The sequence below is a fragment of the Peromyscus leucopus genome, chromosome 11, assembly GCF_004664715.2.
Source record: "Peromyscus leucopus breed LL Stock chromosome 11, UCI_PerLeu_2.1, whole genome shotgun sequence".
Taxonomy (NCBI): Eukaryota; Metazoa; Chordata; class Mammalia; order Rodentia; family Cricetidae; genus Peromyscus; species Peromyscus leucopus.
Window position 1 is genome coordinate 37,105,070 of NC_051072.1, and position 108,381 is coordinate 37,213,450.

The following is a 108,381-nucleotide window of genomic DNA, read 5'->3' on the forward strand; positions in this document are numbered from 1 at the left end:
CCTGTGCTTTTTCTTTGGCTCCTTTTCTTCTGTTTTGTCCTATTCTGATTCATTTGTTTTTGTTTTACCTTATTTTACTTTATTATTATGCCTTAGATGCCTGTTTTCTAACTAGAGACAGAAAGGGTGTGGAGCTGAGTGGGAGGGGAGGGGGAGGAACTGGGAGGAGCTGGTGGAGGGGAAACCATAATCAGAATATACTATATGAAAAAAAAATCTATTTTCAATAGAAAAAAAACTATGTAATAATTAAGTTTTTTAAAAAAAAATGATCTAACTGAAAATCAGCCAAAAGCCCAACAACCAGAATTTCCCCTATCTAAATTTATTCCTTTTCAATGAACAGATAGGTATGTATAATTGAAGTTACTTTTTTTTTTTTACATACCATAAAACTTGTTTTTTCCACTGATTATAAAATGAATATTTTCCATACCATCAAGTAAATATTCTGAAAAATACATCTAGACTAAAAAACATTTTTTCCCATTTGCCTCTTTAGTTTATTGCCTATGCATGACCAGCACATTTTAGTTTTGTCAAAAGTTGTCATATTTTCTAATTGAAGAAAAAAGTTCTGAAGTTAAAACACCTGAAGGCCTGGAATAGAACTTTTTAAGCACATGGTTATACTTTAACTGGATCTATAAGACAAAAATAATTTGTTTTCATGTTGGTATTTTTCATGTCGACTGTAGTATGAATGCTATGAGCATTCTTCTACTTCTCCATTCCACACAAAATGTTACTGTTCCCGGGCCCAACCCCCAAGACCCTGTCTTGAAGTCTCGGTGGCCTCTGCTGAATGTGAAATGACCCTCAGCATCACTGCGAACCTCAGTCCACAGAATATAGAAGACCCAGTAAGGCAATGTTTGCAGCGTTCAGCAGCTGAACCCACCGGGCACGGAAGAAATGCCCCCATTGTCCTCCAGAGCAGAAATGACAATTCCCCACAAACAATCACTTGTCCGTCGCTGATATAAATAGACTTTAATACACAGCCAGCTGTCTGAGAGTTTACAAGTGTTGACCGAAGGCTCAGGAGGGAAGGGAAACGAGGGGTCTCCAGATAGCTGGAGACCGGCTTGTCTGCAGACCGCAGTAAATAAGGATGCACACAGCACCCTGTATAAAGGACATCAGCACGCCTGGATGCAGGCCACAGTTATGGGAACAGCACTGCGGGCCGCCTGTGGGAGTCTCTCAGGAGATGCTGCATCCTTCCCTCGTGAGCATCCATAAATTCAAGATTGTGAAACAAACGGCAGTTACCAGCAAGCGTCAGTCGTGAGAGATGTTCAGACACAGCGGGATGTGCCCCAATCCGGCTTTGATAAGAACGGAGTCTGCCTCAGCTCTCATCCATGTCCTGCTCTGTTTTCCTTCATCTTCCCGAGAACAGCTCTCTTGCATTCTGTTTTTCTTTCACAACTTTTACTCATGGATAGTCGCAAGTGTTCTAGACAGTTCATCTTAACCAGAGCCAGTCCCTCGGGCACAATGGCTCAAGAATCTGATCAGGTGTGACAGAGAGCAGGGCCCATGCAACCAGCATGGACACAGGGCTGGGCTAACCGCAACTCATCCCACCCACACTGCTCAGCCCCGGGGCGACAGAGGCTGAAGGTGGGTGGGAGACTTGTTACAAAGTCCTGTGAGACCCAACAGACTGGACAAACGTGCCCTAGGGAACCAAAGACAGAAACAAAGAGGACACCAAAGGCAGAATGTAGACTGCTTCAGATAAGATAGTGTCCCCTTGCCCAGAAAAAAAGTAAATGAATGAGAAGGCAACTCTTACTTGAATGTTACATCTTGTGCCTTTTAATATATCTCTTTCTGATGTGTCAATGTGAAAGACGATCTGAGATCCTTAAGTCTTTCAAATGCCTTCCTTGACTCTCCACCTTTTAAAAACGTAAAGACCATCACCAATATTTTAACTCACTTATAAAAATTTAAAAAAAAAAATAAGCCTATCATGATTGCCTTAAACCCCCCCCCATAGTCAATATCCATCCTTTAAACTAAGATCACTGTTGAATTACCAGAAGTGAGAAATGTACTAAGAGTTTTAATTAGAAAGTTATTTTCCTTCCACCTGAGACACACAAAGTTTAAGGTCAGGGCCTGGTAATTGGTAGTTGCCTGGAGGGGAAAGTTCGTTGTCTTTAAGGGTGTGGCCTCTGGTAGGTGGAGCACACACTAGTGGATGGACAGCCACACACCCAGGACCATATCGGCAGCACGGATTGAACTCAGTGTGTCAAAGAGTACACCAAGTTAGGTATGGGATGGGGAAATGGGTCTGGAAGATGGGGGTAGGGGTGAATATGATCAAATTATAATATATAAAACTCAGGGAATTAATAAAAATATTTTAAATGCTTCTGTTTCAAGATGACCAACTTTCAACTAAGTAGATAAAGGCATCTTCTCCCATAGCTGAGTCTTGAAATACTTGAGAACCTGTTGCTAGTGTGATGACTTATGACCCTGGCAAGTCCTCTGTCTCAGTCTCCTCTTCTGGAAATCAGTACCTCCTTGGGTCTATTGAAGATCAACTGAGTTTTGAGAAGCTTACCTTGTTCCAGTACTTAATAGTGTATCTGTTGCTAACTAGTTCACTTTAAGATTTTTTTTTCATTGCTTTTTCTTTCAAGGTTATCTTTTTTATTAAAGGATAATATACATACAGAAGTACACATAAATACACAACTTGAATTTTCGCATATCTACAGGGCCTCTGGTTAAGTATCCAGAACATTCTACACTTTGAGAGCCCCCTGCTTCTTTTCCAGCCTCTCTCTACAGCTCCACCTCCAGCAAGCAATGGCCGTTATCCCAGGGATGCTATGCTTGTTTTAAATTATATATTTTAATTGCTATAAAACACACATATGAATCACTACCTTAACCATTGTCTAAATGTATATACGTCACTACATATATGGAACTCGTTTCATAGACCAGGGTGGTCTAAAACTCACTGAGATCTACTGCCTCAGGATTAAAGGTGTACCCCGTCCTTTTAAAATATATTTTTGAATATTTATTTTTATTTTTCAATTGTGTGTCTGTGTGGGGGGTTTGTGTCCATGAGTGCAGATACTTGTGGAGGCCGGAGGCGTCAGATCCCCCTACAGGCGGCTGTGACCCATCAGCTGTTGATGCTGGGAGTCAAACATGAGTCCTCTGCCAGAGCAGATACATCCTTCACTGATGAGCCATCTCTCCAGCCCTGCCTTGGCCATTTTAAACGTACAGTTTTGCACATTAAGCACAATCACAGCTGTGCAATTATCCTCACCATCCACCAACACTCCTCATCTTGCAAAACCGTACTTCACACCATTAGTTATCTCCCTATTTATCCTGCTCTAGCCCCAGGCAACCTTCAGGCTCCTCTGAAGCCAACCTTTCTAGTTATCCCCATAAATGGAATACAGATGTGCATCCCGGGGCTTGCCATTTCCCATCTAGACAAACGTCAGGTCACACAAACACCTTCTTTCCTGTGTCTGCCTTCTCCAGAATCATGTCTGTGGCATTCTCTTCCACTGTGAGCAGTCATATGTTATTCATTCCTATTATATCACCATTAATATAAATGTTGTTGGAGGGCTTCTCTCCAGGTTCCCCGGCTAGCTCAGTCGGTAGAGCATGAGACTCTTAATCTCAGGGTCGTGGGTTTGAGCCCCACGTTGGGCGCCATTTGTTGTTGGAGGGCTTCTTTCCAGGTTCCCCAAGCCCCGCAGTCCCACAATCCACTTATAAAATAATCACTCAGACGCTTATATCACTTATAAACTGTATGGCTGTGGCAGGCTTCTTGCTAACTGCTCTTTTATCTTAAATTAACCCATTTCTATAAATCTATACCTTGCCACGTGGCTGGTGGCTTACCAGAGTCTCTACATGCTGCTTCTCCTGGCGGTGGCTGCAGTCTCTCTCCTCCTTCTTCCTGTTTTCCCAATTCTCCTCTCTCTTTGTCCCGCCTATACTTCCTGCCTGGTCACTGGCCATCAGTGTTTTATTTACATAGAGTGATATCCACAGCATATAAATACCTGTAGCATGAATCTTAAAGGTACTTATTAATAAAATCAAACCTGAGGCCAGATATTGGGGTCAATGCTGGAAGATCAGAGAAGCAGAACAAGCCATAGCTTCCTTACCTCGCCAGTTCCTCAGCTGATCCTGTTTCCTCAGACTGGAAGCCTCTGAGTCCTTATCCGAATGAATCTCAGCTGAACTGCTTCTCGAAAGCCTGAATGCTTAACCAGCCTAGTTCCTGGTTTTCACACCTTATATACCTTTCTGCTTTCTGCCCTCACTTCCTGGGATTAAAGGCTCACTTTCTGTGATTAAAGGCGTGAGTCACCATGCCTGGCTGTTTCCAACGTGGCCTTGAACTCACAGAGATCCAGACGGATTTCTGCTTCTGGAATGCTAGGATTAAAGGCATGAGTGCCACCATTTTCTGGCCTCTGTATCTAGTGGCTGTTCTGTTCTCTGACCCCAGATAAGTTTATTAGGGTGCACAATATTTTGGGGAACAATACCACAACAAATACCTATCAATGACAGGTGTTTATAGCAGTTTTTCAGTTTGGAGTTTTTACATATAGTGTCAGTTTATCTTCTGGTAAAATAAATGCCTGAGTGCAATTACTAGGCCTTGGGATACACCATGTGTTCAGCATAGCGGACATCCTCAGGCCTCCACCCAGAGAATTCTCTTCCCAGGGTTCACCTACATTCATCACCCTCAACCTCAAACTCCCTGGACTCCACTGGGCTGCCTGCACTTGCCAGAACACTGTCCTCACACTCTTAACAGCCTTGCATCCCGTGCCCAACTAACAGTCACCATTCTCCTAACAGTACTAGCTTTGTGGGTACTGTCATTCAGCCCATACTTCCTGATTGGATTGATAGCTCCTTGTCACTCAGACCTCAGCGTCTTTGAGATGTGGTCCCAAAGCATGAAAGCGCATCTCTTCACACGTGGGACCGAGTCTGTTCTAGTTCGCTTTTGGCTGCTGTGACAACATTCTGACCCAAAGCGACCTGTGGAGGAAACGCTTTATCGTATAGTATGTCCTACTCTGCTTTTTATTTTTGTGACAGAACACTGGCCTGAACCAACCCAAAGAGAAAAGGACTCACTTGGTTTACAGAGTACAGTCCATCACTGAAGAAGCCAGTGCAGAGGCTGAAAAGAGGAGCCTGGAGGCAGAAACTGAAGCAGAGATCACAGCAGAATGATGCTTATGGTTTGCTCAGCTACCTGTCTCGCACAGTCTGTGGCCCTTCTGCCCACGGACCAGGACCACTCACAGTAGGCTGGGCCCTTTCACATCAGCTGGCAATCAAGAAAATGCCCCCACAAACACACCCGATGGCCAATCTGATGGAGGCAATTCCTCAGTTGGGATTCTCTAGTCTCATATGTCTAGATTTGCATCGAGTTGACAAAGACTAACTATGATACACTTCTATGTCTTCTCTGAGGAAAGCTGGTGCAGGAACTCCAGGCAGAAACCATGGAGGAACTTTGTTTACTTGCTTGCTGCCTGGCTCATGGTCACCTAGCGCATTCATGCAGTCTAGGTGCACCTGCGTAAGGAGAGTGTTGCCCATAGTGGACTAGCTCTCTTACATCAATTAGCAATCAAGAAAATGCCCTATAACCATGCTCACAGGCCAGTCTAATGAAGGCAATTCCCCAATTAAGATTTCTCAGAGAACCCCGGGTTCTGTTGACAGCTGAGCCTAACTAGGAGGAAGCCTGTGTTTTACGTTAGACTTAAGGCTGATGCTCTGGAATTTCTCTTTTACCAGATAGTCCTAGCGCTCAGTGCTTCTGCTTCCCTATCTCTTAGGGGTTGCCTCGGGAGCAGTGCATCCCAACCTTCCCAATGCTGCGACCCTTTTTTTTTTTTTTTTTTTGGTTTTTCGAGACAGGGTTTCTCTGTGTAGCTTTGCGCCTTTCCTGGAACTCACTCTGTAGCCCAGGCTGGCCTCGAACTCACAGAGATCCACCTGCCTCTGCCTCCCGAGTGCTGGGATTAAAGGCATGCGCCACCACCGCCCGGCTGCTCTAGATGTTCTTAAGCCTGAGAGTATACCAGAAAGCAATCAACACTGAATTAACACTACACAGAAAAACAAAACTCTGAAGCTTTTCAGAGACTGAGTGCAACACAGGAAGCACCACCCTGAATTGATATTTAAAATTGAACACACACACACACACACACACACACACACACACAGAGCCAAAAAAAACTCTCTGAAAGTACATGACCTCAGTTACAGAAGGAAGAGTCATGGATTGGTGGGTTTAAATGAGCCAGATTAATTAGTTCTATTCACATTATCAACAGTAACCTGGACTGATCAGAAACAGCGTCAATAGAAATTGCTCATGACCTCAGTGGTAAATGAACACATTCAGATTGTGTTCCTCATTCCTTACCTATGAGGCTCTGTCATGTTCATGGGTGGGAGCGTATGTCTTCTCTCTGATTAGCCTTTCAACTCAAACCTGTATCTGCATTTGTGGGGCTCAGCTAAATCAAGAGGGGAAGAAAAAGACATAACCTATCACAATTTAATGAATACCCTGAGCACACCCCCACAGAATCCTAAGTACAGGTTAAAGCTGCAGTAACTTAGTTGCTAATATTGACTTGAGAATTGACAGATCAGTAGACCTAAATAGAATGTCAGAAAAATATTTATAGAAGAACTTAATACACAAAAAAGTTGGTGTTCAAGTTCAGTGAGGAAAGTTTGAATAGCTGATGGAGTCAAGGCAATTGGCTATTTAGATAAAGTGAGAGCTTTATCAGGTAAGAATGCATTTGATGGCTGGTAACCAAGGAACAAAGCAGTGGCCAAAATCAAAAGAGACTTTCTGATAGAAATCAGCAGTTGCTAGTATTGGACCCCCGGCTCAATCATGAACTCATCATGGGCTACCAGACACTCCTGAGAGCCAATCACTAGTTTTGCTATGTTACTGTCTCAGTTGGGGTTTCTATTCCTGTGAAGAGACACTGTGACCACTGCAACTCTTATAAGGAAAACACTTAGTTGGGGCTTCATGGAAGAAAGGGAGCATGGCAGTGTTTAGGCAGACATGATGCTGGAGAAGGAGCTGAGAACTCCACATCCTGGTCCACAGGCAGCAGCAGGAGACTGTGTCAATAGCCTGAGCATAGGAGACCCCAATGCCTGCCTCCCACAGTGACACACTTCCTCTCACAAGGCCACACCTCCCAATAGTGCCATTCCCTAGGAGCCTATGGGGGCCAATTTCATTATTCAAACTACCACAGTTACAAACAAGAAATAATCTTTATGTAGCTCAAATAAGCTTTAGGTACAGACTTTTCATTATGTAACTTGGGAGACAGGGGAGCAAAAGACTATTTTAGGACAAATGAAAGTCGCATTACATCTGAATTTTAATTCCCACAAATGAACTCTTACAGCTCTGTTCATTTGTTTACATTTCCTCAAATGACAGTTTTAACCCTGAAGTCCAGGATAGAGTGGCTGCAATGAGATTCTTCAGCCATCTGCTCTCTGGCCCTTTACAAATGAAGCTTGCCCACCCCTGGCCCGCGGAGCCCAAGTTCCTTCAGCTTCCTTTGCTGTTGTCCTTACATTGCCTTAGCAATGTAGTTCTTTGTCAGCACAGCCTCAGCCCTGGTTCCAAAACCAAAGCCTTCCTAGAATCCCAGCCAAATTTTTGCATGTCCCTACCTAGATGCAAGATCAACATCTCTCCCCAACCAGAAACAAGTTCCAGGAGGGAGAGGGTATGGGACCAAAACAGGGGCATGAGAGCTGCAAGATGTCGAACTCCTGTGATCTCTTCATAGGAAAGACTACATAAGAAACCCAGGATCAATAAATATGAGACTAATTTATCCCTAAAAACTCTATTCCTAAAAAACTAATTTATACAACTAATTTATCCCTAAAATGAGAAGTCAACTAAAGCATATTGCCACAATTCTTTTTTCATTAAGAGTTTTGTAAACCTAAAGAGGAGACTCGGTAACTCAAAGAGTTCAGAAAGGCTTAAGAAATATTCAAATTCTCATTTTAAAAAAGATGCAACTGGAAACACAATGATGTTTTCCTCATCAGAACAACTTCCCCTGTAGAGAAAATGGAGACTCCCAGTCAGGGGTAGGGAGATAATGTGGCAATGTTTAGAGAAAAGCCCAATAGTTGGACTTTGCCAACTCAGAACTCTTAACTAGCAGCTCTCGTCTACCATTTCTGCCTCAGAAATCCTTCTATATGAAGGTGTGTATTCAAAGACAGCCAGCAACATAAGAGCCTAGGACTTTAAATTCCCATTTGAGTGTGTACCAATAAAGAAATCAATTAAATGTGTTATTGAAATCTTTAAAGTAGCACGTTACACTCACACAGCAAAATACTATCATTCTGGAAACTTGAGTGGTATGATTTTGAAATGTCCCCATAGCACCTTGTTGAAGAGCTACCGGCGAGAAAGCAGCGTCAAAGGGCGTATCAGACCTAACGCTATCCCAAGTCAGTCTCCGGACATCGAATTGCATCCGAACAGTAGGGTTTTCATGTTGTTCATGATGTAGATCCTGCTATCAGAACCCAAGCCAAATGTAAATTACCCTTCAGTCTGCCAGAACTCGGATTGCAGGGGAGAACCAAGCAAAATGGGGCTCACACAAGGTGAAGGTGCTGGGCAGACCACCTGAGTTCAATCCTCATAACTCACTCGATAGAAAACCAACTCCCACAGTGGTCTTCAGACCCCCACCTCTAAAAAATTAGAAGCCACTACCAAAACCCATCTAGGACTGACAGGCGTTTGGGCATTCCTGTTTACTTCAGAAACTCTAGCTCTTGCCAAGACAGAGCCCAAGAAAAGCAAACCTGGGACACTACCCCAAGGCCTACAGTAAAGCCAGCCCTCACCACACCATTCCACAGAGGCACAGAATTATGACTATCCATGAAGACAGTGTCGTAAGGCAAGTCTGAGATGTCTAAATGTCCCTAGTGTACTCCTCTTCCCCTCCTGTTGAGGGGACAGAGCATGTGATGCTGGATGGTATGAAGTGGTTCTCTTCTACACCAAATCTGAAGGATAATTGACACAGCCCACACTGGAATCCTTCTCCATGTCTGTTTCTGGCCATTTCAGAAGTCGCTTGAGTGGATGCTAGAATAGGCAAAGATTTATCATCAGAACCGTTCTCTTCTTCAGGATCCTTGACAATGAGACTTGAAACCCAATCTATACTCACTCATCTTGCTGGTTCAAGGAAAGGAGGTAGGGAATCCAAATTAAGAGACTCTCAAGTGATAGTACAGCATTTTATTGAAGGTAATAGAAAAAAAAAGTTAATTTCCACTAAGTTAAAGTTATTAGGCAGGAAAATCCCTTAAAACAGTGAGATCTAACCCTCCCGTGAGACAAAGGACCTTCCCCCACTAGCCTGAAGGCAGTCAAGGGTCTTGATGTCCTCCACTCTTGGCTAGCCTGTGACATCATACCCCTCTACAGAGTTTCCACTCACTCCAGAGGCCAGGAATGCCAGGCAAAAGGGAACTGTCATTCAAAGGCCAGATCAGCTTCCATTCAGCCCCAAACCTATGGCTCAGACAATAGCAGAACAGCCTGGAAGGATCCAAAACAGAGCCCCATTTAAACAGTAGAGTTTTAGCCCAACAGAGGGTAAATACATTCATTCAAGCTCTTCTTCCCCTGTCTAAGTATCCTCAAAGATGGCCGTTAAACCTGGCCTCCCTAGACAGTTCGTGACAGGCAACTGAATACCCAATGGGCCCAGCCCCTCAGTGGTACCAATGTCTGAGAATAGTAGTACAAAGGCGTCTGCCCCTAAAGAGAAGTATCCATGGAGAGGTCAGTCCTGCAACTCCATCTTTACTGTGCTTTGGAAAATAGGAACCAAACCCCCTCACTCACCCCCCAAAGAAATCTGGAGACTATACCCTTAATAAACGACTAAGACTTAAGTGAAGATCAGACCCACAAAAGGCTCCACGGTATCTCAGGAGCAGCCACATTTTTCTACTAGGGAAATGTTCGCGTAGTGCACGCTCATCTTGTGCGCATCATCCTGGACCATCAAGGAGAGAGGACGGACCTTGGTAGGACCACAGACCTGAAAGAGCCTGGAGCAGGTGGGTGCTTCCCTCTGCAGAATAAAGGACAGAAAGATGAATCTATTGTAGTCCTGGGTCCCTAGTTAATCAGCAGACATGGCGGGCCTAAGTGGGAAAGGAGGCTGGGTACATGGAAGAAGCCTCCAGATTAGGGCTTGAGAATGATCTTTTAAAAACTGGAGGTGTTCAGCTGGGCATGGTGGCTTACTCTTAATTAGAGGCAGGTGGATCTCTGTGAGTTCAAGGCCAGCCTGGTCTACATAGTAAGTTCTAGGACAGCCTGAGCTACATAGGGAGAACTGACCCATCTCAAAACAGAACACCACAAAACAAAAAACTAGAGTTGTGCATTAAAACAAAAATTAAAGTAAATAAGATCACATTGGGAGAAAGACATGACAAACTACATTAGTGTAGATTACACTAGCCCTACTTTCACTGGCTTCTTTGGCTCAAAACAAGACATGCCCAGAAAGTCAAATGTTTAGCGCTATTCCAACACAGCCCCAAATAAAACTAAGGATAATTTTGTACCTTGTAGTATTCGAAATTGGAGTGAAGGAGCTCACTGTTCAGGGCCAGGCAGATCCCTTGACAGTAAGGGAAGCTGAAACTCTTGGGTGCCACGATACACCGGCCCCACGAAGCTCTGTGAAGGTTCACCTTTCGATCCTGCAGATGACAAAGCTTCTCTGTGGGGAGATGAGCCTGGCTGAGATCCACCTCCTGGTGAGTCTGGTTTAAGAACAGCTGTTCCACATTAGGGATAAAGGGCTCCTCCACGTAAGGCAGGTGAAACAGAGGTGGTTGGACATGGGGCAAGGATGCAAACAGCAGCACTACATCTCGCTTGTCTTGGGTACTGGAACATTTCCACAGGACAGCTTCAGCGATATTAGTGGACACGGACTTCTCTACAAGGAGGATAGGTACCACCTCCATCAAATACATTAGTAAACAGTAGATCTCCAATAATGATCCTCCTTCTGACGGATGAGATGAAAAGACAATGGGGAAAGCATCCAGAAGGGTTCTTTGTGAGTCGTTTTGATGGTTCTTGAACTCTAGAACGAGCTCTGAGGCATGGGGAGCAATTGGTACCCAGGCCCAGAGCTGTACTTGGGCGGTACCCTCGAAGGGAGCTGCCTCGAAGTGCAGAAGCCAGTAACTGTGTAGGAACATGGAGCCTGCGGGAACAGAGGGGAAGCTTCAGGAGGTCGCTGTCACAGTCCCACAGAGAAAGCTCACCGGACATCATTCCCCTCTTACTCTCTACCACCCCAGACCTGCAGGTCAACCAGTCACTTAGCAGATCCAGCTGTGTACACCCACCCATGAAGCCGGCTCTTGATTCCTTGGCAACCAGAAATGGATTTCTCCGCCTCTCCACTTACTACCCCACAACTGGAACTGAGTCAGAGAATGACAGCCTCAGGGCTGATGACCATCCAGGCACTGTGTGATGCAGGACAAACCACTTGCCCTATTGTATTTTATAACACACTAGAATTGCTGGCAGGACACCTGTGTTGTGTACTTCATACTTCAGAGCATCTTTGCGTACAGAACGCCAAGACATTTGCCATTCTGTCTAAGGCCATCTTACCTCTGAGATCCCTAGAGCTGAAACCAGGAGACAGACCTGAGGATAGCTGAGTATCCCTGCCCAGTAACTTCTTGTTTTACTCCCTAGGAATCCAGATGTCTGTGTCTCCCTACTAGCCCCACAAAATGCTACCAGATGGCTCCCAGATTATTGCCTCCCCAGCAGAGAACAAAACTGTAGTCACTTACTTTTAGACGTGAGGGTAAAGCCATGTTGTCTGGAAGAAAAGATCGTATTTATACTAGAAGGCAGCATATGGGCGGGACATTGCCATGGTTGCACCCAGCTAAAATTCATGCACCAAAGACCCAGGACGAAAAGACCACAGCTAAGCCAAGAGCTGCCACCCATGCCACAGGGAGCCCCCATCATACGTCTTTTCGAAGCTTGCTGCCCCGTTTACTGCTTTTAAATAGCCACCTACCCAGGTGTGGGCCTTAGGTTCACCGGCACAGCTTGGGCCTTCTCGGGGATCCAAGGTGAAGTGAATTCAGGTGGGAGAATCTGCCATTCCCAGGCCAGCTTCGGAACCTGCTTATGCAATGGAGGTGTGAAAGTGATCATACAGGATATTTCTCAAACTAAACTTAGAATGCACCATGATATAATTAGCAGTCAGATGCATTTATAGGGAATAGGTGCATGGATGGGACATGTCAAGCCAAAGGCTACAAGAAGGACAGGTATGGAGACTGACCCAGGTGCATTCTATCTCAACCTCGAGTCCTCCAAAGCATGGCTCTCAAACTTTAGACAACAGAATAACCTCAGTGATTGTTTAAACAGAGACTGCTGGGCCCTTTGCCAGAGTTTTCCATCAGTTAATGGAGTCTGAGTAGTTACCTTTCTAGAAAGTTCCCAGTCGATGCTGAGGCTGCTGGCCCTGAGACCAAATGTTTAAGAACCACTGATATCTGTTGTCTGTGCCACAGCCAGTACGTAGCAAATGCCCAGTAAGTCTGCTCACTCATGAGAAATAAATAAGTGGTGTCTGGGTGTTGCAAAACTCTGGAATTCTTTAAAGAAATTCCTTCACATCAGAAGGGTAGAATTCACTAGATCTGGAAGTATCAAACCGAGGGCCCACATTGTCTTAATTGTGTTTGAGGAGAGGTAAAAATGCAGATCATCAAAGCAATACAAAAATACAAAAACCAGGAGATTCCCACCCGATCCTCTTCAAGAGTCAAGACGTAGTGATTGTTATGAGCACATGGAACACATATGTAAGTAGAATGATAGCATGGATAGGCTGAACCTGTCAATTAAACACACAAGGTAAGGCATGCTTCACTCACAAGTTAACCTGCCTGCCATAATACTTGCTTTTATTAAAAGAACAAATCATGTTGACATAGACACAGTCATAAAGAAGAAACTTGAGGGAGGTGTATGCTCGTTTTTTTTAAAAAAAAAAACTCAAATTATGTAAATAAGCATAGTAATAAAATTAATAATCAGTGCATTCCATCTTTAAAAATGTTTCCCCAGCATCAGCTCACGGACTCACCTAGCAACACGCAAGCTTGTGAGCTCAGAATGCAGATGTTTGTTTTGCAGCTGAAAAATAAGAAAAGAAAGGTAAAGACCGACCCAAGGCAGGGTTCCGTCAGTTCCTAAGGCAGAGCAGGCTGTGTGTTAGGACAGTTTTTCTGGATTTTTGCCCTTTAAAAATCATGAGATATTGCCAGGTGTGGTGACCCATGTCTTCAATCCCAGCATTCAGGAGGCAGAGCCAAGTGGAACTCTGTGAGTTCAAGGTTAGAGAGGTCTAGGCAACTAGGTGCAGGACAGCCATGGCTACATTAGTAAGGCCCTGTCTCTAAAATAAAATAAAAAAATATAAATCATGAGCTACAGGGCTAGGAGTGTGGTTCAATTGGTGTGGTGTTTGCCTAGCATATGTAAAGCCCTGAATTCAGTCTCTAGCGCCACAAAAGCCAGGCACAGAACACATCTAGAATCTCAACAGTACAGGGGTGGAGGCAGGAGGGTCAGAAATTCAAGGTCATCTTCAGCTACATAGAAAATGTGTGGCCAGCCTAGGCTTCATGAGACCTTATTTCAAAATAATAGTAATAATAATAATAATATCATAAAACTAGTTCAATTTGGAAGAAAATCGCTTTGGTGAAGGAATGGGTACTTTTAAAAGCTAAGGACAGAAAATTAATTTTGAAAGCGAATAATTTGTGTGCCCCTGAGCGCCTGCTGATCGCCAGCAGCCCTTCTGTTGATTTTCCATCCTGTGAGAAAGCGACAGTAACTTCTCCGTGGAGTTATGCCTCTGCTTTTTTTTTTTTTTTTTTTTTTTTTTTTTTTTTTTTTTTTTTTTTTGGTTTTTCGAGACAGGGTTTCTCTGTGTAGCTTTGCGCCTTTCCTGGAACTCGCTTTGGAGACCAGGCTGGCCTCGAACTCACAGAAATCCGCCTGCCTCTGCCTCCCAAGTGCTGGGATTAAAGGCGTGCGCCACCACCGCCCGGCTATGCCTCTGCTTTTTAATGAGCAGATTTTATGGAATTCCAATTAAATATGTAGCAAGCTTATGGAATCTCAAGAAAAACCTGGGCCTCCTTTTTTTGTTTGCATACATTAATCTTGAAATTCTCAGCAAGGCTTCCAAAGCTGCACCAAGTGTGAACGTGTGAAGGGAAATCCTTCCTGAATTTGCAAATTGCCTTCGGTAAAAGCCCTCAATAGCTACTCTGGCCCGAGAGCTTGTTTTGCTCATTTGTGGCTAAGCAGCTGTCATTTTTGTGAGCTTCTTTTACAAGAGAAAATTTGAAAATGAGTCAGGCGGAGAGGCCAGATTGCTTTCTCTGAAATGTTTATATACGCTTCTCAGAGGGCATTCTTGTTTTGCAAGGAAAAGTCAGCAACAACAACAACAACAACAAAATCATTCATTAGCCACCACTCTGGAGAAAGTGTTGGCGGAAGACACAGACACCTCAGATCACAATGGATTGTGTCTCAGGTGTCACACCGATCCACAACTGAGAGTGTGGGGTGAGAATAAAGACCAGCAAAATGGGAGCCAGCTCCTCTGGGAGCCTGCAGGACCTAGCAGAGGCTGAGAGGTGCTAACTAGCTGGTGCTGATGCTGTAGGCAGAGGCCCTCACCAGGCCATTCTGCCCACGTGGATGTAGTGAGGACCAGAAGCAGTTGCAAACACTTGGTAACTAATATGTTCCACCGACCAGGGTGCTTTGTAAATTGTAAACCACCGCATGTCCCCTTCTGTGGACAGGGGTGCCATGTGGGCCCATAACACAGTCATCTTCATGTTTCCTTGAGTACTTAGCCAATAAAAAGTAACTATACGTGTTCAGCCATTAAGAAACCAGTGCTGGCAAGATGGCCGGGCTGGTTAAGATGCTTGCTAGGAGGGCCTGGTGGTCTGAGTTCAAACCCCAGGACCCATACACGCACGCACGCACGCACACTAATAATAATAATAATAATAAATAAAATTTAAGAAACTTTCTATAAATAAGAAACCACAAGCATCATATAGATACACCCTAAAACACAAAAACACAGAAATAGAAGAATAAGAAAAATACATAGGAGTTTTATTTTTCAGTGTATCCTTCCTGCCCCCAATGAGTTATCTGTGGAGATCTCACTCTATAGTCATACTGAACTTATTTGAAAATAAGGAGTGATAACCATAATTAACATTCATGCAAGACATGCAAATACTGCTAAATATTACTAATTCTGGTGTTCCCACCGTATTAACTTGTTTGATCTTGGTAATGGACTTATACAGAAGGTATAATTACTGTATTCCTTTCTCAGGTGATGAAACTGAAGTTTTTTTTTTTTTTTTTTTTTTTTTTTTTTTTGGTTTTTCGAGACAGGGTTTCTATGTTTTGCGTTTTGGACTCATTGTAAGGCTTGTCACGAGATCCGTCTCTGCTCAGTGCTGGAAAAGCTGCAAGCGCTCAGATGGTCTCTTAATCTATCCACAGCCACACAATTACAAAGGAGTAAGGAAAGGCTTGAAGCCCAGGCAATCTCAAGCCAGAATCCAGCGAACCTGAACCTGGAAAGCCTCATACGTTATCCCACACTAACCAGTGAGTGAGAGGGTTCATGTGCATTGGCTCCCATAGTGTCTGAGCGATGACAAGTGACTTTCCATGTTATAAATGTTGCTTCAAATGTGTGTCTCCACTGCTAGTCTGAAAAGGCCTTTGGAGCAGAGACTGGGTGTATGTTTGTTTACATGGCAGCATTGAACACCTGTGCCCATGTACACGTGCTCTTGGTAGGTAACAGGTAAATAACTGTTAGGTGAAAGAAAAAATACTTTTTAATTATGTGTTAATTGTGTGTGTGAGAGAGAGAGAGAGAGAGAGAGAAAGAGAGAAAGAAAAAAGAGAGGAGAGAGAGAAGAAGAAGAAGGAGAAGGAGGAGGAGGAAGAGGAAGAAGAAAAAGAAGGAGGAGGTGTCAGATCCCCTGGGGCTAGAGTTACAGGCAGCTGTGAGCTGCCTCCTTGATGCTGGAAACTGAACTCTGGTTCTACTCTTCTCTAAGAGCAGCAAGCATTTTAAACCACCAAATCTTCTCACTAAACCCCAGAGTGGAGGAAAGAAACATTTTTCAAAAACTGGGTACATGGAAGAACTCTCCCAAATCACTAAATACGCACTGAAATTTTAATATGCTTGAGCTAGGACTAGAACTCTCTCTCTCTCCAATTAACAAAAATACTCAGACTTTTTTTTTTTTAACTAAGAAATCAGTCTGTTGTTAGGCCAACACCTGGGAGAAATGGTCATGGATTTCATCAAGCTCCAAGCGTGGACACTGTCCGTTCATGATCTCCAGACCCTTGAGCTTAAAGAACAAAGGAAAAAGATGAAAGAAGAGAGATAAGATAGGGCTGTGGGGTCCCTATTCATGTCTCCTCTGACGGAAGAGTCAAACATGAAGAGATTCTGTGCCCGAGCTCAGGAGACAATGGGAACTATATCTCATTGCAACAGTAGCCTGTGTATCTAGTTAGAAAAATAATAATAATTGAATAATTTTCAAAAAGAAATATGAGTGAACAGACAAGTGGTGGCCTTCCTTTGCATAAACCTGGGCTAGTATGGCTTGAACACAGGATGTACGCTTTCGCTTCCTTAACTGATGTTTTGACAAGCTACCCAGGCTGCAAGATCATGTGACAATTTACCCCAAACCACGAGAGGCAGGGTGTTTCCATCCTTTTGAATAGCATGATTTGGTACTGAGATAACGAGGCCCAAACCTCAAAAAGTCTGTTCTGATATTTGCAGCTAGACAAACTCCAGGGCACATTGATTTAAACACGAAGTCTGATAAAAATGTCTGTATCTTTTTACACTAATCGTTTGTACCCAAAGCTTAAGATCCAAAGCCTCCCAGTGAACACAGTGACTGTGTAACTGTGTTAATAAATTACTACTTAATGTAACAGGATGGGTTCCATATAAATAATTTTATCGGTTTTCCATTGCTTTATATTTTTTTCAAATGAAAGGCAGTTTTATAAAAGTTGAATGCTGACCTCCGTTCTGTACTTTATTTGACTGTTGACTGGTGAATGTCACTCTTTGGGGGCTTCCTTTTACCAATCGTTCTGTAACAATGCCTATTTAATTATGTCCCTGTGAGAACTATGACTGCGTTGTCTTTATTTCCTGTTCTCCACGATGACAACCACTATAGTGACTGTAAGGTGTTACCGAACTGTATCGCCATTGAACTGTTTAGCAAAGCTAGGCAACTTCAAAGATATTCATCTCTCTCTGTCACCTTTATTTTTATTTTATGTATACTAGTGTTTGGTCTGCATGTATATCTGTGCCCCATATCCATGCAATACCCAAGAAGACTAGAAGAGGGCCTTGGGTCCCCTACGACTGGACTTACAGGCCAGAGCTAGAGAGAAAGGAGCCCTGGAAAGACATTTTGAGCTAAAGACTGGAAGAGGGATGGAAGTGGATGTTGTATCCAGGAAGAAAATTTTACAGCTTCACGGTACAACGTAAGAACCGAAAATGAGCGAAAGATAGCAACACATATTTCAAGTGGGTGGCAATGGGCATGTGGAAAAGTGCTCAGTCTCATATACGCTCAAGTCACACCCAGGATCTTGGTTCACTTCCTGTTGCCTTTGGATCAAGATGTGAGGACTCTCAGCTCCAGCCCCATGTCTGCCTGCATGCCGCCACACTCCCAGTCACCACGCTCCTGGCCATGATGATAATGGACTGAACCTCTGAAACTAAGGCACCACCTCAATTAGATGCTTTTCTTTATAAGAGTTGCTGTGGTGTCTCTTCACAGCAATAGAAACCCTAACTAAGACATCTTCTTTGGAGAAATGTCCATTTTAATCCTTTGCTCATTTTAAATTAAGCTTTTGTTTATTATTGAACTATATGAATCTTTTATGTTCTAAATACAAGTCCTTTATCAGAGTTTCTTCTGTTTCCAGAGGGCATCCTTTGAGATACCGGCTTTTAGATTTTAGTGTAGTCCAACTTACCAATTTTTCTTTTATTTCTGGCATTTTGGATTTCACTCCCAAGAAATCATTGTCACATCTAATATCAAGATGTTCCCCCATTTCCCACACTGTGTTTTCTTCTAAGGTTTGTTGGTGTTGTTTGTTTGGGTTTTTTTGTTTTGTTTCTTGTTTTTTGGTTTTTGGGTTGTTTATTTTTTGTTTTTTGGTTTTTTTTTGCTTGTATGCTTTTGTCTTTGGTCCATTTGGAGTTCATTTTTGTAGCTGTGCCCAGGGATCTGGTTTCGGGCTTCATTCTCTTCATGTTACTATCTAGTTTTTCCAGAATCATTTGTGAAAAAAATAATGTCTTTCCCCATTGAATTTTTTCAGGATCCTTCTCAAAGGGAATCGGTTCTAATGTGAAGGCTGGTTTCTAGATTCTCTGTCCGTTCCATGAACCTATTTCCTGTCTGTATGTCAGTACCACGCTGTCTTGATTACTGTCACTCTGTGGGAAGACTTGGTATCAGGAACTGTGAGTCTTCCAACTTTCTTTTCTCACAATTGTATGATGCCTATATATGCATATATATGATATATATATTACATATCACTTCTAACCTACTTCACTTTATGCACATATCCTTTTTATCGTTGGCTCACTACCAAAGTCCTTCATTTTAGTTCTTCATAAAAGCTGTCTTTGCTTCCTTGTGCAGATATCCTGGCTGCTTCATGTGGAGACTGCCATAATCAGCAAAGTGGCACTTTCTGGAACTCCCTCTGTCAACGCCGGTGAACAAAAGACTCTCTGTAACAGAGGTGGATCTTCCTTCTTCCTCAAATCTGTTCTTGGGCCAGGTCTCTCTTCACAGCGTTGTTGTTCTATGATTATTCCAGTTAAACTGTTCAAACTTGAACTGAGTGCATTCCTTAATAACAGATCCTTTGGAACAGTCTTCAATGTGTGTATATAAAGCATACATACAGAGATGAGTATAATTCATGATGGTAAAGATATATATATATATATATATATATATATATATATATGCAAATTATGTTATCAGAGCTGTAGAGACACATACATATATAGATACCTATTTTTACTTGTAAGCTTCTACATACAACTTCTTTCCTAATTGACTAATTAGTTCCCCAGAGAGTGTAAATTTCAGTTCAAACTAACAAAAGAAGCTGTCCCTCCTTGGGCATTAGGTTATCTATGTCAATTCTTTTTGTGTCCTGAAGGACACAAATCCCTCAGTACCATCACACTGGCCTTTAAGAAACTCTGAGACCAGTGACATTTAGTTAAAATTCTAACAAATCTTTTCCTGTGGCGAGGAAGACTCCCTACCATAAGAGACTTGATCATTTTCCAAACTTTTAAGCCATCCAATATGTATCTTAAGAAATGGTTCTAAAAAATATCAAGAAAGGCCTCCCCATAAATTAACAATAAGCAAGAAAAAATGATAAAAATAGGCAGCATGGTGTTTGTGTGGGCAGCTAACCTGGTTTTAAATCACTTCTCAACAGTCTGGGCCTGTGAGACCGCAGTCACTACGGCCAGTCTGAGAAGGAAGCTTGTAAGAACATGGGTGTTAAATGTCCCCAGAAGGCCCACAGGCCACAGGCTCTGGCCCCAGGTTGGAGCTATCGAGAGATGGTGCAACCCTCAGGTGGAGCTCAGTGGAGTATCCTTAGATCACAGAGGACAACCTTGGAGGGGACTATGAGAGTCTGGCCCCTTCCTCTTCTTTTGCTTCCAGGTCATGAGGTCAGCAGTTTCCTCTGCCTGCATCAGGTACACTTCCCCAAGAGCAGAAGCAACAAGTCCCCATATAAACCTTTTCTCTTTATAAGCTAATTGGACCGGGTATTTTTAAAACAGTAACAGAAAGCTGGCTAAACAAACTTGTTGCTAGCAAGAGGAAATGGATTTACAGACCAACATGAGTGGGTTCCAGGGGGTTCTTTATGGCTGGTTCATCATTAAATCTGAGTTACAGAGCACTCATGGGCTTCAACTACTGACGAAGGAAGACAATTGAGACAGGGACCATCTAGGGATTCCGAGTGTGCACAGATGAAGCTATTTTCTCACTTGGCCCTTGGGACAGTGTAAGACCTCAGATGCTAACATCTGATGGGCAATATTAAAATACTTTGATGATACAGATACTAGGAACATCGTGCTGTGGGGGGGGGGGGTTAGAAATAACCCTGAACTTCCATGTGGTGAGTTCATTACCACCCTGAGGAGCAGAAACCAGAACATGGAAACAATAGTAGTTGACACGAACTTCAGGGGAAATAATAATTACTTTTCATAGATTAACTATGAACAGCAGCTGCAGTCGTGAAAACACCAGGTTCCTATTCCTACAAAACCCAAATTAAAGCTCAATTCTAGACGTGGGTGGGGAGGGTATGGTGGGAACAGTGGCAAAGGAAAGGACCAAGCCCTCTTCTGCTCTCATGGTAGGAAGGCAGAGGACACCCAGGTCGAAATAACCAAGAAGCAGCAACATCCCATTTTCAAAGGGCACATAAAGATGAACCCAGATCAGCAGCTGAGTGGCGACCAAGGCTTCCCCAGGGAGGGGAATGTGAGAATGGGATCAGAGAACCAGTCTTTCACACAACAAAACTCACAGAACTGATTGACTCCCTAAGCCGTTTTTATTGAGAAAACGTAAGAAAAAGGGAGAGGGGGAGGAGATGAGAGCATCGAGCTGAGACAGAAATCACTCAGTAGTCTAAGAACAACTGACTCGGCCAGAACTGATGGAAATGGAGAGACTGGAGCAGAGAAGTGAAGACCGTCTTAGAAAACACGGGAAAAGCTCAGTGCCTGCTGCGTGGGGACAAGAGATACTGAGATGCTCAAATCTCAAGCCAGTCCGCTTGGTAAAAGGGATCTACCCACCTCATACAATGAACATATGCCCATAAACCACAGGTTCCCAACCTGTTGGTCAAGGCCCCTTTGGGGGTCAAACAACCCTTTCACAGGGTCACCTAAGACCATCAGAAAACACAGATGTTTACATTACAACTCATAACAGTAGCAAAATGACAGTTATGAAGTGGCAATGAAAATAATTTTATGGTTGGGGTCAACACAACACGAGGAACTGTATTAAAGGGTCGCAGCATTAGGAAGGCTGAGAACCATTGGTATAGACTCTGCTTTTTCAAATGATGGGGGTAGGGAAGGAGTCCTTGATTTGTACAGGGCTCTCATTTCTGTGACCTACTAATGTCCATATTGTTGTTTTAACTCTACTATATGAAGATCCTCTGGTCCCACCTTGCCAGAGATACAGCAGATTCTCTGTGAACAGTCTAGGGCGATTGGATGTCTTTGTAGGAAGTGCAGACTTTAATGTTGACAACTAAGGAGAGAAAAGAAATACCAATCTGTTGCTTCTAAAGTTACATCACAAGAGCTGTAGGCATGGCTTCATCGAGAAGTGTAACGACGCACACTTTGGAGTGTCTTCTTCATCTCTTTGTGTGTTTCAATCATTCACTCTTCACATTGATGCCATAAGCAGGTGCATGATAACCCTTCCACTATATAGATTATACAGGAGGAAGTCAGTGCACAGATCAGTTAAGTACTCTGCCTGTGGTTGCCAGAAAAAGACAGTTGGGCATGGATTCTTGGGACAGGTTTTCAAGTACATTAAAGTTGGTTCCTCACTGTTTCAAGTAAAACCAGACTTGGGTTGGGATGGTTGCTCCTTCAGCTCATTTGGCTAAAGTGATTCCGCAACTGTGCATCTAAGGGGTGGGAGTTAAAATCTAACACCCAGAGCTGTAGTATAGAGTCTCTTCGCTCCACTCACATAAACAAACTGCACCCTGACGTACTTCAAGCGCAACGCCGGGGGATCTTCTGCCGTTTTGAGTTCAGTTACATTTTAATTGGTAAAGGGAAGCGAATCAGAAAGGGCATGCATGCCTTTCTCCCATGAACTTCTCTAAAGTTAAGCATTGACAAGCAAGGAAAAAATCTCACCTGTGACTGCTCACCCAGGACGAGACACATTGTTTTGAGTTCTCTTTGTTCCTGCACTATTCAGTCTTGAATACCTCCATGCTCCCTCTCCAGTGGACTTGTGTGAATCCTGCTGGATGCTAACAGCAGAGTTTAGCATTGAACATGAAGAGTAAGTAAGACACCCTCTGTTTTCAGGTATTCACAATCCCTGGGGCTACATCCTTTGCAGCTGGAGCTGTCCATGTTAGCCCAAAATTCAGTGTCAAGGCCTTCAGAGAGCAAAGTGTTTGCGTGGCACCATTGTCCAATTCCTTTCTTCCTGATGCATGCATGTATCTAAGAGCAGTGGTTCTCAACCTGTGGGTCACGACCCCCTTGGGGTTGAACGGACCTTACACAGGGATCGCCTAAGACCACCAGAAAACACAGATATTTACACTATGATTCATAACAGTAGCAAAATTACAGTTATGGAGTAGCAGTTAGAATAATTTTATGTTTGGGGGGTCACCACAATATGAGGAAACCTATTAAAGGGTTGCAGCATTAGGAAGGTTGCGAACCGCTGCTTTAGAGGGCTGAATTTCTGAAAATGATTTTCTAAAAAGATGAATGTGAAGTATTCAGCTTACAAAGCAAAGAAAATATGCGAATACAAGTATTACATCCTTCGCCAGGTTCGGGGTGTGAGGATGATGGTGCCCCACGCCTGTAAATCAGCACTCTGGAGGCATGGGCAAATGGATCTCTGAGAGTTTGTGGTGAGCCTGGTCTACAGAGAGTGTTGCAGGACATCCAGGATAGTTACACAGAGAAACCCCATCTGCAGAAACAAACAGAACAAAAAGGAGCTGCCATGTTTTTGTTTGTTTGTTTGTTTGTTTGTTTTTTGTTTTGGTTTTGGTTTTGGTTTTTTGAGACAAGGTTTCTCTGTGTAGTTTTGCGCCTTTCCTGGAACTCACTTGGTAGCCAGGCTGGCCTCGAACTCACAGAGATCCGCCTGCCTCTGCCTCCCGAGTGCTGGGATTAAAGGCGTGCGCCACCACTGCCCGGCGTCTACGCACTTCTTTAAACTTTCTTTTTATTTATTCTGTGTCATTCACATCATGCATCTTGATCTCAATCATTTCCTGTCCCTTCGTATCCACCCTCTGCCCTTGTAGCTCCCCCCACCCCAGTAAAATTTAAGAGAAAAAAGAAGAGGGGAGAAAAGGGGAGGACCTCATCATGGAAGCTGCAGTACGACACAGTGAGTCACACGGTAAATCTTTTGCTCATATATCTTTACTTGCAAGTATTCATTGCCAAGAGTCACTGGTCTGGTCCGGGGTCTCTGGTTTCTGCTACACTATCAATGCTGGGCTCACTATTGATCCTAGAACTCCTCCTGGTTAGCCTGTTGTTGCCCTGTGTTGTGGAGATCCTGCAGCTTTGGGTCTGCAGGACGGGTCCCTTCATGTGCTCCAGCAGATCACAGATGGAGCAGATGTTGGGGTGGGCCAACCCATAGCCCTGGTTCTGGTCCTGGGTAGTTGCAGGGTTGGTCAGCCCTCCAGCTCTCCCCCATCCTCACCACCAGCGTGAACTCTCCTGCATTGCCTTGGCGAGTTCACACTTTACAGCCAGGAACAAGGGGCAGGACCGTTCTCCTGCTTTCGTGTCCTCACACCTACACCAGTACCTTCAGGCTCAGCTCTACTGTGATGTCCAAGTGTGGCGTAGGGGCCACTCTCTTGAGTCCTGCAGCAGATGAGGGGCAGGGACAGCTCCCGCTCTTAATGACCTCAGGGCCAACTCTCCCACCTGTCTCAGGGGTTTCTATGCACTTTTCACCCTTGAACATACATACATACATACATACATACATAAATAGATAAATAAACAAACAAATAAATAAATAAATAATAAAACAAAACTGAATCTTCTCTAGTTTAGGTGCAATTCATTTTTTACAGTATTTTATTTTATAATTAACTTAATTTTACATATCAGCCACAGATTCCCCCCTCCTCCCTCCTCCCAACCCTCTCCCCCAATACACCCCCCACTTCCACCTCCTCCAAGGCAAGGTCTCCCCTAGGGAGTCAGCCCAGCCTGGCAGACTCAGCCAAGGCAGGTCCAGTGCCCTCCTCCCTACACCAAGACTGAGCAAATTGTCTAATCATATGCCCCAGGTTCCAAAAAGTCAGCCCATGCACCAAGGACAGGTCCCAGCTCCACAGCCTGGGGCCTCCCAAACAGTTCAAGCTCATCAACTGTCTCACTTATCCAGAGGGCCTGGTCCAGTTCCATGGGGGTTCCTCCGCATTGGTTCACAGTTCATGTATTTCCACTAGTTTGGCTATTTGTCCCTGTGCTTCCTCCAAACATGGTCTCAACATCTCTCTATCATCAATCCCTCCTCTCTCTCGCTGATTGGACTCCCAGAGCTCCACCTGGGGCTCGGCCGTGGATCTCTGCATCCGCTTCTATCAGACACTGGATGAGAGTTCTATCTTCAACAAATGGTGCTGGCATAACTGGATGTCAACATGCAGAAGACTGGAAATAGATCCATATCTGTCACCGTGCACAGAACTTAAGTCCAAGTGGATCAAAGACCTCAACATAGATCCAGCTACTCTGAACCTGACAGAAGAGAAAGTAGAAAGTAGTCTTGAACCCATTGGCATAGGAGATCACTTCCTAAATATAACACCAGCAGCACAGACACTGAGAGAAACAATTAATCAATGGGACCTCTTGAAACGGAGAAGCTCTTGTAGGGCAAAAGACACGGTCAATAAGACAAAACGACAGCCTACAGAATGGGAAAAGACCTTCACCAACCCCACATCTGACAGAGGGCTGATATCCAGAATATATAAAGAACTCAAGAAATTAGACATCAAAATACCCAACAGTCCAACCAAAAAATGGGCTATAGAGCAATTCATTTTATCAATATCCTATTAAGCAATATCCTAGTGAAGAAAGCAAATATTTAAAATAAAATGTTCAGAACCTCTGGGATCTCAAAAGTGGTTTAGAGTCATCGTAAAGGAAATTTCCAAGTCTCCTCTGCTTGGTCCAATGTTTAGGGTTGTTTATTTGTCTGTATGTCATTTTTTAGGTATCTCTCTTATGTGTATGCATATAGATGTTTCCATGTGTATGGGCATGTGTGTGAGGTGCATGTACACATGGTTACACACACATGTGGAAGCCCAATGTGAGCCTTTGGGTGCCTCCCTTGATCATTCTTCATTTTATTCACTGAGGCAAGTTCTCTCCATTGAACATAGAGCTCACTGGTAAGACATCGTGCCATATTCTATTACACCATGGCCCAGTAGATCTTCTGCCCACTACATCACCTGATACAGAAGCTGTATTCCTCAATGCCAAGAAGCATGTGTGAAGGGAAGAGAGGGCTCTTCAGAGAGAGAACTTACACCTCAGAGTCGCTGTTTGGATGACTGGTTTACTATCCATCTTGGAAATAATTTTCTTTTATTCAGGCATGCGATACGCACCTATGATTCCGGCACTCAACTGACTGAGGTGAGGGGATTGCTACGAGTTCCTGGGCAGCCCACCAGGCTACTCTGGTGAGACCTTGTTTCTAAAACTTGCAGAGAAGGGGCTGGGGCGATGGCTCAGCGGGTAGGAAGCACTGGCTGTACATGCACAAGGACCCAAGTTCAAGTCCCTAGAACCCACATCAAAATCTGGGTGTGGTCATCCAGGCAACTATAACCCCAGTGCCGAGAGAAGGGAGTTGAGACAGGAGGATTGCTGGGTAGGGCTTAGTGGTCACCAGCCTAACTCTAGGTTCAGCAAGAGACCCTGTCTCAAGAGAATAGAGAGCAATGGCAGGACATGAGATACCCTCCTCTGGCTTCATGTGCACATGGACTTGTGTGCACACATGTAAGTCCCACACACATAGACCACACACCCTTACATACACACAAACAAAGTAAATAATTGGTTTTAAAAAGTTGGGTGTGGGGCTAGCTATATGGCTCAGCGGGTAATGGAGCTTGCTGGCAAAGCCTGACTACTTCACTTCAATCCTTGAAACACACTTGGTGGAAGGAGAGAACCGAGTCCTGCATGTCGTCCTCTCACATCCACACAGGCATTGTCACATAGGCGCGCGCACACACACAAAATGTAATTTAACGGGAAAAAAAAAACTTAAAAGAAAAAAAGCTGAGCGTGATGACTCACTCCTGTCATCCCAGACAGACTAAGAATTCAAGGTCGGCTTTGGCTATGTACCAAGTTTGAGACCAGTCTGGGTTGCATGAGACTATGTCTCAAAATCACATCAAATCAGTAACGTCTGCTATAATGAAAACTTTAGAACACTTTGTTGCTCCTTTTGGTTCCTGGATGAAAGCCCTCTGTTCTGATTTTCACTCAAGAATAAAGATAGCAGGGAACAGGGGGACCAGATGTCTTCTCCTCCTGCTTCGAGCCCCTAAAAGATTCAGATGGGATGAGTAAGTCGTGGTTTTGTAATTAAAATGTGGGCCACTGTCCACGTTTGATAAGACTTCTTTAAAATGACAGCTGAAGTGAATGTACGTCTCTGGCTCAGGACCTACTACACTTTGGAAAGTGTGGTGAGAACAGAGGCCTGAATAATTCATCCAACACCACCCCGGTGGCCCCAACTGCTACATGCTGAGTCTTGCTGAGGGCTTTTCCGGCCCTTTCTTTCCAACTAATTATCAGTTTTTCTACAACATCTTCACTGCTGGTAGCTGATAAGACCTTGTATCAGCCACCTTTCCACTGCTATGACAAAATACCTGAGGTACTCAGGCTAATACCTGAAAAGGTTTGTGTTAGCTTGCATTTTCAGAGGTTTCCATTCATGATTACTACCCTGTCACTGTGGGCCTTTGGCAACTATATGGTAAAGGAGGCCTGTTCACCTTACAGTGACAGGAAGCCAAGACAGAAAAGGAACAAGGACCCCAATATCCCCTACAAGGACAATAGCCCCAATATCCCCTACAAGGACAATAGCCCCAATATCCTCAAATGACCTAACTTCCTTCTAGTGAGCAACCTACCTCTTAAAGGGTCCACACTCTTCAGGAGAACTACAGATAGGCTGGGGACCATGCCTTTAATATATAGCACTGTGAAGATCCAAATAACAGGGGATATCATTTACTATTAAACACAACAAAGTCACCATGAAAGTATCATAAAGAACCAGTTTTTTTATAGAAATCCACCATGCTCTCTCTATCTCTGTGAATATCTTTGTGATAGTGGTTTGTGGCAGTGCTTTCTAATGAATCTGTCGTTTGTTAATGCAACAGGATCCCATCCTGGCACCTGGCACTTTATAAACACGGCAAGTACGAGGTCAACCCAGTATCTAAAATAAATAACAAACCAAGAGTTGTTGACACAGACCAGGACCAAAGCACACCAGAGACCTTAAGGCTTTTAGAAGCCCCCCATCCTCCAGCCAAATGACACATGGAGACTGGCATCTTGCCAGAGTATGTTCTGGAGTTAACGTCATCTGCTTGGGTGGAGCAGAGACTTCCGTTTTAATGATCATGAAACTATGGAAAATAAAGAAAATTACAAGCCATTGAAGGCAATCCACATATTTAGAACAACTGATTTTTAATGCACTATTTCGATGCCTGGTTAATTAGCTGTCATACAGTAGTGTCAATGGGTCGTCTGGGCATCAGGAACAGCTAGCATTTGTAGAGGGCTTTGTTTGCGCTTTTTTTTTTTTTTTTTTTTTTTTTTTTAGAACTTCAACTTTTCTGACTGTTCTCTCCTCTCCTGCTTTGAGCTCCCCCAAATGCAGACTGTGGTACAGGGTTCTTGTCGTTTGGAAAGTGACAGAAACTCTGACAGGGGTGTGAAGAACTGAGACAGAGAAGAGAACCAAGGAAAGCTGCCTTTCCAAGCTGGCCACCTCTGTGTGTGGGGTGGAGCTTAATCCTGCATATATATGGAGAGACAGAGACAGAAGAAAGGAAGAGAGATATCTATGGAACACACCCCTGAATCATCTCACCCACAGGTGACAGACTAGCACACACTGGTCAATATTTAACAGCTAGCTCTGAGGGAGGGTGGGGGGGCTCTGACTCGCAGTGCCTGCCAGTTTCTGCTGTGTATGTATCCCCATGATAGCCAAGTTCCAGCTGCCCAAGCACTAGCTCTATCTAGACTTGGAATTAGGAAGAAGTGTGCACTCTAAGATCTCATCAGTTGGTACCAGCCAGCTCCAAGGCACTACCTCTGTTCCTGTCACTAGCTGAGGCCTGCCCAGGGTAAGAGGCCACTTCCGGCTTGCCGTACAGTCAGCAAAGCAACCCTCAGGGGCCCGAGAGATGCAGGCACTGCCGTGGAACCCGCTGTGTGTGCACCAGAGAGGAGATATGGGGGAGAGAAAACAGGGAAGCCTCCCATGGTGACGGCTACCTCACCCTATTAGTGGTGGGTGAAGGGTATGTAGCTCATTGATATGAAGGTCCACTGCTTGTCAGGGGAGAGCTGATGCAGACACAGGCCTGTCAGGTACCACAACCCACTTGTCCACGGGGTCATGCTCCTTCTGCCGGCAAAAGCTGTAAGTCTCATCACACGTGAGCGGACAAAGAAAATTCTATTGCATTACTTCAGCAAGATGACCATATCAAGTATATTGAGTGATGGCTCAAGACAATAAAATAGCTTAATTCCTGGGAAGAAATTAAACTGTCCTCCATCCGTACACCCACGGATCCTTTTGTTCTGTGATTCTGCAACTGCTGAACCATTGTGGTTATCTGCATCCAGATGTGCCGTTTCTCCAAACCACAGCTCGAATACTTAGCTGCAAGGCATTATGGGATACCCAGGCCCTGGCAAGGCAATTAGTTGCTTCCTCATTGTGCCTGGTAGTGGATGGGGAGAGAATTTTATGAGCAACTGTCTCTACCATCCTTTTTCATAGGCCATTTATGCTAAGATATTATTTTCCGGTTCTTTTTATAATGAATTTTAAGATCCATAGTGATTTGGAAGTTCTGTCTTTGAAGTCTTATGTCTGGTCAGAATTTTGTTTTTCAAATAGGAGGTTTGGTTCAACTTTGAATTTAGGTTAAAAAAAAAAAAAAAAAAAAGACCATAAAGTGTAGTATCCTGTTCCCCATTCAAAGGTTTTTTTGGGTAAAGAGCCTCTTGGTTTAACTTTTACTTGAGAAGTTTAAGGAGCCACTAGGGAATTATATCTACACTGAGACGAGGCCTTTGAAAGGGCCCATGAACGTGCTTATGTCTATTAAGAAAACAATAGCAACTAACTTCAGAAGGACATCAAAGCAGCTTTGAGGTTAAAGGAATGTGTTGGGAAAACAGACTAAGTTCCAATCTTACATCTTCTAGTTGCTAGCTGAATATCCTTGGCTGAGTTACTTGCCCTCTCTGTTTCATGTCTGTAAAATGCAAGTGATTACAATACCTACGTCAGAGAGTTACTATGTAGACTAAATGTTAATGATATGATGCACTTACCACTGCCCTGGCACACCGTAAGTACTCAATAAACATTTATAATTATATTTAATAATATTCAGCACCTGCTCTCTAAAAACATTTAGAATCCTCTTGCTCTATCCTTTGAACTGTGTTTGTGTTTTAGAGATTTTTTCCCCCTAGGTTTCTATTCCATATGTCCACTGACTTTTGTCTTTATGAACCACAGTACCACCTGAACCCCAAGCCATTTTTCAAAGTTCTGCTTCCTGTGGTGACTCCCACTGTCCTCACTGAGGGCCGGGGGGGGGGTGGGGGGGGCTGCATCAGCTCCTGGTTCCAGAGGCCTTTCTCCCGTCCTTGTGAAGAATGAATTTCACACACATGAGTGGCATTCTCCTCCTGCCTCCCTCCACCAACAGTCCCACAGGCTCCAGAAGAGAAGCTTTAAGTCCTGCGTTCACCACTCTTTATCTTCCTTAAGCTTTCCTGGGGATTCACTGTAAATCTCTCTGCCCGTCAATCTCTCCTCGCCACCAATTATCCTCAAAAGAGACCGTGAGAAGGGCTGTGGAGAATGCCTGTCACATGAGTAGAAGGACCTGAATCTGATCCCGAGCACTCAAGGACAAGCCAGGCATGACTGTAACTCCAGGGCTGGGAGGAGGAGGGCAGGGGTGGAGGCGAGAGATCCCTGGAGCTCACTGGCCAGCCAGCCTGGCCAGATCAATAACCTCCAGGTTCAGTGACCCTGTCTCATTAAATAAAATGAAAAGCAATAGAAGAAGACAACTCATATCCACTTCTGGCCTCCACACACGTTTGCACATGTGCCCACATATACACGCCCACACCCCACATACATGCGTCATTACACACAGAAAAGACAATTAGATTATGTATAAACAAATCCTGAGTGTTTTCTAAACTGAATTCACAAATTTGTAAATGAAGCAATATTACGAGGAAATTTCATGTTTGTCCCCGGTGGGGGTGGGGGTGGGGGCGCAGGGAGAGGAGTTCAGGGGTATATCCTAAGAACTTTTATACAGGGTTTTGTAACCACCTAAATCAGCTCCTACTTATTGAGTATCTGCTAGCTAGAACCCCTGGGGAGGTTGAGTGAGGACGGTGAAGAGGGCATGCCTCCCAGGTACAGCTTAGTAGCAGTTGGAAATGTGGACCTGTACAAAAGCAGCCCTAACACAAGAAGATTTTGTAAGTTGCCCCAGACAACAAGCGCTATCTCATCTTCTCTACTCCAAGAACCCAGAAGAATGCCCGGCCCTTAGCAGGTGCCCAGCAGTGCCTCCCTCAGACCTGGGGGAAACTCTGCACTTGACCTTCTGCTTTAGAGTGTGCTGGGTGTCCCAAATTTGGAAAAGCAAATTTATTAAAGGACCACGGTGCTGTCACACAGTGGTGGCTCAGCATAACCCATCACCCCAACCATACGCCCCACAAAACCCCAGGGAAGTGTTACTTCACAGGCTTGCCTATAACTGGAAAGGACCAAGGTTCACAGATGTGCTGCTGACGCTGGAGAACATCGGCTTGTAATCAGGTGGGGTGTCACTGGTTGAAGTGTTTAGTAAGAAAATAAATGATTGATGTATTAACTTGCCAAATTAATCTCTTAAAATAGTAGAAAGCTGGTGGATTCTGGAATAACGGCACAGAGCACCCTAGTCGCCTGAGGGTTGGAACTCTTGCTTCTCTCTGTGGCCCATTTTGTGAGTTCCCAAAACTATTCACACATCAGTAATATTCACATCTGTACACAAATGCTAAAGAACGGAGTTGGAGAGATGGCTCAGGGGTTAAGAGCACTTGCTGCTCTTGCAGAGGACCTGGGTTCAATTCCCTGTACCTACCACAAGGCAACTAACAACCATCTATAACTCCAGTTCGAGGAGATCTACTACCCTCGTCTGATTTCCACAAGCACTGCACACATGTGGTGCACACACACACACACACACACACACATAGGCAAAATACCCATACACATAAAATACAAATAAAGCTTTTAAAAAATGCTAAGGATAATTTTATAATATTGAGAACTATGTATACTTAAATGTCTATTTGTGTGACTAAAACAAAACATATGAAATGTGTTGCTCTTCTATACATTGTTAACTATGTGGCTGTGTATTGGTGGAATTATAGTTGTATTCTAATAAAATATTTAATAGCATTCAATTTTCAAGAAGTTATAGTACCAGCTCATTTAAATAATTATTCAAATTTTTACTAGCCATGAACTTTGTATTTTAAGCTTAATTTTGCCTTTTAAAAATCATAACAAAGTTAATTTAAAGATAAAACTAATACTTTATTGAATTGTCTTCATGAATTTAACATAAATTATGTGAAATGTAATTAGTATGTTTAAAAATAAAAGCTTCAACATCATTTCATAAAACTGGGCAGGGTGGCATACACATGTAATGCCTCTGAGCACCAGAAGCAGGAAGAAGATTGACACAAGTTTGAGGATATCCTGGCCTACATAGTAGTGAGTTAGAGGCTAGCCAGGGCTCTATAGCAAAGCTCTGCCTCAGAAAGCTAGGCAATTTTCATTTTCAAAATTTTAAAATTATGCATGACTTTATTCCTCATGCCAATACAATCAGCCCATCAGTGGAAAACCCAGACGTATGCAGCTAAATACAACCATCTCTGGTACGTTGTCACACCAGTTGAGGTAGTCTGAATGTAATTCGCTATTAGGGAGTGTGGACTTGTTGGAGTGGGGGTGGCCTTGTTGGAGGAAGTGTGTCACTTTGAGGTCTCATATATGCTCAAGTTACCGCCCAGTGTATCACACCACTTCCTGTGTTGTCTGCAAGATGTAGGACTCTCAGCTCCTTCTCCAGCACCATGTCTGCCTGCACACCACCATGCTCCCCGCCATGATGATAACGGACTGAACCTCTGAAACTGTAAGCCACCACCTCAATTAAATGTTTTCTTTTATAAGAGTTGCTGTGGTGATAGTGTCTCCTCACAGCAACAGGAACCGTAAGACACTCATCATATCAAAACTTAAAGTTGCAAACGAAGTTCAATTATGTATTTATAAAAAAAAAATTCAGTTCAGGTAGGAGCCTCAGGAATGTATTTACTGTTGACTCAGAGATTACCTCTGAAGTAATTAAAGATGTGTGGGGTCATCTTTTGTACTGCTGCTCTGTTCTTGATGGTATCAGAAGGGTGAGAGTTTGGGCATGAAGTGGAATTGTTTTCTTTTCTTTTCTTTTTTCTTTCTTTCTTTCTTTCTTTTTTTTTTTTTTTTTTTTGTTGTTGTTTTTCAAGACAGGGTTTCTCTGTGTAGCTTTGCGCCTTTCCTGGAACTCACTCTGTAGCCCAGGCTGGCCTTCAACTCACAGAGATCCGCCTGCCTCTGCCTCCCAAGTGCTGGGATTAAAGGCATGCGCCACCACCGCCGCTGGGCGGATTTATTTTCAGAAGGTCTTTTCAGGAGAAGAGGGTCCGGGGGAAAAAGCATGGAAGAACTCACCTGACGTGCAGTGAGGGGAGAATGGACAGTTGATGGTAGTGGGTTAGAGATGTGGACGCTTGGCGTGCCATACAGGTAGAAGCCATGATCTTTGATCTCTGGGCTATTCCTGTGACAGGCATGAAAGAGTAGGTTCTATACTCTGTGCTGAGGTGAACCGTGAAAGAGTTTGAGGAAAGGAAACAGAATCAGAATGATAGCTAAGAAAGACACTCTGATCACAGTCATCAAAATTTATTTGAAAGGATAGACTCCTAGACGTAGAAAAGCTGAGTTACTAAATTATATGTTACTAACATATCTGCCATTTCTTCTGTTTTCTGAATATATACAGGTGGATATTTTTTGTCATATACCAATATGCCCTAATCAGACATTCTGCAGTCCATAAAACTCACAATTAGACATGACAGTCACAGAACTTGCTGTGTGTTACAGTAGCCACGAGCAACATGTGCATCTGTGATGGTTCTTGGCCTCCCTGAAACTGCAACCCTCTAATACAGTTCCTCAGGTTGTGCTGACTCCCAACCATAAAATTATTTTTGCTGCTACTTCATAACTGTAATTGTTGCTACTGTTAGGAATCGTAATGTAAATATGTGATATGATGTCCTGAATGGGGTCTCGACCCACAGGTTGAGAACCAGTGATCTAGCGGGCTAAAAGCCTGGAGTCTGAGCTAAAATGTTTGAGAATGTTTTATATCCTATAAATATAAAACACACCAGTTCCGATTAAGAAGATGACACATATCATTAACAATATTTTGTGTATTGTGTGAATATCCATTTAAATATTTAGGGTATAAATACATTGCTGAAATGAATTTTACTATTTTACTCACTCCTAAGTGTGACTAATAGAAAACTAAAATTGTCTGTGTTGCTTGAATGTGTTTTGCATTATATTTTACTGAATATCAATCTTCTAGTGGATAACAATGTTGCATACCTTACAATTTTGGCCTCAAATTGGAAGAGAGAGAGAGAGAGAGAGAGAGAGAGAAGAGAGAGAGAGAGAGAGAGAGAGAGAGAGAGAGAGAGAGAAAGCCACCACAAGGCATAATGACACACTTGTAATCCCAGCACCTAGAAGGGGGAAGACCAGAGGATAATAAATTTGAACCCACCCTGGGCTACCAAGCAAGACCCTGTCTCACAAATAAATCCTCTTCCATCAGGAACCAATTTGGCTCATTCAAATGATTTGAAGATTAGGGCATGTTAGACAGATAAAATTTTGCTATGGAGGATGACTAAATTTAGTAACTCTCTACCCTGACATAGTGGCCCACACCTTTAGTCCCAGCACTCAGGAAGCAGAGGCAAGTAGATCTCTGTGAGTTCAAGGCCAGTCTAGTCAATGCAGTGAGTTTCAGGACAGCCAGAGCTACCCAGTAAGACCCTGTCTCTAAAATAAATAAATCAATAAATAAATTTCCCCTTTATTCTTAAGTTTAAAATCTCTTTGACTATTTTTCATCAGCATAAAATTTACTTTCTGGTTTTAGTTACCATACAGGTAAATGCATGGGAATTCTGTAGATATTCCCTACTCAAAAGGAATTATACGCATGCATGTACCTTAGCCGTTTTTACTCTCATTTAAATAGCAGGGCTTTGTTTTGTTCACTTTGCTGGTTTGGCGTTAGGATTTGGTGGTGGGATCTTGGGGTTTTTAATTGTTGTTGTTTTTCTAGTGTAGGACCTCTGCTTATACTTCCTTGTATCCACCTCACAGTTCACCCTGCCTACAAATTGCATTGTCTTTATAAGCTGGTATTCATAGACACTTGCAAAGCAAATTCTTCTAAATGGGAATACTCTCTTCCCCATATTTTATATAACAATCATAACCACAACTGATTTGACAGCGAATATTTTCCATGCCTTGCCCTCATTCATTCTTTGAAACACTTAGTTCAGCTTTCATTGACAACTTTCATTTTTCATTCATACTCCTATTTTATCGCTCTGATAATCAATTGAATAATATCTCATTAAGTTTCACAAGGGCGGTTGTAATAGGTGTCGTCAGGTGTGACAACTTCACTGGGTTCTCATGGGCCCTGTAACTCACCTAGTGTGAACAGAAGTGTGCAAGTACACTCCTGGCACAGGCGCTGAGTATTTACTGCATGCTGGCTTCCCTCGGATGTTCCATGGCACACCACCACGCCAGAAACAGCTGGTGTGTGCAACGGATGAACTAGTCATGTGGACACTAGATTTGCTACCTACAGTGTCCACAGATGACTTAAAACATCTGGAGTCACCTGGGTAACAGTGGGGGGAAAGGCCTAACAACAGTGTCTCAGCATGAACAAAACAAGATCTGGCTTCACTTCTCTAGTAAGTATCCAAAATAAATATTTATTTGAAAAAGCATGACAAAATGCCAGCTTTTATCTTAGTCTCAAGGTAGTACTCTTAAAAAATTCTTATTTTTACTTATGTGTGTGTGTGTGTGTGTGTGTGTGCGCGCGCGCGCGCACATATATGCTGTGTGTGCAGATGCCCAAGAAAGCCTGAGAGGGTGTTGGATCTCCTGGAGCTGGAGTTATAGGTGGTTGTGAACTGGGTGCCGGGAACCAAGCTCAGGTCTTCTGGAAGAGGAACCAAGTTCAGGTCTTCTGGAAGAGCAGCAAGCACGCTGATGTAACGGGAGCCATCTCTCCAGCCACTCATTCTCACTCTTGGCTTTCTTCCTCACAGACGGATCTCACAAACATATGAGCATATGTCAGTCAGCCTGACAAACACCCACCAGTAAAAATATTTGTAGATGAAAACATTTCATTCCCCGATACCCCGCGGAGAGGAACAAAAAGTCTTGCCTGTGCAAAGGAGGAGCTGAGTAAATACAGGCCGAAACAGTCTGCTAGCACATAGGTCTTTCCATTTTCACGCCCTGATATTCGCGCACAATGAGGAAATGCCCCGTGTTTATCCTCCAAATGAACTTGGTGGAGCAGCTCGAGTGTGACTTGGGCCATTCCCGGCAGCCCTCTGTGGGAGCGGCGACCTGGAATGCTCGGTGTAAAAGTTACTGAAACGGTCGGTGTACAGGAAATCACTGCTAAGTGTAAGTCCAAGTGAGACTGGAAACCAGGAGGTTGGGAATCCTAGCTGTGGAGAAACGAGGGGGAAATTCATGGCGTCAAATTTATGCCATGCAGAGCCTACAGCAGCCTGCCGTTTGACATATGCCTCTGAGCAGGAATACAGCGCAGGATCCAAACAGTGCCAAACCAGGGGGGAGGTGGGGGTAGTGTGTGTGTGTGGTGGAGGGGGGAGACACTTAACCATGCTTAAGACTCAGAAAGTTGGGTAGGAACCTATCCAGTCAACTGCTCTCAAAGAAGACTTTATATCAACAATATAGTAGAGGGAAGACTTCCTTAGTCAATCTGATCCTTTGACTATCTCTGTAGGAAAATTGTGTGTCCGTGTGTCCATGCGAAATGACAACCGGAATACGTCCATGAAAGGCTAAAGGAAATGGAACTCAGAACACCAGAAACTATGGGAAAACAGCGCTTAAATTTCCCCACCGAGTTATGTGGAGGCCAGAGAACTGTAATTAATCATTTGTGCTTCATTTGATGCTCCTCATTTTTGACAGTTCAACTACTGTACAAATAAAGAGGCAAAAGTCACCTTTTCTTATTGTTTTACTTTGCCACTCAGGCCAAACTTTCAAAGCTGGTCCAAAGATGAAGGCTAAAGGCCTGCCCTGGCTTTTCTCACTTATAGGTACCTATGAGTGTGCCAGTTTCAAGTTTATTTTAGATCTCAGTAGAAACCAGGGAAGCTAATCCTTTTCAATTTAGGATTTGGTGGGTGTGGCGATCTAGGAAGACCTGGGAAATAACTACTGTTTGGTTTGGATGTTATGCTTGTCTACCATTAAAAGAGCATATAATTATAGCCTAAATGTAGACCTGGAGCTTGAACAGACTAATCTAAACTTTCAAAACTTGTACCTTTTAATGTTAACCATTGAAAAGTATAGTACGCCAGATGTTGTAGCACTGTTAAAAAACATTGAGCTTAAGTTGAAGTCAGGACCTTAATAAAAATCCCCTTTTGTATCCCCTTGCTCTCCAGCTGGCATTATGCACCTGACGGGGTGGGGGCTTCATCTGATCCATTTTAGAGAAGCTAAATGAATTATTGTAGATAGCTCAGTCTTTTGCCTAAATGCAGGAGCGCTCCCCGCTTTCTCCGCGAGAGAAACCCTTCTTGCCCCTCCCCCACGCCTCAGTTCTTAACGTTTCACAAAACAAATCTAGAGCTCCTGGGTTCTGCCAGATTGCCTATTCTAGACAAAGTAGCTAGAGGAAAACAAGGGGCGGCGAGATAGAGACCTAGCAGCTCTCTCTCCCGCAGAAAAGTGGTCCGGGAAAAAAAAAAAAATCACTATCTGGTACAGACTGCTCTTCCTATCCCCAGCGCCTTCTCCGGAAAGGCTCTCTCTCTCTCGGGCAGTGGAAAGGCAAGGGACACCGCGTAGGACAACCTGGGAGCGGCAGGGGGTGGGGGACCCCGGAACCCGGTCTGTCACCTGACTGCCAGGAAGACGGACGTGCGGCGGGGAGCATCGAAGGGGAGGGTGGGGAGGGGAGGCGCTGGTGGAAGATGGCAAGATCCAGCGCTTCCTGGCACAGCGCTGGCTCCTTCCCGAGACGTGCTCTCCCGCTTTCGGTCGGTGCCTGCCTTTCCAAGACCGGGGGGCGAGGAACCGCTGGCAGAGACCCGGGTTGGTCCCGCTGCGTAGCCGGCGGGAGTGGGGGGGAGGGTGTCCCAAACCAACGGTTTCAGCCGCGCACCAGGCAGTGCAGGAAATCTCAAGTCGTGTTATTTGTGGCGCGAGGGCGGGCCAAAGCAAGAGGTCTGCTTTCCAAACAGAAGGCGTTCGCGTCCCTCCGGTGAACGACGACCTTTTTTTTTTTTTTTTTTTTTTTTAAGTCTGCGGCAGGCGACAGTCCCGGGCGCCGCCACCACCTGCGCGTCGGCGCGCCGGCGGTGCGCGCGGGGGATCGTCCCCCCCCCACCCCTCTCCCGTCCCCAAGAGCTCGCCGCTAAGCGCGTGCAGTGACAGGCTGGGAGTCCTCCCGCTCGCGTCCCCTTCCAGCGCCACCGACTCCAGCCCCGATTGCCGCTTGCTCAAGGGGTGGGCGAGCTCCCGCCGAGCCGCGCGTCCCCCCCTCTACTCCCCCCTACACACACACCCTCTCCCCCGCCGCCCCGCAACTACCTGGCCGCAGCGGGCTCGCGGCGCACAGCGCCCCGCGCGGCCCCGGCCCTCCCACCTGCGCCCGCTCGCCCGCTCGCTCACTCGCTGCGCGCTCCCGGGCTCCCGGCGGCGCGGCCCCGCGCGCGCGCGCCCGCGCCCCGCCCGCCCGCCCTCCCGGCCGCCGCTCCGCCCGCCCCCTGCGCTCTCCCCGCCCCCTCCCTCCCCCGCAGGCACGAGCGAATGTAGCCCGCGAGAGAAGATGGCGGCGGCGGCGGCGGCGGCGATCGCGCGTCGTCGTCGGGATTCCCGGGCGCCGCGGCGGCGAGCCCCGAGGCGGGCGGCGGCGGCGGCGGCAGCAGCGGCGGCGGCGGCGGCGGCGGAGCCCTCCAGGGAAGCGGCGCGCCCGCGGCGGGCGCGGGGCTGCTGCGGGAGACGGGCAGCGCGGGCCGCGAGCGCGCGGACTGGCGGCGGCGGCAGCTGCGCAAAGTGCGGAGTGTGGAGCTGGACCAGCTGCCCGAGCCGCCGCTCTTCCTCACCGCCTCGCCGCCCTGCCGGTCCACGTCCCCGTCGCCGGAGCCCGCGGACGCGGCTGCAGGGACCAGCGGCTTCCAGCCCGCGGCGGGATCGGCGCCCCCGGAGCGGCGGCGAGTCGCGGCGGCGCCCACCCTGCCGAGCTGGCGGCCGCGCGGGACAGCGGCGCCCGGAGCCCCGCGGGGACCGAGCCTCCCGCTGCAGCGGCCCCCTCCGGGTGAGCGGCGGGCCGGGGCCGGGAGCCGGGGCCGGGGCCGGGGCAAGAAGGGCAGGTCGGGCGGGCAATGAATGAAGCGAGCACGGAGCGCGGCTTCCGAGGCTCCGCGCGTGGGGGGCCCCCCGCGTCCCCGAGCCCTGAAGGTCGGGGCGGCGCCCGGGACGGGACGGGAACGTGCGGGGAGAGTTTGTTATTGTTTGCGGACATGTGACAGGCGTGCGAGCCGCGGTGGTGCGGGGCTCCCGGGGCCGGGCCGAGGGTCGGGAGAGCCCCACGGCGCGCAGTGAGTTGGGTAGGGGGGGGACGCGGAGCGCGAAGGTGACGGCGGTGGGTCCGCGCGCTGTGACAGCAAAGAGCCCCTCGGCCCCACGGGGACGCGCGCCCGCCGGCAGGTACTGGGCCGGGCGCAGGCGGCGCGCCCCGGGGCGGCGGCCGGGGGATTCCGGGGACTGCGAGGGGTCAACGCCTGTCAAATGGACGCGGGCGGACGCTGCGGACGGCCGGGGTGGCCGGGTCTGCGGGGACTCGTGGCTCCCCTGGCTGCGTGTCCTTGGGGATTCCTCCTGCACCTCGCCGGGCGAGAGCGCCTGGTGCCCGGAGTTTGAATCCGCCTTTGAAGTTGGCGTTTGGCGGAATGCTGTGGGCTCCAGGACCGGATGTGTCAGCCATTCAGTTTCAAAGCGCTGGGGACGGCGCCCCGCAGCCCCGCTGCGTGGCGGGGGACAGGGACGGTGCGGGGCTGCGGGCTTCGCTCGCGGGGGTCTTCCGGGGCCCCAGAAGTAGGATGTGCGTAAGATAGTTTACACCAACGGCTCTTTCTTGGGCCTCGCCCTTTTTTTTTTGACTACTGGGAATTTTTCTGTTAAAGGAAATTCTTTGAGTAGATGATACTTTTTTTTTTTTCTTTTTAATTCTGATTTAAAAATGCACAGAAGCCTAAAGTCTGGACGGATGTGTGAAGTCGCTGGGTGTGTTTTCGTGATCGTCGCCCGGTGGCCCGGTAGAATTTCTTGACGTTTACTATGGGTGGAGAGTGTTTTGTTGTGTGTCGAATCTGACAGTAGGAATCCTTGGTTTCGGTTAGTTATCTAAAGTAATTTGACCCTGTTTGTGCAGTGGAGTGTCTAAAATCCCGGTCCATGTATTACTGGGAGGCGGTTTTCTCTTCCCCAGCGCCCCCCACCCCCCGGTAGTAAAAAGTATGCCGAGCCCGGTCTGTACCCCGGCAGGCAGTATGGGAAGAAGGTAGGCAGTATCCTGCAGCTCTCGGTGTGCACAGTGGAAGTGGATACCTACCTTCCTATGGGGTTTCCTGTGTCTGCGAGGATTAGGAAAACCTAACCAGAATAAATCTTAGGTGGCAACTGTTACCATAGGTCGTCTGCAGGTGAGAGAAGAAGATAAAAAGAAGTAACTCCAGCTTTGAGGAATTAATTTTATCTAGTCCTGTGAAACCTGTTTTTTTTTTTTTATATGACAATGCAGCCTGCCTCACTTAAGCATTATAGTCAATATAATGGCCTATGCGTGTAGTATAAAAACAACTACAAGACGCCATAGAACTTTATTTAGTGTGGCCTCTGGACACGAAATCAGGACCACGGTGAAGGCCGGTAGAACTGAATGACTGAGTCATCTGGGATTCATTTTTGCATTTTCTTTTTTTTTTTTTTTCTTTTTTTTTTTTTTTTTTTTGAGAAGTGGCTTATAATTGTACAGGAGCCTTTAAAAATAAAATCTGTTAGTGAGAATGCTGTTGGTGCATCTTGAATGTCATACGTGAAGGTTTCATTTGCAGTAAACTATTGCTTCTCTATATTTTAAAATGCACTTTTAAATTTACTTCTGAAATAATAGTTGCCCCCCCCCCCGTTTTTGTAGCACTAGGTTGAAGTTTCAAATCTGCTGGTATAAAGCTTATACCACAAAGAAAAGGTATACGGAATTAATGCCGTGTATTTTGTGTTTCCTGTTACAATGCTTTATTGTTTTATCATTTAGAGTCCTGGGGAAATGATTATAAAGCAGTCATATAAAATCTCAGTTGATCAGTGCTTCCCCCTTTCCAAGTAGTTCACATTCATACTTTGAAGAGGAAAATTTAATACTAATATTTTGTGGTGTTATTCTCAGTGGTAGTAAATAAAGGGCTGAAGACCCTCTCCGTCTGTCCGAAGAACTATTGCATCGTTTTTGTTGGGTTGCTTTTTTTTTTTTTTTTAATCCAGTTTCCAAATTGGAGTCTAAAAATTGAAAGTGTAGAAAATACACATCTGTAAACGATAATGTATGGGACCTTCGTTAAAACCAAAGATTGTGTGCCTGCCCCTTCTCCTTCAGAGGAGTAACTGATGGAGGGCAGTGAACGTCTGTGCCTGTAAGTGGCGCCCAAGGGCCGGGGATTTTTTCCTTACATTACAGCTCGGGGGGCTTCTCCTTCCTATTTACTGCCTCTGAAGAGAAATTACAGAGCTGCTCTCCCTTGAGCGGGCCCTTGTGAGTCTGGCAGATATAATTACTCCATCCTATTTTTGTAGGCTTCCACCACACTATCAATTTGCTGCCCCGTGAAAGAGAGAGCAAGATAGGCCGTGCTTGTTAACGTTAGTTAGCGTTGCTTAAAACGCAAGATATTTCATAAGCCGCCTTGGCTTCCTCAGAGGCCTCAGTTTCACTTCCTTTTAGAAGCTGCTAGGCCAAAAATATAACTGACCCTTCGCTAGAAGGGAGGTATAAGAACGTTAATAATAAGCCTAAAAATAAGCCCCTTCGACCCTTGAGTGCATGGTTCTCTCAAGTCGTAGCAGTAGCCCCAGAAGGTAGCCTGGCATGAATTCCTAGGGCTCTGTACTCAGAAATTCTCTCCAGGTTTTGTTCTAAACCAGCTAAGGAAATTACTGTATTTTTAAAAGATTAACCTTATTAAATCGGACTCTGGAAGAGAGCTATCGGGCGAGAGTGGTTGCCAGCTTTGGTTTCTCTTCCTATCTGATCTTGGCAAGAGTGACTGGTCAGCCAGCATTCCTTACCATGTGATTTCCAGTACACTATAAGGACTCCAGTTTGTTAGCCAGGACCAGTTCTGTAGCAGGCCAAGCATGGGGTGTTGCATGTTTTGGAGATGGTCGCCGAACTGTGGCCCCGAAGAGTTCAAAATGTGCAGAGAAAGGGTTGTTGTGTTGTTCTCAACCGGAGCCAAAAAAAAAAAAAAGCAGCTACAGTTTGCCCAGGCTGAGTCTGCTGCTCTGTCCTTGACCCTGATGGCCAGTTCCAAAGGAAGAAGTGATGAGGGACAAGCAGTCAGGGGTATCCTGAGGAAACGCGAGGGGCATTCCACGGTGCTGAGTCAGTATTACTGCCTTGGCATTCTCTGCTCCAGGTGCTTGCTTGGGCCAGGGGTCGGTAATGTGGACGGAAGAAAGTGGGAAAACACGGCCTGGGAAAGGCTTGGTCCGTGGAGGATGCTCCTGAGCCCTGCGTCTGAGCACTTTTCCCCGTGGAGTGCTTTGTTGGGGGTCACGTGTGTCCTGTCTCTCCTTTAGACCTTCTCATCTCCCTTTAGATCGTCCTGGCCTTGCTTCATCTTTAGTTAAAAGCTAGAGTTGCTTAAGAATGTAAAAAGGGCCTGTCTCGGAGCTCAGAGGTAGAAGAATGTGTGCCCGGCCCGTAGCATGATGAGCAAGGCCTTGGGTTTGATCACTGAAATGTGCAATATTAAAAGTAACCAAGTTGTCTTTAAGAAATAATTTGAGAGCATTTTTGATCATGAAAGAAGCGAGGGCCGGAATCAAAGTAAATGACTCACCCGAGCGGGGAAGGTAGTCTGGTCCTCTTCAGATTGCTAAGCATAAAAACCACAGGGTTTTACCTGTGGCTGGACACGCTTGCTGGCCTTGTAGACAGATGTGTGTGTTTTGATGTAGTTGCTGCCTTCCTTGCCTTCTGTGGGGCAGGCAGGTGATGTAGGCCACCTTGTTCAATCACCACTGCAGCCCTCTCAGGCATGAGGATTTCCGTTCAGGGAGGTAAAAATGAATTGGAGATATAAAAACCCCCGTGATCACTCAGCTAGCAGACAAGAGACAGGATTCAACCCAAGTCAGCCTGCCTCCGTTGCCCGTTTCCTCTCATTCGTTTTTGCTGTTTCCATTTTTGTTTTCAAGTTCATTGTTAAGTTAATTGATGAACTTTAAAAAGGGAGTTGGTTGTTCAGTAGGAGTCATGGGAGGGCTGCCTTGGACCCTCCCTGCTTGTGCAGCTATGACCCATATCTGTGACGCAGCCTTGCACGGGCGCAAGTGTTTTACAAGTAAATATTATCTGTGCCCCTCCACTCCCCCCCCCACTCCGGAAAAGAGAATGAATGATGAGTGTTGAATGTTTCTCAGATCTGTGCAGCATTCAGTCATAAGTGAGAGGGGACCAAGAAGCTGGAATAGTGTCCTCACTGTTGTAGATTTCATTTATTCAGTGTAGATGAACTTTGCAAGACAGTGGTCTGGTTGATTAAAAAAAAAAAAAAAAGGTCACCAGTACAGATCCTCTGTTTCTGCTTGTGGATTGTAGAGGGAACATGTCTCACCACACTATGTTAAGTGCAGAAAGAAACAGAGACAGACAGACAGACTGACTAAAAGCAGTGCTCCGAACCTCCCCCACACCATTAGGTGAATACAGCCACACCTTCCCAGCTCCCTGAGGCCAGTTCCTGGCTCCCCAGCCGGCTAAGTCAGTAGCTAGGAAAGATGGGGGTTTGCCCTCTCCTGCGTCTGCCTGGCTTGCCTGGTGTTTGCTCTTTTCCTCCGGTTTCCTTCTCTTCTCAGAACAGACACTCTGTGGGCTTGGGTCCCAGCGCTAGTGAGTGGATACAGACTCGATTCATGCCCTCAGCCTGCTCTGATTTAGAGGGATGTCGACAAAGCTGCAAGTTCAGGCCTGCTTTGTTTTTTCCCTGTTCAAAGAGAAAATTAAAATGAGCGTATGGGAGCAGGAAATTCAGTATCTGCCAGCACTGGTTTTAAAGCTCAGTCCTTGTTATTAGCAGAAGCAACTCTTGATGCTTAGGAACACGGTGCAGGGGAAGGCAAAGGTGTGCTCCAGGGTGTAAGGGGATCACGATAGCCTTGTCTTGTTTGCTGTCCTGTGTGTGGTACAGCCCAGGTGATTCCGGTATGTCTGTGTGGAAGGGAGTGCTGTACCGTCTGCGTTTGGGTTGTTGGCTTGATACTTGGATGTTATAGACTGAGATGTTATAGAATGCTAAGCAGAAGTTTTGAAGTCCTAACTAGGTACACATTTAAAGTACTTGGCTGTCAGCAGGGAATTCTTACTGTGGCCATTGGACCTCTTGAAGACTCAAGAGGAAGTCTCTGGAGCCGCATGGTACAGTATACACCGTGCTAGTTAGTGAAATAAGTTAGTTTGTCATGTATCTGTCCAGGGCATGGGCAGGGGGGGTGGGATAGATACTAGATGGCAGGTGGGAGCTTGGCTTTCTGGATGGCTCAAATAATCATTAACTGATAAGTTATCAGTCTTCAAACAGGTCCTACAGCATTCTGAATACCAGGTATCGTATCAGGACCGTGATTCTTCATCCCTTTTCCCAACATGAATTTTCATGTTTTGTTCCTTGCTTGGTGTGGAGCAGCAGTTTGCTGGTATGTAGTTAGCAGCCATAGGAAATGTTGACAATTATAATGTCAAAGCTATAACAATTATCAGCATATTTCAGTAACTGAGGTGTAATTATAAAATAATTTAACAATTCTTCCTTGGAGGCTGTCCTTACCTTTGGGATGTTAAGACTTAAGTCCTCAGGGAGCCCCTTAGCTGTCCCTCTTCTGTCTCCTTGTATTGGCCATTCAAATAACTCTGAAGTTTGTTTTCCTGGTTGTGACCTCTTTGGACTGCAGACTGCACCCGACCCTGCTCTTCTTTCCAAACCCTCTTCTGACCCCCTCCTGCGCACTAAGTGTAGAGAGAGGGCCTAGGAACCCTCCTTGGCACCCGCCTCCCTCTCCCTCAGCCTTGTTGGCTCTCAGGTGCCTGGCCTCCCTAGTTCAGGCATCCACCATCTCTCATAGACCTACAGACTGAACTCTTGGGCACCCTGCATCCCACTCCCGCCCTTCTGGACTTCTTTCCATGTTACATGCCTCGGTGGCCATTTAAATGTAAACCTAACCTTGGCTTCCTCCCTCCAGAAAAATGAAAAGAATCCTATCAAGTCCAAAAGCTTTTCTAATGCTTTTCGTTGAAATAGAGAACAAATGAATCCGTAACTTTCTCTCAGGAGTCCCTGGCTGGCTGGTTCGCTACCTCTCAGGTCCATCCTGGCTCACCCTGTACCCTGGGCCCCACCCCCTACCCCTTCATTTCCTCAAACTGGGAACGCTGCCTCCTGCTGGGGGCAGTGCTTTTCATGTCCCTTCTGTCTGCCCTCTTCTCTCAGGCCTTAAGGCTGCGTCACTGTGGAGATCTTAGTCCATTGCCCCTTTCGTAGGGAAGCCTTCCCCTTGCCCTGTCTGGCTCTTGTGTCTGCGGCATCCCTGTTGACATTGTTGAGATTTTCAGTTTAACTCCTTTGTTGAATGACTGCTAGCCCCAGAAGTCCACGTGACCCGAGTGGGCAGGGCTGTGGCTGGGTAGGCGCGGAGCACCCAGCAAAACGCTGGGTACGTCCTGAACGGTTGGCAGCTTGGGTTGAAACAGAACGTGAGGGAGAGCGCCGTGGCGTGTTCAGACAGGTGGTTCTCTGTTCTTCCCTCTGGTCAGATGGAGTTTATGACCTAGCCGAGAGGGGGGCTCCAGCAGGAAAAGCATAGACCCGGCTTACAGGTTCTTGGTAGGCTGGCTGGGAAGTTTCTGGACTTGTGACAGTGCCTGGTGCCTCCATTAAGTAGGTCAGCTCAGTGTGGTCTAGAGCCCGTGGTCATGCTCAGGTAGGAGTTTGCTCAGTGCCCAAGATTCTTCTGTACTTACTGGGGAGTTGAGGACGCACACAGGAATACGTTCACCCATAGGGAAGAGTGTTGGGCCTTAATATAAAAACTGTTCTTTTTACCAAGTTCTCAGGACGTTGTTTAAACTTAAGATATACTTTCAGGATTTTTGTCTTTGAAAACTGGCTTCTAAGATTTATGATCTTGGTAAGTCACTTTGGGATGAGTAGAAGTTCACCTTCACCTTAAAGAAAAGATTTGCTGGGCAAGCGCTGTATGGGATTTCAGGCGCCGTGGACCTGAGTAACAGGAACCAGACAGGCAGTAACTGAACCCAGCAGTCCCTTACCTAGAACACGGTTTAGTCCTGAGAGAAGGCCCGGCAGCCAAAGGGGGCGGGGCGGGGAAGGGTGGATTTGTGAAGCCCTTTGGTTTTACAAGTCTGGGCGTTTGTGCAAGACCGGCACTTGCTTATAGGGTGTTGCAGTCTTGGTTGTTTTGTGTTCCTGCCTCGCTCGCAGTAGTTAAAGGAGCACAGTGTGAGAGCATTGCAGGCAGCAGGCAGGGTCCTTTATGGCAGAGGTATGGTAGGGCCGCCTGCTGTTGGGACAGTTAGCTCCACCTGGAGAGACAGGGCTGGCTGTTAGATCATAGCATCATCCCGCATCACGATTTGGGGCATCAGTTTTTCCTGGCCCGCAGAATGAATGGAATCTAGGTATAAAATCACATTGATTTCTAAATAAGAATGAAGTATGGCTTCTTATTGAAAGTTTTCATCTGTTGGTCATCTCAGAGCTTGTAACAAGTATACGGACATTTTCTCAGATGGTTCTAGAAAGTGTTTTAATGCTTCGGGTGGCAAGCCTAGATGATGAGTAATGCAGTGTCTTCAGAATTACATAAAAGTCGATTCTGCCCCTTAGAAACACCTTGTGGATCCTCCGTGTGGGAAAACCTCTTTGTTATATTTGTTGGTCTGGGTCATTTTAAACCATGCAATTTCTTTGAAATAATAATAAGCATTTAGCTGCCACCAGTACATCCCGACCTTTCCCCTAGATTTCCACAGGTCAGGCACTCGGCTGCCGCTCCCAGCATTGACCAGATTGGGTAAATAACTGAAGGTTAATGATATAGTTACTTGCAAAACATTAATTGTGTATGTGTTCTATGATAGGATAGTATTCTGTTTCTACTCTTTTCCCTCCTAAAGTATTTTAATTGGCTATATCTGTTACTGATTTTCAAGATTTCATCTGGTGCTTTTTTATTGGACCTTAGATTTTTAAAAAGATGTGACAGATTGGGGAGGTAGCTTAGTCATAAAGTATGCTTAGCATGCTCAGAGGCTGTGAAAAGAGAAGTGAACGGACGGATAGACAGACAGAAAAAGATGTGCCTATCAGTATGGATGTTCTCTTCTTTTCTGTAGAATGGAGCCCAAAGTCTCCTACATGCTAGCCAAGGGCTCACCCCTGAGCCAATTCTTGAAAGGGGTTTTGTGTCTTTGAGGGGGGCATTAACACAGGGCCGTCTTATATAGCTCAGGTTAGCTTTAAACTCAGTATAGAGCCTTTCTGCTAAATCCCTGTGCTCCTGCTTTCCAAGTTCTAGGGCATTGCTACCACACCTGGCTTCGTTTTTGTGTCTTAATCTAATTTTATTTTGGATTTTGGAAATAATGTTTTATTATTTAGGATACTGGCACCTCCCTGCTGTTTATATCACAGTGAGGCTCTCATGGCATTTGTAATGTTTCCAGAGCTTGGTACTAGTCACATCTGAAAGAAGTAAACTTCATCAATAAAATGATAAGACAGTCCTTTGGAAAGCAACAAAAGAATTGACGTGGTAACAGTTTCATTAACAAATGGGATCTTGTTATACACAGCACTGCAGAAGTTGCCTTTTCTCTGTGGCAGTATTTTGCTACTTTTAGTAAACATAACTGTTTATTAATGACTGCATAATAGTCTCAGATAGTGTTTCATTAATTAGGCAGTTTATTATCTTTAGACATTTATATTGTTTTGAGTTGTTATATTAAGCTTTAGTGACTTACCATATATATATTTAATAAAATATAAATTAAATATATATATACAAATAAGTATGTATATTTATATACTTATGCCCTTAGCGTCATAAAATGAATATACTGGCATAAATTACTGAGTCAAAGGTCGTGTGTATTTAAAATGTAATAATGTAGCTGGATTGCCCTGTAAAACATTGTACCAGTTTACATTCACTTCACAGTAGGTAACAGTGACCATTTTCCAGTCATCAATATCGTATATAATCACAGTAGTTCTTCATCTTCCATCTTCATCACCCTGGGGGGTGGAAGAAGGAGTCTCACTTTAATTTGCATGTCTTAGCTTTTGAATATGAGTGTCCATCTTGTATTTCTAGACGATTTAATCTGCTTTTGTGTTTCATTTCACACATGGAAGAAAATTATTATTCTTACTGATTTCTAAGCACTCTTTGTATATCAGTAATATTTATTGCAGTTTTCTCTGTTTTGTGTTATGACTAAAGCTTGATAATAGTATTTTTACATTAAGGTTCATTACAAGTTTGTTTTCATATTTCAGTTCTTTCTTCTACGTTCAGGTCATAGAAAGGCCTTCCAGGGTGTGTATGTAGTAGTGCAGGGTACGACGCTGTGTGTGAGTCAGGTTTTCACACTGGAGCACTGGAGCTGGAGAGTAGTCAACCAGACCACTTCCTATCTCCTTTTCCTCAGCTGTAGCTGTAAAGTCTCCTTCAGAGCTGTTAGGGCAGCTGGAAGAATTCACATTTGTGTGGCTCTTTCAGAAAGGGCTTGGCAAACTAAATGCTGCATAAATGATTACTATTATTCTATTAATATTTTCTTGGTTTTTAAAAATAGCCTAAATCTCAGACCCATCTGAACTCTAAAGAGGTGACTTATTTTAAGAGGTAGCATTGTTTTCTTCAAATGGCTGGCTAAATGTCTCAGCACTGTTTATTGGGTGAGAAAAAATTGTTTTCCCTTACCATCTATTACATTTTCAAAGTACTTGAAAATTCCCAACGTCTATTTCAGATCTTTTCTGGCTTGGGGTGGGGGTGCCCCATTCCTCTATCACCAGATTTCAGAATGCCCTGTGAAGGATAGAACGAAAGCCAGCTGTTGCCCAGAAACAAGGGCATTCTGCTGACTCACCCATGGGGGTGGTTTGGTGTCTGAGAGGTCTTGGCTTTGGTGATGGCACTCTGCATCCGGCCGTCACCTGGGTAGCTCCCCCGTTGGGAGGATAGTCCTGCATATCCTCTGTGGGTGCTGAGCTTTGTCCTCCAGCCCTTCCATCCTCCCAGGAGTCTTCGGCCTGGGAGGTGCCTTCCTGGGCAAATGCTGCCACCAACTCCCTGATTGCTCTGCTTCATTCTGTCTTCCACACCATCAACCTCGCTCACCCTGAGTGGGCCTACCCCCTCCACCATACCACCACAGCTGTCAGCCCATCCCCCCACCCTACCCACCGCCCCTCACCCCCGTCATACTTTTCTCCATCCTTAAAATGAAGTCCAGACTTGATAATGCAGTGTAGATGCTCTGGGATGCAGTGTAGATGCCCTGGGATGCAGTGTAGATGCCCTGGGATGCAGTGTAGATGCCCTGGGATGCAGTGTAGATGCCCTGGGATGCAGTGTAGATGCCCTGGGATGCAGTGTAGATGCTCTGGATGCAGTGTAGATGCTCTGGGATGCAGTGTAGATGCCCTGGGATGCAGTGTAGATGCCCTGGGATGCAGTGTAGATGCTCTGGATGCAGTGTAGATGGTGCTCTGGATGCAGTGTAGATGGTGCTCTGGGATGCAGTGTAGATGGTGCTCTGGGATGCAGTGTAGATGGTGCTCTGGGATGCAGTGTAGATGATGCTCTGGAATGCAGTGTAGATGATGCTCTGGGATGCAGCCTTTTCTTGCCTCTTGCTACTCCAAATCCCTACCCACTGAACACCTGCTCCCTCCTGTGGTCACTGTTTAATACCCCAGATGTGCTTTCTGGCTGTGTGGAGTACTTCTATCTAAATGCTCATTCTGTTTCCTCAGTGAGGTATTTGTGTGTGTGTGTGTGTGTGTGTGTGTGTGTGTGTGTGTGTGTGTGTGTGTGTGTGTTTATTCTCTTTGAAATAAAGAATTATTGGTATTCTACTAAAAATAAATGTGTCTATTTGTGGAAGTCAGTACTATGCTATAAAAACTGTTGAACTGTTTGATTTAAACTTCCCTGTGTTTACTGTCTTGAAAGCTTTACAGTTTTCTCTCTATCATTGTATACGTGATCACGACTTTCAGCACACCAGTATTTACAAAGAGGGGTCCGAAGCACACATTGTTGTAAAATGAATTCAAACATTCTAACTGATTGGTGTTAAAATTTCAGACGTGCAGTGGCAGGGGAAAAATGTTGGTACCGAGCCGAGACTGCCCTTGAGACTAATCCAAGGCCATCACGGGTCAGACAAATAGGCTCACATGCTTCAAGCCGAGAATTTGGCTGGGCATGACCACGTCTGTGGCAGGTCTGCATCGGCTGTCTGACCTCCACAGCCCCTCTCCGTGGACCTGGTGTTTTTAGAGAAATGGAAGGGTAGAGTAGTGAGTGTGTCAAGGTGAGTGACCCCTGTGGGTCCTGTCACCACTCCTGATGCAGGGACACCATGCCTTCAGTGTATCTGCCGTGAGCGAGGTATCAGGGTGCTGGGGACACAAGAGGGAGGATGTCTCTCATGCTGTCTGCTGTCCCATGGTGGTGTCCCTGCCCGGGGTGTGCTGCTGTCATCAGCCTGGCATGGGGGTGGGGGTGTCACTGGGAAATGCGGGGTGCCGCTAAGTCCTGAAGCATTGATTTCGAAGAGTGGGACACTCGCAAGGGGCTTTCAAGAGATTTCGTTGACTCCTCGTGGAAAGTACAGAGGCCAGGAGTCACTGGTCAGCGATGATGACAGACATGTCAGGTATCGTTCAGGCAGCCCCACCTAAATGGAATAGGGTGCAGATGGGGCTTAGACACCAAGCTGAGGACAAGGTCCCTGGCCCTGGCCAGCTGGAGAACTAGACAGAATTCTCTGCCTGGGTTTTGCTCCACTGACTGATGCTTAGGTCTCAGGTCTTAGAACAAAATAAAAGGCCTTTGTGGTTGGACAGGTAACCACAGTGCACCAGGAAGTGGGTCAGCAGGCTCAAAGGAGGACTTGCAGAGTCGGGAGCCAGACCCATCAGCTACGGATTGCCAGCAGGCTCCTGGGAGCGAATGCCACTCCTTCCCATTTCTCAGCTCCAAAATGGAGTTCTCAGTGGGAATAGATGGTAGACAAGATTCCTTTGAAAGTTTCTCATTAACTCTGTGTGTGATGCCACTACACATGACCTTGAAGGCTTGGGAGGAAGAACTCCCTCCAGTCACCCTGCAGCTACTCCTGTTTTAGCAAGGGCCGTTTGTGTACATAGTGATCATCTCGTTAGAAATTCATTTCCCCTTACTATTTTGGAAGATTTTTCCAGAAAAATGGAAAACCGCAGCTCTTAGACTCTGATACTGGGTAAAATCGCTGACAGGTCGGGCTTTTGAGGCTGAGGCCCTGACACCCCCCACACTGTCGCCTCAAGTGGAAGTGCAGATCCAGAAAGGAGCGGCAGGGAGCCGCCGCCGAGACCACAGGGAGCCACAGTCTGCAGACTTGGGCTGCCCAGACGTCCGCCCAACTCAGGTGCAGCTCCTCCTTTGAACCTCCTGACCCGCTTCAGGGTCCACTGTGGTTGCTGTAGCAGATCAGCAATTCTCACACTAAGTGAAGTGTTCGGTTTGCACACCCCTAGTTTTCCTTTATGTTCTTGTTCCTTCCTGAAACTTAATTTTAAAAGTTTTTTTGTGGGGCTGAATTTATTGAAACTTTTTTTTTTTAATTTATAAACTCTTGCAATTTCAAACCTATTTACCACCCATAAAGAGATGCTTAAATGAATGTAAAGAGAAACAATGGAGGGCAAAACATGGCTCTGTACACCTGTCATCCCAGCACTCGGGAGACTGAAGCAGGAGGGTGTTCCATGCTAGCCCGAGGGACATAGAGATCCAGGCCTAACACACACACACACACACACACACACACACACACACACACACACACGGTGGGGGCGGTGAAGCCAAAGAAAATATCGTGTCTGAAATAACATGAAATAAGGAGGAAAGGGTTTTGAAGGAAGCTTGCAATTGTGAGGAGAGTATTCTTTTGCAAAGCGGAGAAATAGAATGTATTGAGCAGGCAGTACCTAGGTAGGAGGCAGGCCTGGTAGTAGCTATAAATCTACTTTCTGGTAACTTCTGCTACCTTTTTAGCTGAGAGTTAATTCTGTAATGGGATATTCACCAAGGATAACCTCTGATGAGCAAAGCCACCCTTCAGCTTCCTGTGTTTAAAAAGACTGGTTCGTAAACACACGTGATGGTGGGGTTTTTTGTTTTTTGTTTTTTTTTTTTTTGTTGTTTTTTTGGTTTTTTTGTTTGTTTGTTTCAGTTAAAACTTGGTGACAGTCTGGAAACTCTGAATTAACTGTAACTCCTTTTCTGTTTCTTCGGCATCTGATAATTTTGTTTTCAACCTCCAGAAAATGATGGCACTGAACTAGATCTGGAAAAGACCGTTTGACTGGTCTAGACCTGTGATGACCCCAGCTTGGTGGAGTTCACACAGACCTTGCCCACGGCTGTTTCACACACACCACACTGAAGCCGCTCAGAACTCACTGCCGAGCTGTGGGCCTTGAGCAGTGGTTGCCCTTTGTCTTGGATTGGTGTTGGAAGAATCCTTGACCCTCCCTGCTTCCAAAAGCCCTGCCCATCACAGCAGTTGCCTGGGCCTCGGTGCTGCAGTCAGCTATGAGCTGTTGTATGTTCCCAGCGTGGATTCCCAGACAAGGCAGGGTGAGGGGCAGAGCGGTGGTTAGGGACCCTGATTCCCAAGGCACCACTGGGAAGGAAGCCTTTGTGACAGACTGTGATAGCTGGCTGTGTGTTCTGTCACTAGGAAATAAGGCAGCTGGAAATAAAGCTCTGTCAGCTGCACAGTGCACAGAGTTCATCCTGCAGTCTGCAACATGGAGAGACGGGGGCATCCCCTCCGCTGACCGGGGTTTGCGAGGGGCGCTTCAACAGCAGTGCCAAAGACGTGGGGGAGCAAGCAAAGCCTTCCCTCAGGGGCGGAGCCCCAAAAAGGCTCTTTTGGCATCAGAAAGAAAAAGTTTATGCTCAAGAACTTGTTGCTTTCTCTTCTGCCTCCTTCCGGGGCCAGCTTTTGTTGATAAGATACAAAGTCATTAGTGTCTGGAGTCAGCTAATCTCTGAATCCAGCCGCTTGCTAAGAAGTGCATCCAGAGTTCTGTTGTACAGTATAATGCTGTGTCCATGTAGATGGGTCCCCAAAATGACTGAATGTCACAGATCTTAATAAATACAAGTAAGTTAGCAGAAACTCTTCTCTGGGGCTGGGGGTGTAGTTCAGTTGGTAGTGTTTGCCTAGTGTACCTGAAGCCCTGGTTCAATCCCTGGTACCACGTGAAACTGGGGGTAGGGGAACTCGCCTCTTACCTCAGTGCTTAGGAAGTGGAGACCTGGGGATCAGAAGTTCAGGGTCAGCCTGGGGTGCCTGGAACACTGTAGAACAGTGGTTCTCAACCTGTGGGTCATGACCCTTAGGGGACCAGACCGCCCTTTCACAGAGGTCGCAGGTCAGATATTTACATTACAATTCATAACAGCAAAATTACAGGTATGAAGTGTCAACAAAAATAATGTTATGGTTGGGGGGTCAGTACAACATGAGGAGCTGTATTAAAGGGTCGCAGCTTTAGGAAGGTGGAGAAACCACAGCTCTAGACAGAGGGCCGAGGGGCCGCCCTCTGGATTCCGAAGCTGCTCTTTGGCAAACCTGTCACTCCTGTGCCTTTCCCTTTGAAACGCCACCCGACGCCCTCAGCATCCGTACGGTGGCCTTGAGTGCCACCGAGTCAGCGCCTGCTCCCATGCTGCTCTGCGGTATGCTCCCATGCTGCTCTGCGGCATGCTCCCATGCTGCTCTGCGGCATGCTCCCATGCTGCTCTGCGGTATGCTCCACAGGGTCTTGGTTCTGCACAGCACCACGGTGCCCACGCGGGGTGCCCATGCGCTCCGTCTGCCTTTTGTTTTCTCAGGATATTGTTTAAACTAGATCCCGTGTGTCAAGGCCTGTGTGATTCAGCCCTTGTTACGCCCATGTTACTGCTTTGGGGGTTCGTGTTTTAGTGCTTAGGGTTACCCATCCTAAACTTGTCCTTGTCCTGTGGGTTCCCTCTGCCCCAACTCTTCCTTTATGTGTCTGTTTAGAGCACATGAACTAATTTTATAATGACCAGAAAATTTTTTTCCAAATCACTCCCAAAAATCAGTCCAAATACAAAAAAAAAAAAAAAATTGTGCTGTTGGCTGCTGATGTTTTAACGCTAATTTAGGATTGATCTTTTTTAAATGCATTGATAAGAAGCATTGATGACAATATTTGCATGGCTTTTAAAGGGTTTCAGCTTAGGAATCTGCTTTAAATGTTGATCCATTCCTTTCCCTTATACTTAGACAGAATCTTTTTATATATAATGTTCTTTCCTTAAATAATTAAAATTGGCTGGGCAGTGATGACCCATACCTTTAATCCCAGCACTCAGGAGGCAGAGGCAGGAGGATCTCAGTGAGTTCAAGGCCAGCCTGGTCTACAAAGTGAGTTCCAGGACTGTTACACGGAGAAACTTTGTCTCAAGAAAAAGAAATTAAAATGTCTGAGAAATCTCATCACTTGCTATTCTAACTTGGCCTTCCACCTGTCTTGCTGTTTATTTGGTTCACTGTGAACTTGGAGTTCGGAGACTAGAGTCATTGCAGGGTCTGGCAGCTCTCACACACAGCCTTCTGTCACTTGGGATTCCTACCTGGGGTGGGAGCTGGTGGTGGGTCTCGGGCACTCTAGCTCCTGGGGCTTCCATCGGCTCCAGCAACAGGAGCGTTTCAGTCTTCCTTAAAATGGAAGCAGGAGAGTGCACGGGACTGTGGGTACGGAAGCAGGAGTGTGCACGCGGCTGTGGGTACCCAAGCAGGAGCGTGCATGCGGCTGTGGGTACCCAAGCAGGAGTGTACACACGGCTGTGGGTACCCAAGCAGGAGTGTGCATGCAGCCCTGGGTACGGAAGCAGGAGTGTGCATGCGGCTGTGGGTACCCAAGCAGGAGTGTGCATGCAGCCCTGGGTACCCAAGCAGGAGTGTGCATGCAGCCCTGGGTACCCAAGCAGGAGTGTGCATGCGGCTGTGAGTATGGAAGCAGCCACTGACACTCCTTTTCAGGCTGGAGCAGGAGATGGAGAGCAGGAAGGTGGGGATCAATCCCCAGAACTAGTGAACTTCAAAGCCCTCTTTCTAGGGAGTTAGACCTCTGGGGAGGAAGAGAGGAGGAACGGTCCCCAGAAACTCTTGGGCCTCCTAATCTGGTTTCTGCAGTGATAGCAAGAGAGAGACCCAGTCTCAAGTAAGGTAGAGGGTGAGGACCAACCCAGGAGGTTGGCCTCTGACTCCCACATACGCCAGTGGCACAAATGCTCTCTCTCACACACACATGCTATCCGTTTACAATTCCTGTAAAACTACACACAGATTTAAATGTGTTCACTGTGACGAGAGACTAGACTCGAAATGTGGTTAAAGTTCCTTACCAGACACTCACAGTTTTTTGGATTTTGTTTTCTTTTGCCAGCAGAATGAGAGATGTGTGGGTGTGCGCATTCATTAAGAGTAATTGTTAGCACCTGTGAGGCACTTTACCTTGCTCTGAGAGCTTGCCCAAACTTCGGCTCTCATGGGGACTAATTCATGTTTCACAGATGGGAATAATTCAGGAGGTTGGGTGGGAAAGGAGAGTCAGCTCCAGCCCTGAGCCTGGCCTCCGCCCATAGCCCAGTGAACTGTGCACACTCCCCGCAGCCAAGCTTCCCCTGGTTCTGCAGGCGTTGGGAAGTTACTTCTTAATGGACTTGCCTTAGCCTAGCATAGGCTCCTCATTAATGAGTCTGAGAATGCTGGGAGGCGGCTAGTTCCCCTTCCAGCAGTTATCATTTCACACTCGTTTCACACCAGTGTTTTTTTTCTTTTGGTGTGTTTTAATTGTTGGTCGAGCCTCTTAACTAGTTTGACTGAAGATCAGCATCCAGTATAAAGTGCTCCCTAAATAGAGTTCAGATCATGTATTCTCTTATTGATATCTGTCCCACTAGTGAAGGAAGTTAGCGGATGGATGCCTGCCCGCCTGCCAAGTGGGGGACTTTTATTTTGTGTTCCGTGGACAGCTTTGATAATTAAAAGAACTTAGTGGCTCTGAGAGAATTCAGTCATCTGCTGATCCAACAGAGGAGATTGCTTTTGCGTTTAACTATGGAGAGGGCACCCAGACAAAACCAAGTCTTAAGGGAAGGTCTTCGCCCTTGACTGTGTCCCTCACGTTGGGGTATTTTGTTTTCTATAGTGCTGATGATGTGTTTGCCACCCCACAAATCTCATACGTTGGCACTTTAACCCAGTGTATGACTGGCACAGTTTGCTGTGTGGGTGCCACTATGCCAGAAACTGAGCTGTCCCCAAGTCAGAGCTGGAGTTTGGGAGGTCCCCTTGGAGTGATGCTTGGCTCTCTGGCTGCTTTCTGATTCCTGGGAGCTAGTCTCACAACAAGCTTTTGAAGACAATCGAGGCATGGTTGTGTGCTCCCCTGGGAGGTGATGTCTCCCGGGGATGCTGGGGCTGAGGACGCCTGGAGAAAAAGAACTTGTGTAAAGTTGATCTCCTGTCTCACTCCCCTCATAGTAACTAACCTTCAGGACTGTGCTCCCCTCTAATGTTACCTCTGCTAAGAGCGTGACTGACAGAAATACTGATTTGGAGAAATTAATGCATAGTCCCTAATGATAAAGGTAACTCCTTGATGGGTAGGTCCAGGCTCATGTCCGTATCTCTGAGAGGGCAGCAGTGAATGTTGCATCTGCTTGTTCCCTAAGGCCAGTGTTTCCTGGAGGGGTGGGGTGGGGGACGGGACCCTGCAGAGGAACTGGGGACATTGCCAAGTGAGGGACACGAGAGGCAAGAAAGAGGACTTTCCCAAAGAGCAGGTGGTTGGCCAGATGACGGCCACAGAGGGTGCCCATGACTGTCCCAAGACAGAGCAGCCGAGTGGAGTGGTGGAGAGGTAGCTGCTGTACTTCAGCGTGGGACAGAAGGCACGTGGAAGCACAGGCTAGCCCCAGGCAAGCCTGGGGAAGGGGGTGTGAAGCCTGGAGAGAGGTGTGAAGCCAGGGGGCTTGCGAAGACTATACTTGGGGACTTTTAGGTTGGTTTCAGGAAAGGACAGGTTTTCAGAGTTTTTTGGAGGGAAGAGTTTTGTTTGTTAAGTTGTGATCGTGCTTTTCTGAAACCTGTTTCTCTAGGAGGGGCTTGACGGGGTGTTAATAGGAAGCCAGTCTGTGCCAAAGTTTGCCACGGTAGTAATACGAAGGACATGCATAGGAGTTGTCTTGTTTAAATCATTGTAGTTCGTGGTGTAATAAAACACTGGCTCCGCAGATTCATTAAGAATTGGCAAACAGGAGGACAGCAGGGGCGGAACACAAATCCCTGCCCTCACAGACATCACATCCTAATGGAAATGGTTCTGAGTGTGCCCAAACCCATCATCGCGGTCCGGTCACATGGTTTCTTCCCTGGTTCTTTGCACTTGTATTAGGATGCTGTAAATGCATCCTTTACCACTTCGTTCCATTGTCCTGCCGTCCCAGTTGTCCTTTTAAATCATCTTGTACAGTGGATGTCTGTCCACAGTCCAGCCTGCTCAGCATGTGTGTGGCCGGTGACAGTACACTTTGCTATCTCAGAAGCAGAGGCGTGGCAGCATCTAGTGGGTGGTGTGAGTACTCAGAGAGGGAGTAGCTATCAACATTTCGGAGTACTCGTTTAGAAAAACAGTCTGAGACTTACACAGACGTCCTGTCTGTAGCTTGCTCTCTTGTACATGGGTAGCTTTCCCAGATGGACAGGGTAAGAACACAGCTGATAAGATACGGAAGTCTTGCCGGGCGGTGGTGGCGCACGCCTTTAATCCCAGCACTCGGGAGGCAGAGGCAGGCGGATCTCTGTGAGTTCGAGGCCAGCCTGGTTTCCAAAGCGAGTTCCAGGAAAGGCGCAAAGCTACACGGAGAAACCCTGTCTCGAAAAAAAAAAAAAAAAAAAAAAAAAAAAAAAAAAAAAAAAAAAAAAGATACGGAAGTCTTATTTGATGGTTTTGTTTTGAGACACAGTCCTGCTAAACAGCCCTCACTTTCCCCAAACGTGGGTCCTCCTGCTTTTCTGCTGGGACCCCACGCCTGCCCAACCACCCGGTTCGTTCCTGCTTTTGTGTTGGTTTCCTTTGTAGCGCTTGCCGGGCAGGTGTTGCACCATTGAGCTACACCCCCAGCTCCAGAGTGCAGCCTGTCTCACAGGACATACTTGGAAGCATGAACAAAATCGAGTTTTGTGCCTTGCTTGCTTCAACTCACTTAAGTAAGTTGGTCACATACGTTTTCACTTAAACTTTTGCTGTGGACCTGTACATCTTGCAAATCTTGGTCACCTGAATCCGAAGTGTAAGAACCGAGATGTGGAGTTGTGTTGTTCGAATACAGTAATTGTATGAATGGTGAGTTTCATTATGACATTTTCATACATGGGTCATCCACCACGGTCACCCTCATGACACCTCATCCCACCAGCCCCCCTTATCAAATAGCCCTTTATTGAGAAACCAAAACCCTGAGGAAAATCTCAAGGTTTTGTGTCTAGGAGGGAAGAGGTGGAAGCCTTGAGCTGTGCCTTATTAAGGCAGGCAACCTGAGAGGCAAGAGGGAACTGAGCCAGCCTGTGAGTGAGTGAGTGAGTGAGTGAGTGAGTGAGTGAGTGCGCGTGCGCGCCAGAACTGGGAACCCAGACACAGGGGAAGACAGGGCTGGCAGGAAGCATCTGAATCCGAAGTGTAAGAACCGAGATGTAGAGTTGTGTTGTTTTGGTTTCTCACTAACCTCAAGAAAATCGAGTTAACTAAATTCCGTGGGCAAGTTTCAAGGGCTGGGAAAGTTGTTCTCGCTGAGGATAAATGATCGAGACTCAACGGCTTCTTTACTGATGATGACTTGGTATTTTCGTGGGGACGAACTATGTCTTCTAACCCGGGGCTTGTGTCCGACCCCCCTCTTCCACAGTGCCCCCCAGAGTATGGCGGATGCCCCTCAGAGAAGCTTGTCTGCCGTTGGGGATCTGTGCTTTTTGGGGCTCCTGGTGAAAGGGCGTTGCTTGCTCACAGCGTGTGCAGATCCCAGGGGTACCACTCGGCACTGCTTGTAGAGTGGAAGATGAAGAAGTCAGATCTCACCCTCAGGTAGACACAGCCGGAGGAGAGAGGGCAGCCCACTGTCTGTTCAGCTTGTATCGATCTCGTCCTTCCCGTGTGCCGGCCTGTCTACCCAGACAAGGATAACCGAGCTGAGACCCACTTCCGCCTTCAAGGATCTCATTCATAGTCTGCTGCTAGGGACAGAAGAATGGTGCTGTGTGCTGACTGGAGCCCGAGGAAGGTTCTCTTCTTCACTGTATTACAGGGACTGGAACCAGTAGGGGCGCTGAGGGTGGCATCCGGGGTGACCCTGAGGCCTGTGAAATGTGACCCTATAGGTCATTAAAAAGACCAGGGCCAGGGCTGGAGGGACCGGAGAGATGGCTTATCAGTTAAGAGCACTTGTTGCTCTTGCAGAGGACCCGGGTTTGAGTCTCTCCGGTCCCAGTTACAGTAACTCCCATGCGCTCTTCTGCCCTCCTCGGGGGCTTGGCACACTTAGGATGCACAGATGAGCATGCAGGCGGACACTCACATAAAATGATAATTCTAATTAAAAGGTTTAAACGCAGTGTTTTAAAAGACCAGTGGACATACCGAGGAAGAGCACGGCAAATTGCGGGGTTTCCTTTAGTTCTTCCTTCCACAGTGCTCGGTAGCCTCGAGTTTTATCCAGTCGGGGGGTTTTCATGTTTCCACTGGAAAGTTGTGAGGCCTGTAACTGTAGTCCGTTATCAGCCTCCGTGAGAGTTACTGGCGTGGAGCTGCTCTTGATAAAAGGACTGGTTGATTGGAGCGCTTGTGGAAGAGTTGCTGTTTGTTTGGCGGGGAGAACAGTTTCTGTCTCGTTCCCCTCGGTATCCGCTTGGATTTAGAACTAGAAAATGGCGACGAGGGCTTTTGAAGCATGTACCTGACACTTGTGAGCCAGACCCGGCCAGCGTAAAGTCAGGGCCGTTTGTTGTTACCGCTTTTGCTAAGGTGAGAAGAAGCTGATGTTCACGAACAACGGCTTCAGGATTCCACTGAGGTGGGGAAGACGTTTTAGGAAGACATGACTTCAGATGTATGGGGGACAGGACGTCAGAGTAGACTGGGATTTGTGGGCAGGTGCCTTTGCTATTAATAATTGCCTAAATTGCATTTTTAAGGGAAGAGTGCCCCTACTGAGTAGAGTGTAGTTTTCCTTGAACCCTTTTCCTGTGATCTATTTTTCTAGCCATGGCACCTAACTCTAGTCAGTTCATGCTGCAGTAGAGGGACCACGGAAGCCAGGGCCCTCCGCAGACCCCACCACAGCACATGGCGAGTTCCAAAGCTTCGCCATGTGCTAAGTGGCTCACTGTTTCTCCTTGTCTGGCCTGATGATGGACACAGGCGGGAAGAAGAGACCTGTTCTAAAGAGTGAACGAGGGAGAGTGAGGAGCATGTGGCCTGGGCCGAGACCTGTGAGGAGGCTGCATTCTCAGGCGGAGGGGCCGCTGTTACCGCTGAGGTCATCCCAGCTTACAGGTCACTGGAGGGATTCCTGAGAGCCAGTCACAAATCCAGAGGTCCTCCTGGGGCTTTCTGATTATTAGTCCTTTGACAATAGCGTGTTCTCTCGTGACAGATTGAGCACGTGAATGACAGCAGACACTGCAGTGTGGGAGCTGAGGCATGGTAGTTCAGTTTCGCAGTCACTGTTTTTAGTCTGTCGATACACTTTTGGTGGCATGGCTTACTCAATTACTAGGCATTTATCTTAGCTTTTTCTACTTTGATGGACGACACAAGCATGAGGTGACATGTAAGGATATGTTAAACGACATGCCGAATGGATTTGGACTTGGTGGTGTGTTCGTTTGTATTGTATAATTCATGAAAGGATGATGTATTAAGATGGTGAACTGACTAATGCAGGAACGGGCTGGGGAGACGGCTCAGCAGTAAAGAGCACCTTTGCTCTCCCAGAGGACCTGGGTTTGGTTCCCAGCACCCACATGGCGGCTCACAACCATCTGTGACTCCAGTTCTGGAGGCTCTGACGCCCTCGTCTGGCCTCCATGGAGAGTGCACACATGCACACACATACACACACACATACACAAATAAATATTTTAAAACACCACAACTATAAGGTATCAGAGCCTAACATAAAATGTTTCTGTGTCTGAATCAAATATGTCATCTTTGTGTCCAAAAAACGAAATGTTATTCACAAGAATTTAATCACTTGTTTTGTTGTGTTTTGCTTAAGGTGTATCTTGAAGAGACAGATGCCTAAATAATGAATATTAACTGGCTGAATAGCAAATAGTCCTGAGAAGATAGTTTTGATAATATAAAATATTTGGTTGTGACAATAGGTATGCTTTCAGATTAGCCTTCAAAAGGCATGTGAGACGTGCTTGTAGTCCCAGCAAAGCCAGGTGTGTGGCACATGCCTGTAATCCCAGCAGAGCCAGATGTGTGGCACATGCCTGTAATCCCAGCAGAGCCAGATGTGTGGCACATGCCTGTAATCCCAGCAGAGCCAGGTGTGCCAGCAAAGCCAGGTGTGTGACACATGCCTGTAGTCCCAGCAAAGCCAGGTGTGTGGCACCTTCCTTGGAAGGTAAGGATAGGCAGATGGGGAGCTCAGGGTCGTCTTTGGTCATAGTGAGTTAGAAGCCACCCTGGCATAAATGTGACCCTGTCTAGAAGTAAAAAAATAAGCCGTCATTTCTTTGACTTGACACAGAGTAAGTGTCTCTGATACTATTCTCCCCAGTTCTCAGCAAAGCCAGCCAGATGGCTCCAGAGCAGCTTGTCCTAGAGAGTCTGAGTTCAGTGCAGGGGTATCAGCATAGACGGAACTTGGCTGTGGCAGCCATGCCTCGTTCCTCTCCAGCCCCTAGTGTTTTCTCATTCCTTGCACTTAAACATGCAGAATATGGCCGGGCAGCGGTGGGAGGCAGAGCCAGGCGGATCTCTGTGAGTTCGAGGCCAGCCTGGTCTACAGAGTGAGATCCAGGACAGGCACCAAAACTACATGGGGAGCCCTGTCTTGAAAAACAAAAATAAAGACAAAAAACATGGAGAATATGTCTTTTAAGGGAGAGTATTAATGATGTAGTCATTTTTTTAAAGACCAGAACAGTGATGTTTTACTGTAAAATAGCCTGGACATACACGCTTTGCACTTGCTACTTACTTAAATGTTCCTGTAACACTATTTGATGTTTCCAAGAGAGCTTTTAAACGATGTTCACTCTTAGTAATTAAGTTGGAACTGCTTTATAACAATACAGTATTCAGTGTCTTCCTAGGCCGCGTCATCACAGAGAGCATGTGATCCACAGAGCTTCTGTCTCGATGTCACGTGATCATGCAGGAGTCTTACATTTAAAAATGCTGGTCACCAAGGGTGTCTGTGGCTCTAGGAAGCTTTGTTTCTGATGCTCTGTCTCCTTGTGCTGTAGGGAAATGGTACCTGTCATGTGATCATAGTACCCACACTAAACTGCCCTGATCCCTTGCCCCAGACCCCAGATCAGCCTCTACAGCAGTCTTCATGTTCATGTCAGCTGTTACCTTCTGAACCTGACAGGAATAGGCGGCGGCAGGGGTGGTAATGGTTTGGTTTTGCTGCCTTCGTGTTTTTTAAATAGTAAATATTGTGTAAAGAATTAAGAAGCAGCACAGTTTAGGAAGAAGAGGACAAGCTATGAGGCCAGGAAGACCTGGTTCTAAAGCCCCCAAGTTCCCTAGACTACTTAATCTTTCTGCCGGAGTCTGTCCTCCTCAGTGACAATGAGTCTCCCCTATGGCTGTGCTCAGGCCTGCAGCCACTGCATCTGGAGCAGCACCTGGAGCAGCCCCTGGGCCTGGGGAGATCTCAGCAAGGATAGCCTTAACAATAGTAGCAGTAGTCATGGTTACAGTATCTCCATTATCTCCATTTTACACAAGAGCTTAATGGAGATGTGGAAGTTAACTTCCGAGGTACTGCACACACAGATCCATGCTCTGGAACCCGCCTTATATGGTAGGTATCGCTAACCCCACTTTACACTGAGGACTTGAGGTACAGAACTGGTTGAATAACTTGGACCTCGGTTACATAGCTGAGGAGTCTGACCCTTGGATTGACCCTAGGCAGCTTGCTCCAGAGCTCACTCCCCCGTCACTGAGCTGATGATGTCTGACCTTGTCCACGCCATCCTAGGAACATGCTTTGCAAGAGATATCTCTGCTGACGATGAAGCCTCCTGGGGTTTGTTGCATATCTGAATAATGTGTGTATGAATTTTCTCACGGAGTCCAGCTTGTTAAGTGATGTCTCTTCGATGGAAGCTCCCTCGGTTTTTCTGGATTTGGTGGCTAGTGTCCTTCCCATTGGTGCCTCTAATAGTCACCCCACACACACACCCTGCACCCCCATAAGGCCTCCTCGTGTCCTCAGTGTGAGGTGGTGAGTGGCTGTGGTCTGCATGCCTTTTCTGGAGCTCACTCCTTCCCTGGCTGTCAGCATCTCCTCCTTCAGCTGTGCTGGCCTGGCATCCTCTCCCAGGTCCTGATGCTGAGCATCCTCCAACATGATTCATAGGTCAGTCACTGCCGGTGGCTCAGCTGTGTGCGCTGAAGGTGCCCCATGCTGTGTTTGTCAGAACCCCGGGCTCTGTGACAGTGAACAGAGAACACTCTTGAGGCCCCTTTTAAAAGTCCGTACGTCGGGGCGCTCTTGTAGCAGTAGAGAGGTTTTTAGAGAAAATGGGGGTTCTTAACGTCTTTGGACGCCCTCCTTGGCTGAGAATAAACGCATTAGATTGGTGTAGCTGATGAACTTGGGCTTTGTCAGGGATTAGATTTGAGTCAAGCTCCAGTGTCTGAGGACCACTTCCCTCCCTCGCGGGGGGGGGGGGGGTATTCAAATCTGGAGACTGCTGGTACATGCTGAGTAATCTCTTCCCACCCTAGTTTAGATCTTGCCTTGAAGTCAGGGTGAATTTTGTGTTCGCTTAAGCCCTACGTTAATCCATAAGACAGTTGGTATCAGGTTCTTCTCTGGGTTTTGCATCCTAGGAATACTGGCTCTTGGAACAGGGGTCTCTAAGCAAAACCCAGAGCAGTTTTCTTGCAGTGTGTTCCATGGAGCAGCACCTCCCTGTCAGACATGTTCTGCTAAAAAGAGTTTCCATGCTGTGGGCCTTCTTGCCTGCCATGCACCTAGGTTTTCACATTAGAGACTGAGATACCCTGCAGTGAACAGGTTCAGCTGTCTCTTTCCGCTAGTCTGCACACACGTGATATTTGCAATTATAAAGTATCATCTCTTCAAAAGGTGGCTTCTGTATACTTGGTACTGTTCAGTACCATTCATCCTTCACTGGTTCCGTCTGCCAGTCCTATTGTTGATAATTGTTCAGGCACCACCACCTCAGTAGATCTTTCTAGATCTTCCATAGATAACTTAACAATGGAGTTGATCCTACTGCAGCATTTCTGGGATGGCAGACTCTGTCCACTGTAGCTTTTTGCATTATTTTATTCTTCTGCCTGACCCAGTGCTTACATGGGTAGGGTGCCACTCCTTCAGTAGAGTGGTTTGCTAGCCTTAGGAGCACAGAGAGGAAAAGCTTTGTCGGGAAACCATTCTTCTAATTCTGAACACCCTAGCTAGCCCGCCTTCCCACCCGCCAGAAGGAAGGACTGTAGCCCTGTATCGCCCTCAGGGTTGCAAAGAGGTCCTTTTAGCAAAGGCCATAAGAGGGCGTTGCATTCTACCTCAGTGGGAACTCTTCTATTAACTTCAGAACATTTATGTATCTAGCCACTTTCCCTAAAATATCCCTCAGGACTAGCCTTGGTTAGTGAATCTCTTAGAAAGATGCTCACACATTTGGAGAAGGTCCCCGAGAAAAATCCACACTGTCACACCACACACTTGGGATCTTCTGGATGTAAGGCAAAGCAGCGAAAGAGCAGCCGCCGCCGTTGTCTCGGCCAGTTGCCTGCCTCCGGTCACATGCTCTGGGTAGTGCTCCTGAGCACTGGCAGGAGGAAGCAGGCTGCCTTGCTGAGAACTGTGCCACACAAGTGGCGGAGCCCCCGTCTGCTGCTCTGGTGAAGTGTGAGATCTCATTAGGCTTAGGCACCGCCGCCGCCGCCGTCTGGTAGACTTTCCCAGGCCTGGATGTGAGCACAAAGAGGTGGAGTTCTTGAGAGGAAATGGACAGCTAGGCAAGCACTCACTGTAAGAGAGCGTCCTCTTCCGTGCTTACTAAGGAAAAGGGTGCTCACAGCATCCCATTCTAAAGGTCCTCCATCAAGTATCAAGGTCACAGCCAGGAAAAGTATAAACACTGGAATTTTTAGCAGTGACTATCAAAAGAATACAAGCTTCTATGAGTGTTTATTGGAAAGGAATACGTGGGAAATGGGACTGTTGATCATAAACTCCCTTGGAAAACATGGCCACTCAGACAGTTATTTGCATTATATCTATGACAGCTTTTCCGAATTCCTTCCTGAAGAGAAGCGTTCAGAAGTACTGTTACAAAGATGACTTCTTTGATGTGTGAGAAAGGATTTAACTTATTTTTAAGTAGTAAGTGTCCCAAGAGCGACCAGTGACTTTACAGCCCCTCTGTCCATCTGTCTGTCCATCCGTCATCGTGAGGTACTTGCTTCCTGTCTCTGCACTTCTCATACATTTCCTAAGTGACAGTTCATGAAAAGAACTACTCCTATCTCTGCCCAGTTCTACCCTTTCCCACTGTCTACATAAATATTACAAACTGAAACTTTAGTTCCCAGCTCCTGACGGCAGTGGGCTGCACTGAACTCAAGGCAGGCAGCCGGCTGGTCTCACTTCAGTCTGGCTTGTTTCCTTTCATGTCCGTATGCACGAACCCTTACCCTGACAGCACATCTGCCCTCGTCCGTCCCCTTGTTCTCCACAGCTGCTTTTGTCAAAACCTTAACTCACATTGCTGTGTCTCGGCTAGGCGCTCCCTGACCGGCTCACTTCATCAGTGCCCTGCTTTGTCTTACCCCTCTGCATTCTTCACGCTTCGGTTCAGTTTCAATGATGAAGGTGTATTCCTGTCTCCCCCGACCCACCCCCGTTGCTGGTGTCTGCCTGATATGTCTGAGTTGTCTTTTCCTCCAGCAAGCCTTAATTTCTGTTGCATTTTGATGTTTGCTCAACTTGTCGGTGTACATAATTGTCCCCATAACTTAAACTTGACAGAAGGACATGTGGTATGCTTTCATTCTTATAGATTTATTGATTGTCATATTCATCCAATAACATTCAGAAGAATTCTTTTTCCACATGTAGGTGCGGCATTTCCATGACGTCACCAGTTTCGTGGATCAGATAGACTTACACCGCTTTTGAATAACTTGAATTTGGCTGGTTTGGCTAGAATCTTCAGCTACATATCTGGGCTACTTGGGGGTGCCGAGGAAACTCCGTGGCCCTGCTTTTGCAGTATTTATTATGTTATTTCTTTCTTGGCCTACTAAGCAAAGAGATTGTTTGCAAAATGCTTGTGCTCCCTGGTTCTCCGCCTTGATGTGGCTTAAGCCACAGGTATCGAGCGTGTGAGTGTGGCGGTGGTTATCTGTAACTGTGTCCACCTGAAAGTTGAGCCGTGTTGCCTTTAAGTGTGTCAGTGACTCTGGGGGTTCAGTGTCTGTGTGCTGGCTTTGCAAGGTTTCCTTTTGCTTCAAGGCAGTTTTTTCAAAGTCATATTTGAATACTCATGTGAGTATTTGTGATCAATAATGATACCTTTTAGTCATAAATAAAATTATTGAGCAGAGTTGAGCAATAGTGTAGTCTTGTACAAGAAAAAAACTTTCCATGTAATAAGTCTTTCATTTCTAAATTATGTGCCCTTGTAGTATTCTGTATAACTGATCTTAAAGTTTACAAAGTGTCTGAATTGAATTACTGGTAATAATTTACCTAGCAATCCCTTAGAGTTTATTCGGCACGCTCATGCATTTCAAAGGTAGAAGGGCCCGTGGTATAGCATAGCTGTGTGATTGAAATACAGTTTCTCTGGTTCATTGACTTGTCTTCTAGAGAGACTTGGGACAGCAGGGTGATTCAGTGGGTAAAGGGTTTGCTAGGAAGCCTGACATTCCGAGTTCAGTTCCTGGACCCACGTGTGCAAGGACAGAACCAGCTCCCAAGGTTGTTCTCCGATCTCTGTGCACCTGTGAGCGTACGCACACACGGTAAATACATGGAAAAAGATTTTAGCAGGACTTGGCATGGAGTTAACTTCCTCGACTGTCACAGGCGCCTGACAAGGATGGAGGGGAAGGGGAGCCATCTGGATCTGTCCGCTTTAAAAACTGATGGATCAGCAGGCAAAAGCCTGCCCCCCTGAGTTCGGTCCCAGCAGTCCGTGAGGAGAACCACAGAGTGTAGCGGCTAGCCAAGGACAGGGAAGGGACCGAAACAAGAGACCTGCCTCAAAACAGCTGAAAGAACTGACTCCTGAAAAGTTGAGAGCCAGCTTCCACATGTGCACCAAGGGCACACACATGCTGGCACTAACACGCACACGTACACACTGGCACACGCCGTAAATTTGAAAAGTGGTTTATGCTGACTAGTAGCTCGCTGACATTTTATAAATCCCTGTTATTAAATGTGCATGGTGGCTATTCAAACAGTCTCATCCAGAGTACTGATTTAGAAGCAGAGAGACCTTTTGGAATCCTCTGGTTCTCTTTGAAATTGTTTACATGTCCCCACAAGCACTAATCTGTGGCGGGAGCTCCAGGTTGTGAGAGCTGGGACTGTCACACACAATATTTCTCCAGGTCTGTGTTGATTAAAGGTGATAGTCACGGTCTCTGTTGCTATTAGGTTACTCACAGAGGACAGGAAAAAACCTGCTCCCAAGCACCATTTCCTGAGTCAATGAGCCTGCGCTTGCAGTATGTCTATACATTGTTTGGTTGATGTTACACATAACCTTTGCAACCATGAATAAGATTGCTTTTAATTTTAAAATCACGTTGAATGATCCTTTAATAGAAATTAGTCCATGAATCCAAGTAAGTGAATTTATAGCGTGTATATGATTAATTGGAATACACTGTAAATGTAAATCAATCAAAATTACATGATGGAGCCAGCTGTGGTGGTACACATCTGTAATCCCAGTACTCAGGACACTGAGACAGGAGAATGACAAGTTTGAGACCAGCCTGGTCAGCATAGCAAAACTACCTCCAAACAAAAACCAGGAACAGCCGGCATGGCTCAGCTCAGCTCAGCTGCTGAGTCCCCTTTCACCCAAGCCCGATGGCCTCAGTTTGATCCTGGAGGAAACAGGCCGACTTCCATAAGTTGTCCTCAGATCTCCACAAGCGTGACGTGTGTCTGTGTGTAAAGTCCCATACATACATACAACACACATACATGCAGAATGAATAGACGTAATAAAAATGTGTAATCACAGGCAGGATATGTTGTTAATAGTCACACATTACAATGTAGTTAACCAGTTAACCAACATGAGCTTTTTAAAGGTGAATTCTTTTTATCCACAAAAGACTGAGGAAGTTTTCGCATATTAATAGAAATAACCCCGTCCCCAGTGATCGCCACTATAGACACTTGTTAACCCGTGGTCGCGTACACATTAAGAAGCAGGGTGATGGCTGAGCAGTGGGTTCGGTGGGTGAGGCTCTGGCCGTACAAGCAGCAGGACCTGAGTTTGAGTCCCTGAGACCCATTAAAGCTAGGCTGGCACAGAGAGAAGCGGAGTAGAGACAGGAATCCTGGAAGCTCGCCCTTCAGCCAGCCTGCTGTCCACAGCAGTGAAGAGAGCCTTGTGAGGACCAACACCCAGGGAGGCCTCTGACCCCCACCCCACCCTCACCCGCCGCCCCAGATACCTGCCTACACACCTTTAAAAAGCAAAACTCCAGCCAGTCGGGTAGGATGACTCAACACCTCTAATCCAAGCACTCCTGGAGGCCAAGCTGCAGAGTGACGCCGTGCCTGCCAGAGAGAAAAGGAGGGGTAGTCACAGTTTTTGGTTGTGCCAGAGTGTTCACCCAGTTTGGAGGAAGTTAGCTTGTTTCTCCGTAAGGTAAATAGGAGTTGGTTTTTCACCCTGAAGGTGCGGTGTTCCTGAACAGCCGAGAATAAAGTCTCCCGTGACCTGCTCTGATGGTGTGAGCATCTTACGTAGTGTTACTGCCTGTGCAGACCCGATAAACGGTGCACTCGGCAAAGGCGGAAGGGCCGCCCTTCCCTGTGGCCGGCTGTGGCCAGTGACCGTCCGTCCTGAGAGAACGCAACTGGCCCAGTCCTGAAGTACAGAATTTTGTTTTGTTACTGTTTTCCTGTCTGCCCATGTTCACGTCTAGTTTAGTGGATTCCAGGCAGTTGTCAATACTCATTTCTTTTTGTCACCTGCCGCAGAAAAGAGACTGACGTCACTCGTAAGCGGGTGTTGGTTTTGTTTTTTAAGTTAACGCAAGGACTTGTTCACGGTGCGCATAGAACTTTGCCTCCCTTGGCTTTTCTCGCCTGTGCAGTGGGACAGGGTGAGCCCCAGCTCACTTAACCGGAGCCTCGCTTAACCAGAGCAGTCAGTGCTGGGCCCCCCACTGCAGAGTTCTCAGCCTGGGGGACTCATCGCATACTCACTCTTTTCTTCCCTGGCCCCTTCCTTTGCCCTCTCTCCTCTTTCCTTGGTGGCAATATGTGCATTTGATGTGTGAGTTTCTGCTGGAGTGAGGGCCTGCCAGTGGCTGTGAGCTGTGTGCGTCTTTTTCCAGTGTTCTCTTCTGGACACCAAGAGAATCAAGAGTCTCCTTTGTGAGCCGGGCGGTGGTGGCGCACGCCTTTAATCCCAGCACTCGGGAGGCAGAGCCAGGCAGATCTCTGTGAGTTCGAGGCCAGCCTGGCTACCAAGTGAGTTCCAGGAAAGGCGCAAAGCTACACAGAGAAATCCTGTCTCGAAAAACCAAAAAAAAAAAAAAAAAGAGAGAGAGAGAGAGAGAGAGAGTCTCCTTGTACAGCTACCCAAGGTCTACACTGTTAAAGAAGTGCTAACCCATGCTAATTACCTCTGCTAGCCAAGCCAGAAAGCTTTCGTTTGGATATTATAATACTAGTTACTTCTGTTATGTGCTCTAATAATGAACAGAATGAATGCACTCCTTTAATTCTGGTAGTAAAATGGTTGCCAGAGCGGGGGCAGTATAATTGGTGTAGCCCAGGCTGGCCTGGAGTTTGGACTCTTCCTGCTTCAGCCCCCCAGGTACTGGGATTACAGAGTTGTGCCCCAAGACTTGGCTCACAACATCAGACTAGAGCCCTCAGCAGCTGGGCCAACTCCAGCCCACATTTAGTCCTCTGCTGTTACAAAGCTGCTGTCAGGGATTTCTCCGTGTTAGTAGTTAGCGTAATATTTCCAGGCAAAAATGAACCACTTAACTTTTTTTAAATGGTAGGATTCTGTGCATCCTGGAGAGCCTTGAGAGTCTTGTGTGTCTTTGTTATGCAGGCTCTTTGGGATCTTTGCAAGGAACAGAGTGTGTTAGAGTGTTTCATTCCAGACTAGAAATACTTTGGTTTATATTTATAGATTGATTTAAGAAAGATGAAAACCCATCTCAATAAATAACATTAGAATCTTGGCTTAGCTTGTTAAAGAATCTGCGAGAATGCTTCCCTCGAGGAGACATGCCTGTGGCCCCTGGAGAGTTAGAGCGTGTCACTTGGGGTGGTATTAGGGTGGCATTAATTGTCTAATAGCTGCCAGGGGACCCAGTACAGCCCTTGTGCCTACTTTTATTACTTGTCCCTCAGTGGCTGTGTGCTCCCCGAGTTCCGTCTCCTCCCATATTCCGTCTCTGCATCTGCAGCATCCTCCGCGTGGTTTATTTTGGTGCCATTCTTTAGGCAGTGTGTCCTGCCTTCACACTCTGAGAGTGACCCAAGGTGTACAGTCTCCATCTAGTGTAGAGTGTCTTTGAACAAGTCACATTTGGACCAGCCAACTATGAACTGCAGGATGGGTTCGGTATACAACAGGAGAGGTGACAGCTGAGGTGACCGTTTTCATCTTTCTTAAGCCAATCTATAAATATAAACCAAAGTATTTCTAGTCTGGAATGAAGCATCACGTTTCTAAAAGGTATGGTGTATCAGGCCCAACACACTGGTGCTACCCACAGGAAAATGGTAAAAATGCAGCCTATTCTGGAAGGTCTTCGAGTGCCGTGAGGCAGACCAAAGTTTAGACAGGTCCTCAATTTTATATTGTATTACAGTGGGTATGTATACACACACACACACACACACACACACACACACACACACACATATTTGCATACTATCTGCACAGACTGTGAACTGTTGGTATACTTCGGAAGGAAGTGTCTTAATGCTGTAAGAACGGGTCATGCCTGGCATGTAAGGCACTCCAGGAAAGGGGGCCTAGTTTATGGACCCGATGAGGTTAGTAAGATGATTAGACCCGGATATTAATAGAACAATAATAAATAGTATAAAATGGCCTCTTACAGGAAGGGAAGGTCCTTGAAGCACGTAGTGTGTAGCAGCTGTATTCTGTCGGTTTCTAAACCTAATGTCAGACCTAGAAAGGCCTTTAAAGTTCTAGGTCAAGCATAAATGTCTTCGGAGGAATGCTTAGGAAAACAAGGAAGGAAGCCGCATGTACCCCAGATAAACAGGAAACGAACCCCCCACACACCATCTGTTAGGTTTATCTAAGACCTTATTCTTGTATTCAAGTCTTCAAGGTAGTTTTCCCAGACGTGTCCTGGCTTTACTATAATCAGTTAACTTTGAAGGTGAGAAATATATGAGCTATTCTAGCCAAAACAAGCCTGTTTCTAGGTAGTAATAGCCACGGTTCACCTCCAGCACACGTGCACACACACATACACACGCCTGCCATGCTTAAGTCCATTAGCAGTTCCTAAGCTTCAAGGCTTTTTACTATAGTAGCTTTGGTTAAAAAGGGGAGCTTGTATTCTGAAGCTGTAGGATTCCGGCTGGCAGATCATTGCTGTATACGTAAGCACACATCCCTGACAGGCTAGGAGCCCTGTCTGTCCGTGGATGGAGGGTGTATTAGGGTTGTGAGGAAGCCATGTAAGCATGTGAAGAGGCTTGTCTTCCTTCCAGCGGGCTCGTTCCCACTTCAGAGACAAAAGAAACCAATTAGGTATGGTTTCTTCCTGGCATGAAAAATGGGATGAACTGTATGTTTTGTTGGTTCTGAGACCCCGGTGTTTGTAAATTACACCATTTTATATTCTATGAAGGAGGAAAATATACCTATAAAATTACAACTTTTGATTGTGTGGAGCCATTCAAACTTCAAATGATTAAAGTATAAAAATGCACATTTTAGAATTATCTAAAATTATTTTGAGAGAACTAAAACACGTTTATGTTTATAGATTAATTTAGGAGTGATGAAAAATTCTCTCAATAACATCAGAGTTCTAGATTTAATCATAAGTACAAAGTGATAAAAAGATTAAGTGATATGAAAAAGTCGTTCAGTGTTAAAAGGACATCCCTTAGGCCCGCCGAAGGTGTTAAATGATCGTTCATGCCCTCTGCGTGCCATACTCACGCTGCGCTCCTGGGCTTCGATGCGCAGAGTGCAGACGAATAAAGCATGTGCCAGCTACTGCCGCACAGTTGGCAGCTGGTGAGAGGGGCCACTTGGAAGGGGGGCTGTGGAAGGATGAACTCACCAGGCCTCCGAATAGCTGAGGAAAACCAGCGTGAGTAGAAATGAATCCAGTGAGCAGTCAGGGGAGTCAAGAGACAGCCTGTGCAGGAAAACCCTGAGCCAGGTGTCCTGGAGGCCAGGAGGAAAGGCACCACCAACCCTGCAGGGACCAGGCGGGTGGAGGGTGAGCCAGCCGGGGAGGCCGAGTGGCTGCTTCAGAGAATGTGAGCTTCAGAGATGCTGACAGACTTGTGGATTTGCTAGGGGCTCAGCCAGACTGGAGTGCCCCCTGTCCCCAGCAGCTGTTACTGTAACCTGGGACAGGTCCTGTGACTCTTCTAAACTGAGGGGCTTCCCGGGGCTCCCCAGATTGTTCCCTTCCAGGTCCTTCGAGTCTTAGGGAGCCACCTTCCTGCAGGGAGCTGTTCAGTTCAGGGGAAATAGGCTCCCGCGTTCTACCTCCTGCCTCCTCTCCCGTCCTCCCCCTTTCCCTTCTGTCTGCCTTTCTGGCTTCCTCTCTTACTCTGCGAGTGGCATCGGTCATCATCAACAGTAGCACAGTACTTAATCAGCATGGCAACTGCCAAGTACTGCTAGGTACCTGAACCATCACGTACAGCAGTGTGCGTCCTGCCTGCCTCCTTTCTTCGGAACAGTTTGTGGTGGCAGGAATGTTGGCTGTGTGGCCTGGCTGCCCATTTGTGAGCTCCAGATCAGATGTCGTCCTGAATACATGTAGGGCCATTCCTGACATTGTGCTGGCTGTGTGGTTCCCAGCCCTCCACGGTGTTGGCATTTCATGGGAGTCAGATGAGCATTTCTGCTCTGCTCCTGTTTATCTTGTGTTTTGTTTGTTTCGCTGAAGCTGCTGCCTCTGAGTTATGATTAACTGGAAAATTCCTAGACAAGTTCAAAGTTGACATTTTAGTAAGTTCAGGGTCATCATTCCTGGTGTTTCCACGAGAGCTTCCTCTCAGGGCAGAAAAGTATTATTCTCTAGCTTTACTGGCTTTCCAAAAACAGTTATTGAAGTTAGTCTAGAATTATAAAACTTGGTACTTCTCCCAGAATGCAGGTACTTAATCTTCCCTAAGAACAAGGCTTTGAAGTCTGTGTGATGTGGGTTATGTGCTTGTACATACATTGAGATGGGTACGTTTTGAAATTAGTAGTCTTCCAGAAAATGCCGCTTCACCTAATAGACTGTTAAATTAGTTCCCTAAAGTTCCTAGCTCAAAGATGATCTTAATTCTGGGGACTTGTCATTATGAAATGAAGGTCAAAATGTTTGTGGCAGGTCATTTCCAAGTATACCAAGAGCTCCATCACTGTGTTCTTGCTCCAGGAACATGCAGACTTGAGCATTCAGGCAATGGGACGTTATTTCAGGATATAGTTCTGTTTAGATTCTGTGTGGTTTGTTCAACCTTTACTTAGTTTGTTAAGAAAATAAGCATACCTCCCCCAAACCTGTGTGCATTGACACTAATAGTTAGAAATTCTGGAATAAGGATACTAAGATACAAATAAGATAGTTCTTCCTTGTATATTATAATATTGGTGTGGTGGGCAGTCTTTGTGAACGCAGTGGTTAATGTTTTGGATTCATTTTGGTAACTCCTGGGAAAGAGCCTGCATTGATATTATTAGTAAGCCTACAACCTCTAAGTAGAACCTCATTTTTTAGGGATACTATTAAAATTGATGGTAGCAGACAACATTCAGCAGTATCCACCTTAAACACAGTCAGGATCGTGTACACTGTTTTCATACCTTACCTCAGTCTTTTGTGGGTTTTATCACCTGTCTTTTCAGGTACCTGTAACCAGACTATAAAACGACCACACTGTTCAATTGTCCTTGGAAATTGTTTTTTTGTTTTGTTTTGGTTTTGTGTTTTGTTAATCTGACCTTTCTCTTTGTCCCATTTCTCCCTTGATTTTAGTCGAGAGATGGAGACGAAAGAAACCCTCAAAGGACTGCACAAGATGGACGACCGCCCGGAGGAGCGAATGATCAGGGAGAAGCTGAAGGCCACCTGTATGCCTGCCTGGAAGCACGAGTGGCTGGAAAGGAGAAGCAGGAGAGGCCCTGTGGTGAGTGCCGTGGGCGTCTGTCTGTTCTGGGAAGGGAGCACGGAGGAAGTGGGAAACCCTGCGGTCGCTTCCTACTTACTGAACTAGGTCAGAATTCAAACCCGGCTCCCTAAGCAACCTCAGCTGCTGTAGGAATGTGTGTGGTGGAGCGCTTCAAGAACACTGCCCTCCAGTATCAGCGTCTGTACCCTTGGTAGTTTTATAACATGCTTTCCAAATCAAAATTCTAATTCATTTGTGATGTTTCATCTCTGATAAGGCCCAAGAATCTTATTTCCAGAAACCTTTCAGGAAAGCTGGAAAAAGTTAGATTAAATAGACCCAAGAGCTGGAAATTTATGGAATTTGTCAAAAGAATAACGAGGTTAAGAAAGACGAGAATACTGTATCCTGTGCCGTGGTTTTCCCACTAAAACCGTTGAGGATGGCGTTGTGAAATGTGCCTCTGCAGTCATACACAGGAGGAAGTGCCCGCTGCCAGGCTGTCGATCGCATTTTGTTTATATTTTTCTCTTGAAGTAGAAATAACAGTGATAAGATTCATTCCACTCCGGCCAGGACCTGATAAAACCTCCCCACATAATCTTCTAGCCTTCATCTTCATCCCATGGGCCTGTTTAAGGTTAACTAAACACGAAAGTGAACATGTAAACTTCTGAATTTGATTGTATGTGTGTTAGTGTCTCGCCTGCATGTTGTCTGTGTAGCATGTGCGCACCTGGTACCCACAGAGGCCGGAAGAAGGCCTCGGATCCCCTGGGACTGAGTGTCAGAGGACTGTGAGCCATGTGGATGCTGGAAGGACAGCAGCCAGTAACAGTAACCGCTGAACCTTCTCTCTGACCCCCAAAGTTTCAATCTACTCGTCAGTCACACTAGCCACCTTCAGGTGCTTGACACCTGTGTGACCACGTGGTCCCCCCTGCCCAGCGAGCGCTGTGGGAGGCCTTGCTGCTCACAGTTCCTCAGTAGCCCCAAGGCTTTGTTGGACTCCTCTGTTGAGGTGCTGTCTGCCATGCAAATGCCACAGGAAAGGTCTGGCTGTCCTCTCCTGTCATCTCTCTCTGCTGCCATTGCGCCCAGCTAAGCTTCTGCATCTTTCCTTCACGTGAGGCTGCTCGTGGGGTCCTTCACCGTTTCACTGATTGCCGAAGATGGAGAGAGAAATCATGGACTGAGCTTAGAACATTTTAATGGAACAGCTTGTAGCGGTGGCAGTTAAGAAGGGCTTATCTCTACTCGGTCGCTGTGGAGCTCTCCTGAGCAGTGAGAGCCACCTGAAGTTAGAGCATGCTCCTCTCCACGCTCCTGGAGCTGGAGTTGCTCTGTGGTGTCGTATATCAAAGCCAACCACACTAATGTTAGATCGTTTAAAACAAATTTTTTTTCTCACTTTCTACTTTCCAGCAAATACTTAAATACCTTGCCTGTGTATGTAGGGCAGGAGGGAAGAGAGATGTATAGAACAAGAAATACAACATGTAATCCTTGAACATAATTGCCCATCCTGAATTTTATTGCTCATCGATTTCAAATTATCCTTAAGAAGTTTACTGTCTACTTGGGAGGTCTAATTTTGTTTATTTTTTTTTTATTAAATTGCTTCAAGCCTTCTTAAAATAGTAAATAAAAAATAAATATCTCCAGATGGGAAATTAGGCTCATACACAATAAGTCAAGTAATGTGTAAAATAATGCAAAGCACTTAATGAGTAGGTGCCAGATGTGTAGAGCGAGCAGAAGAACAGTCAAGAATTAAGGAAGATGAAAAATGTAGACTAAGGGCCAGTAAGATGGCCTAGTGGATAAAGGCTTACTCCAGGTCAGCCTGTCAGCTGTGTGGTCCTCAGGACCCACCCAGTGGAAGGAGAGAACCAACTCACACACGTTATTCCCTGACCTCTACATGATACTGTGGAGTGTGCATGCCCTTGCCACCCCTGACCCCACATGGACACACCCCCGACCCCACATGGACACACCCCCGACCCCACATGGACACACCCCCGACCCCACATGGACACACCCCCGACCCCACATGGACACACCCCCCACCCCACATGGACACACCCCCACCCCACATGGACACACCCCGACCCCACATGGACACACCCCCCACCCCACATGGACACACCCCCGACCCCACATGGACACACCCCCGACCCCACATGGACACACCCCGACCCCACATGGACACACCCCGACCCCACATGGACACACCCCCGACCCCACATGGACACACCCCCGACCCCACATGGACACACCCCCGACCCCACATGGACACACCCCCGACCCCACATGGACACACCCCGACCCCACATGGACACACCCCGACCCCACATGGACACACCCCGACCCCACATGGACACACCCCGACCCCACATGGCACCCCCCCCCACACCCCCGACCCCACATGGACACACACCCCCGACCCCACATGGACACACCCCCGACCCCACATGGACACACATACAAACAAACAAATAAATAAATAAATGCAGCTTTTTAGAGGTTGGAGAGGTGGCTCAGCTGTGAAGAGCACACACTGTTCTTTTGAGGGAACTGAGTTTGGTTCCCGGCAGCCACATTGGGTGGCTCATAACCGCCTGTAACTCCAGCTCCAGGGAGATCACTGCCTCTGTCATCCTCAGGCACCTGCACTCATGTGCACATATCCCCCACCATTAAAAACAATAAAAAAAAATAGAAAGAATGTAGGCTGCAGTCACAGAGGTTTTATGAACAGTAGGACTTTAACCAGAAGGTTAAAGGTGGGGGAGTTTCCCTCAAGTGAAATTGTACTGTACATAGGAGGAGGCCTCAACTGGACTGAGGATGCGGCCCGAGAGGCCTATATTTAAACTCGGCAGTAGCAGCAGCAGGTTGTGTAAATTGCATGTTTCCAGTTTAAGAATTGGTCTTTAAGCTTGAAGCATCCCTGGCTTTTTCCAGCCCCTTAATCTCCCCCCCCCCCCCCTTCCTACTGAGATTTGAACCCAGGGCCCCAAGTGTGCTGAGCGATCAATCACTCTACCGCCAAGAGTGCTCTGCGCCCTTCCCTAGCTTCTTATCTGTACCTTAAAATTATTGTAAAATAACATTTTTAATGATAGTTTAATATCATCGAATTGTATTTGACTACTTGAATTATTTCCCATTATTACTGTTTTTATGACCTACATTTTTTTTTTCAAAACAAATGAGCAGTTCTTGAAGTGCTAATTTTTCTTTATTCAATTCCTGATTCGTGTTAATTCTGAGTATTAAGTGAGCTAGAATTACAATAAATAGCACCTAGTAGTTTTCCTAAAATTTTGTGCAGTAACTTTAATTAGTATAAACACAAAATAATGATATTTGTGTAAGTAAAAATAGTCTCCCAACATTAGTGACATAAAGTAATACCAAATAGAATGTGACCTTTTGTCTGGTATGGTTGTGTTAATATTGTATAATAACTCAGATTTGTTTCCCGCTCTGTGATGTTCAAGTGTACTTCTTTGTATATGTTTAAGTAATCAAAACATTGAACTGTTTTTGTTTGATTCAGGTGGTAAAACCAATCCCTATTAAAGGAGATGGATCTGGAGTGAGTAACTTGGCAGCTGAGCCTCAAGGAGAAGGCCAAGTGAGCTCGGCCTCACCAGCGCCCAAAGGCCGACGCAGCCCGTCTCCTGGCAGCTCCCCGTCAGGGCGCTCAGCGAAACCGGAATCCCCAGGAGTAAGGCGGAAGCGAGTCTCCCCGGTGCCTGTAAGTTAAGATTTGAACCCGGCAGGCTCAGGTCTGCCGTCTGTTGACTCACAGCTCAGAAGGGTTGCCCAGCTGTGCAGCAGAGGCACAGCTGTGGAAGTGTGATCTGAAGGCCTGTGGGGGACTCGGAGATGCTTTCTGGGGTCTGTCAAGCCGAGACTAGTTCTGTACGAAGACCCGGTGTGTTGTCTCTCTCGTTCCTCGTTCCGCACACTAGTCACTGATAAAGTCGATGGTGCTCTCACCCCAGTGAACACTGGACTGCGACATTAGAATTGAGGTTTCCCTTCAGTAGTGTGCATGCACTGTGTGAAAATCGGTTTTGTTACCACCTTTTCATGCCTCCTGCCCCCTGCGTTTACTCTGTCTTAGAGAATTTTTGCTCTTTTTTTGCTATATATTGTCCACAAAAGAAAAGGGCTCCTTTGTTTTAAGAATGCCTTTGTCAGAGAAACTTCTTTTTGACTCTCATCCTTTTTCCTACTCTGTGGTGTGTGATCCAATGGAACACTTGGATAACGCACCTCTCCACACACTGAAGTACCGTCACCGTCGAAGGGAAAGCCTGTGTGCTGGTTGTTGTTGGCGTCAGAAGCTGGACTAGTCATCCTGTTTTTATGGAGCAAAATTATTAATTGAAAGAATGGCCAGCAGCGTGTGGCTGTTCAGACGTGTACTCAGCAGACCTTTTCCCCAAAGTGAACCAAACGAACTGTCTCATCAAGGGAAAGAGAGCGTTTTGACCACTGATGAGGTTGGAGGTTCCAAAGCAAAAATGAAAGTTTTGGAAAACGATTTCTACTATGCCTTCCTACTTCTCGGTATTTAGACTTTTCTCAGACTGACGATATAAAATGTTTTTTTTGTTTTTTGTTTTTTTTTTACATTATATAACTAAGTATATCTGTATGACTTAGTAAACCAGTATTTTCCAAATAGTATATGCTGAACTAAAATCACTCACAAGCTCCACTCAGGGTGTCAAGCGTACCCTGTGGATTTACTGCCATTCGGAGAAAGCCAAGACCGTTCTTTGAAGTTCACATCCCAGCTGCTTCCATGAGGCTGGAGAGGTGGCTCAGCAGTTAGGAGCACTGGGTGCCCTTCCAGGGGACCCAGGCTCCATGCCCAGCACCCGCAGGTGGCTCGCAGATGCATGTAATGCCAGTGTGGGGGAATCTGATGCCCTCTTCCAGTTTTGTGGGCATTGAACACACACAGTACACATACACACTTGGAGGTAAACACTTGCACACACAAGCTAGAGAAACAATCTGTTGTTTGAGCTTTGGGCTTATATTTGGGACCATGCGATCATAGAAAATAGGCATAGTTTTATTGAAAGGTGTAGCTAGAGTTTTCCTGCTTGGCCCACAGTCAGAACAAATCTCTGTCACCTGCCAGTCCCACAGCCACTCAGACCCAACCAAGTAAACACAGAGACTTATATTGCTTACAAACTGTATGGCCGTGGCAGGCTTCTTGCTAACTGTTCTTATAGCTTAAATTAATCCATTTCCATAAATCTATACCTTGCCACATGGCTCGTGGCTTACCGGCATCTTCACATGCTGCTTGTCCTGGCGGCGGCTGGCAGTGACTCCTTCTGCCTTCCTGTTCCCTCAGTTCTCCTCTCTGTTAGTCCCGCCTATACTTCCTGCCTAGCCACTGGCCAATCAGTGTTTTATTTATTGACCAATCAGAGCAACACATTTGCCATACAGAACATCCCACGGCAGAAAGGCTCTAAAATACTCCTTCCCCTGGTCTCCAGATTCCTTTTATATGTGTGCTTAAATCACCACATGTCACAGCAGAGCAGGTGTGGCTTTTTATATTAAATCAGACATCAGAGAGATGTGCAGAAGGACAGTCACAACTGCTAGTGGTGGAAATCAATGCTCATTGAAACCCTTCCTGAGTTTGAAGAGTAAGCGAGCGCATGAATGGCAGAGAGTACAGTTGTGAAAGCTGTGAACCCCAACCAAAGCACACTGCATTACCAACACTGTAACTTACTAGCTCAGACATTTGGAAGTTGGGAGCAGGAGCTTGTCCCCGCTCCTGATGGCCTCTGCTCAAGCCAAGCTTGCTTCCTGGCCCATGCACTGCCTCATCTGCATCTGGGGCTGTTGGCATCTACCTCCCTGCATGGCTGCATGGCTGCATGGCTGCTGAGTTGGAGCAGAAGCTGCTGGCCTGCGAGCTCTTCTTAGGCCCCCATTTGCATCTTGGTTTCATGAGGCCTCAAAGCAAAGGAGGACCATGAATATATATCAACAGAATCGCCTCGTCCCATCCTGCCTCCCCCAGACCACCCCACTTTTAGAGCACAGTAAGGCTGAGATGACACCGTTGGCCTGGAGTTGTTTCTAGACTTGGAAATCAGACAGCTTTAGTCAATCACAGACAGACAGCCCGTTTGTTACATAACCAGGGTGTGCCCGTCGCACACACCCCGGTATGGCAAAGACTCATGGTAGCTAGTCCAGCCATTGCTTCACCTTGTCGAGCCTAGGAAAGCTGGCTGTGGGCATTGCTAAATCAACTCTCTGAAACTCCAGGTTTGAGTGCTGCCCAATTCATGGGCTTGTTCTTTGCTCCAATAAACTGTTGTTTATCTCCAGTGTCTGTTCACAGCAGTCTCTTCATTAGCCCTAGGCAACCGCTGGCCTATTTTGCCTATGTGTTTGCCTTTTATGGATAGTCTTTCATGCCAGGCACCTTCGACTTGGGTCCTGTCACAGCATGCACTGGTGCTCCGTTTTCAGTTGTTGACTGTCCTTCTGTGTGCCCCTGCACCACGTTTTGTTGATCCGTTCATCAGATGGACTGCATCTTCCTGTGGGCTGTTAGGAATAATACAGGTGTGAACATTCACATACAGGTTCCTGTGTAGGGATAGCCTCGTTTCTCTTGAGTTCATACCTACGGGTGGGATGCCTGGGTGGAAAGTTTAACATTTTCAGAGACTGTTAAACTGTTTGCCACAGCCGAGGCACACTTTACACACCACCAAAGGGTTCTGGGATGCTTCATGGTCTGGCTACCACTTATTCAGTCTGGGTGTCTCCACCAATCATAATTCCTGCTGGATAATAATGACAAGACCAAGTTCTGGGGCAAATGAGTAGCGTGGCGAGCATGCTGTTTGTGACTGACCACCGCAGGTTTTGGTCGGCCTCCGGTAGGGCGTTTTAAAGGAGGAAGAGTCTGCAGAGTGTAGCCGGGAGGAGTCCGTGGCTGTGTTTTTGAATCCCGTCCTAGAGAGCCCCCGCCAGAGCCTTCAGTAGAAGCCAGGAGATTGCGTGTTTGCACTCACTGCTAGAAACAGCATTTTCCTGCTTATGGCGGTCACTTTTAATACCCTTAATTTGGGTTTGCATAGTACTTTAGAAGACCCAAGTTTATGGAGTAGTTTGTAAAATGACCATATGGATGTCTCTCAGGCAAAGATCTGTCATCACTTCTAGGAATGACTGAGAGTTTAGAAGTTCTTCTAAAATGAATGTGTCAGATACCAGCATTTTGCTTTTTAGTATACTTCATACATGAAGTTTCCCCCCACCCCCGGAATATCATCTGCCACATGACTTTCTGCTATGACCTTTTTTGAATATTAATTTCTTATCAGGAAGTGAGAAATAAACCTAATAAAAAACAATGTTGTAAAGTTTCAGAGTGGCAGAATTACACCACCCCGAAGAGCCCCGTCACCAGATGGCTTCTCCCCATATAGCCCAGAGGAGACGAACCGCCGTGTGAACAAAGTGATGAGGGCCAGGCTGTACCTCCTGCAGCAGATAGGACCCAACTCCTTCCTGATTGGAGGAGACAGTCCGGACAACAAGTACCGCGTGTTCATCGGGCCTCAGGTAGTATTTGGCGCTGTTTTACATCACATTAGCATATGGTCCCATTTTAAGTCTGTACTATTAAATGATGTTGTTTCTTTTTCTGTGGTTGGAAACTGCATGCAGAGCTTCATGTTCATTAAATAAGTATTACCTCATTCCCAGACATAGGCTTCTTTTAGTCTTTCCTTGGGTGTTTTTTTGGTTTGGTTTTGTTTTTGCAAGACAGGGTTGCTCTGTGTAGCCCCGGCTGTCCTGGAACTCATTTTGTAGACCAGGCTGGCCTCAAACTCAGAGATCCACTTGCCTCTTCCTCCCCCAGTGCTGAGATTAAAGGGGTGTGCCACCACCACACGGCTTTGTTTTCATTTTGCTTCAGGGTCACACGGTGCCATCCAGCTTGCGTCAGTCCCCTTTGTAGCCTAGGCTTGCCCTGACTTCACAGTGATCATCTTGTCTGCAAGTACTTAAATTACAGGCATGTATGTGCCTGGCTCTCAATTTTATAAAGTGAGTTTAAAATGCATCCAGGCTGTGTGTGATGTTTTTACTGTAACAGTACCTTGAACAAGATAAATTTAATCTGTTGAGTAAGTTCATTGAAAATAGATTGTGTGGAAATATCTGTATCTTTATATGTGAGGATAATGAAAAATATTAATAGAAATGTTAATAAAATAGACTTAGAAATGCCCAAGCAGGATAGGCATAGATGTTCTGATGGACCCCCCAGGTGGATTAACCCATGGGCTTTCTTCCTGTTCCCCAGAACTGCAGCTGTGGGCGTGGGACATTCTGTATTCACCTGCTCTTTGTCATGCTCCGAGTGTTCCAGCTGGAACCCTCTGACCCCATGTTATGGAGAAAAACTTTAAAGAATTTTGAGGTAATTTTTTAATATATAGCTACAGTATAAAATTGGCAATAAACTTGTATGGTACATCGTGAAATTTTTCCAAGATCACTGAATCTAAATAGATGGTGGCTGTGTTGGACATCTGAAGCTACTTAAGAATTATCTGATGCCTTGAAAATTCTTTGGGGATTTATTGAGGTGATAAGTGGTTTGGGTTTTTTTTTTGTTGTTTATTTGTTTCTAAACTATAAAAGATTTAAGTAAACACTGGCGTGCTGTAAAAAGCATTGTCCTTAGTAAATTGCATTCTTGTGTTTAAAGCCCTTAAATCAGCTTTCTGCAAATTAAGATGAATGATCCACCCTTTCATATGCATAATTATGGCATCAATATCATTGACACTATCTTTTTCCAATGTTAGGTTGAGAGTTTGTTCCAGAAATATCACAGTAGGCGTAGCTCAAGAATCAAAGCTCCATCTCGTAACACCATCCAGAAGTTTGTTTCACGCATGTCAAATTCTCATACATTGTCATCATCTAGCACGTCTACATCTAGTTCAGAAAACAGGTTAGTACTTGGCACGAAACTAAGCCTCGCTCGAGCGGTGCGTCTTCATTTAGGAGTAATTTTTTATTTTACTTACTAAATTGCTGTACGACGATGTAATTATTGAGTCTTGGTTCCTCACGTTCAAGCAAAGGTAAGGGTTATTAAAGGTCACTTGAAGACATTTTGCTCTCCATACTGTACATTGGAAATGACACGTTAACGTGATGTCCCTTCTTGTGAGAAGCAGGTGGCGGGTGTAAAGTAAGGAGCGGCTGCTTACCTTAGCCAAGCACCTGATAGCACTGGTCCGTCCTCTTCTTACAAAAACCCGGCCAGGTAGATTTTATCACTGTTTACAGACAACGAGGCTAAGGCAGTGTGGAGTAGAAGGAAACATCTGTGATTCTTCTATAAATAAATTATATACAAGGCAAGGTGGCTTTCCAAATGACTTTCAAGTATGTGATTTTTATGTTGTGTAACATCGGTGCTTCATGCATAGATGTTTTCAGAGAATCTTTACCCGGGAGAAGGTAAGCATGTTCTCACTCAGTAGGCTGCTCAGCCGTAGGAGGAGGCACAGGAGCTATCACTCACTCACAGTTACTACTTAGAGTCCGCGATGCTTCACAAACTGCATTGCCCAGTTGCTGGAAAGGTGGCAACGCTAAACTCTGCAGGACACAAAATGCAGCCTAAAATAATAACCGTGGGTGCTTCCAAGTCTCGGGGATTACATGGAGACATCATCCTCTCTGTACCCTCCGTTTCCTTCTACTCCAAGGCACTACCTGTGGGTGCGGAAACGAGGTGGTCCGGGTACTGCAGAAAGCAGAAAGGGCGTCCCTGGTCCTGGGCACCCTGGTTTGAGAAACACTGGCTGTCCAGTGCCATCTTCATCCCACCAGGCTCTAGGGTCTGACAGCCTCAGAACACGGAGCACAGGGTGCAGTGGCCACTGGGCGAACAGAGCTTGGGGTTTTTGTTTGTTTGTTTGTTTGTTTGTTTTTTCTGTCTGTGAAAAATGCAAATATTTGAACTTTTTTTAAGTTTGGATTCAGTGGATTGACTTTAGAATCCTAGAGCGTTTGAAGTTATTTTTGTGAAACTAAAGGTCTTCTGGCTTACTTAGAATGGATGAAACCAGGAGAGGTAATAGTATAACCAGAATTTGGGTGTCTTGACTCCTAACTCAGCTTTCTTTTTGTTAATCTTTGTCTCTTCTAAATAAGTGAAAGAAAGAAGGAAGGAAGGAAGGAAGGAAGGAAGGAAGGAAGGAAGGAAGGAAAGAAAAGAAAAGGAAGGTTGATTTTTCTTTATTGAACTTCTAAAACCAAACTTACTTTTTTCTGCTTTATATTGAAGAAAGAGAATAAATGTTTAAAGCTTAAATCAGAAGTTTCGAAGATGATCAAAGATACTTTCTTACTATGAACTAGAATTTGAGGTTTCCAGGTGTATTGGTATAATCAGCAGCGTGGGCATGAAAGTTTCTCACATTGTAATATATCATGTTTAAGTTTTTGTTCATGTAATCACATGTTTTTATGGAAAAACTAAAATCAATTTAAAAAAAAAACCTAAAGGATATTCATCTAGGGATCTAATTTTATAAAAATTTCAAATGGTATTTCCAAAGAATGGAAAATAGAGATAAGGGCTGGAGAGGTGGCTCGGTTGCTATTCCATAGGACCCAGGTTCAGTTCCCAGCATCCACATGGCAACTCACGACCATCCATAACTCCAGTTCCAGGGGATCCAGCATCTTCTGGCCTTCACAGGCACAAGGCATGCATGTGGCACATATACGTACATACAAGCAAAACACTCATATGCTTGCAATAAAAATTCAAAATAAAAAAAAAAGTTAAAGCAAATTGAAAATACACAAAACACTTCCAAAAACTGAAAGTGCAGAGATGAACCCAGAACCTCAGTGTACAGATAAAATGCATAAAGAGGGACAGACTAACAAACATGCCCAGTCAACCCACTAACATTCTGAAAAATGCTTGATAAAAAATGCTCTGGGTGAGTTGGAGAGATGGCTCAGAGGTTAAGAGCACTGACTGCTCTTCCAGAGGTTCTGAGTTCAATTCCCAGCAACCACATGGTGGCTCACAACCATCTGTAATGAGATCTGGCGCCCTCTTCTGTATACGTAATAAATAAATTAAAAAAAAAAAAATGCTCTGGGTGCAGAGGAGGAAGGTAGGAGAGAGATGAATTGGAACAAAATATAATGGCATATCTGTGTGGAGATGCCGTCGTGAAATCCATTATCTGGTACTTTTTCCCCATATACATATGTATGGGTTGTAGTTCCCGCATTAAATTGCATTCACAGTAAGAACAGCCTAACTCCCAGCACAGTCTGTGAGTCCGGCCGGTTCTGTGGATCTGCTTCTAGATTACTGAGTATCACTAGGAGAAGTCCCTGCCCTGCGGCTATCCGGTGATGCTGTCAAACAAGCATCTCTGCTTGATATGTGCGTGGTCCGGAGGAGTCGTAGACTTGGGTGCTCAGTGTTCTGCTTCCCTCTCTCGCAGCATAAAGGATGAAGAGGAGCAAATGTGTCCCATCTGCTTGTTGGGCATGCTGGATGAGGAGAGCCTGACCGTGTGTGAAGATGGCTGCAGGAACAAGCTGCACCACCACTGCATGTCCATCTGTAGGTGGCTCCTCTGTCCCCGCGCTCGCTCAGCCCGGCTATGTTCTATTTATTACTGCAGCGTGGCTTGTGCAGAGAGTAGAGAGAGCAGAAGAAAGTCCTGCTTAAGCTCCTCCCTGCATGTGAAGTTTCCAACCCATCGGGATTTAGGATCTGTGGAGATGTGGAAGTCCAGGGTGTATAGGGTGATGCGGGTGGAAACGGAAGGCGTTCAGACTTAAAACCTCCCAGCCCAGAGCCGTGAGGCGGGACGGAGGCGGAAGACCTGGCCGGCCTTTCCAGAGGGTGAATCTGAAAGACTAGCCACAGAATCAGGTGGGGCAGAATGCTTTGAAGGATGCTGAGCAAACAGTGTTGTCGGGAGTGACAGGGTAGCATTTGTGTGGGTACAAGCATCAGGATAGTTTACTCTGCCGCGTTGGCCAGCTTTAAGATGGATACCCTGTCAAATTGTACGAGACTCCTTCCAGAGCAGTCTACACTAGCTGTGAGGAATACTCAGAACTTAGATATACTTAAGGGTAACATTTACATTTTTGTAATAGTTTTTCTGTATATTTTTCAGGGGCAGAAGAATGTAGAAGAAATAGAGAGCCTTTAATATGTCCCCTTTGTAGATCTAAGTGGAGATCCCATGACTTCTACAGGTAATAATTTTGAATTACTGATTTGTGTATCTATACAATATACAATATATATCTAACAAAAAATTAAAATGACATTCTCTAGCCTCTCGTGGTGGCACACACCTGTGATCCCAGCTTTTGGGAGGCAGAGGCAGGAGGATCATGAGTTCAAGGCTAGCCTGAGCTACAGTGAAGCTTTGTCTCAAACTAAGCAGTACAGAGTGTGACTTATATCGGTTAATATTTTGCAGCAACTTTTGTGATCTTTCATTTTAGCCACGAGTTGTCCAGCCCAGTGGACCCCCCTGCCTCCCTGCGAGCTGTGTCTCAGCCAGTCTCCCCACAGCAGCCTGGGTCCCAGAGAAGGACCCAAGAGAGCAACTTTAACCTTACTCACTATGGAACCCAGCAGATCCCTCCCGCTTACAAAGATTTGGCTGAGCCGTGGATTCAGGTAAGTAGTCATCACCTCATTCATCTCTGGTGTCTGTCCCTTTCCCTCGGTTGTTTCTGACTTAGGAACACGCTTCGCTGTGTGACTCCTCGCATGCTGGAGATTTTAATCCGGCTCTTCGTGTTAGTTCCTTTCTGTGTGTCTGCTGCACGGCTTACACTTGAAAGTTTCTTTGTGGTTTTCACCGACCTGGATGTGTCTCTCCCGAAGCTAACAAATGTAAAAGGCTGTGCGAGGAAGCGAAGTTCGGCTCTTCAGTGCTGGCTTTGCCCATGTTTAGTCCCCAGTCCTGAGTCACAGCAAGTGATTCTGTTGGCTGCCGTTTAACCCGTTTCCCCTTTGTGTGTACTGGTGTCTATCAGGCACTTGCCGAGAGGACAGGTAAGGGTTCAGAATGGTCTTGGGTATGGTGTTTCAGTTGCCTTTACCTCCTCAGAACAGTTTCTTGTCTTCGGCAAACACAGGTTTGGGTTGGCCAACTTACAAATTATTTTCTTGGTTGCTGGGTGCTTGCTATGTTATTTTCAAAGGTAGGATCGATAGCCAGTGCTCCCAGTAGAGAGTGAGATGGTAGTGAAGCCAGTGGTCAGCATTTGGTCAGCTCTCAATTTGTGAGAGGTTAACTCATTCACTGTCTCCATCGTAGAATGTGCTGCTTCTCTGCTTTGTAACCCGCCCTTCATGTCAACCCCCTGCTCCTTAGCAGGCTGATAAAATCCACAGGATTCACAGACACACCTTAGCTCTTCCATCGGACTGTGAACGGTATTCCGTGTCAGGGTCCCAGAGCTCTCCGAGTTCCTGCCGGCCTGTCAGATGCCATGCGGAAGCTGTCATCAGCTGGGCTGGGTTTAGGCCTTAGGTGTCACGCACGCCTTTCATCCCAGCACTCGAGGCAGAGGCAGGCAGATCTCTCTGAGTTCGAGGCCAGCCTGGTCTACAAAGCAAGTTCCAGGACAGCCAGGGATACACAGAGGAACCCTGTCTTGAAAAAAACCAGGAGGGAGAGGGAGAAAAGAATGCTCAGTAGACATTCTCAGACGTTTCTAAATCCCATGAAGTCAACAGTCAAGGACCTGGGCAGATAGACAGCTCAGTCAGTCAGGTGTTTGCATGGGACCCTGAGTTTGATGTCCGGCCCCCTGCAGAAAGCTGGGTGTGTTGTACTCGCAATCCCAGCTCTGGAAAGGTGAGACAGCTGGGCCCTTGGGGCTCAGTGGCTAGCTGGCCTAGCCTAATTTGTGAGCCTGATGGAAGACTCCATCTCAAAAATAAATAAAGCCAAAGTGTACAGCTCCTGGGAACACCAGCTGAGGTTAACCCCTGGCCTCCACAGTGTACACACATGTACCTGAGTATCCATGCCCTCACAGAAGACTGTATGTGTTATTAAAGTTCTCAATCAAAATTATCTATCAAATATAGTAAAGAATTGAGAAGTGGCCAGTTTTTCTTTAATCATCAGAAACTGTCCTTAACACGCCATAGGTCCATTGATTTCTCACCGCATTGTGTTTGTTCAATATAGGTGTTTGGAATGGAACTCGTTGGCTGCTTATTCTCTAGAAACTGGAATGTAAGAGAGATGGCCCTCCGGCGTCTGTCCCACGATGTTAGTGGGGCCCTGCTGTTGGCAAATGGGGAGAGCACTGGAAACTCTGGAGGCGGCAGTGGAGGCAGCCTGAGTGGGGGAGCCGCCAGCGGGTCTGCCCAGACCAGCATCTCAGGGGACGTGGTGGAGGCCTGCTGCAGCGTGCTGTCCACAGTCTGTGCCGACCCTGTCTACAAAGTGTACGTTGCTGCTTTAGTAAGTACATCACTCCGTAACCATATCTTTATGAGTTGGCTTTCTTTGGGCTTTTGTGGGTACTAATTTTAAGAAACAATAAATCTACTTTACCTAATTTAACTTTAGAAAATCCAAGTTTTTTTATCCTATAGTCCTAAGAAATTGCAATATTCCATTTTATCTCTCTATAATTTTACTGATTTTAATCTGTTCATCATTTCTTATGCACTGTTTACTTTTCTCCCATGTAGTAGTAATGTCTTGCTATTCATGGTTTGTTTGTTTTTTTGAGATTTATTTATTTATTTATTATGCCTATAGTGTTCTGCCGGCATGTATACCTACATACCAGAAGAGGGCACCAGTTCTCATTATAGATAGTTGAGAGCTACCATGTGGGTGCTGGGAATTGAACTCAGGACCTCTGGAAGAGCAGCCAGTGCTCTTAACCTCTGAGCCATCTCTCCAGCCACTCATATGTTTTCTTCAATGAATACATCACGTATGACCAAATTAAAACTTCTTGATGGCCTGGTATGGTGATGCCATGCCTAGAAACCCAGCATTGGAAAGGGGGAAGGTAGAGGATCAGGAGTTAAGTTGATCTTGAGCTCTCCAGGGAGCCGAGGGCTAGCCTGGGCAACAGGAGACCCTGTCTCATGAAACAGAAACAATCAAGTAAAAATAGGACTAGAACACATCCTTTGAGTTTTGTTGTTTTGTTTGTTTTGATGTATGGAAACATTAATGAGTATTTATTTTTAATAAAAATTGTTCTTGGCTTCAGTAAACATGGTGAAAAATTTCAGAAAATGGTCCATGTTACCTTGGTTTCTTTCCTGTAACTGTGATTTTAAAAAAAAAAAAAAAAACACCCTGACAAAAGCCTCAGGAAGAAAGGGTTTGTTCTGGCTCACAGTTCCAGGTTCCAGTCCATCATGGCAAAAACTCCTGGAGCTGGCCACATTGCATCCTGGCAGGAAGCTGGGAAAGGCAGGTGTATGCACACTTGTACATGGTTCACGTTTTCTCATGTAGCCAGCTCCTTCACAGTGAAGATGCTAAGCACATCAGTTAGCAAAAATCAAGACGGTCCCCAGCATGGGCCCAGAGGCCCATCTCCTAGGCGATTCCAGATTCTGTCAGATTGATCATTGGAACTAACCATCATGCATGCCGTAGACATAGGTTGTTCTGACTGTTAGAACTTGTCTCAGGAGTAGGAGAGCATGATGATAAGGTCATTTGACCTTTTCCACTCGGAGATTCCCATCTCCTTGAAGCACTGTTTCTCAGTCTCAGCACTGGTGTGTGGGCCAGATAATTACCTGGGGGAGGGGACACCAGAGGTGCTGTCCCTGGAGGATGTTTCCAACTGAGGCGTCTGACCACTAGATACTTGCTAGTAGCAAACCTTCTCCATTGTCTGTCATGATGAAGAATGTCTTCAGGCCTGACTGCCACACGACCCCTGGAGCTCAAATTCACACACCCTCCCCAGAAATCCCTGCCTTAGGGTAACTCTTGAAAAAGAAAACATTTAGTGGAGAGGGATTGGATGTGTGGTCCATAGCTGTGTGTGGAAAAGGGAGGACCACTTGCAGAAACCAGTTAGCTCCTTCCCTGTGGGTTCTGAGGCTCAGACCCAAGTCTGTCATGTTTGGTGACAAGTGCCACTGGCCACTGAGCCGCCTCACTGGCATGATTTCTTACCTGATCTGTTTACACTTCAGTCTCCAAGCTACCTCTTGCAATCTTTTTTTTTTTTCTAACTCACACCCTAATAGTTGGGTCTAGTAAATAAATGGTCCTTTTGAGAAGCATGAGTGGCTATGAATATAAATTGGGATCAGAAGTCAGTGACCTCGAAAACCTTCACAACTAGATTACTAACCATGCTAGTGTGCTGGGAGTAACCAAGGATGTCTGGACATGGAGCAGATGTTAGAGCCTTGACTCCAACTCTCCTACGTCCCTCTGGGAGCACGCTGTGGTTATCCATGTCTGTTATTACTTACTTGTTTGCTCAGATTGTCTCAGCTTAGGACATTTTCTTGGATGCATTTTGAAGATAGTTAAACTGACCTTCAGTTTTTTTTCTCCCCAGAAAACACTGAGAGCCATGCTGGTGTATACACCGTGCCACAGTTTGGCAGAAAGAATCAAACTTCAGAGACTTCTCCGGCCAGTCGTGGACACCATCCTGGTCAAGTGTGCAGATGCCAATAGGTAAGGCCTCACTTACAGATACCCGGGCCATACCTCACACCTCAGGTTGATACATCTGTGCTAGTGAATCTTCAACTATTAGCACGTCGTAATGTGAAATCTGAAATCAAAACAGGGCTTAGAGGACTAGGGAAAGAAACCCCAGTGGCAAGTAAAAGCCAGGCCAGCAAAGTGCATGGAGCTGCTGCACATCTGATGGATTGTGATTGTAGGATTCTAAGCTGGAGTCCAGTCAACAAGAACACTACTGGCATACAGAACCGTAAGGAATAAACGGACTGTAGAGAACATGTAACGTTATACCCGCCTCTGCCTCAGGTGGATTAGAAAAGAGTCCTGTTCCAGTATGTGATGGAACTTTACTGTAATTATGAGAGTTCTTAACTATTCTTAAGTTTCATGTCTTCCCACAATAGTCTTCAAAAGTGACAGTGAACGGTGGTGATGGTAGACGTGAGCACAGGCCATACCTCATTTAGATCAGTGGACAGGAAAGCTCACTTTCAGTTAATAAGCCATGAGAGGTACCTTGGCAGTTCCCATCTCCACATCCCAGTGTGTCCTGAGTGGCCAGAGCCGCTCCGTCTCCCTCATTCTGCAGCTGCTGCTGCTCAGTCCAGAGTGTCCTCACTCTGGTATTCCTCTCTCCACATCAGGAGTTAGTTTTGTAGGGAGTGTGTCAGTGTGCAGGGCACATCTTGCTTTTCAGCGTGAGGATGGGTTTAGATGGCAAGTAGCAGGCAGCCCGCTTCCTGGAGCTCTACAGTTGGGCTGTTGACCCGAGGCCGTTGCTTGAACGATTGCAAACATCAGGAATGCTGTAGAGAGATTTCATGGTACTTGCTGCTCACCATTGAACTGTTGCTCTTCTTTCTCGGTAGCCGCACGAGTCAGCTGTCCATATCAACGCTGCTGGAGCTGTGCAAGGGCCAAGCAGGAGAGCTGGCAGTTGGTAGAGAAATACTTAAAGCTGGTAATAACTTCTAATTTAAAATTAATGGAGCACAATTTATTGTTTTCCTTGGCCTAAGATTTCTCAAGGGACTGTTATAAAATATTGGAGTAAATTTTATAAATTGATTCATTCAGCTGTTTTAAAAATAGGAGTTAATTTAAGAGAAGTCCTTAAGACTAACAACCCAGAGCGTTTTTATGGGCCTTCCCCCATCTGACCATGTTTTGTTTTAGAATTTTGTAACACTATTTCTCTGCCGTTTGTTTTTTTCTTCTGTAGGATCCATTGGTATTGGTGGTGTTGATTATGTCTTAAGTTGTATTCTTGGTAACCAGGCTGAATCAAACAGCTGGCAGGAACTCCTGGGCCGCCTGTGTCTTATAGACAGACTGCTGTTGGAATTTCCTGCTGAATTTTATCCTCATATCGTCAGTACTGACGTCTCCCAAGCTGAGCCTGTTGAAATCAGGTAATTTCTCTTGTGAAAATCAGTACTCCCCTCTTCTTGCTTGCTCACATGTCCCCAAGTTGCATACTAGCACCTCAGTACTTGATTTTAGAAACCTGAAGAGCAGGCTACTTTTAGTTAAACATTTACAAATTCTTCGTGCAAAGATTGTTTTTGCGTACAAGGGCAGGTATAAATTGCCATTTTTCAGATGGCCGTATTTTTTCGATGATTTGAGGGTGTTTTGCTTTGTTTTTCTTCCAGGTATAAGAAGCTGCTGTCCCTCCTGACCTTCACTTTGCAGTCCATTGATAATTCCCACTCGATGGTTGGCAAGCTCTCTCGAAGGATCTATCTGAGCTCTGCGAGAATGGTGACGTCGGTGCCCGCTGTGTTTTCCAAGCTGGTGACAATGCTGACCGCCTCAGGTTCCACGCACTTCACCAGGATGCGCCGGCGTTTGTTGGCGATTGCAGATGAGGTAGAAATCGCTGAGGTCATCCAGATGGGTGTGGAAGACACTTTGGATGGGCAACAGGACAGCTTCTTGCAGCCCTTGGGCCCGACCAGCTCTCCTGAGAACAGTTCCCTCGAGCACACAGTCCACTTAGAGAAAACTGGAAAAGGGTTATGTGCTACGAGACTGAGTGCCAGTTCAGAGGACATTTCGGACAGACTGGCCGGCATTTCCGTAGGACTTCCTAGTTCCACAGCGACAGAACAGCCAAAGCCAACGGTTCAAACAAAAGGCAGACCCCACAGTCAGTGTTTGAACTCCTCTCCCTTGTCTCATTCCCAGATGTTTCCAGCAGTGTCGACCCCTTGTTCCTCTGCCCCATCTGTCCCAGCTGGCTCTGTAACAGATGTTTCTAAGCATAGACCTCAGGCATTTGTTCCCTGCAAAATACCTTCCGCATCTCCTCAAACACAGCGCAAGTTCTCTCTACAGTTCCAGAGGAACTGCTCAGAGACCAGGGACTCGGATAAACTCTCCCCAGTCTTTACTCAGTCAAGACCCCCACCCTCCAGCAACATCCACAGGCCAAAGCCATCTCGACCCATCCCAGGGAGTACAAGCAGACTGGGGGATGCCTCCAAGAAAAGCATGACACTCGATCTGAACGCCGCTTCCAGATGTGAGGACAGCTTCGGCCGCAGCAGCAGCAGCAGCAGCAGTGGTAACGCCGCCGTTATACCCAGCGACGAGACCGTCTTCACCCCAGTGGAGGACAAGTGCAGACTGGATGTCAACACGGAGCTCAACTCCAGCATCGAGGACCTTCTGGAAGCATCGATGCCTTCCAGTGACACAACGGTCACTTTTAAGTCGGAGGTGGCGGTCCTCTCTCCTGAAAAGGCCGAAAACGACGATACATACAAAGATGACGTCAGTCACAATCAGAAGTGCAAAGAAAAGATGGAAGCTGAAGAAGAGGAAGCTTTAGCAATTGCCATGGCAATGTCAGCATCTCAAGATGCCCTCCCCGTAGTTCCTCAGCTACAGGTGGAAAACGGAGAGGACATTATCATCATCCAGCAGGACGTGAGTAGTCTTCAGACCGTTTACAGTCTCCTTGGGGCGTGGGAAGATCTAGGAGAAATTGCTGCTTTTGATAACTGAGGGTTTTCCATGTATAACTAAGTATGTAGTAGTAATTTTGAGTCATTACAATAGCAGTACTTGCCTATTTCAGAGATACTTCTGGCTGATTCTGAAATGATTCTCATTTACACGTGATACTCTTGTTAACATTGTCCTTTCAGAGGTCAAATTCATAGGTGGTTTGGGAATTATAGTAGTATTTCCTCAGACTGATTTTACAAGATCCTGCTCTTTTAACAGAATGATTGCTTTTGTTTAACGTGCAGACACCAGAGACCCTACCGGGACATACCAAAGCAAAGCAGCCTTACAGGGAAGACACTGAGTGGCTGAAAGGTCAGCAGATAGGCCTTGGAGCATTTTCTTCTTGTTACCAAGCACAAGATGTGGGGACTGGAACCTTAATGGCTGTCAAACAGGTTGGTATCGGGAGTCCAGGGTGAAACCGTCCAAACTGTGAAATGAAGTGTGTGCAGCTAGAGAGACAAAGGATGGGATGCTGGGGTCTTCGCACTTCAGTGTCAGACAGGGTCTCACTGTGTAGCCCAGGCTGGCCTCAAGCTTGGCACCTCCTTGCCTCCACTTCCCTAATGTCTGGATTACAGGATTGTGCCACCACACTTAACGGTTTCGGAAAGCTTCAGTCTCAAAGTAGGTGTTACCAAAAGCAGCACCAACCTGAATTCTGCTATGAGAAGTTGAAGCTGGTCACTGTGAGATCCAGTGTCAAGATGGCCGGAGAAAGGCTCTGTCATTCCTGCCCCTCTCCACCTGTGCCAGTTGAAGATTTCTGTCTGTGCTCTGTCCTTCTGTCATGAGCACACTTACAGATGCATGCAACGAGCATGTATGCATAATAGAGTGAGCACACATACGTGCAAAAATAATGACTTCATTCAGTCATACTGTTTGTTCCTCTGTAATTGGCTGTTCTCATTCTTACTGTTTTTATACAGTTCCGGTCTTGGCTCCAGCACCCTCCCCTTTTATCATTTTTCTGATTTCTACAGTTTCTTAAGCTATATTCTTGCTGTCTAAAGTTACCTGACTTGTGTTCCCTGTTGATCTGTTGGTTTTATGTAAAGAATACTGCATCCATGAGGGTAGATGGCTAACTTCCATTTGCTGTCAGTGTTTCAGACAGTTTGGGTTGGTCTAGTTTAGGTCAGGTTGTTTGGAACACAGAGAACATCAAAACTCAAAATCTTGTCAACGTGTTTATTAAAACAGGTGACGTACATCAGAAACACGTCTTCTGAGCAGGAGGAAGTGGTGGAAGCGTTAAGGGAGGAGATAAGGATGATGAGCCATCTGAACCATCCGAACATCATCAGGATGTTGGGCGCCACGTGTGAGAAGAGCAACTACAACCTCTTCATTGAATGGATGGCGGGTGCGTTCACAGTATAAAGCATGCATGAGTGCGCAGGCTTAACTTTCTTCTAGTTAAGGGCGATTTACTGAATACTTCATTTAAAAATAAATACCTTTGGATCTCTAAAAACAAATCATTCCTAATATACAAGCATACACAAACAAATAGTCTATATTTTAAATATAGTAAACAGTAAAGTTTTTCCATCTTGATGTTTTCTTTTGTTGTACTTGGAAATGAGCCCAGAGCCTTGTACATGCTAGGCAAGCACATTACCATAACTGAGTGACAGTCCCCAACCCAGCAACCTTTCTCAAGAGTGATTTCGTGCCTTGGTGTGTAAGAATCTTTTCCTTTTCCAAACCTGGATTATATGAATTCTGTGTTCTTCCGGATTGTCTTCACTAATTGTGAATATGTAAGAAATGTTTCTAACAACATGAAAGCCGAGCAGGGTGTGTGCCTGCAGTCGCTGAGCAGGGCACGTGCCTGCAGTCGGCTCTCAAGAGGCTGAGGCAGCAGGGTGGTCTGTTCAAGCCCAGCCCGGTCTCTAATAGGGGAGAATCTGCCTCGAAAAGAAAGCAACTAACTGGGCAAACTACATAAATTAATATGTAATCTGAAAACCTTCCTGCAGAAGAAACAGCCCTGAGGCATAAAGTTAAACCTCATCCTCTTGAACTTAGACTGAGTTTACTTCTCTAATGTGTATAACAGCGACTCAGTCATGTGACGACTAGGTTATTTAGCCAGTTAAGTTCTTGTGTGATTTAAGAGTGCATTTTTAGTTCATGTTTGTGTGTGCTTACTAGTGTGAATGCGTGCACGTGTGTGCATATGGATGTTACCTCTGTCTCTCTCCGCCTTTGTTTTTTGAGACAGGGTCTCTCTGAACCAGAAGCTTAGTTGGGCTAAGCTGGCTGGCCCATAGCGAGGCTACAGACACACACCACCATGCTCGGCTTCTTAATGTGGGTTCTGGGGATTGAACTCAGGTCTTCATACACGCATGACAGGCACTCTACCCACTGAACTGTCTCCCCAGTGGCACCCAGGAGTTCTCCAGACCCTTACCTGTTGTTTTTCATGGGGACATACAGAACAGATGGGTTGGCTCTCACAAGTACTTATAAGTGAGGTTCGTTGAGATTCTGACTCTGGTACATGTATTTGATGCCTGACTGCCTCCTTGCTCCTCCCCTGCTTTTTACCTTCTGCTAAATAACATATCACTGTTGTTTACTTGATTCTGGAATAGTGTATACACTTTGATTGAAAAAAGAAAGGCGTAGAATCTACATTGCACAATTAGTTCAATCTAAAATGTATAACTTTTAGCGCTTTCTGAAATCTTGGCCCTGTAGTAAGCTGGTTTCATGAGGGTTCTGTAAAAAAAATGTTTCCTAATTTACAGTTTGAGGTACTATAGGAAATCAATTTTACTTCTGATATGCTATGAGTTCAACATTTCCTATGAGCTCATATAGTGTAAGCTTAAGAAACTAGAGTGTGATAAAAAGTGTAGTTCTGGCCAGGTTCACAACAGTTGTGTTGGTCTTTCAGGAGGGTCTGTGGCTCATCTCTTGAGTAAATATGGAGCTTTTAAGGAGTCAGTAGTCATTAACTATACTGAGCAGTTACTCCGAGGCCTTTCATATCTCCATGAAAACCAGATCATTCACAGAGATGTCAAAGGTAAGAACCCTAATACTTTCTAGTGACAAGAAAGCAAATGTAACTTTTAACCTTGACCTTTGATGATTTCTAACACAAGTTTGGTATTAAATAACCCTATGAATATTAGAACTAAAAGGACCCTTAAGTGTCTTCAGTCCGCCAGGCAATGGTGGCATTTAATACCAGCACTCAAGAGGCAGAGGCAGGCAGATCTCTGTGAGTTCAAGACCAGCCTGGTCTACAGAGCATGTTCTAGGACAGCCAAAGCTGTTACACAAAAGCTGTCTCAAAAAACAAAACAAAGTCTTCAGTCCACCTTTCTGGTTGTGTAGGACTGTGTGTTCAATACAAGAAAGGGTGTTTCTTGACAGGAAGTGTAGAACCGAGGTCTCTGATCCCCTGTCTTGGCATTACAATGTTTTCCCAGGAGATCCCTGCTCTTGGTTTTTCTGAGATAATTGGTGTATCATAAACTTAAGAAAATCATAGCCAGGCAGTAGTGGCGCACACCTTTAATCCCAGCACTCGGGAGGCAGAGACAGGCAGATCTCTGTGAGTTCAAGACCAGCCTGGTCTACAGAGTGAGTTCCTGGACAGCCAGTGCAGTCACACAGAGAAATCCTGGAGAGGTGGGGGAGAGGGACAGACAGACAGTCCTGTCGGATCTTGCAGTTTAGATTATATCTATTAAAGGCAACTTGGGTCTTCTGTTATGAATCTCTTTAGTATTTGACAATATATTGAAGTGCTGTTGGGATGCTAACTTTGATTAAACTGTGATTATGAAATAAGCATATAATTTGCATTGGCCTATGTTAGTATGTGTCAACAGGACTGTTTTAAAATGTAAATTGTACTAAAATTTGAATTCTGGATAGATTTTGCTGAAATCATCATTTTAAAGGTTTTGAATCCCCTCTTGAAAAGGGTCTTTAAGTGTATTCCTTTATCTCCATGGGCCTTATGACTTTGACCTTCAGAAATTTCCTTCTGAGGCTTTGCGTTACATCCACCTAGAGACCCTAGTGTGCCTTCAGCAGCAATGGAGCAAAGGAAGACAAGAGCAGCTTTCTCTGAGGCTGGGGCTGTACCCACATGGTTTAGTTCATTCGGGGAACTTCACGAGGCTCTCGACATGTCCTTACGTGATTCTAACATGCCAGGTCATTTGCTGTCTCCGTTGACAGGTGCCAATCTGCTCATTGACAGCACGGGTCAGAGGCTGAGAATTGCAGATTTTGGCGCTGCTGCCAGGTTGGCCTCAAAAGGAACCGGTGCAGGAGAGTTTCAGGGACAGTTACTGGGGACGATTGCATTTATGGCACCAGAGGTGAGAAGTGGCTTTGGGTGTGATGAATCACTGTGCCAGGTTCTTCACAGTGAGAGCCAGAACGCACTTCCTCATTGCAAGCCCGCGACCTAGAAGTTGGTTTTCAGTAGTACCTTGCAGTTTAGACCCACCCTCTCAGCCCTCCCTTTTGGTCTTAACAAGACCAAAATTATTACTAAAATTATTACTAAAAATAAATTTTCATAGATTTGCTTAAAGGCTACTTCAGCACAATTAACACAATTAACGAAAAGCAAATTTAACACAGAATTGTGGGGTCAGTTTGTAATACTTGTTTTACAGTAAAACAAAAATGCACGTGGTAGAAATGTGCAGAAGGTACCTTTCCTTTCTGTCCATGTCTTGACACAGTACGCACTTGTGAATGTGGCCTCTCCTGAGTTCATAGCCCTCTGTGCTCAGTGTAGTGATGACTTGTTCCCTTGCCCCATTGTGGAGGAGGAGAGGGCGGCATGAGCTTTCAGGTAGTGCCTGTGATTGCTGTGTGTACCACTGTTCGCTCTGAACTCCTGTATAAAACATAGATCTCCCTTTGAGGTAAGGCACATGTCCAAATGAACTGCCTGTTTCAGGTGCTGAGAGGTCAGCAGTACGGCAGGAGCTGTGACGTCTGGAGCGTTGGCTGTGCTATTATAGAGATGGCCTGTGCAAAACCGCCTTGGAATGCCGAGAAGCACTCCAATCATCTCGCTTTGATATTTAAGGTAATGATGACCATTTTTTGTACTAAAATTGAGAAAAGTCAAATTCTCATGAGCTGTCCCTGCCAGTCGTCGCCTGTTTGTGTATTTTATGTTAAGTGTGGGCGTTTGGCCTGCACATGTCTGTGCACCACATGCATGTCTGGGGCCTGCAGGGGCCAGAAGAGGGAGTCAGAGCCCCTGGAACTAGAGTGACACATGGTACTGGCCCCCAACCTCCAGTTTTAAAAAGAGACTTAGTACTTTTTTATACGGATTCTGTATGCAGGTGTTTGTACATGCATGCCGTGACATGTGCAGAGATAAGAGGACAACCTGAGGAGCTGGTCCTCGATCTCCATCTAGTTTGAGGCAGGGTTCCTTTGTTGGCCACAGCACTGCATGTTCCAGGATTTCTGGCCTCTGAACTTGCAGGAGAGTCTCCTGCCTCTAATCCCACCGTTGGAGTGCTAGACTTACAGATAAGCATCCTCATACCTGTTTTTTACATGGGTTCTGGGGGTCCAAACTCAGGCCATCAGGCTTGCTTAGCGAGCATTTTTTTTTTTTCCCCAGTGAGCCAGCTCCCTAGTCTGCTCCCCAATTTTGTTTTGTTTTGGGGAGGGGGAGGGTGGTAAGATATTGCCTCTGTGTAGTCCTGGCTGGCCTTCAGGGTAGAGGTCCGCCTGCCTCTGCCTCCTGAGTGCTGGGACTAAAGGTGTGCCTCCCCACACCTGGTTCTACTCCTTATAAGGAGTTTACTCCACATTGTCCAACTCAGGACAGTGCACTGTGGGTAGAGCACTTAAACCCGAATTAAGGAAGTGTTCGACAGAAATGTTTGGGTTTTTCCCTGTGAAGGAAAAACAAGAGCAGTGAGTGGTTACTCCTGGGCAGGTGGAAAGGAATGTCATTTCTGTTTTGTTTTGTCTTACGTGTTAAGAAATATGTGCATCTACTCAGTGTCTGTAGACAGACAGGGGATCACAGGTGTGTCTGCATCCACTCAGTGTCTGTAGAGACAGGGGATCACAGGTGTGTCTGCATCCACTCAATGTCCTAGATCACAGACTTTAGGGTTGGTTTTTCCTTCTGTCAATTTGCATTTTTCAATAATCATTCATGAAGTTGCTAAGGTGAGGGCAAGGGAGTGTTAGTGTGATTGTGAGTACGTAGGTAAATCAGTTGGATTCATCCTTTACCTGATGATAGAATAATCAGCTCTTATCTGGGAATGGTGGTACACAACTGTAGTTGAAGTACTCTGGAGGTGGAGCAGACTGTGCTGAGACCTTGTCAAAAGAGGGGCAGGGAAAAGATTGTTTGTACTAGTTGACACTAAGAATTAAGATTTGTCCAACACTGAGAGAGAACTCACAGCATACACCACATGGGTACACACTGATAAAGGCTGTGAAATTGATGTCCATGTTCTGTGCAAAGTCCCTGTGCCAAGTTCAGTCTCCGGTTTTGTCTCCTGCAGATTGCTAGTGCGACCACTGCGCCATCCATCCCATCCCATCTGTCCCCAGGCCTGCGTGATGTGGCTCTGCGCTGTTTAGAACTTCAGCCTCAGGACAGACCTCCATCCCGAGAGCTCCTGAAGCATCCTGTCTTTCGTACGACTTGGTAGTTAACCGTTCAGGCCAGCTCTAATGGAGACAGGATGTGCAGCAAGGAGAGAATTAAAAGACCTTGTGGGCGACCACGTTGATAATCTCCTGGCCCTCATGCCACTGACCAGCTAGAAATGAGGCCAGTGGGGAACCCTTACCTAAGTATGTGATTGACAAATCATGATCTGTACCTAAGCTCAATATGCAAAAGTCCACAGCTTGTGTGGAAACTGTAAACCGTGCCTTTCAATGGACTGGCTCCGGTGAACAGGAAAGCGATGGAGTTTGCAGGATTACATAACAGAACATAAATTTATTTTTGGAGCACTTTTTCAGCAATATTAGCAGCTGAGGGCTCAGGATCTGTTTTAATGTGTCACCTTCTTCCATTTCATCTAGTGATCACAGCAGGGGGGGTCTACGATTCCGTTTGGGGTTTTTGTCACTGGCTATAAAACACATCAGTGTCTGCCTCTTTTAGGTCAGAGTATGCTGAGTAGCAGAAAATACATGTGTTTTTAAAAGTTAATAACTTCTTTATGACCCACACTTGACCCTTTTTTTTTTTTTTTTTAACTTCTGGTCGATTGTGGTTCATTGTGCATTTTACTGTTGGCCCGTTCATTTCGTTTTTTGGAAAATATGGTTCTGTATTTTCATTTCACCTTCATTTGTGTTTAATATTCAGGGAAAGGTGATCTCTTCAAACCAGAAAAAAAAAATAGAAGTAGGTGTGAACTAGTTTATTAAATCTGTGCCTATTGCAAGAGTTCTGTTTTCTTCTCATTGGTGTATAATGAAGTACTGGCTACACGCGTCAGTCTCCGCCCTCGCCATGCGGGGTAAGTCTGCACTCACTTCAACAGAGTCAGCTGTTGAGATGCAGCTCACGGGCAGGGCAAGGTTATCCGAAAGTGAGGTGGATTGTTTCATATTATTTCCTAGCCTATAGGGAACTCCTGCCGTTTAAATCTTCCTCTTGGTAACAATCCATCATTCATTCCCACCGACTGTAACGGAACTGCTGTTTTCCCTGGCCATGCACGATGTTTTTATACTAGACCCGGCTGAAAAACTCTTGGACTCACCTACCAATCAGCAACGTTTTCAAACAAACAATCAATTTGCTTTGCATTTTAAAAATGTTCAGACGGAAAAGTAAAGTTGAATTTCATTTACACACTGATTCCTGGAATTTGCACAATTATTTAATTGTCTTAACCTCAAGATGAATTCAGATGCATGGAATCCTGAAGGAAAATGGTAGATCTTTGCATGTGTGTCTTTTAAATCAAGTACTGATTAGCTTTTAAATGTAACTTTGAAATGTTAAGTTTTAACTCTTCAGAAGCCAGTGTGAAATAGAATTGGTTATTCTCAAAGACTCAGGATAAACTAAATAAGCTATATATATGTAGTACATTTGACATGTACAACACAAATTGGAAGTAAAATAAGTTCCAAGATAAGTTTACAGGGATATATTGCAGATAATTTTCAAAGACAGTTTTTCTGTGAAATTTTTACATTCCTTTGTTTGGGAAGATTGGCAATATTTGAAGAGTTAAAAATAATACAGAAATGTGAAGTTTGGTAATGCTAAATGTGTTGTACTTGACTTCTTTTTTTATTTTCTTTTTATTTTTACTTTTGACTACTTAGAATTTTCACAGTTCTAATAAGATTGTTTCCGAGTCTCGTGTGCAAGCTTTAAAGGACGCACTCTTGCCATTGTATGTACTGGAAGATCATTGGTCAGATTCACACTGTCTGACAGAGGTGTAAACTGTATAAACTGAGGAACCTCAGCTAATCAGTATTACTGTGTAGATCAACATGCCCGCCACATTTCAAACTCAAACCGTCTCCAGATGTCAAGATCCACTGTGTTTGAGTTTGTGTGCAGTTCCCTCAGCTTGCTGGTAATTGTGGTGTTTTGTTTTCGATGCAAATGTGATGTAATATTCTTATTTTCTTTGGATCAAAGCTGGACTGAAAATTGTACTGTGTAATTATTTTTGTGTTTTTAATGTTATTTGGTACTCAAGTTGTAAATAACGTCTACTGCTGTTTATTCCAGTTTCTACTACCTCAGGTGTCCTATAGATTTTTCTTCTACCAAAGTTCACTCTCACAATGATATTCTATGTGCTGTGTGACTGATTCCTAAGACTTCCAGGGCTTAAGGGCTAACTCCTATTAGCACCTTACTGTGTAAGCAAATGCTACAAAAAACCTCTGGGTTAAGAAAATTTGGCTTAAATGTATCCTTTGTTATTTTAAATATATCGAGATATTTTAATTAAAATTTTTACCCCTTTGAACCAATTTTATAGTATTTGTACCTATTTTGGTGTTTTGTCTTTATAGTAAATAAAAGTTTTTGAACAAAAGTTAACTGGTACTTTGGATTTTGTAAATAATTTCATACTAATAGAAAGGTTATGAAAGCACCGTGAATAATTTCTTTCGTCCTGCTCACACCCGGCTGCCTGGTCACACACCCTTCAGAGCTGGAAGCTGCGGACCAGGACCCTGTGTTGCTTCGGCTGTCCCACTTTCTTGGGTCTCAGCCTCGAACCATGCCTTACTCCTTCCTTGGCCTTCGCGGTTTGTGATTGTATTGGCTGTCGGCTTACGGAAGACCCTCAGTCCGAGTGTGGTGCGTCCTCCTTAGACTGGGGATGTGCAGGTGGCTGGAATACTGTGGGCAGTGCTGCTCTCCTGACACCCGATGGCGGGAGGGACGCACCGTCCATCTGTCCCTCCGCTGCTGCAGTAAGTAACCTGAACGGGCCCTGGGAAGCCACTGTTTCCCCTTCATAACCAACAGGCGCTTTCATATTAAGCCTTCTGTAGAGGGATACGCTGAGACCGCATAAACAGCACGTCATCCAGTTTAGCTACCTGCTCTTAGCCTTCTTGCTTGAGATTTGACCCTATAAGTTGCCGAGGAATTATTTTTCTTTTAATTTCCTTATTCCTCAACATGTGTCCTCAACTGTATTTTGCTATTAGGGAGCAATTTCTTCCATTAATTTACTGTATATTATCACGAATTTGCTCAAGTTGTCACAAGTCAGTGACAGAATGTCGGTTTCTGAGGGCTAGCATCTCTGTCCTTGGCTGGTGTACTAGTCGGGGGTTCTGTGTAAAAACCAGAAGAATGAACATCTTACAAAGGGCATCTGTTAGATTGGCTTACCGTTAGACTCCAGGTGGTCCAGCAGAACTGTCTGTACATCACAGAGTCTGAGTCACTGGGAAACTGCTCCGGCCGGGAGGCTGACCACCTCAGCAGTCCGTCCGCCACGGAAGGCCTGGAGCATTGCTGGAGAGCCGCTGGTCTTCCAGCTGTGTGAGAAAGCTGAAGAGGCCGGGGTTTGATAGCGGCGGCAGCGACAGGACCAGCAAAAGGTGAAGGCAGGCGAGCAAAAGGCAGCGTTTCCTGGGACCTCCTTAAATCCAGGCCGCCGCTGGAAGGTGCTTCCCCTCAATCCTTCCAGGAGCATGCCTTAGTTGATTTCAGACCCAGTCAAGTTACAGTCAAGGCTTCACAGCAAGCCACCATTATTCCACAAATACGTAATACATTTGGCTCCATCTTGTATATTTGTCTTGTGTATTCCTTGGAGCCGTCATTTTTCCCTAAGATCACTGATTCCTTTGATGGGCAATAGCATTTAAAAATGAAGTGTCTGGCCGGGCGGTGGTGGCGCACGCCTTTAATCCCAGCACTTGGGAGGCAAGCCAGCGACTCGTGAGCAGGCACAGGAGCCAGGCGGATCTGCTGTGAGATTGAGGTCAGCCTAGTCTACAAAGTGAGAGCCAGGACAGGCACCAAAAACTACACAGAGAAACCCCGTCTCGAAAAAAAAACAAAAACAAAAATTAAGTGTATGATGTGTCAGTATTAAACATCATATGGTACTCCATTAATGTGTACCATCATCAGGTTATATATTAAAAAATAAATGTGGTGGCACAAAACATTAATTCCAGCACCCCAGAGGAAGAGGCAGGCAGATCTCTGTGAGAACAGGCCAGCCTGCTTTAAAATGTGAGTTCCAGGACAGCCAGAGGTACGCAGAGAAACCCTGTCTCAAAAAACAAATGTAAAACCATTCAACCCCAAAGAAGGAAGAAAAGGGGGAATTAAAAAGATTCAGAGGCAGAGGCAGAACTGTGTGAGTTCGATCGAGGCCAGCCCGGTCTACAGATTGAGTTTCAGTCTCTAAACACCAGAGAGAGAGAGAGAGAGAGAGAGAAGAGAGAGAGAGAGAGAGAAGAGAGAGAGAGAGAGAGAGAGAGAGAGAGAGAGAGAGAGAGAGAGAGAGAGAGAGAGAGAATAAAGAACAGATGAGATAAATGGAGAACATAAGAAAATGTTAAACCTCAAATCTACTGTCTAGTGATTATGTTAAATTTGATTAAGCATCCACGTAAAAGAAAAAGTAAGATTCATGGTCTGCATGTTTAGATAGGCTAGTGGTGGGCTGGAGAGATGGCTCAGAGGTTAAGAGCACTGGCTACTCTTCCAGAGGTCCTGACTTCAATTCCTAGCAACCACATGGTGGCTCACAACCATCTAGAATGAGATCTGCTGCCCTCTTCTGGCCTGCAGGCGTACATGGGGGAAGAACACTATACATAATAAATAAATCTTAAAAAAAAAAAAAAAAGATAGGCTAGTGGCTACTGTGTCCAGCCCTTCTAAAAGAATTAGAATAATTAGTTTTGCATACATGCAAAATATATACAGTACATAAGCCTACATGCGCATATCTATACACAGAAACCATGAGTTTGTACCTTGGTTTTGATCAAACACCGGCAGGTTCAGTGAAGCTTTTCTACTTTCTGAATTTGTGATTCTTTTCTCCACGAACTGTGGCTGTGATCATGCCCAGTGTCTTAGCTTAGTTAGCTCCTCCCCTCCTCTGCCCTGTGGAAGCAGTCTTGATCCCCACTCCCGGCTTTCACAGAAAGAGCCTTCCTTTGTGGACTCCCAACTCCTAGGGTGCATCACTGCGCCCGGGGGGCTTTGTTTCTTACTGGACTTTTTTTTTGTCCTGGTTTTGTTTTTTAAGACAGGGGCTTACTGTGCAGCCTTGACTGCCCTGGGACCCACGGAAAGGACATCTGTCTGCCTTTGCTTCTAATGTTAAAGGCATATGCCACCACATCAACTTTTCATTGTTCTAAAGTGGTCTGTATATGTGTGTCTTTAACTGACAAGATGCATCAGCGTTATGAGTTACTGTGACGTTTCTATGCATATAGTCTTAAGAATTACTTTATTTTTATATGTGTATATATTTTTTTCACAAAGTAAACAACATCCCAAACACTTGTCCATGCCAAAACCATTCAAAATCTTTTTTTGTTTGTTTGTTTTTTTGTGGGGTTTTTTTTTGTTTTGTTTTGTTTTGTTTTTTGTTTTTTCGAGACAGGGTTTCTCTGTGTAGCACTGGCTGTCCTGGAACTCACTCTGTAGACCAGGCTGGCCTCGAACTCACAGAGATCCACCTGGCTCTGCCTCCCAAGTGCTGGGATTAAAGGCGTACGCCACCACAGCCCGGCTTCAAAATCTTACTATCTTAAAAAGAAAAAAAAAAAGGATACGGTGTCACCATTATCCATACTCACCCTACAGTGCAGTAGCACACCAGACAGTCTTATTCCTTTATTGTTGGTGGTACTATTGATAAACCTTGGTCCTCCTGTATGCTAATGCTCGACCACTGAGCTATATCCTTAGCTTTGATACCAAGTATGACTAAGTTGCCCGGTTGGCCTTGAACTTTCAGTCTACCTGACAGAACCTTCTGAGTAGCTGGGATCATAGACCTGTACCAAAAGCCCGACCTCTTTGCGGTTTCTAACTATAACTTAATGCCCATTGGTCAGCCTCACCCATCCTTCCCCAAACCTCACTATTCTCAGCCTCTGGTAACCACCTTTCTACTCCCAGCTTCCATGGAATCACTTATATACATTCTATGAAACATCGTGTGGTACTTGTCTGGCTATGCCGGGCAAATTTCATTTAACATAAAGATCTCAAGTCCCATCTGTGTTGTCCCAAGTGACAGGATTTCATTCTTTTTATAGTTGAAACACGCTGCACTGTATATATGTACCACATTTTTAGATGGCTTCATCAGTTGGTCAACATTTAGGTTGATTGCACATCTTGATATTGCAGACTGTGCTTCAACAAACAGGTGAGTGCACAGGCTTCGTTGACATCCTGATAATGTGCATACTTGTAAGTATTTACGCACGCGCGCACGCACATACACACACACACACACACACACACATCACACATGCACAT

At 45.8% G+C, this 108,381-nt stretch overlaps 2 protein-coding genes across 2 annotated transcripts; one reads left to right on the forward strand and one right to left on the reverse strand.

Moving 5' to 3' along the window:
• Positions 1 to 9,436: 9,436 nt before the first annotated feature.
• Positions 9,437 to 11,387, reverse strand: LOC119088756 (growth/differentiation factor 3). The gene is made up of 2 exons (XM_037209565.1): positions 10,741 to 11,387; positions 9,437 to 10,238 (listed from the first exon to the last, which is right to left on the reverse strand). The coding sequence occupies exons 1-2, from the start codon at positions 11,155 to 11,157 to the stop codon at positions 10,092 to 10,094; spliced, it is 564 nt and encodes a 187-aa protein (XP_037065460.1). The 5' UTR covers positions 11,158 to 11,387; the 3' UTR covers positions 9,437 to 10,091.
• A 27,436-nt stretch (positions 11,388 to 38,823) lies between these two features.
• Map3k1 (mitogen-activated protein kinase kinase kinase 1) lies at positions 38,824 to 104,434 on the forward strand (the record flags this gene model as incomplete). The annotated part of the gene is given in 21 exon segments (XM_028883566.2): positions 38,824 to 39,213; positions 39,216 to 39,325; positions 75,402 to 75,552; positions 79,103 to 79,303; positions 82,978 to 83,178; positions 83,927 to 84,043; positions 84,435 to 84,583; positions 87,117 to 87,238; positions 87,804 to 87,885; positions 88,141 to 88,318; positions 89,847 to 90,125; positions 92,215 to 92,336; positions 93,218 to 93,309; positions 93,571 to 93,760; positions 94,004 to 95,282; positions 95,609 to 95,761; positions 96,573 to 96,735; positions 98,281 to 98,412; positions 99,582 to 99,724; positions 100,318 to 100,449; positions 101,909 to 104,434. Coding segments are annotated over 21 exon segments (4,536 nt in total), but the record flags the coding sequence as incomplete, so codon positions are not given.
• Between the last annotated feature and the right edge of the window lie 3,947 nt (positions 104,435 to 108,381).

Bases quoted from the DNA above. Each gene is read 5' to 3' on its own strand.
- LOC119088756 (XM_037209565.1), bottom strand. From the start codon at position 11,157: ATGTATTTGATGGAGGTGGTACCTATCCTCCTTGTAGAGAAGTCCGTG. The intron at 10,239-10,740 runs GTACAAAATTAT...TTTATTCTGCAG, and splicing joins CCAATTTCGAATACTACAAG to AGGGAAGCACCCACCTGCTC.